General features: G+C 42.9%; 1 protein-coding gene, 2 long non-coding RNA genes and 1 pseudogene across 5 annotated transcripts; 2 read left to right on the forward strand and 2 right to left on the reverse strand.

Moving 5' to 3' along the window:
* The first annotated feature begins 1,203 nt into the window (after positions 1–1,203).
* Positions 1,204–21,395, forward strand: LOC147872405 (uncharacterized). The gene is made up of 2 exons (XR_015537589.1): positions 1,204–1,772; positions 19,310–21,395. It is a non-coding gene; the product is annotated as an uncharacterized LOC147872405 (long non-coding RNA).
* On the reverse strand, positions 12,701–20,710 carry LOC147872406 (uncharacterized). 2 transcript variants are annotated; one of them, XR_015537588.1, is made up of 3 exons: positions 20,538–20,678; positions 19,286–19,496; positions 12,701–18,632 (listed from the first exon to the last, which is right to left on the reverse strand). It is a non-coding gene; the product is annotated as an uncharacterized LOC147872406 (long non-coding RNA). The 2 variants fall into 2 exon arrangements; XR_015537587.1 differs by having other exon boundaries at positions 12,701–19,496; positions 20,538–20,710.
* Positions 21,396–33,840: 12,445 nt separating the features above from the next.
* Positions 33,841–46,602, reverse strand: LOC147872407 (kelch-like protein 10; annotated as a pseudogene). The gene is made up of 10 exons (XR_015537377.1): positions 46,517–46,602; positions 44,734–44,915; positions 43,750–44,001; positions 42,499–42,770; positions 39,861–40,105; positions 38,897–39,066; positions 38,408–38,556; positions 37,708–37,866; positions 36,277–36,484; positions 33,841–34,910 (listed from the first exon to the last, which is right to left on the reverse strand). The product of XR_015537377.1 is annotated as a kelch-like protein 10 (transcript).
* Positions 46,603–134,686: 88,084 nt separating this feature from the next.
* Positions 134,687–135,547, forward strand: LOC147872408 (uncharacterized). The gene has a single exon (XM_087357037.1). It carries the CDS (start codon positions 134,687–134,689, stop codon positions 135,545–135,547), a length of 861 nt encoding a protein of 286 aa, XP_087213163.1.
* The last annotated feature ends 8,632 nt before the right edge of the window (positions 135,548–144,179 follow it).

The raw sequence follows: 144,179 nt of genomic DNA on the forward strand, positions 1-144,179 counted from the left end.
GCTTAACGCCGCCAGATGCATTGAAAATTGCACACATTGGTTCATTAAAATTACAATAAATATATAAACAATTGTAATTACAACAAAATACATTACAGATTCTTAAAGGTCTTTATTTACTGATCATTTTACACATAGGTTACATTACCCTTACTCTTACCATTCCTGAGGAATGAACATTTAAAAGTGACTTGGCTATGGATAACGCTGTTTGATGACGTCATTTCTTGAAGACAACGAGGAATCAGAAATTTTTATAGTAAAAGAAAGAAATGGACTCAATTCCATCCATAGACTGGCAAACTGCAGGTTCAAACATTCTTCCTGTAAGTTCTCTTCTATTTAATACTTGTACAATTGAGGGTAACCGTTTCATCCCTTAATTGATCTTCTAATCAATTTTTTTTATTTCTTATTTATCCTGACACATGATCTATGGTATGACTGCCAATAGAATCTCACAATTAATAAACTTGAGCAGAGCTAACTCTCTCTCTCTTTCCGATTTCTTGCCACAACAAGAAGCTATATGAATTACGACGAATATCTAGTCATCGGCATTTGCAATAAAGACAAACAAATGCAACAAAAGTAATAAGCCACAACACAATAATAATCATAAAGCACATGAGTACAGGTTATATTCCATAGCTTCGTTCAAAAGCTAACTGCATTTTAAATCTCAAGACTTTCACTTTAATTACAGTCTACTTCGAAGACTTGAATTCTTTTAGAATCGTACCGAATTCTAATCGCGACGCTGCCACCAAACTGTTATGGCCGGAGGATGGGGATACGGACAGGTACCTACCCTACCTAACCATAGGCAACTTATTACCAAAGTTAACCCAATTAATCACAACACGGTTCTAACATAACTATATTTCAAACAAATAATTAAAGAAAATAAATCAAATACATTTATAAGTGAATATAAACTACTTTTATATACATTAAATCGTTCATCTACTTGACAATTAATCAGTCACCTCCTGTACTACAGTATGCTTTATTAATGTGTGCCTCGTAAGATGATCTATGCCAGCAGAAACACCCATATCTGCTTAATTCTATGAAGTTCCATGATAGTCAAATGTTATGACGAACACGACGACCTCCCCTATGAACAAGGTTCGTTTAATCACAGTCTATTGTTATGAACACCCTTGCTTATACATATATATATATATATATATATACACCTGTATATTCGGGTTACCTTTGTTTGATTAATCTATTGATGATTATTTGTTATTTCTTTATTTCATCTTATATATTGGAATACATGAGTAAACATGTTGTGAAGCAAGATCCGGAGAAGTTGCGGTGAACTGCAACCACACTTTGGTCAGCTGCAACCACAAGTTGCATCCTGTAAGACAAGCCCATCCGAGTTGCAGTTAGTAGGGAAAACCTTAAAAGGATGTTGGGAAATCCAAGGCGTACGTGTCTTGAGGACATGAGTTGTAACAGAGGAAATGACGTGAGAATGAAGACATCAAATCAGACATCTTCTTTTATAAAATATTATTTTAAATTAGGGCGTGGACAACCAATAAGAATTCATGTATTAAATGTTACTTGTCATGTGATGCCTAATGAAACACATATTTAAGAGATACTTTTTGGAAATTAGTTACTCTTCAGTGCGTATAGACTGTGATAAAACGAACCTTGTTCAGAGGGGAGGTCGTCGTGTTCGTCCTACCATTTCACTGACATGGAAATTCATAGGGTTGAGCTGATATGAGTGTTTCTGCTGGCATACGCATGTAAGTAAAGAACTGGATAATCTTACGAGCCACACAGTAATAAAGCATAATGTAGTACAGAAGGTGACTGACTAATTGTCAAGTATAGGAACGATTTAAAGTATATAAAAGTAGTTTATATTCACTTATAAATGTATTCGACTTATTTTCTTGAATTAATTGTTTGAAATATATTTATGTTAAAACCGTGTTGTGATTGATTGGGTTAACTTTGATAATAAGTTACCTATGGTTAGGTAGGGTAGGTACCTGTCCGTATCCCTATCCTCCGGTCATAACAGTTTGGTGGCAGCGTCTCGATTAGAATTTTGTATGATTCAAAAAGAATTCAAGTCTTCGAAGTAGACTGTAATTGAAATGTAAATGTTGTAAGAATTTAGCTTTTGAAATAAGCTATGGAATATAATCCTGTACTAATGTGCCTAATGATTATTATTGTGGTGTGGCTTATTAGTTTTGTTACATCTGTCTTTCTCTACTGCGAATGCTCATGAGTAGAGATTGATTAAATTTTGTGGCTTGTTGTTGTGGACTGCAATCAGAGATAAAGAGAGAGAATTAGCTCTGCTTAAGTTTATGAGATATTAGTTAGTTAACTAGCAGTCATGTTATGTATTAGTAGTCAATTAGACAATGAAACAGTTATCCCTTGTTCAAGTATTAAGTAGAAGAGAAGTTACTGGAAGAAAATTTGAACCTGCAGTTTGCCAACCTGCTAATGGAACCGAGTTAATTAACCTACAAATATTCGAGAATGGAATATTCCACTATTATCATTTAGAAAGATATTATATTGAAAAATGTTATGGATATCGTAGAATAAAGAGATATTACATTGAAATAAGCCCATTTCTTCGTGTCGTAGAAGCTTTGCTAGAATCTATAGGGAAAAAACAGATGCACGCGTGATTTAGGTAGGTGTAGTCCCAGTATAAATAAATACCCACCTGTTAGTTGTCAGTAGGTAAAGGTGTATAGGGTATGGGATGAATGTGAACTGATGTCAATGAGTATCGCCATCTGAAGCAGGCGCAGTTGTGTTTGATTATAGAGAATTCTGGTGTATCTACAGGCTGGAACACTCCTGCCTGTTGATATTGGTGATGTACCACACGTAATTCCATGATTCGTTCTCCTTGACAATCTTCACATGTGTGTATGAGTGTAATAGCGTACCTGAGTGAATAAATTGAATTAAATAAAATGGCAATCTCTGCAAAAGATATGTGGGTGGCAAATTTGGTTGAACCATGGAGAGGGGAACACAGTAGTATATCAGTGTATGATTTTTTCGACTCGATAAATGAAGCTGCGGAAATGGGTAGATTAAGTTCCAAAGACAAAGTGATGCTCGCTACGTTAAAGCTGCGAGGCATAGCGAAATCATTCTATTCAGTACAGGCTCATTTGAAAGCACAGGATATCACATATGAGGAATTTCAAGCTGTTTTTGTGAATAGATTCAAGGCTAAGCAAACCGATCAATATAATTATACTAGATTACAAAATGCTTCTCAAGGAAAATATGAGAGTCCCGAAATGTACTTGGATCGGTTGCGTAAATTATGCCAGAAAACGATACAGATTACTGACAACCCAGTGGAGCAGGTTGTGGTCAATAGAGAAGCTGAACGTAGGCTTTTGGCAGCCTTTATAAGAGGAATGGCTGGGACACCAGGGAGGCAAGTACGATTACAAATGCCGGATACAGTTGATAGAGCCTTGAATATGGTTATAGTAGCAACAAACGCAGATCAGGCGGAGAGAACCGCGCTACGTGATAATCAGGGGACAAATAAGAGGGTGTTTGCGGTAGGAGGCAACCGTGGGTATGCACCAGATAGGAATCGAGGGGGTCCCCTGGGAAAAAACCAATGGAGCAGTAACTGAGGTGGCCGGAGCTCAGGCTCATATGGTCAATATACCCGGAACAGAGGAGCAGGGACTCGCTCCTTCCGGACCGATAGTCGGACTCTTGCAGGAGGGAGTGCGGCGTCAGGCTATACCACAGCTGATAGTCGAACTTCTGTAGGAGGGGGTGCGGCGTCGGGATCGAAGAACGACGACGGTCGTTACGCGCAGTACGATCATAGGAGTATTCAGTGTTGGAATTGCGGGCTGACTGGACACATTAGACGACATTGTCGAAGGGGCGAGAAGGGGTGTCCCAGTGTGAACCCAAACGGGATAGGGAGGATGAATTAGACCCCGTCATCTTACCCGAAGTGAAGCCGCCAAGAGACAGCCTAGTTGCGCCGTCAGCAGCGATAGGGTTAATGACAGGACCTTTGCTGACAGTAGAAATAGAGGGAGGGAAGTTTGTGTTCATGGTAGGAGGAGTTTTGGTCCCATCTCCAGCACCTCATTGAGAGAGGTTTCGTCGTCTTCGTGCGAGGACGCGTCGAACACAATTTTCCATTTAATATTCCCATGTTTCTCCTTGTCCACAGCTTGATGAGGCAGGTAAAATGTATCTGGATTCCCTTCCGTTAAGGCTATTTCCACTTGCCCCTTCTGGACGTCGTCCAGCGTCTGAGCGTAATATAGCTTCTGCATAGACTCATTCTTTTGTAATCTCTTTTGCAACGAAGAGAACCGCTTCTCGGCGATTATTGGACAAAATGATGTTCTGTTTCTTGGGGAGGGAGACTACTCTTCGGTGATCTTCTGTGCGATACGAGTCGTGGAATTCTTGCAGAAGTGCTAAGTTCTTAGCGCACAGCGTTCTCTCCTGGTTAGCTGTTATGCCTATAGCCTCAAGTTCCCAGAAGTATCTAAACGCGTCATCAGACTGTCTGGTCCAAGTTGATGTAGTTCACCACCGTTGAATTTACTGTGATGCCCGATCTGTTACCACTCAAAATGAAACCCAACTTAGAGGGGAGTAGTACCACTGAAGCGGATAATCGTATCGGTGAATTGTCCTTCACAATTTTATAACATTAATCACCTCCGATCAGAATCTTGATTGGCAGGTCTTCTTCCGGATCCGCTAATTGTAACTTACGCGTATGCGCCAGCATCTTGATGTCATGAGGGACAGCTGGTTGAGGGGTAAACAAGTGAGTGCTCTCGAGCGCGGTAACACATGTAGCGGAATTCGTCTAAATTCTCGTAGGTCGAGTCGAACAAGTCTGCGCTGGCTCGGGATGGCAGTAAATTCAAATGCACTAATCGCCAAGTCTCTGTGATGTACAGTGAAATCTCGATGCATCGTTTTTGGCGGGGTGGGAAATAAAAACGATAAATACGGGAAAGCGTTAAAAAATTTAAAAAAAACACGAATGTTTCACTTTCAAAGTTACTTCTTTTAACCAGAAAAGTCTTAGACCAAACAGAGCCCTTTCGACGTTCAAAATATTTTCCTCGTCACGTTCACTAATATGCCAATGCAGCATGTGCTTCGGCGAAACTCGGCACAGCTTCGGGCTCGCATTCGTCGTCTTCCTTTTCCTCACCGCTCCCACCCTCTTCGCGATCGACAAACAACTCCTCAATCGAGTCGACTACTCATGTGGCAAGCTCGCTGTCTACTGCCGCGTAATCACCAAATTTAACCGTCTTTCAAGGCGCCAAATCGATTCCAGACTTCGTGAAAGCCATCATGCTCATCCAAACTGACCTTACAGTCTGCTTCTGCGCGAAGTTCATATCCGTAGCCACCTTTGCGAAAACAATTACCGCCAAGCTGCCACTGTGAAATGAATTTCTTGTAGCACGTCAATTTTCATGTCGACATCCTTCCCAGCATCCATTACACAGACAGCTGTTTGCACAAGGCGCTTTCTATACAACTGCTTAAAAGACTTTATGATGCCCAAATCAAGCGGTTGCAAGACGCTCGTGCAATTTGCACGACTTTCACATTTCGTAGAATGACGTGTCCTTCGGATGAGCGGCACAATTATCTACAAACAGCAAAATCTTTCTGCCTTGTGCGCCCATGGAGGCATCCAGAGAACTTAAAAACGCCGTAAAGATGTCTGTGGTCATCCGTGCCCTTTTGTTGGCGTGATATTTCATCGGACGTTTTTTTATGTTCTCGAAACAACGCGGTTTTAGAGATTTTTCAACTACAATCGGACCCCGTTTGCCACTACCGTCACTGTTAAAAAACAGAAGAACTGTAATCCGGTGTTTTGCACCTTTTCCCCCGTGGCAAGACTCACCTTTCAATGCCAGCGTCCTATCCGGGAGGGCGTTGTAGAAAAGTCCCGTCCCATCCGCATTATAAATGCCCCGCGGCTCATATCCCTCCAGCAGTCTCTCGAGCACAGCTCCGTTCTTTCCATATCCACAGCAGCACTTTCGCCGGCTAACTTCTTGTAAACCATACCATACCAGTTCTCTTGCAATCTTGAGCCCAATGGCCACGAGATTCGCAGAACACGCAACAGGGGTGTGGTTCATCTCTAGTGTTCCTTGTTACTTTTCCCGGCTTGTCGTGTACGTGAGAGTTTCTGCGGTAGGCGTGAAGTTAGCTGAACTGACGAACTCACCACGTAACTTTTGTGTGATACGGGCAGCCTCCACTTCTTCGCCTAGGAATTCCATTAACCTGAAAATATCGGCTTCCCTTTTCACTTGAATGATCCAACGTCACCAATTTCGTCGGAGAAGGCGCGGAATATCTTCGGAGCCAACACTCGACCATATCCGTTAACATTTTCTCCAAGTGAACGAAGGGCGTGGATGCTGCGATTGCTTTCAATGTACGTAGTGTTCGGCACTTATGTAGTAGCGTGCTGGATGAGGCTTATGTCTTCCAGGTAGTCTAAGTGAGCCTGTATTATTCTGTTCTTGTCACCGTAGTGGGCTTTGAGTATTTTCTTCGTTTCTTCATAAGTTTTCGCGACTACCAGGTGTTTTGGTTCGTCTTCCAAGCATCCGCGCAGAAATACGTGTATATTTATTGTTGATAGTCTGGGATCGATGTCGATCGAAGACTCGAACTGTTCCCAGAATCGGGAACATTTTTTAACGTTTCCAGAAAATGGTTCAAGTTTAATTGGCGGTAGTCTGACTGAGCTCGTCGCTGGGATTGGAGCTGTATCCCTGAGAGATTGCGAATCCGTGAATCCAACACTCGCTGTTGGCGATGCAAGTTTCCTCTCAGTTGCCATTGAGGCCTTTCGAATCGCACGTTTGGCTTAGTCGATATATTCCTCACATCTTTCCACGTCAGCCGGGTACTCACTATCGGATAGTAGGTCGTGAATAACATCATCTAAACTGATTAGACGAGTCTGTCCCGTTAATGCTCTCGCAGACGTCAAATGAAGTGTCGTACATGTCCGCTGAATTCGAATGGCCTTGAAGACAATTTGTCGTTCACGAATTCTCTGCACATTAAATTATTAACAAGTAATTGTCCCGAAGTAGATTTTGTAATGCAACTTACCTCACGTTGATTTGAGTGTTGCTGTCTGCATGTTACAGGGCAGCCACTTTATTTCTCCATTCATTTGAGAAGACCATGAATGCGTTTGGCGGTCTAGTTACTCTGTGATTCCGCACAACAGCAAGATGACACTTTGGTGTTTCAAATATATATTTATTATTCAAGTCTATACACAAACGTTTAAATTGTTGATGTTAAAATTTAAAATTAATATTAATATTCTGCGCCATTCATCGCTATCTCGATGTTACAATATTGCGCTTTATACTACTACATGTTTCAATGTCATAGCATCATCTTCAGGTTTTTTATCTTTAAAACTACTTTATGTTTATTAATGCAAGCTTTTCATTGATTGTAGATGTAGATTACTGTTGTGGGTGTTCCTTTGATCTTGATCTTTGAACTATAAACTTTGGTGTTTGTTTGCCATGTTTTCCTTTCCTCTCTTCTCCTCTTCTGTTGACAATGTTTCTTTTTCTGCACTGGTGTTTTCTGCTGGTGGTAAGCCTGGTGCATGTTGGAATCTTGCTGTTGCTGACTGTTGCCAATAATGTGGTCTATATTTCCTTGAAGAATATTGGAATCCATGCATAACAGTTTTAAAACTATAGGAATCAGAATATGGTCAACAGTACATGGCTATTTCCAAACTTTTTACTTTTCTGAAGAATTACAAACATCTTAAGCAACTATAACCGATATTTTACAGGATCGAAAGCATTACTCAGGCTGTAAGTTGAACATAAATTGCAAAGTAGACATTATTATGTTCGAACTTCACTTCACGTCATCTAAACTGATTAGACGACGAAAGGTATCTTGGAGTCTGTCCCGTTAGTCCTCTCGCAGACGTCAAATGATGTATCGTCCGTGAGACTCCATTTCTTTGACAAAGCGCGTAGTGTTCGTTCTTTCTCTTGTACGTTTAGGCCTCAAGCCTGGTAGAGTTTCCACAGCATTACTGTGGGAAAATTCGACAAATGCTTGCATTCGTTATCAATCATGTTTTCCGAAAATTTATCACAGGCCTTCATTCGATGCGTAATATTGAACATCATAGAAAACATTATTCATAAAACCAACATCTTCACTGAGACTCGAACCCTGGAGAGTTTTTCTCATTTTTGGTCTTTGTGTTCGTAATCGCCTCTTCGTAGCAATTAACTTGGTCTTGGTCTCGGCGCCATTTATCTATCGTTCTTAAGTTCGGAGCTACAGGAAACGCCCTCACCGGTACTCAAACTCAGGACACTTTCTCCAGAGTTCTGTCCTTATCCTGTGTACTCTTCCTGGTCTCAAAGAACAATCATTCAAGTTTGGCAAAAATAGGTTTTTCTCTTAAGCAAAAAACGAACATGTGACTTATAAAATGTTTTGGCGAGGTTAGCCTGTTTGAAAACCGATATGGAAGTGAGAGAATAACGTTAAAACGGATCTTAGAAAAACATTTTGTGAGTATGGGTGGTGGCTAGAACTGGCGAAAGATTGTGTCCAATGGCAGGCTTTGACATTAACGATACCAAACCTTCGCATTTTGCTACCAGAGTTGAACGCGATAGAAAGTGTCCCAAGAATGCACACACTCTGTTCCGCCACGTTATTTTGTTTCACTTGATAGTGGCATCTAATGGAATGCACTAATACAAATGTAGAAATCAGAAAAATAAATGGCAGGACATCTACTATGGTTTGAAAAGAAAACCAAAATAATGGTATTCAAAAAGGAAGATCGAATAAATCTTATAATTGGATACTGTATAGGGCCTTACAGACAGAGAATCTGTGAAACAGATGGTGCTAAAAGTGTCATTTTGGGCTGCAGGTTACAGAATGTATTTAAAATGTAAGAAATTGTTAATGTATGAAGAATTATTATTAGTGAAATTTAATTATAGATCCCTTTCTTTATTTTCTGTTTTCTTCCCCCCCCCCTCCCCAATAGAGATTTTGTTTCAGTTTCTTGTGGGTTCAGTGATAAATCCTCCACAAAGAGACCAGACATAAAATTTGCATCACCAGTTTAAATTCCTCCTATAAATTAATTATAGCTCAAGTACAGAAGAATCAGCAAATATTAATCATATGTGATACACAAATTAAACAAGAAATCCTTTATCAATATTGTCTACCAAAATACATTAATATTCATGCACATGCACCCACAAAATATATTCACTACATACGTTTCATTCTTCCACAGAAAGTATGAGGATGATCATAAACCCACAACAAAAATTAAGAAATGTAAAATAAAATGAGACATAGTGGGGAAAGTTTCATACAAATAAGCTGACATCACCAATTTTCTGACATAAACTAGCCAGTGGAATGACACACTGAATTGCGGAATATTAACATATTGATATTTGTTACATAATGGCTACATGTATAATTATACAAATTATGTTCACATGTCCTTGAAACATTGGTTGCAATAAGCAACTAACTGTTGAGTTATTCTGCATCCTATAAAAATATATTATGACTAAAAGATTTGAATTTGAAGCCTGATGGAGTGAATAATTTTTTTGTATCATCTGGAAAAGGATTTTTCTTCACTGCGAATGTTTTCTCTTTAAGCCTTGCAGATGTTGGCACATTGGAGATATCACTGCGATAGAGAGATCCCAAACTACGATGCTCATGTGTGTCATAATTGTAATATATCAGTGCAAAATGCCGTTACTCTGTATTTTTATATTGCATTATTATCTGAAAGTATGCACGCATTTCTTTTTCGGGACACTCGGTATTCAATGGGTGAGACGTTGTCTCGGATACAACGACATATTACCCAAAATATACAAGAATTTACCCTCCTCCAATTATTACGAGGTTCTTCAATTTAGTCCCACCGTTCTTGTCCACAACAATTAATTCGCAAGAACCCTGGAACTCCGGCAAAAACGTACCTGGGGTGTTGAATGTAGACGGTGGAGCTGGGTTACAGTCTGCAGGGAACAGTCTCTTCACGTAGCCAAACTGGGTGCACAGCTTCTATATCAAAGCCCGAGAAGTGGCTGTGGTTTGGATTTCAATCCTGGCGTTGAACGTGATAAACTGTATTCAAATTTGATCTAACACTGCCTTCTGAAGTACCTCTAAATTCACGCGGATAATAATTATTACACAAATCGTCACAACTTTCAAAATCTGGGTCCATAAAGCCACAGATTCTGCGTCTGTTTTCCATTGGTATATGAAGATTATTTGCGTATATTATTTCAGACTAATTATATTATCCAAATACATAAAAATAAAGAAGTTGCTCGCAATATAAGTAAATACGAAGCACAATATACGAATGTATTTATAAAGCCCAATTAAGTCTCCCACTCTGAGGCGCTAAACAACCGGAACAACTCCAGGCCAGTACGCAGAGCACCTTGCTCTCAAGCTATGTCGGAACAGACTTCCCACTTTCCAATACGCCAAGACGGCAGAGTTCTTCCCAGGATTTTGTTTTCTCTGTCCTTTTGCTGAATAATTCAGACCGCATATCCCAGATAGCTGGACGGGCCTCAATTTCATGAATGAATAATTCAGTATCGAATGTCTCCATAGCGTACATACACTCCGGTAACGCGCAGTACAGCAACTGACCTGACTGGCCTGCCGGCTGCGGTGAGGTGGCGAGCTAGGATTGGCGTGGCGGTCGCGAGTGGCTGCGTTTCCGCGGGATAAACGGTGGTCGAACGCAGCCACAAGCAGCGAGACACGGCCACTACCGTAGCGTGTGGCCCGGACGGGCTGTGTCTGCGCTGAGTCTATTAAAACTGCATACAAAATACATACCGCAGCTTGTGGCAGCCACCGGTGGCGGTGGCTAGTGGCTCCGTTTGCGCCCCACCATAGTGTCAAAACCAAGACTTCCGGGAACGGAAGGTCCTCGCACGCCTGTGTCTTAAACAGTCAGGTAGATGCCATGAAGTGGAAGTATCCATCCGCATTGTTTCGTGGTTGGTGGAATAATTTAAATTTAAGTGAGAATAACTTTTCTCTGATTGGCCAGTTCGATACCCGAGGTCAACTGTGACAGTTTACGTCGCGTCACTTATGACTACTTTTGCATAAATTCGATTAATAGTGGTCCGACCTCCTGAGGATGAAATACTGCAATGGTCTGTCCAAGTATCAAGTAACAAGAAGTTTGTCCTGCCTCGGCATCTGCTGACTCAGGAACCAAAATCTATAGAGAGGCAGTTTCTACTGGTATGAAATCAAAGGTTTACGCTGCTCATTCTAATGATTTCACCACAGTTACTTACAAAAAGAAGCTTGCTTCTGGAACTCCTTTGATCAATGCTGTGAACCAACGGCGCCAGCCTCTGATTGGTGTGAGAACGTCTGCTTCAGTCCTGAGGTTTCGGCTGTTGGTATTGAGAAATCTTTAAAGGATCAGTTAAGTCTTAAAAGATTGGTTTGTACCAGACTGAAAAACAAATTCAATGCAAAAGCATCCTTTCATGTATCAGTTAATGAAGATGAATTTCCTCTCATTAACAATACTGGGGTATGGCCTAATGGATGCCTTATTGCCACGTTTTATGGCAGACTTACTGCAGCACAAGTGTTCTCCTCCAGTACACCTATCTCTTCAGAGATGACAGTACCTCCAACTGCTTCAACATCCAACAGCAATATTTTGGCGAGTGACGTCAGTATTTGTGAGTCGCATGGATCTTGATTTTTAACCAATCCGCATCGTTTGCCATGTCCTTTGACAGGTGCACCGATTCCTTTGGAATTTCTTATCAAAATGCCAGGGGTTTGCGTACTTAATGTACCAGTCTTTTCGGCAGTGTTTGTCTCCAAAATTATATGTCTTACTGAGACATGGCTTAACGATTCTTATTGTAATCGCAATCTGTTTCCCGATAATTATTTTGTTTTCCGTGCAGACAGAGCTTACGCGGATTCAAATTTAACTGGTGGTGGTGGTGTTTTGTTTGCAGTTCGCCGTTATTTTTCTGGTTGTAAACGTAGGTACGACCTTGAACTTACGTATCAATGTGTTTGGATAGAAATTTCTATTCCCAATGGTTTTAATTTACTTGTTGGTAAACATTATTTTCCGCCCAATATGGATATCAAAATTATTGAAAATTACTATAGTTCTTTGGAAGCTAAGCTTAACACTCAAAATTTCCGCGTAGTTCTATTTGGTGGCTTTAATGTACCTGGCTAAGACTGGGTTCGTGTGTGTCCCCATGGTAACTCACATTATTATACCAAATTTAGAGGTGAAGTAATTTATAATGCTGTATGTTATTTTGGACTTTCTCAGTACAACCTTACCGTACAAAACAAGAATTTACGTGATCTTATATTTACTAATTTTACTGATATTATATTTACTAATTTTACTGATATTAATGTTTCTTACTCTGATTTTGACTTGGTTGAACCTGATAGCATCCATCCTTCCTTGGTTGTTGATCTTAGTATATATTTTTCTTCTTATTCGCAGTCTCCACGTTCATTTCGTAATTATGCTCGTGGGGATTATGTATTGTTATATAAATTTTTATTTTCCTATGACTGGACTTGTGTTTATAATCAGACTTCTGTTGACTGTGCCGTTAATAAGCTCAACTCAGTTGTTACTGAAGCTTTAAATCTTGCTATACCCTATAAATGTTCTAGGAAGTCCAAGTTTCCATGTTGGTTTTCTAGTAGTACTTTAAAATACTATACTCGTAAAAAGTATGTATTTTCGTCGGCACAGAAAGACTAAATCTGATATCCATTATTCTTATTTTTCATTTTTTCGCAAACTTGTTAAAGTTACTATTAAGTCTGATAGACAGCGGTGGTTAAAATCTGTTGATGACAGTTTAAAAACTCATCCCCAGCATTTTTGGAAACACGTTTCTAATTTTGAAAGGAAGGATACCTCTTTTATCCAACTTAAAGTTGATAATCAGTTTATCACTGATTCTAAACTAATTGCAGATTTCTTTGCTTATCATTTTAAATAAGTTTTTAATGCTAATTGTCCTTCCGTTACTCCTTCTCTTTCGACTACATCTGGCTTTTTACCCACCGTTTCTATTTCTGCCTTAGAAGTATGTGTGGCTATTAAGCGCCTTAGACCTTCCAAGTGTGTTGGACTGGATGAAATTCCATCATTTATTATCAAGGGTTGTTCGGACATATTTATTCCTTTATTAACACATATTTTTAATCTTAGTGTATCTTCTGCGACTATTCCATCATTGTGGAAACAAACTGCTGTTGTACATATATTTAAAAATGGAGACAGCACTTGTGTTAGTAATTATAGACCCATTTATATTCTTAACAATTTTTCCAAAATATTTGAATTTGTTATTTATGATCACTTATCTTATTTTTTTTTAAATACAGACTTAATCCTGCCCAGCATGGGTCTAGATAATTTAATTCTACTTGAACTAATTTGGTTACTTACTTAAACTCTATTATGCCCATTGTTAGCACACAAGGTAAAATTGATTCTATATACTTTGACTTTAGTAGTGCCTTTGACATGGTTCCCCATAACATTCTTCTTCACAAGCTCGCCAACTTTGGACTTTCCTCTAATTTTGTTGATTGGATTTGTAGTTATCTTACCAACAGACATTCCTTTGTACGTATATCGGGAAAGTTTTCGTTTCCTTATTTTGTTAAGTCATGAGTGCCTCAAGGTTCCACCTTAGGCCCCTTACTTTTTAACATATTTATTAATGATATTTGCGACTCTCTTTCCAATTCCACTTATCTGTTGTTTGCTGACGATTTAAAGATATATCGTAATATTAGAAACGTTGTTGATTGTAAGCTGTTGCAGCATGATATTCATTCTGTGAAAAATTGCTGCCATAAAAATGGTATGAAGCTTAATTTAGGTAAAACCACGATTATATCTTTTACTCGTAAAACAAACAGCTTATATTTCAATTACAAATTATTATTACTTAGGAATATTTTTAGCTCATTTACTTGTTAATTACTATGCAATAAATTAATTGAATTGAAATATTAATATTATTAATATTGTAAATTTATATATTTAGTTGATTTGTTTCTCTTTGTATCTGTAACGTTTTACTTTTATTATTATTATTATATTTTATTCTGTACTTTTGTCAATGTTTGGCTGTTATTGGCCTTAGTTGGCTGTTGTCAGGCACTTAAATAAATGAATTGAATTATTTTTTTAAGAGTTACAGATATACGAAGCTTAAGTAATAAGATATGCTGTGTTGATGTATCTGAAAATGGTTGTGTAGAAGGGGTGAGGTTCCGGTAACATCAGTGTAACAGAGAATATGCGAATTGTGAATAACAGACAGTGTTATGTTTCAAGTGACACTAAAAATTAAAATGACTAATACTACGGAACAGCATTAGATGCGTGCTAATGAGTGGTTAGTTTATGGATCGGCTTTTCTGTCAGAGTCTAAAGTAAGTCGTAAAAGGTACTTCTATTACACTAATGTAATATCAAATAATTTTAATTTAAGGTCACATTATGGAGGCAAGAGCCCCAAAAATATTTTGTGAATTGGCTTATGTATATAGGATAAGAAACAAATCTTCAATATACAGAATGCACCGAAATGCCCGTAATTTGAAATTAGCGCGGTTTTTATGTTTGGTTTGGACAATAAATGTTTTCATTTGATTCTCTGTACTGTTTTGCATTTTAATTTGGTTTAGACTTTTAATATGGCAAAAGAAGGCCGCATAACGGCTGTAAATTTGTTCAAAAAATGTTGTAAAAACAATATCTAAGATGGCCAAAACGACACTTTCAACCGTCTAAGATGCAATAAAACGTTACAAGGAAACTGGGAACAATGAGAGTATGGCAGGACGAGGACGAAAACTTTCCGCAGTTACAAAGAGGAACATCCAGGAGGTACGATCTCAATCCGGTACAGTCAATGCAAAAGATGGCAAAGAACCTTGGTATCAGCGAACAATCAGTTCGAAGAATCACGAAAAAGAAGCTTAAACTCCGTTCTTACAAACTCGGAATTGGTCATCACCTCACGGATGCAATGGCGACGAATCGACTCAAAAAAGCCAAGACACCTCGCAGGTTGCTCGTAAGTTCTCGCTATCGCTCGGTTCTTTTTGCGAGCAAAAAGATTTTCATCATCCAGTCGCTCCACAATCGACAACACCATCGTCAGTTGGTGCCAGTAGGCTCAGGCAACTCGCCGAAATGTGTTTTGAGGTATCGCCACCATTTTCCGGCCTCTGTGATGGCCTGGGCCGGCATCATATCCTCTGGTAAGACGCCGATGGTCTTTGTGGACAGCGGCGTCAAAATCAACGCCGCCGTGTACCAACAACGAATCTTAAAAGATGAATTGGAGCCGTGGGCACGCAGGCATTTCGGAAACAAACACCGGATCCTTCAATAGGACTGGGCTTCTCCGCATGCAGCGAAATCTTCAATCAGACTCTGCAAAGAGCTGTTTCCGCAGATTTTGGACAAAGCCCTCTAACTCTCCTGATCTAAACGCTATGGACATCGCAGTTTGGTCAATTCTGGAGCAAAATCTCCTCTTCAAGATACGCTACCGTGGATCAGCTGAAACGGGCGCTGCACAAAGCCCGGGGCTGAAATAACCGTCGAAGAGTGCGCGAGCATCGTCGATAATTTCATGAAACGTCTTGATGCTTGTATTAAAAATGAAGGTGGCCATTTTGAACATGTTTTGCAACCGATTGTTTAAATAAAAAAGTTTGGTTTGAATTCGTTGCTTATTCGTGAAGTTATGATCTCTTAACTATTCCGGGTATTTTTTGGCGCACCCTGTATTTGTAGCTCTGTAAAATGGGCTTATTTACACATGGTCTGTTTTATGAAATATCTGCATAGGGGTGACTGATTTTGAGGAAATAAATTGTAATAAGCACACAGAATTTTGCAGAATCCAAGACACAATGGTCATCTCAAGTGATAAAGTTGTATCAAGGTGGAAGGTGGCCATTTTGAATATTTAAGTAAAAACATAGTTTATTTATGTATGTGTAAGGACAGACATGAAAAGTAATTAATTTAAATAAATTGTAAAAAAAACATTGGTATGCATTTTCATGTCAACAGCTTGTCAGTGCACCTGCAATGACCCTTTCTACTGATCCGTACGTGATTTACAACATGTTTCATACACGTACTAGTCACATTCCTTGCACAAATGAAACCATTTTAATCCAACCTCCTTTTGAGTAATTCTGCCATATTGTTTAGAGTATTATTAGGTCTTCCAGTGAAAGAGACCAAATTTGGCAGACTTTTTTTAAAAATTGTCATTAGAGTGCTCAAACTAACAGTAATATTTGAATGAAATCTGAAGCTGATCAGACAAAGCTTGTTTGAATTGTAAATAGGTTTGAAAAATAACATAACATGTAGCCTAATTTAGGAAGAGGCCATACACAAGTTCACTTTATTGTAAAATTGCCTTCCTAGTATTGTGATGTCCTGGTGTTCTGGGTATTGTGGCTGCCATGAATTTACCGATTCTCTCAGCACCACAGAGTTTACAGCGGCAACAACTAGACGTTTAATGAACACTGGATGAGAATGGATGTCGAAGGAAGCGGTCGTGGCCTAATTTAAGGAAACGTCTCCTCAGTTACTTGGAGGATCTGAGGGAAACCACAAAAAGTCTTCAATCAGTAGAACTGGTATCGGGGGATATTTAAACCTGGGAACATGTAAAATGTAAAAGGAGTGACTTTCGTTTTACAAATAACAACACTATTAGCGCTAGATGTCTACAAGTTAATCCCTCTTCAAATAATGATTCAATAATTGGGGTTATACCATTCTTTGATGTAAATAAAAAAATATTTCTCTTAAAAACTCGCACGTTTTTTCCATATAAATGACATTAATTTAGAATGTATTTTACAGGCCTACAATATGCTTTAATTTACTGCTAAAATACTTTCATTAACATTGCATAGCCTTGGTGTTTATTTATATTCATGTAGACGGTATAATTGGAAGTGAATACTTTATATATTTGGTTCTGCGTATTTTATGTTGGAGTACATTTCAAAGGTTTTCAGTTAATATTAGATGCCTCTTTAAATTAGAATTACTGTGATGATAAAATTAAAACAACAGTTACGTCATCTCCATGTACAGACTTTCAAGAAAGATCTTTCATCTGTTTTCCTTCAAATTTGACATCACGCCGATAAAAATTATATGTTCAATTAATTTTATATGTCACTTTAAATTAAAATCATTGTGGTGTTAAAATTTATTTCATGGACCATTACCATATTTGCTTCATGAAAGTGACCACGTAATGCTGTTAGTTCAGTGTTTTTGTAGTTTCATATTTAAGTACTGTTGATTAACACGTTTGCTACCAGATGTCTCTTAATTAAGCTGCCGATTTTGTGTGGTCATAGTAGACCATGATTTTTTTATTTATTCATAGTTTATTTAAAGACGCATTGTAGTAGCTCAGAGTAGCAAACGAACATTCAATTCATTGATAAATTCTTGTAGGCAAATAATTTTATTTTTTGAAAGCACGTGACTGGCTTCATATTACATTATTAATTAACACGTATGCCACCAGATGTCGCCAAAGTAAATAACCAAATTCAAGAAAAGTTTTGTGGTAATAAAATTTACCGCATTCAACCGGCGACTGAATAAAGCACGTTGTTTGGTGGATAAAAATAAATTGTGTATGAAAATGTTCCCCTTTGACAAGGTCTTGTACACATGAATTTACCCGCAGGTCATTTTTCTATGCAAACGTGAAGTATTGTATGTATAAAAAATCGAATCGGTAATCTGTTTGGTGGTCATTCTGTTGGGGTTCATATTAGCGCTTTGAAGCCTGTGCCTAGCCGCTGGTCAAATGGACCGCAGCGTGAGAGGGGGGTTGCAATTATGACAAAACGCCGAAATATAGCCGCCACATATGAAATAAAGGTAAGGGGTCAGGACATGAGGCTGACTGGCTGAGACGACGTGACCCTATAGAGGACCCGTTTTTTTCCTGTGATTTATGATGAGAAGTAAATTTGTTTATTGGTGTTTGCATTTGAGCCAATGTAAAGTCTGGAATTCCACATTCACTTTGGCGCCAGAGACACATTCACGTCTTTGTGTCAGCTGCCCCTTAGTCTAGTAAATAAAACTGTAATAATTCTCTCCAATATCAAATTTCGCGATAATGTGTTAAGCCGTTACAGGTGTAAAGACGGGCGGAGCGCTTTTAATAGACGTTCTGCAGAGATGCGAACTCACCAAATGTTCACTCAGAGGTAAGTCACAATACTTTGTAGACTGGATCTCGATTTTAGTTTTCCTTGAACAGTGAAAGAGACGCAGTTGTTCTCAGAAAATAGGAGGTCGGGGTCTTGGTTTATCTTCTTCCACAGTTTTATACTGCACAGTGGAATTCAGAGACCTTGAACTGTAGTATCCTGACTGCAGTTGTCTGTGAAGTAAAGTGAGGTTATGTGTTGTTACAGATTCCTGAAGCTAATTTTTATAATGCCCTTTGGAATAAAATCATAATGCCTTCAGTGCCAAGAAACTTGTTGTTTGTGAAAAATTAATTAGGAATGTAATCTGTGCAATAACTGTTGTAATCTGAATGAGATGAATGACAGTAATGGGAGCCAGTGACCTCTTGTGAAATTGACACTATGTATAATTGCAGACCAAAAATTTCTACAAGGAGGAGTGCAAATAATACAAAAAAACTATAGAATGAAATCAAATCCCTTTGCTTTACCAAAACCAGTTTACTGTAAACGAGAGGAAATAAGTTATTTTCAAGAGAACTGCAAGTTATGTACTTCTGTAGTACTGTTGGAGGTCCGCAGTGGCCGCTTGGTCGCTAGACCGTGGGTTCGAATCCCACTCAAGCCATGGATGTCTGTCTACGTTTTTCTGTGTCGTGCTGTCCTGTGTACAGGCAGAGGCCTTGCGACGGGCCGATCCCTCGTCCAAGGATTCCTACCAAATGTCCATAGATCAAGCCAACCAAAAGTAGTTCCCAGTACCCAGTAGTACTGTTAGTGTAATTAAGCAAGTCCTGGCAGCCAGGTATTATAAGTTAATTAATTTGTGTATTAGTAAACTTACTTCCCACGTTTCTGGAGTTCACAGGTACGGACAACGGAGCCACAGTTCGTCGCAGACCATCTACGGTGAACCGATAGCTGCTCCTCCGGTCCATTTGCTACCATTTATGAACCGTCAGCTCATCCGGTCCACCTTATTACATGCTGACTCGTTGCTCGTGTATTCTACGCCCCGAGATATTATTGGGGAAACCAAGGAACATTGAAGGCAGCTGAACATAACAATCAATAAAATTAATCCCAATCAATTTGAATTTAAACAAACAAAATGAATTTAATGTAAAAAATGTTGATAAAAGCAAGAATTACAAAAAAACAACTGTGTTACAAAACAAGAATACAAATTAATCTTTCGAAAGACAATATTAAAGTTTACACAAACATACACCCAAGTGTGTCCATACTTGATGGCAGCCACACCTTCAACACCATTGGGAAACCATTCCCAATTTTGATACAGAATAATACATAAGGCCCCCCTTAAAGTTGTAGGTTTGCGAGTACTGGTTTAATACTCGCAAACGTCCCTTCAGCCGCCAGTCCGGCCGCAATTAATAACTTTAATTATTAATCACCTTCCCTTCATCAGAAGGACATTGTGAATTAAGTAAGTTGGAGTGCGTCCACTCCCCATCTCTTACACAACAGCAACTCTCACCCCACAACTCAACCACAAAGAAAAATTCAAATACATAACATGTATTAATATGTGGGTCGCAGTGCTTTCACAAACAAACAAAAAAAAGCTTCCTTAGCTTTTTGTTACAAAGACCAAATTCCCTTTTTGGTCAGTGACAACGTTGAGAAGATCAAGTTCCATTTTTGATCAAATCTTTTTTCGAACCTCACACGGATTCAACTTAACACTCTCCTCACTTGACGTTACAATTTCCGACTGCACTCCAGCCTGGGATTCCCATCCAGACAAGGAGTGGTCAAGAGGACGCTAGCCTCTCACCAGGCATCGCCTTTTTATCACGCGACTTGCTACGCAGTAGCTCGTGATCAACTTGGTAATTCCCCGACTTATCACACAGTGCGAGCCTCGCAACAGGTGTCATTGTTCTTACAGCAAGACCCCACACTTTCTCGTGAATGACATTACAATGAAAAAAATACCCTTTTTAAACAAACACACAAACAAGAAAGTAATAGCCTGATTAAAAACAAAATAAAATACTCGTCAACCTATATGATGAGACATAAGCATTTCACACTGGGCCACGCCCAACCACAAGCATTCAGATACTTACAATTTCCATTTACTCACAAAATTACGACTCACACCAGAAAATAAACTATGTACACAAGTTGCAAATTCCGTCGACCATCATAATAAGCGTATCAGACTTAATTTTGAACCGAAATTGAGAACCAAGAATTTTGAAGCCAAACGAAACATTACGCACGTCTGCTTATGATGACGGTTGACCGGAAAGAGGAAGACCCAAGCCAGGTCAGTTCTAATCACTTCTTCCCGAGACAAGGACAGGAGAGGGGGAAAGTGACAGCTAATTGGTTAATAGTGACGTAAGGGAACATAGAGATTATGCTACTGGAACAACATCTTGCGGTATACCATCCTCTCGTGACCGACCAAACACAGTACAACTGCTGGCCGCCAGAGGTCATCGAAGGCCTGAACCTAAAAACGGTTCAACGGCTACCGAACCATCCGATCAATAGCTAAATGCATAGTTCTACTCTGTGAATAACAACATCTAGTGCAATATCGTTTGAAATAACTTTTGTAAAACACCTTATTTATTTCTAAATCAAGTTTTAACCATTTGGTTAAATTAATTGATTTCCCAGATGCCACTGATGATGACCTCTTGAGGTCGAAATGCTTATGGCAATAGTGTTTTTTTATAGTGTTAATAGTTGTTTGTTACTTATTTGATATTACTTCCCAATTCACTTGAATTCTGTTATTATTCTGTTAAATGTTACGTTGTGAATATTGTATTGCTGTGAGTGTTGAACATTATGTGTTCCTCACAAAACACATTAGCAGGACACAGACTGCGAATCCCTGGACTTTGATTTCATTCAAAGTTGCTTTAATCAAAATTAGAATAAGAAATGAAATATAACTTACATGAAACCAATATCGATATGTTCATGTCCCGTTGTTTCCATTGTGTTATTCACATACGAGGTGCGATCGGAAAGTTTCAAGACTGCGTGTATAAAAACCCGTACACTTATCTCAGGTATTAAATTCATCCCATCACCCTCGAAGTAGTTCCCCTGGAAGTGAACACAACGATCCCGGCGCCGCTGCCAAGCCTGGAAGCATCCCTGGAAATGAAGATTTCTGTCTTCTGGGTTGTTGCGCTGTGTAGTCTGGTCGATGTTAACCAACGTTTCAGAGGTCATACTGCCTCCGTCATCAGGGCCCTGATGACGGAGGCAGTATGACCTCTGAAACGTTGGTTAACATCGACCAGACTACACAGCGCAACAACCCAGAAGACAGAAATCTTCATATTCACCGCTGTGAGAACCTCAAGTCTTACATCCCTGGAAATCTTTCTTTGTCAGCCTGTCAAGCACCATCTGCGATTCTGCCTGAATCTCTTGCCAAAGACTCGCCAAAACGGCTACGGAAACATATGAAATGCTAAAGCAAGTATTTGGGGAGTCCGCAATAGGTCGTGCACAAACTTTTGTGTGGCATTCACGTTTTAAAAATGGCCGAACCTCTGTCGATGATGACGAGCGTTCTGGACGACCATCTTCGAGCACAACGCCCGAAAATGTTACGAAGATTCGGCAGGCCACTCACGAAGATCGACGTCGTACCATCAACGACTTATGCGACAATGTTGGGATAGGCTATGGGACCTGTCAGCTGATTCTAAAGGAAGAACTCCACATGCGACGCATCCTGTCTGAGGACCAGAAGCAGAATCGACTTCTCGTTTGTCAGGAGCTCAAAGATCTTGCAAGAACCGACCCCAACTTCCTTTCTAAGCTCCGTGTGACTTCTTCCTCTTCCCAAAGATGAAAATTCAGCTAAAGGGAAGGAGATTTGAGACGATAGAAGAGATTCAGGCAGAATCGCAGATGGTGCTTGAGAGGCTGACAAAGAAAGATTTCCAGGGATGCTTCCAGGTTTGGCAGCGGCGCTGGGATCGTTGTGTTCACTCCCAGGGGAACTACTTCGAGGGTGATGGATGAATTTAATACCTAAGATAAGTGTACGGGTTTTTATAGGTTGCAGTCTGGAAACTTTCCGATCGCACCTCGTATACATACTTATTTGACTATGCTAGGATTGATTTTTACGGAAAAAGTAATAAATAATTAATTTGGATTGCATTTTAATATAATTTTGAGTTCTGTGTGAAGGATAATTGATGAATTTTTTTTTTTTTGCTGCACTGTGGGGGACATGAGGTACCCCCGTTATAGTTGGAACCGCGGTATAGCGAACTGCGTTATAGAGGGGTTGTACTGTACTGTGCTTGCAACTGAGTTAAACAGTGTTAACAGAAATTACAGTAGTTAGATTATGTAAGTAAATAGGTTACATTGTCGGTAAACGTAAAGTATTGGTGACTGTCCCTTTGAGCTTATGCATGCAAGTTTAATATAGTGAAAACAAAATTTGTAAAAATTTAATTTACTCTTTTGATTTTTCTTATCAATAATTTCCTTTTTTGGAAGGGTTCCATAATACTCAACAATTACCACATTGTCATTACACCACAATTTAAAAGCATGAGTTTCTCCTTTCTCTCTATCCTGGACATCTCTGTAAGTTGGACACATTATCGTGGAACCGCAAGTGTCCAAGTTAGAGAGGTTTTACTGTATTAATTTTCTTCTAAACGTTCTAACTTTTAAAATGCAGTTTCTAAATCGGTTTGAAGCTGATTGACCCCGGTTCACCCGCCTTCGGATGATCGGTAGTCTGCTCTAATGTGTCAAATTATTCATCTTTAACCCGTCTTAGATGCGAGTTCAAAAAGAAAGAAAACAGACACTTTAGAATTTATCCTTTCGGATAGGGGCCCTACTCTGGGAGAAGACCGACAGCCTCGCACAACGGCAGTCAGCGACGCTTCGGAATGGCAGACGAGCGCAGAAATGCGACTCGCAGCAACACCCGAGAGGAGATTCCAAGCAGCGACGAGATGACTCCGCTAGAATGTGAGACAAGTAGGTGTACACGCACTGAACCTGAGTCACGCGAGAACTCCGATATCAGGGAAACTGGAAAAACCGTGGACGATTCCAATGTCACTTCAGAGGAAATAGAATATCAGCTATCAGACCATACCAAAGTTCTTATTCTGGAACTCAGTAATGCATTGCTAGCACACTGCGAGGATATACAATTGTGCCCCAGACTGAAAAATCTGTTTACTTTGCCGTCTGCAACACTGCTTTACGAAAGAAAACAAGAACATTTCGAACAAAAAGAAACACAGTCATAAATGTTCACATGAAAAATGCTCACACAAAAAATACGCACATACAAAAGTTCTCACATTCACAATACTAGCAAGTAATACACGCTTAATAAAGCGTTGTGTGCGTGCTAGGGAAGTGAATTTCAAACATACTATACATACTGACCTAACCCACCATTGGCTCTCGTTGTCCAATTTTTTTTTTTTTTGTAAACTAAAATTAATGTGGGAATTATACTATGTGCGTATTTCTCTGCGTAAACATTTCTCCGTGTGGGTATTTTTCATGTGAGCATTAATGACAGTGGGTGTTTTTGAGCGGAATTTTCGTGTGGGCTTACCTCATTTGAGCACGTATCTGGTCACCGTTAAATACACCAAGGCCTTATAATACATTACAAAATTTAATTAAAGGTATTGTCAGAAAACCAATTTCTTATTATAGCATGGTATTAAATTTGAATTATTGCAGCAGTACAATAAAATCAAGAAGTATGAAGTGTAATCAAAAATTTTGTTCAAGTGTATTGTGCATATGTGTAAATATAACTTATGAGAAAAAGGAATTAGCGTTCTTAAATCAAATCTAAATCACTACAATAAACGCAGTTCTAACATCAATTAAAGTGCTTATAATATTGGCAACTTCTGCTCTATTTTTGGAAAAGAAATTCATGCTGTTATAAACGTAATGACTTTGCACGTAGAGTGGAACGCCCATTTTAAAATCAAGTATGAACAACACAATAAAGTGTTATTTACCCACTGACATATTTATGATAACCCGTTTTAAAACAGTTTAGATTCGAATGGCAGAGGCGGTTCGGAGTTTTGGACAAAAAATAACTTTTTATTAACATTTTATAAGTTCTTATGGTGGCAACTATGAAGTTATTTTCCGTTCTTGCGCCGTGTTGTCTGTTATAAAGTCAGTGACGGTTCGGAGATGCTAATTTATCTCAATCTTTCCTAACCTAACCTAAACTAAGAAAATATAACACAACATACATAACCTAACCCAAATTAACCCAACCCACGCTAGCCTAGCTTCCGCGCAAGCGCATCACTAAAGTCACCTCTCCCAGCAATACCTAAAACAATAAAAATAACTGAAAATAATAATTTACTTCTGCGCATGCTTACACGTTCCACTGCACATGCGCGTCACTAACCTCACCTGACCTGACCTAACCTAACTTAATCCTACATAATCAAATTCCACTCAATCTGCTCCATAGCAGTTGATCATTGAGCATGGAGGCAGGAAGTACCTGTAAAACGTCGGTGAACTTCAACCAGGCCTCAAGACCTCATTATTGTCACTGGTTTTGTTGTTATCCTAAGCGAATTATTATGGCTAATGCCCGAGCCCAGATGATACGTGAGTGAATGAGTGGATTTGGAGCAAAGGTGGAATGATACTGACAACGGAAAAGCTGTCCCAGTCACAGCCACATATAACTTTACAATTAAATTTAAGCACAGTTTAGACAGACAACTCCTTGCAGAAAAAGGAACAGGGTACAAGGATTTAATTAAACTACACTCGTAATTGAAATATTTCTGGATAGAAGAAACAATTAACAGAAGTCTTCTGTTAATAGCTGTCAACAACAGAGGTTGACTATGCGTTATGGAATCTGTTATTCATTAGATCTGCAAATAACATGTTTGCATCAATAATATATTAACGTGTGTCAACAACAAGGGCTGTGGCCTGAGAAAACAAATTTAAACCCCATATGTTCCATAGTAGAGCTCACTATTTGTCATACTGTACGTTTTGTGCAGCATTAACATATTAAGACACGAAGTAGGACCATGTTCTGTGCAGAAGTTGGTAGTACGTTGCACCTCTTGCTACAGACCAGCCGTACCGATGTTTTAAATGTAGAGGTTAGAGCGTGATCCTTCTGACGGACGTGTGTGTGGACTCTCGTTGCCTCCTTCAAGCACAAGACTATAAAATATATAACTTTATTACAGGTTTTACAACCTTGCACAGCAAAATTTGAAGATACGTAATTTTGAACGAACGTAATAGTATGAACAACTTTAGTAAGTATGATAGATAAATTTACTTGCAGAACTACGAGTTTCGGCCTTAAGTTATGTATATTACGTAGTTAGTCTATGCTTTAAATTAAACGAGAAAGAGAAACACGCTCCCCAGTGCAAAGTCCGATTTAAACGATGCCAAAACAACAGAAAGAAAAATAGTTCAATCCTGAACGATACATCACATGCATCTTTCGGTAAGTTACAAAGAAATTATTGTGGCCCAGAGCCACTTCTTTACAAGGAACTATTATTATTATTATTAGCAGCTTGTGTCTTGCACAATTTGATAATTGAAAAAGAGGGAGTGGAACGCCATTTGAAAGATATGACTTTCTTCCCAGCTAAGCTGGACTAAACGCTATCAAATATGAAAGACAAATAACTTGTTCTTATGCTCATATGCATTTGAACGTGATGCATGCAATATTAACATTTGTGTATGTTGGCTAATATGATCCGTGAGAATTATATTTTTCATAATATCATTTTTTTAATTAACCAGAAGAAGGGGCCTACAGATGACATTAGTTCGGATGGGAACATGTGATTTAATGCTCTTTTACTAAACGTTAACTTCTGGGTCGAAATAATACTGGGGGATATTGGGAGCGACCCGTTCTTCAAGTGCCTGAGCACTGCGGGTCCCAACTTTTCGTTAGCTTTGATTTGTTAGACAGTTGGTAAGACTCCTTGGACGAGGGATTGACCCTTCGCTAGGCCTCTACCTGCACACAGGACAGCACAACACGGAAAAATGCGGACAAACATCCATGGCTTGAGTGGGATTCAAACCCACGGTCCCAGCGACCAAGCGGCACAAGGCGCACGCCTCAGACTACTTTGAGAAAGTGGCCAAAGTAACAGCAGGGAACGAGAATCGAACGGCTGGACCAGCTGCAGAGACAATCAGCTGGCGATAGGAGCTCGCCACGAAGCTACTATCCGCCTTAAAAATATTAGTTTTAATAAATCGGTGTAGCAGTGTGCATTCTCCTACCCGGCAGTCAGTTTATTGGTCAATTATTTCTTTCTTTCTGCGCAGTCGCAGGCGCCCCCCCTGCTCCCCCCTTTAATAGTGACGTAACTTCTTCATTTCTTCAAGGGATTCTGAGCTTCGAGTGTTGTGTTGTTGTCAGTTGTGACTTGCCTGTTTATTGTCGTGTGAGCAAAAGTGAATTTGTGGTTCGATCCGTCTCTCTCTGTGAATCCGCTCTTTCGTGAAATGCTGGGTTTTAATTGTCTGCATATACAAGTAACTTGTTCAAAGATTTGATGCTTAGGTGAGTAAGACACATTTTTCATTAATGCTTAAATTTTTCTGGAATACCGTAATGTAAATGTATTGAACCTGGTCGCCTTTTAACAGCTGTGACATTTTAATTGTCTGAAATGCACTTGTTCATTGGTGGGAATCGGAAGATGATGATTTTGTGACGATTTTTAAACTTACTGATTTCCAACCGATCTTATATTGGCGTCCCAAGACATTAAACATACCACGAAGAAGACGTCGGAGGGTTAATTACACTTTTAAATTGTCGTCTGTGTGTCCTTCATCATCTGCATTACAGCTAAATTTATTGTTTTATAGCATAGAAAAACATTACCCAAATTAATTTCCTTTTGAATAAAATGTTTTTCATACGCGCAGCAGGTGATAAGTATCTTCTATGCAGCCTGCCACGTGTAACGTATTCTTTTCAACAGAACCAGTTACTGAAATGTAAGTTCTAAGGTCAAGAATTTCTTATTTCACGATTGAAACTGTTCTTTAAAAGTTTCCTAGTGAAAATATAGAGGATTTTAGATTTCAGATAAAACATATGGATCCGTCCGCTTTTCTCCCGTCACACGCCCTATTTGATCAAACGCCCCATTTTCCAAGTTGATTTAATTGAACCGGTAAGTCAAAGTCAGTGACGCAACTTCTGTTCACACCAGTTTCGTATTTATAAAGATCGCTTAATAACTGATGATAGTAATTTACGTTAATAAGCTAATTTGGCCGCCATGTTTTCCAGATAATTTGAATTTGGCGGAAATAAGAACTAGACAAACGCGGATGGGGAGAAATTCTTAAACGCTTTACTCATTCTGTGGCGACTATAATTCTTATAATAATTATTGATTAAATTTAGCGCCAAATTTATCTGCACATTTTAATATTTAATTATTGAAGAATTTTGGTGATTACAATCGCAGTTTTTATACGATGTTATGACGACTCTGTTTGAATTGGTTAAAGTAAGTGTCGAGGGACACACATAAAAAGATTAGTTCTTACGAAAAGTTGCAAATGCGCCGAACAGCTCTTTAATGTCTGTCCCTCTTTATCAATTGTGAGATTTGGCCATTTTCATTAAAACGTGTCCCCACATTTCAGTTGTGGTTAAGTGCGGACAATTATATCAGGTCCCTTGCTTTTCTCCGAGCATTTTCAACTCAACTTGAATAATATTTCTCGAAGCGAAAGTTGTCCCTGACAACGAAGGCAGAAGAGACTGGAATGTACGAGTCTCGTGGTTTTAGAGGCAATTGAGCTAAATTTATTAACTTGCTTTACTTTATGCTAACCGACCGTTGTCTGACAGCGAAGTTTGGTAGATAGTTGGTTCAATTTCAGGTAGTCGTGGGAATTGCGAATTCCACTGTTTTAAACAGAGTCCTGAGTGACGAGCCATCCCGTTCTTCATCATGAGTCAGATTTAGTTTCTCAGCTAATTTAACTGCGTAGAAAACCAAAATTTGTTGAGACGTATTTTCCTCCTGTATTTCAGAAAACAAAAGAACTTCATTTGAGAGACGTATTAAGAATCTACCATCAAGAATAGGAACATTGTTGCTTTCAGTTTGAATAGTTCTTCCATTCTGTAGTCCGTTTCATATAACGTCCAGGCCTGCATATAAAATCGATTGTAACTATCGATAGAAAGTGGAAATGTAATAGGCACAAGAGGCCAATGCAAACATCGTCGATGATTGTTCGCAAGGCGCATGCGTGATCAGGGTTTCGACACACGGACGGACGAACACGAAAAATCCATTGGTCTGTGGCTTTTAGAGTTATGCCCTTCTTGCAACGGAATTCGAAGTCACACGTCATCACCCAAAGGGAGAAAGCAAGGGAAGGCAGGAGACAAATGGAGAAAAATTCACAATGAGGAACTTATTATTTATATTTTAATTTTAAAAATAGTTGTATTAAGACGATTAAGTCAATGCTGCTGAAATGGTTAGGTCATCTAGCATGCATGAGCAAGGAGAGATATTTGTACAGCGTTTTGGTGTGAAAACTGAAGGGGCGAGGTAACTCGGAAGCCTTGGAATATATATGAATATAATATTAAAATGGATCTTACAGGAATAGAATGTGGACTGGATTTATCCGGCTGAAAACTATAATCCAATTGGGGTTTAATATGAGTTATATTTGACCAGCTGAGCGATCATTTGCTTGTTAAGATCCCTGATGCATGTAATTAGTTTACATGATCACCACCACCATCATCATCATCAGTGTCGCGGATTAAGACTGTTCTTTCGTTTTGTCTGACGTCCTTTGACTTTTCCTTCCCTTCGGCTTGCGCTGACAGAAGATCCTGGGTGTCGCGTTCTCAGGCGTTCTTTGCGAGCGTACGAACCACTTCTTTTGTGAGGCTTTTAACGTTGTATTTATATAGGCATACCTCGTTTTATTGCGCTTCGCAGATATTGCGTTTTTACAAACTGATTGTTTGTGGCAACCCTGCGTCGAGCAAGTCTATCGGCGCCATTTTTCCAACAGTGTGTGCCCACTTCGTGTCTCTGTGTCACATTTTGGTAATTCTCGCAATGTTTTTTAAGACATAATGCTATTGCACACTTAATAGACTACAGTATAGTGCAAACATAACTTTTATATGCATTGGGAAACCAAAAAATTCGTGTGACTCGCTTTATGGCGGTGGTCTGGAACCTAATTCTCGTTTCTCCTCTTTCGTCTTTAAATACTTCCGTGCAGTTACTTACAACAGATGTAATCATGTCATGATTAAACATTAATGATCACTTGCCTTCAATCATGATATCAGCTTCTGATTTTAGCCTCGTAACTGAGAACTCGTGAAATGAAAACGGATAGAAAAGGAAGCGGAAGGGATTTTTGAGTAGGCCTTGGGTTCCGAAATAAGAGATGTAATACCTAATGGAGGACGTAAGCCATGGTTAATTTATGCCATAATGTCGGCTTTTTCGTTTTATTCCCATGTAATTTTTCTTTGGCCGAAATCCAAGGAGCAGAGTCCTTGAGAATCTAACAGTGCGCTCCACTAGTGAAAAACAGTTCCCTGCATCTTATGGAACGCGACGTTTCGTGACCGTGTTCGCTGCATTCTGCCGTCGTCCAATTCTTGAGCCACATCGATTTAGTCAACGTACTTACATATTATTTGATGCTGTTAATATTATTCTGCCATCTACCCCTTGGTCTTTCTACTGTTCTCTTACCACATTGCTTTTCTTATACAGACAAAGAAGCTTGTAATTAATGGATGTGTCCGTGTTGGCACATCCGCCCCGCATTCAGAATGTTTGAACCAATTAACCGACTTTCGTGAAACTTACGTGCGTCTGTGTGTGCCTTGGAAGGTGTGCCGCTGGTCCCAACATAGAATGGACAGAGTATAATCTCGCGGCTATTGAATTGCCTCGCATTCTCTTATTTATTCGGCTCATTTTGACTGACGAGGTGGACGATTGTCGGTCGTTTCTGCGAGCAGGTGAGGAAAATTGTAAACCAGAACGTCGCGTCGATCAGCAGTCGAAAGGCCGGATAAGCTTTTACAGGTAACGAACCTCGGCCTTGTGCCACGTCCGCTATTCTTGTATCCCTTATCCCAGGTTTCGCGGCTCGTGTTTGCCTTCGGTCCGGAACACGGGTGGCAGAGCGGTTTGCCTCAAGGTTGGCGATGCGTCGATATCTCGCAGTGCGTGGGAGGGTTGGTCGTGCAAACCTTGAACAGACTGACAACTGACTCACATCTGAACGTAGAATGTTTGTTACAGGAGATGTAGAATGGGGGCAGCGATTCGGACAAAGTTGACAACTAATTAGATTCTGTTCAATGCAAAGATTGAATCCGCCATATGTCAGTCAAGACCTGCTTATATACATCGTTAAACACAAGCTCCTCCGCCTTCAGCATCCCTCACAAATCATGAATCTCGTGTGCATGTGGAAGGGTTTTGTGTAGCTGGCAACGCTGCCGGTGGCACACCTTCATGAGCTTTGCTTAAACTTTAGCTCTTTCCACATTTTATCGCTTTAACTCGTCCTTAACCTCCAGAAACATTTCCCTTCGTATGGGAGGTTGAGAGAATGGTTTTATTATCTTGTTGCCCAATCGTAGCTCCTTCTCGTCTCTTTTCTGCTGAGGCTTCTAGTCGCTCGTGGGCTCAGCTCTGTGGCTGTTGGTGGCAGGATGACCTTAATTCTCTGGATCTAACTGTCCAACTGGTGACCAGTTTTAATCGAACACCCCTGCTGCTTATGCCATCACCTGAAATATGAACATTGATTACTATCTTGGGTTTATAAATTATGGCTGTGCACCGAATTCAACTCCATAATTCTGCAACATTTACAGCAACAACAAACCAATACACAAATAAGGATTCCTAATATTAACGCAAGTATGCTTAACTGGTAAGTTCTATCAGCTTTCCTAACTCGTCTTCTTTATGGCTAGCTAGCTTGAATTCGTCGGTGTGTGTTAAGTACTTTCTCTATGTGCGTTGCTATGGGAATTGCATCAGCTTTAAGCTCGTCGCAGAATTCCGTTGTTAAAGTTTAAGGCTGCATTAACCTCCTTGTGTGTGTTTTGACATTCCATTCTGTAGAAGACCTGATCAACACTTGTGATACATAACCTGTACAGTATTTGTGAAATTAATTTTGCCATTGTCTTTAATTTTCAAGGCAAAAGGCTTTTGGTTCTGATATATTGTAGTTAAGTGGTCAAGTTAAGGGGCAACTTAGTCCACGCGTTACCCTTGGATGGAAACCACAATGTTTCTCCAAGTTCGATGCCTCATTAGTTGAATGACTTATGTGAAGTGGAAAGTTCTGTTTACATACCCAGCTGGTTTCCCGTGCCATTTTACGATGCACCAAAAATCTTCTTTACTTAATCTAACATCACAAGCACTTCTTTCTTTGGTTGGATGGATTTATGTTTGCTAATCTCTTAATCACTCAGACTGGAAATGGTAAAACTCTATGTACGTTACAGGTGTAACGGCTTACTAATGGTACTCTCACAACATATACTAGATTACGTGCTATCAGATACAACTCTGTATCTTGTACTTTAATTAATTGACATGGATAAGCGTCGATCAGTGGTACTGGGACATGCAAATCTCGCGGAAGGTCTCTCAGGTCTCAATTAAACGGACAGGTGACAAGACACGTGGCTGGATGATGCCCTTCTGAGCATTTACATCGTATTCCTCTCTTACTTCTGTCAGTGTGCGTTCCAACTGAATGGTACGTTCATTCAAAGCAACTGACAGTGAAACGTACGTATACTTCTGTTTGATTGCTCCATTCTCCTCAACATGAATACTAATCGGTTCCAAACCCTTTCGCTAACACAGCTTCGTTCGTGGCGGCAACATGGAATGTGTAATTAACTAACCTCAACGTAGATTTGACTACAGGCATCTGCTCCTTAGACAGCTTAATAAGATCTGTTCTGACACTAGCTGACTAATTTTATCATTGTAAAAATCGTTGATTGTCATCGTCGAAAACTCCAACCAATGCATGGGATACCTTTCGTATCAGATTTAATATTTCTCACGTCTGCCTGTGGATTGTCTCATCTGCTCTAGTTATCTGATTTACAAGATCACGCTTATGCTTCAGCATGGTCATTTTCGTGTCTGCCTCATTAATCGTTGTTCGATAATCAGTCACATTCACCCAAAGCTTACCATCACACCTATCACAATATCCCAGAGTTAATTGAGTGTCCTTATCTGTCAATTGAAATTCTCGCTCGCGTTCTTGCTGTATATTTACATACGTCATCACCTTCCATTTGCTGCTGTCTTGCGTCTTGCATCTGCCCGATGTTCAGAGTAAAGTTCTGGAGCCTTCGGAACATTCTGTACGCCAGTGACGCGCAACCGATCTGCCGCGAAATGTTCACCTCATATTGCCTCGTCTTCAGTTTCACTGCGTATCAAACTTATTTGCTCAACAGAGCAGGCACAAGTGTCACACTGACTATCAATTGAATGTAAACGTCCTACTTATTCACACTTATTACCTTTTTGAAGTTAAATTAGTACCATATAATATACAAATAATTCTTTGCTCTCCTCTCTAAGATTTAAATACTCAACAAAGTTCATTGTGATTTGAGCTCGTAAAACGTTTTAAGGCTTTTATAGACAATAGTGTAATTTATCCCCAAATTTTTATAAATGTAATGTCTTTTATCTGCGGTCGCATTCCTCAATACTTCAGTTAAATACTGTTACACTATGTAGATGTTCTCTTAATTTTATTTCGACTGTAAATGGAAACCACATAGCTATTAAATGGATTATTAATTTTCATAATAGTTAATTATTTATGTCTAGGTTTATTTTACTGGATTACTGGGAACTACCAATTCTTCAAGTGCATGAGCAATGCGGGTCCCAACTTTTCATTGACTTGATCTATGGACATTCCGTAGGACTCCTTGGACGAGGGATCGGCCCTTCGCTAGGCCTCTACTGTACACAGGAAAGCACAACACAGAAAAACGCTGACAAACATCCATGGCTTGAGTGGAATTCGAACCCACGGTCCCAGCGACCAAGCGGCAGAAGGCCCACGCGGTCACTGCGGTCCCCCAGTTTTATTTTAGATTAATATTTTCTCTTCTTACATCCGCTGTTTGTAAATGACGGTCACATTCCATAAAAATATTCCACATGCAGTGGGATCTTTGGGTCGAAGGACAATGATTTGAATACTGTGAAATAATTACACATAATCTATACGTAAAAATATGAATGACTATCTTTAATTTTAAATGACTACACATACATAGGAAATATTATATTTTAATTTATTCAAATAATGAATATATTTAAAACAAACAACATAATAATAAGTATGGATAATCATGAACTTGAAATGGAAAAGTTTTCGGTTGGGTTGTCATAAACCATCTATCACCCCCCACAACATACAAAATGGGGTTGGTGTGCCGCCATGACTCTTCGAAAATTTTCAGTGTGCCGCGAGTGTAGAAAGGTTGCGCTACGATGTCGAGGCAATCGTAACCCGGTATTGCACACAGTGCAGTAAACGCCAGAGCCCATATCTGCAGTTGCACATGAAAAGGTTGCAATAAGTTGGCTTGCACCTTCATTCCTTTGATCGTTTTACTTCCAGTATTACATTAGGGTCGTCTATTCTCTTAATTCTATCTTTTCATTACCCTGAGACAGTTTGTTCTGCTGGCATTTCGCCCTATTACAGTCTTCTGTGTCGTTCTTTATTCCCTCCCAGGAGACCGACTACCGTATTCTACGACAGGTCCGATTCATGCATTTCTTGTATAATGTAAATCCGAAACGTGGGCAACTGCACAGATTCCAACTTCAATGTGCGTCTGCATCGGAGCTGCTGCAGTAGCGACTGTACCCGCCGAGTGGCCACGAGGGACAGCGACTTTTTAAAGACACGTCGGTAAGGACGCGAGGTGCCTCGAGAAGCCTGAATTGGCTCCTTCAGGTTATTCTAATCTACCGCCGGGAACTTACTTCAGATTCAGTGGCAAGCCCTCAGGTGTCAACGTACAAATGACACACCGAAACAATTAGCCATCGCACAGGATGAAGTGAACTTCAGTGAAGTTCCTTTTGTCTTGAACACGTAAGAAGGCGCTTCCTCAATGGTAATCGTCGGCGATGTCATGGTTTTTCTGTCTTCCCAGTCGTCTTCGACTGTCAGAGCATCCAACAACGTCCAGCTATCTGCCATTCCTCATACAGCAACCGATCCCTGTGTTTGTAAATGTAGTCGCAGGCATTGGGAAGTCCCTTGACCACACAGGCCGACATCCCATTTCTATATGTAGTCATGTTCGCAACCTCGCACTTGCAGTTTGAGAAAAATTAAGAGTGAAAAGAAGCAAGGTTATACGTCATGTAAACCCGAAAATAATTAAGCCCCTCATGGGAAAAAGAATTATTGAGACCTTCATATTCACCCTTATTTATTTTTCTTTTAAATTACTATTACGTATAATAACAACTATTTTCTTCAAAAATGTGTTTTTGTGGTTCTAAGATGTCTTTGAAATGTGGTGTTGCAGAAGATTACCATCAATACACTGAACTGCCCGTCAAACTAACATCTCTATATTGAATGAGCTTAGAATAGCGTATCGCTGGTCTTCCAAGAGCTATGACCGAATCCTGCGATATTTTAGGTGCATTATGCGAAGAGAAAGTGGCCTAGAAGAACTGGTCGTGGAAGGCAAAGTCCAGGGTTAAAGGTCACGAGGAAGATTCCCGGCAAGATGGATCGATCAAGTGAGCGTGCTCACTGGAAATCCGCTCAGAGACGCCACTACAAAAGCACTGGACAGGGAAGAATGGCGGATCCCGCAATTCGAGGTCACGACGAAGAATAAGATGTCTGCGGTGTCGAATAATTCCGAAGCCATTATCTTTGGATTGAGGCAGAAGGGACATCGAAGCCCGACACTTAAATCTTCTAGATTTTTCCCAGTCAACCTCCAACTGAAATTCCCCAAGCACGACTTTTGTGTCTACTTCCCGTACTCGTATCGCCACCGGCCCAGATTCTGATCTAGACCGCATTTCATGATCCGTTTTAATAGTATCTTCCCATCGAAACATACCTTAGTACCAATTGCGTCGGTGGGTTCTAATCTGTATGATCATAACAAATTGCCCACTTTTAACAATTAAGTTAGAAAATTAATTGTTCGTCCGACAGAAAACATTCCTGGAGAGGGACTTTCGGCGTAACAAGATTAAGAAAAGAGACTAAAACAAATACAAAGAACTCGGGATGGATGCAAAATGTCGCTAAATTTCAGGCCTGCAAGTGGCCAAATACCGAGATTATTACGGCGGCGTCGATGTGCCGAGCCCCGAAAGTGTGTCCATGATCAAAGAAACTTCGTCTGTGGTCTTCTTATCGGCACAGTTAATGTTTACGTCCGCTTAGCATTACTCAGCCATCTGCAGCTTGGATTTAATGACCGAACGCGATCGAAACATTGTTCTGCCCGCTCTCACTGCAACACACAACCCCCGAGCACGTTTCGCGGGCGGCTTATAAAGCCGAGATGATTCAAGCAGCAAACGTCTCTGAAACGTCGGAAAATTTCTAAGAGCCCACAAGGCCAAAACAATCCATAGGACTGGACACCTTGATCGAAACTCATTCATGCTTCACAAGTTATAGTTTGTGAAAAGATCCTAAACAAACCATTCATTTCTGCTGACGTCGAAACACTCCACTCGGCAAGTGCTGATTTCGTTAATGAAACCACCGATGGCGTAGATGGTGTCGTCAATCACTTGAAGCGCGAAGTCACCACGTGGAATAAGCAGGTGGGAGATCTCGGTCCACGTGTCCGTTTCTGGGTCGTAATTCTCGCCACTGCTCGTAGCGCGAGAACGTTGGATATATCCTCCTGCGGGTACAAATGTTCTGTGTTAAGTCTGCCGAACGAAACGTGTTCCAAGTCCTTGCCGATAATTATGACTCCCTCAAATGGTGAAGAAATTTCTAGCCTTAAAATGGAACCAGAATGTTCATTACCATGTTCGCAAAATTACATCATTCGACCGTTCTGACGTATGTTATTATTTTCTAAAATCACTTTTAATATTATCCTCCTATTTACGTGGTCTCTTCCCTTCAGGTTCTTTGGTTAAAACTTCGCATTTATCTATATTCCATGCATGCTACACACTCAGCCAACGTCGTCATATGGTTTTATGCTCCCAAAATATGAAATTCGGTCAAAGTAATGAATGAATCAACGAAACAAAAATGTATAAAGCCACATGAGTAAGAACCGAGATAAATTCACTCGTTTTTGCAATGTTCATGTTTATAACGGCAACAAAATGAAGAATAAAATGTCTATGATGGAGCACACTTTATCTTCCTTATAGCTCGATTAGTGAACAATGGAATTTATGAAATACGCAAATCACAGTTCTGTAGTTCATTTATGCAGCACGCCATTACAAGAAGATTGTCCTGAACTATGCAGTGTCTCGGAAGTCACCGAACTCAAGTTTAATGCCATGTTCAATATGCATATTGGATTATAGTTACGTATTAAGCTTATAATTACACAGTCGAAACATGCGTTGAAAGAATTCCGAACACACGCGTAAACAACGGAATCCGTTTCAACACGTTCCCAGGCAATCTGACGACTGACGAGTGACTCCGTCGAATTTCCAAAATTATTTTGTACCTCAGCAATTGCCACGCCCGTTAACTGCTACATACGACTGTGTCCGAAAACACTGTTCAACAATAAACACCTTGCATTGTTGAAAACGTAATTTGTTGCACAAACCGCCGAATAAATAGCACGGGATTCAAAGAAACCGCTTCAAACAACGCGGGCGCTGTAGGGAGACGAGGAGACGAGGCCAGTGTTGCCACGCACGGCAAAATGAAATTTACCTCCCACGCTTAACAAAATATGTTGACTATTGAGGCACACTATAATAGAAATACAAGAAAAGATTGTGTGTTGTTGTATTTAGTGGTCTTTGTGGAGAAAGTTGTCGAAATCGCGATACACAAATCATATAATAAGAGGTTAAAATTGTTGACAAATTAATTCCGTAAATGAAGGAGAAAAATATTGCTTGCAAAGTCGAAAATTCTTACCTACGGCGTACACACTGCCGTGGTAGGCGACGCAAGACAGGCCGCTGCGAGTTGCAGACATCGGGGAAATGTTAGTCCATAGGTTCGTCTGTGGGTCGTACACCTCCGCTGAGGCCAAATATTGTTGGCCGCTGTTTCCACCAACGACGTAGATTTTATCTGTAAAGAGAGACCAGCTATATGACACAAATGGTATCATATATTTGAGATGGGCTGAGTAAATGTACCGATCCGTACGTAGTGCAAATGTGGGACAATTTGTAGTTGTGATTGCGCAAAGATTCTGCATTTAATGTCTTAGCAACTGTAAGTAAATCGCTTCCGCTGTTCATTTGTTTCTTTTATTCTATGCTGTGTGCTCTAAATATAATCATGTAATTAAAGTAATTAGCCTGTCGAATGAAATGATTTTATTGGGCGAAAAGAGAAGGATAAGAATGCAACATAAACAACATGAAGTGTGTACGACAGGCAATTGTTCTGTGCTCCATTCTGTCGCCAGCTTCTCACTTCCGATCAGAATTATATTTGAAACGTTGTTCATTGCAGAAAATACGTTCAAGACTTCGATCTAATTCTATAAAATAGTTCCTCTTGGTCCGTTATTGGGTCTTACTGCGCTCTATCACCCGCAGGTGTAACTGGACTCTACCTCTCAGTTCTGATAGCCTCGCATTCTGTTTCACGAGATTCGCTTTACCTTTGAGTGCGGTCGCACTTGCGTCGGATCGATTCGTGTTCATAGAAGCGATCATCGACCACTGGTTCGTCCTGTAGTCGTATCGCTCGGCCACACTGAGGTAGCCTCTGAAACCAAAGAGTACAGACGTTGATATGCTTCACTCTCCTCTGACTTTGAAGCTCATTTATTGCTCACACAAATACATTCTCTTTCGCAGAACCTCACTCTGCACTCTTTATTGCTGAATCGTAATTCAAATGAGTTAGCAAGAAAATCTTATTTACCTAAAACCTGGAGAAACTAAGAACGAAATTAGTAACTGGCTTCTATTCGAGTTTTTACGAAGACCAACATTGGTGCAAGTGTACTTAATTGCACTGTACTGAATGCTCCTGTTTGTGAGCGGTACAGGTTATAGCCATTGCACACACATAATTCTTGACTAGCAGAACAACTATCAGCTTTTCAAGGAGGACGGAATTCGTTAGTCTTTGAGTTGTGTCTTACCTCCGGTCATTCATCGGCCCCACCTCGTGCCATGTCTTCGTAACTGCGTTGAAACGGCGGACTGAGCTCAAGAATTGCACGCCGTCAGAACCACCGATGACGTAAATGTTAAATCCGACTACCGCCGTGCCGTGTTTGCCTCGCGGTCCTGTCGGGTCGTTTTCCTGCATCTACAACAACGACATAATACGGGCATGTAATTCTTTTGTTCGTGAGGTCCACTCTTGGTTAAGTTTTTACCTACGATTCTGGACAACCAAGGGAGAAGAGGTAAAGCCTCCTACAGTGGACGAATATTGTTACACCGTGCCGGCTGCCCCGACCTACGGACGCCAGAAACGTCGTGAGAAATTAATGCAAAGCAACGGTGAAATTGTGGCTAATGTTTTCTTGAAGTCTGTGAGTAGCTGATAGCGTATACATTTGTTACATGAGGCTTTCACGGTGCTGAAGACAGCGGTTGGTGACGAGGGCTTTAACAACGCGAAGCTGGAGGCAGTACGTTCCTCGGAAACAATTAAATTACGTACCAATTCACACGGCGGTACTACCCAAAAAAACAGCATTCTCGCTCCTCAGTACTTACGTAATTTATAAAATTGAAAATAATAATGTTGGACAATAATAATTTCGTTTAAGGTCCAAACTCACCAGACAAGTTGTTATAACGTTTCATGTAGGACGATTGTAGTAAATGTTGTATTTGGAGAAACTAAATATATTTCGTGGACTCCAATTTGAAAACATTTCACATACGAGAAACTTTTATTTAATTTATTTATTCGATTTAATTCTCGTGCCTGTAACTTATTTAAAAAAAATCCAATGAAATGGAAATAAATTAAGGCGAAAAAATTGGCAAAGAGAGTTCGAATACTTGTAATGAAATAAGAAAAAACAATTTTAAGTGGCGGAAATAAGCAAAGAGACATTATTCAACAAGGAGCATTTGTGTGGAGCTCACCTTAATTCATCGGTCTGCCCGCGTGTCGTATGTTTCCATGGTATCAGCGATAGCTCCCGCGGTCCACCCTCCAATAACAAAGAGAATGTCATGAGGGATTCGCGGGATGGCAAACCTTGGGGTCAGAAATTCCCTGTCTTTCGCCAAGATCGTTTCTAAGTCGTGCAGAAACTTCAGCGTCTCTTCGATCACGAGTCTGCATGACTCATTTTCCCTCACATATGGATGATGTCTTATCTGTTTAACAGCGCAATGTAAACCTTATAAACGTTTAAGAAAAGATAGTGTGAATCTTTAGAGGTGTCATTAATGACGAAAACGGTTTTGGTTGCGAAAACCCACCGAAAACGATTATGGCTTACACAGAAGAAGAAATTTCTTGTTTTACGTAATGTCGCTCTCACTAGTGTACAGGTTACAGAGAGTAGGGAAAACAATGTTAAAATCGATCTTACGGAATTCAATTGAAAAACATTTCAATTGCAAGTAAGATCTGTATTTTGAGTTGCATTCAAAAAAATTATATTTATTTATTTATTTATGGGAGAGACCCCATGCGAACTGCTTACTTCGATCGTCTTTAGTTGATAACTATGATTCAACGTCAACGTAGCGTGAAACGAAATTTATAAAAACTTAGTTCTACAGTGAATAAAAGGTAAAAGGATGAATAAATAGTTCTTTGGAATAATACATGCAAACACACTAACACGTGTGCATATATATATATATATATATATATATATATATATATATATATATATATGGATGCTACCCAAACTTTCAGGGAATTTGCTCATAAAGAAAATTGCTTATCATAACTCCAAATTTCCACCGTCTCCTTCGAAGTAGTCCCCTTGTGCATGAATGCAGCAATCCCAGCGTTTTGTCCATGATTCCATGCATCCCTGGAAGTCTTCAAGTGTGAGCGTTTTAAACACCTAATGCGATTCTGCCTGGATCTCCTCAGTTGTGTTCAAAACGACGGCCTTTCAATCAAAATTTAATTTTGGGGAACAGGAAAAAAATCGCAGGGGCGAGGTCAGGCGAATAGGGTGGATGGGAAATCACTGACGTGTTTTTGGAAGCCAAAAACTGCCGAACAACGAGCGATGTGTGGGCGGGCGCGTTGTCGTGGTGGAGAACCCAGCTGTTATTTTCCAACTTTTCCGGACGTTTGCGCCTAATGCTCGTAGCCGCTTAAAATCTTCACAATAAAACTTCCCGTTGACAGTTTGACCTGGGGGGACAAATTCCCTGTGGACAATGCCTTGGATTTCAAAGAAAACGATCAACATGGACTTCACATTTTTGCGAACTTGACGTGCTTTTGGCCGCGGTGAATTGGGCGACGACTGCTGCTTAGTCTCAGGGTCATGACTCATCACCGGTTATGACCTTGGAGATGAAGTTGGGGTCATCTCTGGCTTCATCTTTGAGTTCAGTGCAGACAGCAAAGCGATGTTCTTTTTGGTCGCCGCTCAGCAGTCTCGGCACAAATTTTTCATCAGTGGGTCTCATATTCAAATCGTCTGACAAGATGCGTTGCACGGACCCGTATGATATTCCTACGATCGCACAAACATCACGGATTGTTCGTCCACGATCTGCAACCATAGCCTCTCGCACTTTCGCGTTGTTCTCCGGTGTTGTGCTTGTCGATGGTCGTCCTGAACGCTCATCGTCGTCGACAGACGTTCGTCCATCCTTAAAGCGTTTGTACTTTGATTCATAGCGTTCTCACCAAATGCTTCCACAAGTATGCGGTGGGTTTCTACAGCAGTTTTTTAAGCTTAAAGCAAAGTTTAATACAGATTCTTTGCTTCTTAAAATCTGCCATTTATGCAGGTTTAAAAAATTGCCGAACCACTACAACACAACGTTACAAAAACGCACGACACTCAATAACGCGGCCTCTCTCCTTCACGGCTGTCGGCACACTAATTTACTAAGGGTACTGCTCGCCCCATCTAGCGACGACAGGCCATTCCACAACCTGTTCGCGCGTGGAATTCAAATTTCCCGAACTTTTGGGTAGCACCTCGTGTATATATATATATATATATATATATATCAGTCAGTATAGTGACTAGCTACGGGCTGGACGACCGGGGTTCGATCCCCGACGGGGGCAGAGGATCTTTCCTCTAGCCTCTGTGTCCAGACCGGCTCTGGGGCCCACCCAACCTCCACTACAATGGGTACCGGGGGGTCCTTTCCCGGGGGTAAAGCCGGCCGGGGTGTGACGCTGACCACTCACCCCCATCTAGTACTGAGGTCAAGAATGAGTAGCAGCTATACCTCCACTCCCCCCAAGCGCCTATATGGCGTAGAGTGGGACAGCTTTACTTTACTTTTACTTTACTATATATATTATTATATATTATATACACATCACACACATGCAAAAATGAGAAGCTAGCAGTTTATATGAACCTATTGTTTGAGAACGTAAAAGAAAACCGCGAAGCGGATGTATTCAACAGATAACCAAGAAATCAAGGTCGCCTGGATATTTCAGACGTTCCCGAATTGTTACATGCAGAGGACAGACTGGTTGACAGATGATGAAGCCAGCAAACGCAATTATTAATTACGAACGCGTCTGAAAGTGGATTTGGACTTGTGTGCTTTCCCTGCATGTAATCCTTGTCGAGTAGTCCCAGCCTGAAGTTCTTCATGAGCTCTGCGATGTGTCCTTTTCTGTTTTCTGCGTCGTGGTCGATCCAACGGAGTATGCAGTCCCACACAAGTTTCTCGTCCTTGACGTTCAGATCATCCGCCCCGATAATCGCCTGCAGCTCCTCTACTGACATTTCCAGCAGTTCCTCGCTCTGCTGAGACAAATGAGCGAAGTGGCGCGAAACGAAGCTGCGAGCGTGAGATTCAAGGCCGGCGCAAGAGTGACACCTGCGGCAGTGAGAATAAGAACGGGCTCATGAGCTCCTTCGAAATCTTATCGAACTAAAACACTGAAGCTAGAACTGAAGTCTAAAGTGCTTCCACACCACAGAATTTCGCCGCCATCCTTTACCAAAAACCCTTTGAAATCCGGATGAACGAATGAACGAGAACGTGGAGATGAAGTAGTGACAGACCCTTCATTTAACTGGGAGGAAGAGGGAAGTTTACGACGGTGAAGGTCCCCAGGCAGAGCCCGCTGGTCCTTCTAGTAAAGGCAGGTTAACGAGAAGGCAAGACGTTTGAAAGTGAAGGAGGCGGAGATATGAAAATTAGAGCGAGGAGAAAATTTGAGCAGAGGGTCGAACTGCATTCGACTTGAATTTTTATTCCGGCATTGACCTCAGGAAGTTGGCATTTGATAAAATTTTGTGGTTCGTATGCTGGGGGTGGGCAAATTATGTTGGGATTTTGTAATTGATAGTGGCAAGTCTGTACGAGAGTAATGCAGAAAGAAAGGAATTCGGAAGGAGACCAAGAAAATTATAACCCTGCTGCAAGTCGTCATTCACGTTTTACTTGATGAAATTAATCATCACATTTCGCCCATCTCGTGTTTCGAGCCGTGGCTACAGTTTCACCAGGTATGCAACCAGTCGAGTTATGACGGCCAAAAGCTCGAAGTTTTTGGCTGTTTGTGGACCAACCAAATAACACGTATTAAAAAAGCAAAATGTATTTCAGAAAAGGCTTCAGGTGCAAGGTTTTTCTCAGGTGCATAGAAGTAAACAACCTATAAAATGATGAATAGATGGAACAACAATTCTTATAATCTAGAAATAGACCTGACCAAGACCGTATTATCACATTTCCAGTCCTAAGACCAAATTCCCATCTCTTACTCAGCAAGTGACTGGTCTCGGAATAATAAAGTTGATTTTGTAACGAAGGCTAGCGTTCCAGAAAATGACCAATGAACATCAATTACCTTGCGAAAGGCATGATGGCGATGCAATTACCAAGATTCATCGTGTTCTGGAGAAATTGACAGCAGAGCTGAAGAACGCCTAGCACGCACAAGTAGTCGGACGCTACGAGCAGCTGACGCACGTTTCCACATTTAATATCCACCTTCCTTGTGTAAACGTAGTCCAATATCTGAGCCATGATATCCGAGCTGACTCCGTGCAAGAGAACGTCAGTCTGCTCGTGGGCGTGCATTGTCGTGGTGAAGAGGTTCCTGAAACGTCACGAAGCAGCCGTTAATATACACTCACAGGGCTTCTGCTCCCTTGACGCGGTCTGAGTTTTAGGAAGTGCTGACAGAAATTCGTAACAGAAAAACATTAATTTTATTACTGTTAATAATTAACGTAGTCAAAAAGTAATGTATAATTTTGTTAAATTCTGTTGTGTGGTGAATGAATTTTTATTTTATGCAAATACTTTCCATACGTTATGTGTGAGGGCCTGTGCACGCACGCACACAGAGATCGATATATCGAAGGATTTTAGGTTCTCGCGGAGGTGAGTACGAAGAAGGCTGACAGACTTCACGGCGCTACAAACGAGCAGACAGCCATCTTGGTAATAGATGATTTAGTGGCATCGCATATATCAGCATATATCTCTGGCTTTGCATTGCAATGATAGATCATTATTGTACAAAGCGAAGGCCCCCTGAATGAGTGTTCTGTCATAAAACCCCTTGCCGATAAACAATTGAAGATATATTTTAGTGTTTGTACATTGAGGCAACTGCCCCATAACCAGGGAGTAACATTACACAGCGCAACAATCCACCGCCGTGAGAACCTGACGTCTCACCATAATAGATAAATTACAACTTATAAATAGTCATGTACAAAAAAAATATATCAAATTTCACTTTCTAATTGATGTCTGCTACGTTATGAAGTCCCGTTATGTCCTAATTTCACGCGTTTACAACTTAAACATTAAATACACAAACCTGAAATATTCGTTACGCATCGAGAGAATCACTCATGAAAAACGCCGCCATCTTCCAAACCTCAAGACCGCGTCACACAATAGGTCCATCTGTCTCAAGTCATTCAGAGAGGACAACGCTTCGGTGCATATGCACCTGCTATCTTGCAAAGAACAGCAGCTTTATTGCTCTAACTCCATTTCCTGAAAAATAGTAGTCAATTGTTTTAACGGGATTTTTATCTTATCATTGACATGCCTGCTTATCAACTGTGAGTGTATGACAACATGGCATTGAGAAGAATATTTGGTCCTACCTGAGAATACGTAAAATTCCACAAAGTGGATCTTTGTAATTGGCATTTTTTCTCAGGTTATAAAATCAAGGATGATGAGATGGGTGAGGCATGTAGTACAAACACAAGAGACAAGCAATCCAACGTTTCTTTCGGAAAACCCGAAAGGAAGAGACTATTTCGGAAACCCAAATACTGGTATGATGATAATATTAAAATTGACACTAGGTAAATGCATTTGAGGATACGGACTGACTTCATATGCTTCAGGATATGGTCCAGGTCCGGGGTCTGTAGTAATCTTGGTAATCAAATATCGGCTTCCTTAAAAGCGAAACATTTGATTAAATGCGCTGCTTTTAGATTCTCAAGCAGGACGTGGCTCCGTGGCGTCAGTTTGTTTGCTAGTTATAGAAATGCCTATCGAGATTGAATACGATTTTAGCAATCGCTAAACAGAACCGCGAAGCTCTACATGTGAAAAATAGATGCAATATCATGTAATACGTCACGTGTTTCATTGTTCACCCCAGGTGAAAATTTTATAGAGTGTGAAGTATCAATGCGATACATTTTTATTAATATTCTAGGCTACTGAACACATCTTACACTTTAAAATTTTAAATTGTTAATTATTTACTAGAACATTATTTTACTATAAATGATGCCGTAAACTAATAGAAGTCAGTCTGGTTTAATTTGAAATTGTATAAGAAGAAATATGAGGTTAATTTTCTTACAATTGTTCATAAGTATCAATGAAAGCATGTAAATATGTTGAAAAATGATAATAACATTAAAATTCAGGGTATACGCAAAAGAATGGCGCGGTTTCAAATTTGGAAAGCTGGTTGTTACCCCAACTGAATACCAATTATGACGATTACATTCTACAACTGGACGGAGCTCCCCCCCATTTTCACTGGAATTTACGAGTACTTCTCAATCGTGTTTTTCCACAGCGCTGGATCGGACGTGCTGCTGCAAATGGAGACTACAACCTTCTCCCTTGGCCACCCCGTTCACCAGATCTTACACCGTTCGATTTCTTTCCTTGGGGGTTCGTTAAAGACAGCGTTTATGTACCACCATTGCCCACGTCCATCCATGAACTTCATGCCCAGATAACGCATGCACTGCGGGCCATTACAGCGGAAATGCTACACTGGGTCTGGGATGAGTTTGATTACCGTGTGGATGTGTGTAGTGTGACCCAGGGTGCACACATTGAAGGATTGTAATTAACGCATGAGAAACGTGGACAGTTGCCGCCACTGACGGTGTATGTTGTGCCCGTGTAAGGTGAGAAATAATTGTTTTATTAACTTTTGAAACTGCACCATTCTTTTGTGTATACCCTGAATAGCAACACTTTGCCTAACTCTTCGTTCAAGGGGGGGGGGGGGGGAGAGAACTCGATGACCACCCGCAATAAATAATTTAATTAAAAATGAAATGCAGAGAGTGGAAGACAGTATTCAAAATGTCTTAATAACTCACATAACTTACCTTATATTTATTCTGAATAGTTTTAACAGCACAAAAGTATGTTGTCTACTACGCGTTTTATCTACAAGCGATTCACAGCTCTGTTCTTTCCACACTAACAAAGGCCGATTGTTGACGCCAATATATTCCAATACAACAATGCCGACGAAACCTATGACGCAACAATTAGTAAAGGTGTGGAATGCAATACGGTTTATACAGGATATTATACTGCATGTATAAGAAATGAGAAATGAGCCTTATGGCATGCTCAGCCAATATTGTTGCAGGTGCGGTTTAGAAATTCTAATACTTTTTCTTGCATTGTTGCAGACGCAGGTGTTCGTATAAAAGCTGACCATTGTCGATCCATATTTACTCATTGTTGGTAATTGAAAAAATACAAACTGTATTCTTCTTCTTCCCTGGCGCTACATTTCAAAGTTGAACCTTGGCCTCTGCAATCTTTCACCTCCATCCGAGGCTAAGCTTGAAGTTTCGAAACAATTATTTTTTAAGGAATGAGGTTGTCAGCCTCACGCCCAACCCTAAGCAATCCTGAGGGAGTGATTTTATCTGTCAGGTTTGTCTCCCTTAGCTGGCCAGTCCCAATTTTTAAGCGTCGGGAACTCGCTTGTTTGTCCTTGCAACACAGCCGTAAAAACGTTGCCTGGGATTCATGACTTGGACGTGCATGCATCGGACTAGGTAGGAATGAATGGCATTTCCCGATTTTTAATGATACATATCTGCCAGCAGGATATGTACTCTCGAGGCCACATACTAACACTTTGGCTCTAACAAAAGAATTACTCTGTTATCATTTCGTCCCATTCCATCTTAAATGTAAAAAGTCAATTTTTAGTATTAAATGTTTTCTCTATAAGGAAATTTAAAAATAATGAGAAGAGGCTTGAAAAAAAATTGTAATTTCATTTTCCCTTATTTAAAAATAACGTCGTGTTTTTTATAGCAGCGAAGTGCAGGGCAGGGCAGGGAAGGGCAAGGCAAGGCAAGGCACGTCAAGGCAAAGCAAGTCAAGGCAAGGCAAGGCAAGGCAAGGCAAGGGAAGGCAAGGCAAGGCAGGGCTGGGCATGGCAGGGCGGGGCAGGACATGTCAGGGCATGGCAGGGCAGGGAAGGGGGGGAAAGGGCAGGGCAGGGCAAGGTAGAAGAGGGCAGGGCAGGACAGGCAGGGCATGCAAGGCAGGGCAGGGCAAGGCAAGGCAAGGCAGGGCAGGGCAGGGCAGAGAGGGCAGGGCAGGGCAGGGCAATGCAAGGCAAGGCAACGCAAGGAAACGCAAGGCAAGGCAAGGCAAGACCAGGCATTAAAAGTCAAGGAAATGCAAGGCGACGCAAGGCAAGGCAAGGCGAGGCGAGGCGAGGCAAGGCAAGGCAAGGCAAGGCAAGGCAAGGCAAGGAAGGGCAGGGCAGTGTAGGGCAGGGCAAGGTAGGGCACGGCAGGGCAAAACAGGGCAGGAAAGGGCAGTTCCGGGAAGGGAAGGGCAGGTCAAGGAAGAGCAAGGCAAGAGAATTCAAGACAAGGCAAGGCAAGACAGGGCAGGGCATGGCAGGGCAGGGCAAAGCAGGGCAGGGCAGAGCAGGGTAAGGCAGGGCAGGGCAAGGCAGGGTAGGGCAAGGACGGGCAGGGCAGGGCAATGTAGGGCAGGGCAGGGCAGGTCAGGGCAGGGCAGTGCAGGGCAGGGTAGGGCAGGGCAGGACAGGGCAGGGCAGTTCCGGGAAGGGCAGAGCAGGTCAAGGAATGGCAAGGCAAGAGAATTCAAGGCAAGGCAAAAGAAGGCAAGGCAAGGCAGGGAAGGGCAAGGCAGGGCAGGGCAGGGCAGGGCAGGACAGGGCATGACAGGGCAGGACAGGGCAGGTCAGGGCAGGATAGGATAGGGCAGTTCCGGGAAAGGCAAAGCAGGTCAAGGAAGGGAAAGGAAGTTCAGGGCAAGGCAGGGTAGGGCAAGGCAAGGCAAGGCAAGGCAAGGCAAGGCAGGGCAAGGCAGGACAGGGCAAGGCAGGGCAGGGCAGGGCAGGGCAAGGCAGGGCAAGGCAGGTAGGGCAAGGCAGGACAGGGCAGGGCAGGACAGAGCAAGGCAACACAATTCAAAGCAAATCAAGGCAAGGCAAGACAAGGCAAGCAAGTCAAGGCAAGGCAAGGCAAGAAAATACAAGGCAAGGCAACGCAAGAGAAAGCAGGGCAGGGCAGAGCAAGGCAAGGGAAGGCAAGGCAAGGCAAGGCAAGGCAAGGCAAGGCAGGGCAGGGCAGGGTATGCAGGGCAAGTCAAGGAAGGGCAAGACAAGTGAATTCAAAGCAAGGCAGAGCAAGGCAGATCACGGCAGGCAGGGCAGTGCCGTGCACGGCAGGACAAGGCGGGGTAAGACAAGGCAAGGCAACACAAGGCAAGGCAAGGCAAGACAAGGCAAGCAAGTCAAGTCATTGCAAGGAAAGGTATTACAAGGCAAGGCATGGCAAGACAGGGCAGGGCAGTGTAGGGCAGGGTAAATTAGGGCAGGGCAGGGCAGGGCAAGACAGGGCATTGCCGTGCACGGCAGGGCAAGGCGGGGCAAGACAGGGTAAGGCAACACAAGGCAAGGCAAAGCAAGGCCAGGCAAGATAAGGCAAGCAAGGCAAGGCAAGCCAAGGCAAAGCAAGGCAAGACAAGGCAGGGCAGGGCAGGGCAGGGCAAATTAGAGCAGGGCAGGTCAGGGCAGGGCAAGACAGGGCAGTTCCGGGAGGGGGAAAGCAAGAGAATTCAAGGCAAGGCAGGGCAAGGCAGATCAGGGCAGGAAGGCAGTGCCGTGCACGGCAGAGCAAAGGCGGGGCAAGACAGGGCAAGGCAACATAAGGCAAATCAAAGAAAGGCAAGGTAAGACCAGGCAAGCAAGACAAGGCAAGGCAAGGCAAGGCAATACAAGGCAAGGCAATACAAGGCAAGGCAATGCAAGACAACGCAAGGCAAAGAAGGGCAGGGCAGAGCAACGCAAGTGAAGGCAAGGCAAAGCAAGGCAAGGCAAGGCAAAGCGAGGTAAGGCAAGGCAAGGCAAGGCTAGGCAAGGCAAGGCATGGCAAAGCAAGGCAAAGCAAGACAAGGCAAGGCAAGGCAAGGCAGGGCAGGGCAAGACAGGGCAGTTCCGGGAAGGGCAGAGAAGGTCAAGGAAGGGCAAGGCAAGAGAATTCAAAAGAAGGCAGGGCAAGGCAGATCAGGGAAGGCAGGGCAGAGCCGTGCACGGCAGGGCAAGGCGGGGCAAGGCAAGGCATGGCAGGGAAGGGTAGAGCAGGGCAAGGTAGGGCAGGGCAGGGCAGGGCAGTTCCGGGTAGGGCAGAGTAGGTCAAGAAAGGGCAAGGCAAGAGAATTTAAAGCAACGCAGGGCAAGGCAAATCAGGGCAGGCAGGGCAGTGCCGTGCACGGCAGGGCAAGGCGGGGCAAGACATGGCAAGGCACACACAAGGCAAGGCAAAGCATGGCAAGGCAAGGAAAAACAAGGCAAGCAAGGCAATGCAAAGCAAGTAAAGGCAAGGCAATACAAGGCAAGGAAATGCAAGGCAGCGCAAGACAAAGCAGGGCAGGGCAGTGCAAGGCAAGGCAAAGGAAGGCAAGGCAAGGCAATGCAAGGCAGGGCAGGGCAGGGTAGGGCAGGGCAGGGTAGAGCAGGGCTAGGCAGGGCAGGGCAGGGCAGGTAAGGACAGGGAAGTTCCGGAAAGGGCAGAGCAGGTCAAGGAAGGGCAACGCAAGAGAATTCAAGGCAACGCAGGGCAAGGCAGATCAGGGCAGGCAGGGCAGTGCCGTGCACGGTAGGGCAAGGCGGGGCTAGACAGGGCAAGGCAACACAAGGCAAGGCAAAGCAAGGCAACGAAAGGCAAAGCAGGGCAGGGCAGAGCAAAGCAAGGTAAGGCAAGGCAAGGCAAGGCAAGGAAAGGCAAGGAAAGGCAGGGCAAGGCAGGGCAATTCAGGGCAAGGCAAGGCAAGGCAGAGCAGGGCAAGGCAGGGCATTGCAGGACAGGGCAGGGCAGACCAAGGCAGAGCAAGGCAGGGCAGGGCAAGGCAAGTCAGAGCAAGGCAAGGCAAGGCAAAACAAGGCAAGGCAAGGCAAGGCAAAGCAAGTCAAGGCAATGCAAGGCAATGCAAAGCAAGGCAAGGCAAGGCAAGGCAAGTCAAGACAAGGCAAGCAAGGCAAGCAAGGCAAGTCAAGGCAATATAAGGCAGGGCAAGGCAGGGCAGGGCAAAGCAGGGCAGGGCATTGCATTGCATAGCAGTGCAGGGCAGGGTATGTCAGTACAGGGCATTCAGGGCAGTGCCGTGCACGGCAGGGCAAGGCGGGGCAAGACAGGGCAAGGCAACACAAGGCAAATCAAAGAAAGGCAAAGGTAAGACCAGGCAAGCAAGACAAGGCAAGGCAAGGCAATGCAATACAAGGCAAGGTAATGCAAGGCAACGCAAGGCAGAGCAGGGCAGGACAGAGCAAGGCAAGGCAAAGCAAGGGAAGGCAACGCAAAGCAAGGCAAGGCAACGCAAGGCAAGGCAAGGCAATTGATGGCAAGGCAAGGCAAGGCAAGGCAAACAAAACAAGGCATGGCAAGGCAGGGCAGGGCAGGGCAAGGAAAGGCAAGGCAAGGCAAGGCAAGGCAAGGCAGGATCCGGCAAAGCAAGGCAAGGCAAGGCAAGGCAAAGCAGGGCAAAGCATGGCAAGGCAATGCAGGGCAAGGCAAGACAGGGCAAGGCAAGGCAAGGCAAAAAAAGGCATGGCAAGGCAAGGCAAGGCAAGGAAAGGCAAGGCTAGGCATGGCAAGGCTGATCAGAGCAGGGCATGGCAGGGCAGGGCAAGGCAGGGCAAGTCAGGGCAAGGCATGGCAAAGCACGGTAAGCCAGAGCAAGGCAGGGCAAGGCAGTGCAAGGAAGGGCAATGCAGGGTAAGGCAGGGCAAGGCAAGGCAAGGCAGGGCAAGACAGGGCATGGCAGGGGAGTTCAGGGCAGAGCAGGCAGGCAAGACAGGGCAGGGCAGAGCAAGGCAAGACAAATCAAGGCAAGGGAGGGCAGGGCAGAGAAGGGCAGGGCATTGCAAGGCAAGTCAAGGCAAGGCAAAGCAGGGCAGGGCAAGTCAAGGCAAGGCAAGGCAAAGCAGGACAAATTAGGGCAAGGCATGCAGGGCAAGGCAGAACAAGGCAAGGCAAGAAAAGTCACGCAAGGCAAGGCAGGGCAAGAAAGACAAGGCAAGGCAAGGTAAGGCAAGGCATTACAAGTCAAGGAAATGCAAGACAACGCAAGGCAAAGCATGGTAAGACAAGGCAAGGCAAACCAAGGCAAGGCAATGCAAGGCAAAGGCAAGGCAAGTCAAGGCAAGTCAAGACAAGGCAAGGCAAGGCAAGGCAGGGCGAGGTAAAGCAAGGCAAGGCAAGGCACAGCTGTTCAAGACAGAGCAAGGCAAGACAGGGCAAGACAATGCAGGGCAAGGCAAGGCAGGGCAAGGGAAGGCAAGCAAGGCGAGGCAAGGCAAGGCAAGGAAAGGCAAGGCAGGGCAAGGCAGGGCAGGGAAGGGCAGTGCAAGCAGGGAAGGGCAGTGCAAGGCGTGGCAAGTCTGGGCAAGGCAAGACAAGGCAAGTCAAGGCAAGGCAAGGCAGGGAAAGGCAGGTCAAGGCAGGTCAAGGTAATGCAGGGCAAGGCAAGGAAGGGCAAGGCAAGGCAAGGCAGGGCAAAGTAGATCAAAGCAAGACAAGGAAAGGCAAGGCAAGGCAAGGCAAGACAAGGCAAAGAAAGGCAAGGCAAGGCATGGCAAGGCAAGGCAAGGCAAGGTAAGTCAAGGCAAGGCAAGTCAAGACAAGGCAAGGCATGGCAAGGAAAGGCAAGGCAATGCAAGACAGGGCAGGGCAGAACAGAGAAGGGCAGGGCAAAGCAAGGCAGTGCTGGGCAGGGCAAGACTGGGCATGGCAAGGCAAGGCAAGGCAAAGCAAGGCAAGGCATGTCAAGTCAAGGCAAGGTAAGGCAAGGCAAGGCAAGACATGGAAAGGCATGGCACGGCAGGACAGGGCAGGGCAGAGCAAGGCAAGGCATGGCAAGTCAAGGGAAGGCTAGGGAAGGCAAATCAAGGCAAGGCAAAGCAAGGGAAGGCAAGAGAAAGCAAGCATTACTTGGCAAGGCAAGGCAAGTCAAGGTGTTACAAGGCAAGGCATTGCTAGGCAACGCTAGGCAAAGCAAGGCAAGGCATGGCAAGGCAAGACAAGGCAAGGCAAGGCAAGGGAAAACAATGCAAGGCAAGGCAAGGCAAGGCAAGGCAAGGCAACTCAAGGTAGGGCAAGGCAAGGCAAGGCAAGGCAAGGCAAATCAAGGCAATGCAAGGCAATGCAATGCAAGGCAAGGCAAGACAGGGCAAGGCAAGGCAAGGCAAGGCATGGCAAGACAAAACAAGGCAAGGCAATGCAAGGCAAGGCAAGGCTAGGCAAGGCAATGCAAGGCAAGGCAAGGCAAGATAGGGCACTGCAAGGCACGGCAAGGCAAGGCAATGCAAGGCAAGGCATTAAAGACTATGCAAGACAAGGCAAGGCAAGGCAAGGCTAGGCAGGGCAGGGCAGGGCAGGTCAGGGCAGGGCAGGGCAAGGCAAAGCAAGGCAAGGCAGATTACGGCAGCGCAGAGCAGATCAGGGTAAGGCAAATCAAAGCAAGGAAAGCAAGGCAGGGCAGGGCGAGGCAGGTCAAGGCAGGTCAAGGCAAGGCAGGGCAAGGCAAAGCATGGCAGAGCAAGGCAAGACAAGGAAAGGCAAGGCAAGGCAAGGCAAAGCAAGGCAAGGCAGGGCAGGGCAGTTTAGGGCAGGCAGGACAGGGCAGGGCAGGGTAGGGCAGGGCAGGGCAAGGCAAGGCATTTCAAGGCAAGCAAGGCAAGGCAAGTAAAGGCAAAGCAAGGCAAAGCAGGGCAAAGCAGTGTAAGACAAGGCAGGGCAAGGCAAGGCAGGGCAAGGCAAGGCAAGGGAAGGCAAGGCAAGGCAAGGGAAAGCAAGGCAAGGCAAGGCAAGGCAAGGCAAAGAAAAGCAAACCAAGGCAAGGCAAGGCAAGGTAAGGCAAAGCAATGCATGGCTAGGCGGGGCAAGGCAGAACAAGGCAGGACAGGGCAGGTCAGGGCACGGCAGGGCATGGCAGTTCAGGGCAAGATAGGGCAGGGCAGGGCAGGACAGTTTAGTTCCGGGAAGGGCAGAGCCGGTCAAGGAAAGGCAAGGCCCTGCCTAGGGCAAGGCAAATCAGGGCAGGCAGGGCAGTGCCGTGCACGGCAGGGGAAAGCGGGGCAAGACAGGGCAAGACAACACAAGGTAAGGCAAAGCAAGGCAAGGCAAGGCAATGCAAGGCAAGGCAAGACAGAGCAGTGCAGAGCATAGAAGGGTAGGGCAAAGCAAGGCATTGCTGGGCAGGGCAAGACAGGGCAGGGCAAAGCAAGGCAAGGCAAGGCAAGGCAAGGCAAAGCAAAGCAGGGCTACGTAACACAAGGCAAGGAAAAGCAAGGCAAGGCAAGGCATCTCAATGCAAGACAAGGCAAGGCAAGGCAAGGCTAGGCAAGGCAACGCAAGGTAAGGCAAGGCATGGCAGGGCAGGGCAGGGCAAGGCAAGGCAAGGCAGGGCAGAGCAGGGCAGGGCAGGGCAAGGCAAGTCAAGGCAAGGCAAGGCAAGGCAGGGCAGGGCAAGGCAAGGCAAAGCAAGTCAAGGCAAGGCAAAGCAAGTCAGGGAAGGGCATGGCAGGGCAGTGTAGGGCAGTGCAGGGCAGGGCAGGGCAGAGGAGGGCAGGGCAGGGCAGGGTAGGGCAGGGCAGGGCAGGGCAAGGCAAGGCAAGGCAAGGTTAGGCAAGTAAAGGCAAAGCAAGGCAAAGCAAGGCAGAGCAGGGCAAGTCAGGGTAAGACAAGGCAGGGCAAGGCAAGGCAGGGCAAGGCAAGGGTAGGCAAGGCAAGGCAAGGGAAGGCAGGTCAAGGCAAAGCAAGGCATTGCAAGGCAAGGCAAGGCAAGGAAATGCATAGCAAGGCAAGGCAAGGTGGGACAAGGCAGAACAAGGCATGACAGGGCATGTCAGGGCACGGCAGGGCATGGCAGGGCAGGGCAAAATAGGGCAGGTCAGGGCAGGACAGGTGAGTTCCGGGAAGGGCAGAGCCGGTCAAGGGAAGGCAAGGCAAGAAAATTCAAAGCATGGCAGGTCAAGGCAGATCAGGTCAGGCAGGGCAGTGCCGTGCACGGCAGGGAAAGGCGGGGCAAGACAGGGCAAGGCAACACAAGGCAAGGCAAGGCAAGGCAAGGCAATGCAAGACAAGGCAAGACAGGGCAGTGCAGAGCAGAGAAGTTCAGGGCAAAGCAAAGCAGTGCTGGGCAGGGCAAGTCAAGGCAAGGCAAGGCAAAGCAGGGCATTGCAAAGAAGGGTAGGCTAGGGCAGGGCAGGGAAGTGCAGGGCAAAGCAGCGCAGGACAGGGCAGGGCAGGGTTTTGCAAGGCAGGGTAGGGCAGTGCAGGACAGGGCATAGCAGTGCAGGACAGGTCGAGGCAGGGAAAGGCAAGGCAATCGAAGGCAAGGCAAGGCAAAGCAAGGCAAAGCAGGGCAAGGCAGGGCAAGGCAGGGCAAGGCATTGCAAGGCATTGCAAGGCAAGGCAAGGCAAGGCAATGCAAAGCAAGGCAAGACAAGGCAAAGCAGGGCAATTCAAGGTAAGGCAAGGCAAGTCAAGGCAAGGCAAGTCATGGCAAGGCAAGACAAGGCAAGGTAAGGCAAGGCAATGCAAGGCAAAGCAAGGCAAGGTAGGGCAAGGCAACGCAAGGCAAGGCAAGGCAAGGCAAGGCAAAGCAAGGCAAAGCAGGCAAGGCAGGGCTAGGCAAGGCAGGGCAAGGCAAGGCAGGGCAAGGCAAGGCAAGGCAAGACATGGCAAGGCAAGGCAAGGCAAGGTAAGTCAAAGCAAGGTGAAGCAAGGAAATCAAGGCAAGGCAATGAAAAGCAAGGCAAGGCAAGACAAAGCAAGGCAAGGCAAGGCAAAGCATGTCAAGGCAAGGCATGGCAATTCAAGAAAAGGCAAGGCAATTCAAGGCAAGGCAAGGCAATGCAAGGCAAGGCAGGGCAGGGCAAGGCAGGGCAGGGCAGGGCAGGTCAGGGCAAGGCAGGGCAAGGCAAGGCAAAGTAGGGCAGGGCAAGGCAAGGCAAAGCAAGGCAAGGCAAGGTTAGGCAAAGCAGGCAAGGCATGGAAAGGCAAGGCAGGGGAAGGCAAGGCAGGGCAAGGCAAGGCAAGGCTGGGCAGGTCAGGGCAGGTCAGGGCAGGGCAGGGCTGGGCAAGGCAGGGCAAGACAGGGCAAAGCAGGGAAAGGCAGGGCAAGGCAGGTCAATGCAGAGGAAGGCAGGGCAAGGCAGGTCATGTCAGGGCAGGGCAGGGCAGAGCAGGGCAGGGCAGAGCAGATCAAGTCAGGGCAGGGCAGGGCAGGGCAGGGCAATGCAAGGCAAGGAAAGGCAAGGCAAGGCAACGCAAAGCAAGGCAAAGCAGGGCAAGGCATATCAAGGCAAGGCAGGGAAGGCATGGCAGGGCAAGGCAAGGCAAGGGAAGACAAAGCAAGGCAAAGCAAGGCAAGGCAATGCAAACCAAGGCAAGGCAAGGCAAGTCAAGGCAAGGCAGGGCAGGGCAAGGCATGGCAAGGCAAGACAAGGCAAAGCAAGGCAAGGCAAGGCAAGGCAAGGAAAGGCAAGGCAAGGCATTGCAAGTCAAGGCGAGGCAAGGAAAAGCCATGTTAGCAAGGCAAGCTAGACACGGCTTGCCTTGCCTTGCCTTGAATTGCCTTGTCTTGCCTAGCCACGCCTTGTCTTGCCTTGCATAGCGACGCCTTGCCTTGCCTGGCCTTGCTTTGCCTTACCTTGCCTTTCCTTGCCTTGCCCTGAATTACATTGCTTTGCCTAGCCTCGCCTTGCCTTGCCTTGCCATGCCTAGCCACGCCTTGCCTTGCCTTGCCTTGCCTTGCCTTGCCTTGCCCTGTCTTGCCCTGCCTTGCCTTGCCTAGCCACGTCTTGGCTTGCCTTGCGTAGCCACGCCCTACCTTGCCTAAACACACCTTGCCTCGCCTTGCCTTGCCCTGCCTTGACCTGGCTTGCCTTGTCTTGCCTTGCCTTGACTTTCATTGCCTTGCCTTGCCTTGCCTTTCTTGGAATTGCCTTTCTTGGGCTTGCCTTTCCTTGCCTAACCACGCCTTGCGTTGCCTAGCCTCGCCTTGCCTTATCTATCCACGCCTTCTCTTGCCTAGTCACGCCTTGCCTTGCCTAGCCCGTCGACGTGGTAGTTTAAATACCCCGCTTATACTGCTGTCGTGCTGTTCCTACGGTAGTATTTTTTAAATGCCCGTTTAAATTTTGCTGTAAAATACTCTTTTTTCATAACTTTTGAACTATATGAGATATAATTATGAATTTTTCACTGAAATCCTCTTAAAAGATGGTTTTATAATTTTACCTTATAAGATGAGATGTGTGAGCAGTGGAAGCAAGTCGATTAGAAGTTTTGTTTCAGAAAGAACGGAGTGTACAATACCCGGTTCTTTGAATAGTAAGATCGAAGTGTAGGCTTTTGCACAATGCCCATCAACATAAATAGAGCCAAAAGAACGTAAATATCGTCCACTGTAACATCTTGCCACTTCCTAATCCTAGAGCGAAATGTGAGAGGATTGGCACTTTTTGATATTTCTTGCTGAGCATATCTGTTGGTTTGATAAGCAATGTGCTGCACAAGTGCTATATCGAAAATATTTTCGAATAAGCTCACGACATCTAGTTCAACAGTTTCGAACTGGGGACCACATACATTACAAAATGCTTTTTGTGAAGCAGGAAATGAGTCTATATTTTCCCACAAAAACTTGTTGGAAACCACACCTGCATGTACGATGTCGTCCTGTCGACCACGTCTACCATTATCACAATCACTATCGCTAAACACGACAATTCCCGGTGTCACAAACTGTGTATAATCAATGTCAAATACACTATCATCGTCCGAACTATATTCACTTATACTATCATCTTCTAAAACTTCATTTAAATCTTGTATTTCTTCAAGCTCCGTCAAGGATCGACTTGTCGAAGAGAAAGCCATTGTAAACTACCAGGTCAGGCGTTTATTTTTAGACTCTCCTTTGCAGGTCATTGGAATGTAACCCTGTTGCCACATGTATACACATAGAGCTTTATTTCCACAACAGGCGAGAACAAACCTCATCGCGCTGGCGTTATTTATTCCATACTTATGGGCGTTTTAAATTAGGCTTTGAGGCTCGCGTGTTTATACGTAAATCCAAAAGAACTTTAATTTAAATGCCCGAGTGTGTACACGTAAAACCACGTCTGAGGGCTAGCCACGCCTTGCCTTGCCTAGCCTAGCCACGCCTTGCCTTGCCTAGCCACGCCTTGCCTTGCCTAGCCACGCCTTGCCTATCCTTGACTAGCCACGCCGTGCCTTGAATTTCCTAGCCACGCCTTCCCTTGCTTTGCCTTGCCATGCCTTGCTTTGCCTTGCTTTGCCTTACCTTGCCTTGCCTTGAACTGCCTAGCCACGCTTTGCCTTGCCTTGCCTAGCCACGCCTTGCCTTGCCTAGACACACATAGCCTTGCCTAGCCACGCCTTACCTTGCCTTGCCTTGCCTTGCTTTGCCTTGCCTTGCCTTGCCTTGCCTTTCTTTGCCTTGCCTTGCCTTGCCTAGCCATACCTTGCCTTTTCTTGCCTTGTCTAGCCACGTCTTTCCTCGCCTTGCTTAGCCACGCCTTGCCAAGCCTCGCCTTGCCTTGCCTAGCCACGCCTTGCCTTGCCTTCCTTGCCTTGCATTGCCTTGCCTTGCCTTGCCTAGCCTTGCCTTGCCTTGCCTTGCCTACTCACGCCTTGCCGTGCCTAGCCACGCCTTGCCTTGCCTAGCCACGCCTTGCCTTTTCTTTCCTTGAAATTCCTAGCAAAGCCTTGCCTTGCCTTGCCTAACCACGCCTTGCCTTGCCTAGCCACGCCTTGCCTTGCCTAGCCACGCCTTGCCATGCCTAGCCACGACTTGCCTTGCCTAGCCAAGCCTTGCTTTACCTTCCCTTGATTTGCTTTTGCCTTGCCTTGCCTAGCCACGCCTTGTCTTGTCTTGCCTAGCGACTCCTTGCCTTGCCTGGCCTTGCCTTGCGTTACCATGCCTTTCCTTGCCTTGCCCTGCCTTACATTGCTTTGCCTAGCCACGCCTTGCCTTGCCTTGCCTAGCCAAGCCTTGCCTTGACTTGCCTTGCCTTGCCTTGCCTTGCCTAGCCTTGCCCTGTCTTGCCCTGCCTTGCCTTGGCTTGCCTTGACTTTCATTGCCTTGCCTTGCCTTGCCTTTCCTGGCCTTGCATTGCATTGCCTAGCCACGCTTTTCCTTGCCTTGCCTAGTCACGCCTTGCCATGCCTTGCATTGGCACGCCTTGCCTTGCTTAGCCACGCCATGTCTTGCCTAGCCACGCCTTGCCTTGCCTAGACACACTTTGCCTTGCCTAGCCACGCCTTACCTTGCCTTGCCTTGCCTTGCCTAGCCACGCCTTGCCTTACCTTGCCCTGCCTAGCCACGCCTTGCCTTGCCTAGCGACGCCTTGCCTTGCCTTGCCTTACCTTGCCTTTCCTTGCCTTGCCCTGCCTTACATTGCCTTTCTTTGCCTTGCCTAGCCACGTCATGCCTTGCCTTCCTTTGCCTTGCCTTGCCCTGTCTTGCCCTGCCTTGCCTAGCCTTCCCTAGCCACGCCTAGCCTTGCCTTGCCTTGACGTTCCTTGACCTGCCTTGCCCTGCCTTGCATTGTCTGGCCTTGCTTTGCCTTGCCTGGCCTTGCCTTGCCTTGCCTTGCCTTGCCTACCCTTGCCTTGCCTTGCCTTGCCAAGCCTTGCCTTGCTTTGGCTTGCCTTGCCTGGCCTTGCCTTGCGTTCCCCGCCCTGCCCTCCATTACCCTGCCTTGTCTTGCCTTGCCTTGCCTAGCCTTGTCTTGCCTTGCCTTGCATTGCCTTGCCTTGTATTGCCTTGCCTTGCCTTGCCTAGCCTTGCCTTGCTTTACCTTGTCTTGTTTTGCCTAGCCTTGTCTTGCCTTGCCTTGCATTGCCTTGCCTTGCTATGCCTTGCCTTGCCTTGCCTTGCCTAGCCTTGCCTTACCTTGTCTTGCCTTGCCCTGCCCTGCAACGCCCTGAACGCCCTGTTCTGCCCTGTCCCGCCCTGGCCTCCCCTGCCCTGCCTTGCCTTGCCTTGACATGCCCTTCCCTCCCCGCCCTGGCCTCACCTGCCCTGCCTTGCCTTGCCTTGCATTGCCTTGCCTAGAGACGCCTTGCCTTGCCTTGCTTGCATGGCCTTTGCTTGCCTAGCCACGCTTTGCATTGCCTAGCCACGCCTTGCCTTTTCTAGCCACGTTTTGCCTTGTGCCACGTGGGGGGAACGAACCCACGTCCTTCGCGTTATCAGCACAAATTTGTTAAAAGCAAACAATAACTAACTAAAAATGGGATTAATTACATCTTTTTCTGCGAGTGGTAGTGGCTGTTTAGGGAATATCAATGTATTCCCATATACATGTGGGGAATCATATGTTATTACATGATAACCTGAGCAACACCTCCCCTATGAAAAAGATCGCTCCCGCTTGCACTGAAAGCTGCCAGCTGCAGTGTAAATGTTATCATTCTGTTCCTAGGATCACAAAAACGAGCTCGATGTGGACGTCGACTCCGCGGACAATGATGACCCCGAGGTTAATGAGCGAGCTCGAGGAGAACGATGACCCCGCGGTGGATGATGACCCCGAGATGTATTATGACCTCGTGGTGGATGACGAGCTCGAGGTGAACGATGAGCTCAAGTGATACAAAGTGTGATGTCTCATCAAATCGCTGAAGGCCGGGATTAAAGAGCGACGTGCAATGAACGAAATCTTGGTATGTCAGAAGTCTGTATTTGCTAGAAAGTTTCCACTATCACATATGTGTCTTAAGGCTATGAACACACCATATGATGATCACATGTAGCATTGTTTTCTTCATGATTAATGGAACAGGGGATTTCCAAATAAGGATGACGAAGTTCGATGAACATAATGCATGATTTCCTTAAAAGAATAGTGTTTTTTATATAAGAGACGTATATGATTAGACGACTTCAAACAACCGTCAAAACTCATGTCTGCCTGTAGATAACATTGCATCGTATACATTCACACACATCTGTGTTTCTGCGATAATCCCCGACGAACTCTGCACGCCGATGTTCGTTGATACAGAATTGTGTGCTATTTAGAGCTGAAAACGCATAATATGACAACACAGTAATATGCTTGTAACTTACATAATAATAATCGAACAAAAGTGCTACTTTAAAGCAATTAATATCTATCCTAAATATACATGTTTATAATAATTTGAAATATTTCCCTTCTACTTTATAACCACAAATTATAACACATTTGGTGCTTTCTGTAATGTACGGTTGGTCTGATGTTTTGATTTCTGCGATCTGATATTTGTGCCACTAAATTCTGTTTGTTTATTAACGTTTATATTGTAGCGTGGGTCGGTATACAACCTTGATTGTCAACCCTTGATTTCTTGCAGGGATTGTAAGAGACCACAAAGTCTTCCAACAATAATGAATTTAATCAACTAAAACGTCCTTGCAGCACAAAATAATCTCGTCTACAACACACTTCTCCTACAAGCAATTCACACTTCAGCTCTCTTCGCAGTATTTCTTCCACACTCTCACCTACTACTCTACTCTCAAAGCAACCACCAACCAACCAAAGAAGCTAACTGAGGGCAGAGGCCTGCGCAAGCGCAAGCATCGTCCCTACCTAGGTGAAACCATTCCTGCGCACAAGACGCATTGCTGGAAATGGTAAACGGTCGTAATATAGAACGGAAATTTTGCTAACGCTAACGGGGTTTCGTCGTGGCGGGAGCCTCGACCATTCAAACTGGGATTTGTTGCTGCTGATGGGAGGTTATCCTGTCAGGCAAGTTGTCGAAGGAATTTGGTTGGTTGGGTCTCTAGGGTATGAACCCAGAGAGGGAGGGGCCGTTTCGGCTGAAGGCCTCTGCGGCATGGGGGGAAGATCACTTCAGCTGATGGCCTCCATGATCGGGGGAAAGGGTGGCGGGCCGTGCCCCTATTAAGTTATACCCTGGCATTCGCCTTACAACTGAGGAAAGCACGGAAAACCTCAGTCAGGGTAGCCGAGTAGTCTAACCACTCGTTGTGCTGACTTGGCCGTCTTTTGGGGATGGCTTCGGCTGGCCTGCTGAACATCAGTCGCCCTCGGTTGCCCTTGGGTGAACTCTGGCAGCCCTCATTCGGCACGAGTGTCTTCCGAGTTGCCGAACTAAGGGGTTCCCCACACCAGCTAACCTCGAGTCAAACCTCTCAGTTAGTGCTCTGATGTGGTCGGCAAAGAAAGGGACCCCCAGATCCTCATGTATTTGCCTGTTACTAACGTACCAGGGCGCGTTAGTAACAATTCGAAGACACTTGGATTGCAGAACTTGCAGCTTCTGGACGTGGCTGTGGGCAGCTGACCTGCAGATCGGGCATGCGTAATCCATTATGGGACGGATGAGCTGCTTATAGAGTAGTACACCGTTCCTGATTGACAGGCCACTTCTCCTATTGATAAGCGGGCCTAGCACACCTAATCGTTGCGCTGCCTTCTTTCCCACTTGGTTGACGTGCGCCGACCAAGTAAGCCCGGCGTCAAGGGTGCCCCCCAGATACTGCGCTGTTTTGACCCATTGGATCGGCTGTCCGAGGAACTGCACTGCTCGGGGCTGTTGGATGTGTCTTCTCGCGGAAATGAAGAGAACCGCGGAGCTCTTCGAGACGTTGATAGCAATCCTCCAGGCCCTGAGCCAGAGCTGAAGTCTACTGAGGTAGGTCTCCAGATACCTGACGAGAAGCGTTGGGTTACGGGACGTGACTACTAGAGCCGTGTCGTCCGCGTATTGTGCTAACTCGACGTGGCGGGACGGTGTGGGTATGTCGTTGACATACAGACTGAAGAGCACAGGGGAGAGAATTCCGCCCTGCACAACTCCAGCCCGCATGGTACGACGTGTGGACATGGCCGACTGGAAGGATGTCTGGAATGTCCGGTCAGCGAGGTAGGAAGAGATGGTTTTTACCAAGAACGACGGGAAGTTGAGGACGGTCAGTTTGTATAGGAGGCCTTGGACCCAGACTGTGTCGAAGGCTTTGGCCACGTCCAGGAAAACCGCGCCGGTTAGCCGCTTCTCATCAAGGTTTCTGTTGACCCTTTCGACGAGGCGAGCCAGCTGTAACGATGTGCTGTGACTGGGTCGAAACCCAAACTGCTCGTCGCGCAGCAGCCCGCGTTCACTGACCTCGTGTAGGACCCTCGTTAGTAGGATTTTCTCGCAGAGTTTGCCGACCGTGTCAAGAAGACTGATGGGTCTATAGGAAGAAGGTAGCGTGGGGTCCTTCCCCGGCTTCAGTATGGACACCACTCGAGCGTGTTTCCATGCCGAGGGGAAGTGTTGCCTGCGAAGGACCGCGTTGAACACTTTCGTGAGAAAGGTTACCGCGCGTCGTGGAAGATGTCTCAGGACCCTGTTCGGTATACCGTTGGGGCCCGGAGCCTTGCCAAGCTTGAGTCCTTTGATGGCCTGGGCGACCTCCGATGGACTGGTTAATTTTGGTTCATTTACAGGGGCATACTCGTATGCTCGCATCGCCTCGTTAACCATGTCAATTGTAGTCAGGTCCGACGGGTAGTCTACCGGCTGGAACTGGACCTCAAGGCTGTCGGCTAGGGCTTCTGCCTTATCGGGGTTCGAGAGAGCCAGTCCTCCCGGCACTAAGAAGGGGGGCGACGGAGTGGGGACTCGCATCACACGATTGGTCATTTTCCAAAGCGACTGGTCCTCGCAGTCCAAGGATTCGAGCGTGTCGCTCCACTGTTCGTTCCGCCACTCGTTGAGACGATAGGTCACCGACCTCTGGAGTCGATTGACCTGAGTCTTAAGAGCGGGGTCTCTTGTGACCTGCCATCGCCTCCTCAGCCGATTCTTCAGGCGTATTTCATCTCGAATACTAGCGGGTAGAAGCGGTCGCCTGTCAATGCGGGGTCGAAGCTTGGGAGCGGACGCTGCTGTGGCTTCCAGGATAGCACTGGTCAGCTCCTCGACGCACTTGTCAATTTCTTCCTCGTCGTTTACCACGGGGTTCCCCGGTAGTCTGCTTTCGAGGCAAGCCTGGAATGCAGCCCAGTCCATTCTCGCGAAGTCCGGGCGATCAGGCAGGTTTTGAAAGGACGATCGGCACGTGGTGTCGACGAGGACGGGCAGGTGATCTGAGCTGAGTGCGGGGCAGACAGTCAGGTGCACCGGTAGGACGAAGTCCTTGATGAGGACAATATCAAGGACGTCAGGTGTGGCGTTGTGTGTGTAGGGAGCCGTGGTTGGAGAATCCGGCCCGTAGATGAAGCAGGAATTTCTGTTGGCGTAATCACGCAGGAGCGAGCCCCTAGCAGAGATAAGGCTAGAATTCCAGTCCGTGTGTTTCGCGTTGAGGTCACCAGCCAAGAGGACCGGGAAACCCCCGCTCAAGCACTCGGTCAGGTCCGACTCTATCCATGGCCGGGTGGGTGCGAGGTATGCCGCCACTAGCTTGACTTTCCTGGTTGCCAGTACCAGGTGAATGGCGGTTGCTTCTAGTTGTTGTAGACCCGATACCGGCACAGGGTAATGATCAATGCCCCTGCGGACAAGGATCGCTGTGCCACCCCCTAGCGTCAGGCGGTCCGTACGGTGGCAAACGTAGTTCGCGAACCTCAAGGCCCGACCCGACGTGAGGTGCGTCTCGTTCAGGAGGCAAACATCGACTCCGTAGTCACCGAGGAACTGCTCCAGCTCCAGCTTCCTGTCGCGGACACCGTCGGCGTTCCAGTAAGCCAGCCGCAAGGCCTTGCTACCGTGTCCTCTAGGCCGTGCAGTCATTGTCGGCCATGAAGAGGAGAACGGTTTTGAGGAGGGCTCGCGGACGAGACCCCCCGGGGGGGAGTGAATGGATCGCGGCGAGGAGACGTCGTGTCAACTCAATGCTGACCCGTGGTGAGAGGGTTTCCAGGATACCTGAGATGTCCTGGAGCGGTGATTGACCCTTGGGTGGGGTGGGGTCAGTCTTCGTGAGAGCAGGTGCAGTGGGATTTGCCACCGGCGCCACAGGACGAGCGGGCTTGGCACGGCCGCCCTTGGGGATAGTCTGCCGCTCAGTCTGTACAATGGCTCCAGTTGGCGTTGGGGCGGGGTTCTTCATAGCCGCAGCCTTGACGACGCGGCCACCACGGACCACGTGGTTCCACCCAGGGCCCAAGTTCTCCTGCTCGAGGGAAGGCTTAGCTAGCGCCGATTTGGGCGCTGGCAGGCGCGTGGAGACGTCGTCCTTTCGGCCGCGATCCCCTTTCGCACGCTGTGCAGCGGCCGTCTTGGCTTCCTTCCACTTACTGCAACCTCTATAGTTCGCAGTGTGGTTGCCTCCGCAGCTACTCTCAAAGCCAACCAACCAACCAACCAAAGAAGCTAACTGAGGGCAGAGGCCTGCGCAAGCGCAAGCATCGTCCCTACCTAGGTGAAACCATTCCTGCGCACAAGACGCATTGCTGGAAATGGTAAACGGTCGTAATATAAGAACGGAAATTTTGCTAACGCTAACGGGGTTTCGTCGTGGCGGGAGCCTCGACCATTCAAACTGGGATTTGTTGCTGCTGATGGGAGGTTATCCTGTCAGGCAAGTTGTCGAAGGAATTGTCAATCGGCTTTTATACAATTACAACAATGGCTATGCAACAATGCCAATAAACAGACGCAACAATGTAGACGCAACAATGCTAAACGCAACAATGCTAAACGCAACAATGCTAAACGCAACAATGCTAAACGCAACAATGTCAATAGTAATACAACAATGCATGAATACAACAATGCCTATAAACTAACAACAATGCCAACCCCAACACATCACACTACCCCCTCCTTAAAGCTGCTCGTCCCGAGCAGCACCCAAATACGGCGCCAACCTGTCCAGGTGGACTACCATCATCCGGGTCCGGGTATGCCGCTGAATCCGATAAACCACGTCGTTAATTCTGGTCACCACCCTGTAGGGGCCCTCCCAAGATGTTTGTAGCTTGGGAGACTTCCCTTTTGTCCGGGTAGGATGATACAATCACACGCGATCTCCCTCCTGGAAGCCAGCCGAGTTTGCCAGGCGATCATAGCGTGCCTTCATCCGGTCGCTGGCCATCTTCAGATGCTGGCGGGCATGGTTATGCCCGTCATAGAGTCGTTCCTCGAGATCCGCCGTATAATCGGTTGTCGACTTCTCCCTATCTGGTGGAGACCCGAACATAAGGTCGCACGGCAGGCGTAGCTCCCTCCCAAACACTAGGCTGGCCGGTGTTACCCCCGTAGTCTCGTGGGTCGAGGCTCGGTACGCCAGTAGGAAGAGAGGCAGTCTGGTGTCCCAGTCCCGCTGATGTGATGAGACGACCTTCCGTAGATGTTCTTCGACCGTTTTCACATAGCGCTCTACCATGCCGTCCGACTGTGGGTGCAGAGGGGTGGTGCGAGTCTTGGCCACCCCCAGACGCTGCAACACTTCTTGGAGCAGTCGGGATTCAAAGTTCCGGCCCTGGTCGCTGTGCAGCTCCCTCGGAACTCCGAAGCGGCAGAAGAAATTGCTTATGAGTACATCTGCCACTGTTGATGCCTCCTGATTGGGTATGGCATAGACCTCTGGCCATTTCATAAAATAATCCATTGCGATCAGGAGATAGCGGTTTCCTGCGTCGCTCCTCGGAAAGGGTCCCGCGATGTCCAAGGCGATCCTCTCAAATGGAGCGCCCACGTTGTATTGGCGCATGAGACCGCGACTTCTGGTCCTGGGGCCCCGGCTGGCGGCACATGTGTCACATTGCCGACACCATTGCTCCACGTTGCTCCTAGAATGTAGCCAGTAGTACCGCCGCCTGACCTTATCCAGGGTTTTGTTAATTCCCAAGTGTCCCCCGGAAGACCCTCCATGAACCTCGGCCAGAACCTCCTTTATCTTATTTCGTGGCAGGACCAATTGAGCCGTCTTCGCTTTACTATCCGCCGACTCCCAGTGTCGTTCTAGCACGCCGTCCCTAATCGCTAGGGAGTCCCACTGTGCCCAGTAGCTCTTGTAGACCGGGCTACAGTCAGCAATGTCATCCCACTTCTGACACCAATGTAGCGTGGGTCGGTATACAACCTTGATTGTCAACCCTTGATTTCTTGCAGGGATTGTAAGAGACCACAAAGTCTTCCAACAATAATGAATTTAATCAACTAAAACGTCCTTACAGCACAAAATAATCTCGTCTACAACACACTTCTCCTACAAGCAATTCACACTTCAGCTCTCTTCGCAGTATTTCTTCCACACTCTCACCTACTACTCTACTCTCAAAGCCGATTGTCAATCGGCTTTTTTACAATTACAACAATGGCTATGCAACAATGCCAATAAACAGACGCAACAATGTAGACGCAACAATGCTAAACGCAACAATGCTAAACGCAACAATGTCAATAGTAATACAACAATGCCTGAATAAAACAATGCCTATAAACTAACAACAATGCCAACCCCAACACATCACACTATGTTATTATAAATGGATAACTATGTTCGAAGTATATCATGCTTTATTAACTAAAAATAAATGTGATTTTAATGTAAAATATGTATATGATTAGACGTCATCAAAAAACCATCAACTCTCAAATTTGTCTGTAAATGTCATTGCATCGCCTATAATCACAAATATCTTTGTAACTGAGATGTTTTCAAACGTAACATGTCGTCGCTGTTCGGCGATGTTCGTTGATACAGAATTGTGTGCTATTCAGAGCTGAAAAAGCATAATAAGAAACACAGTAATCTGCTTGTAACTTACATAATATTAATCGGACAAAAGTGCTACTTTAGAGCAATTTATATCTATCCTAAATATACATTTTATAATAATTTGAAATATTTCCCTTCAACTTTATGAACCACAACTTCTAACAGTTTTTGTAGTACCTGTAATGTTTTGATTTTTGCGATCTGATCTGTGTGCCACTAAATACTGTTTGTAACTTAAAGTTAAAATGCAATTTTAAAAGGATAACAATATTCGAGGTACATCATGTTTTATTACCTCAAAAAAATAGTGTTTTAATGTAAAATATGTATATAATAAGACGTCAACAAAAAACCATCAAAACTCTAATTTGTCAGTATATTTCATTGCATCGTATATAATCACACATATCTATGTAACATGTAGTCGCTGTTCGGCGGTGTACGTTCATACATAATTGTGAGTTTTACAGAGCTGAAAACGAGTAGAATGACAACACATTAATTTGCCTGTAACTTAAATAATATTAAAAGGAAAAAAATGCTACTTTAAATAAATGTATATCTAACCCTACTGTATATGATTATAAAAATTGGTAACAAATCCCGTCAACATTATGAAACTCCATTTCTGATAGTTTTTTCCGACCTGAAATATGCGGGTGGACTAATGTTTTGAATTTTTCGTTGTGAGCTGTGTCCACAAAATACTATTAGTATTCTTACGTTTGTATGTAATTTTGAAAGGATAACATTGTTCGAGGTTTATCATTCTTGATTATCTCAAATGAATAGTTTTTTTACTATAAAACATGTATATGATAAGACGTCTTCAAACAACCATCAAAACTCAAGACTGTCTGTAGATAATATTGCATCGTATATATTGACACACATCTTTATAATCCCTGACGAACTCTGTTTTCGCTGCACGCCGATGTTCGTTGATACAAAATTGTGTACTAATCAGAACCGAGAAAGCATAATATGACAACAAACTAATCTACTTGTAACTTCCATAATATTAATCGGAGAAAAGTGTTACATTAGAGCAATTAATATCTATCCTAAATATACATGTTTATAATAATTTTAAATATTTCCCTTTAACTTTATGAACCACAACTTCTAACAGTTTTTATACTATCTGTAATGTACGTATGGTATAATGTTTTGACTTTTGCGTTCTTATCTTTGTTTCACTAAATTCTATTCACTATTGTACATATCTTTGCAAGGATGACCAAGTACGAAGAACATAATGCACTATTTCCTTAAAAGAATAGTGTTTCTTATATAATACATATATATGATAAGACGTCTTCAAACAACCTTCAAAACACATGTCTGTCTGTAGATAACATTGCAACGTATATATTCACTCACATCTTTGTCTCTGCGATAATTTCCGACGAACTCTGTGGTCACTGCACGCAGATGTTCCTCGATCCAGAATAGTGAGTTATTCAGAGTTTAAAACGCATAATATGTTAACACAACATTCTACCTGTAACTTAAACAATATAAATCGGACGAAAGTGCTACTTTAGACCAATGATATCAAACTGTAACGTATATGTATATAATAATTCGAAACAATTGAATTCAATTTTATGAATCACCATTTCTGACAATTATAGGAATACATGTTATGTACAGGTTGAATAATGTTTTGAATTTTGCGTTCTGATCTTTGAGCCTCTAAATTCATTGTGGTTCTTGAAGTTGAAGGGATTAATTTCAAATTATTATAAACATGTTTAGTAAGGATAGATATTAATTGCTCTAAAGTAGCACTTTTGTCCGATTAATATTATTTAAGTTACAAGCAGAGTAGTGTAATGTCATATTATGCGTTTTCAGCTCTGAATAGCACACAATTCTGTATCAACGAACATCGGCGTGCAGCGACCACAGAGTTCGTCGGGGAATATCGCAGAAACACACATGTGTGTGAATATATACGATGCAATGTTATCTACAGACATTCATGAGTTTTGACGGTTGTTTGAAGACGTCTTATCACAAGTATATGATAACACCATTCATATAAAGAAATTAGACACAATGTTCATCGAACAATGTTATCCTTTCAAAATAACATACAAATGTAAAAATACATACAGTATTTTGTGGACACAACTCACAACGCAAAATTCGAAAACATAAGTCCACCCGTATATTTCAGGTCGTAAAAATTTTTCAGAAAAGGAGTTTAATAATGTTGACGGGAAATGTTTCCAATTATTATAAACATATATATTTGGATTAGATATACATTTATTTAATGTAAACTTTTTTCCGTTTAATATTATTTAAGTTACAGTAGTTTGTTGTCATTCTACTCGTTTTAAGCTCAGAAAAACTCACAATTCTTTATGAGCGAACTTCGGCGCACAGCAACCACATTGTATTTTGAAGAAAATCTCAGTTATAAAGATATGAGTGATTATATACGATGAAATGAATCTTACAGACAAATTTGAGTTTTGATAGTTGTCTGAAGACGTCTTATCATATAAATATTTTATATTAAAAACACTATTCTTTTGAGGTAATGAAGCATGATGTACCTGGAATAATGTTATCATTTTAAAAATACATACAAAGTTAAAATACAAAATGAATTTAGTGGCAAAAAAGGTCAGAATGCAAAAATCAAAACATTAGACGATCCGTACATTACAGGTAGTACAAAAACTGTTAGAAGTTGTAGTTCATCAAGTAGAAGGGAAATATTAACAATTATTATAATCATGTATATTTAGGATAGATATTAATTGCTTTAAAGTAGCACTTTTGTTGGAATAATATTATGTAAGTTACTAACATATTAAATTGTTGTCATATTATGCGTTTTCATCTCTAAATAGCACACAATTCTGTATCAAAGAACATCGGCGTGCAGCGACCACAGAGTTCGTCGGGGATTATTGCAGAAATAAAGATGTGTTTGAATATATACGATGTAATGTTATCTACAGACAGACTTGAGTTTTGATGGTTGTTTGAAGACGTCTTATCATATACATGTTTTATATTAAAAACACTATTCATTTGAGCAAATCAAGCAAGATGTACCTCGAACAAAATTATCCTTTCAAAACTACATCAGTTTCTAGGGCTGAAATCGAGTAGAATGACATCACTAATTTTCCTGTAACTTAAATAATATTAAAAGCACAAAAGTGCTATTATAAATAAATGTATATCATACCATAATGCATATGTTTATAAAAATTGGTAACATTTCCCGTCAACACTATGAAACTCCATTTCTGACAGTTTTTGGACGACCTGAAATATGCGGGTGGACTAATGTTTTGAAATTTGCGTTGTGAGCTGTGTCCACAAAATACTGTTTGTATTTTTACGTTTGTATGTAATTTTGAAAGGATAACATTGTTCGAGGTATATCATGCTTGATTAGCTCAAATGAACAGTGTTTTTTTTATAAAATACATTTATATGATAAGACGACATCAAACAACCATCAAAACTCATGTCTTCCTAGCCACGCCTTGCCTTGCCTAGCCACACCTTTCCTCGCCTTTCCTTGCCTTGCCCTGACTTGACATGCCTTGTCTTGCCTTGACTTTCATTGCCTTGCCTAGCCTTGCCCTTCGTGGCCTTGCCTTGCCTTGCCTTAGCTTGCTTTGCCTAGCCTTGACTTGCCCTGCCTTGCCTATCCTTCCCTTGCCTTGCTTTGCCCTGGCCTGCCCTACCTTGTCTTGCCTTGACTTTCATTGTCTTCCCTTGCCTTGCCTTTCCTGGCCTTGCCTTCTCTTGCCTTACCTTGCCTTGCCTAGCCTTGACTTTCCTAGCCTTGACTTGCCTTGCCATGACTTGCCTTGCCTTGACTTTCCTTGCACTGCCTTGCTTTGTCTGGCCTTGCTTTATGCTTTGACTTGCCTGGCCTTGCCTTGCCTTGCCTTGCCTAGCCTTGCCTTGCATTCTTTTGCCTTGCTTTGCCTTGCCTTGCTTGGCCTTGCCTTGCCTTGCTTGGCCGTGCCATGCCATGCCCTGCTCTGCCCTGCCCTGCTCTGCCCTGCCCTGCCCTTCCCTGCCCAGCTCTGCCAGCCCTGCCCTGGCTGCCTTGCCCTGCCTTGCCCTGCCTTGCCCTGCCCTGGCCTGCCCTGCCCTGGCCTGCCCTGGCCTGGCCTGCCCTGTCCTGCCCTGCTCTGCCTTGCCTTGCCTGGCCTTGCCTTGTCTGGCCTTGCTTTATGCTTTGCCTTGCATTGCCTTGCCTTCCTTTGCATGGCCTTGCCTTGCCTAGACTTGCCTTGCCTTACCTTGTCTTGCCTTGCCCTGCCTAGCCACGACTTGTCTTGACTAGTCACGCCTTGCCTTGCCTTGCCTAGCCACGCCTTGCCTTGCCTAGCCACGCCTTGCCTTGCCTTGCTTAGCCATGCCTTGCCTTGCCTAGCCACCCTTTGCCTTGCTTTGCATTGCCTTGCTTTGTCTAGCCACGCCTTGCCTTGCCTTGCCTTGCCTAGCCACGCTTTGCTTGCCTAGCCACACCTTGCCTTGCCTAGCCATGCCTTGAATTGCCTTGCCACGCCTTGCCTTGCTTTGTCTTGCCTAGCCTTGCCTTGCCTTGCCTAGCCACGCCTTGCATTAACTTTTCTTGCCTAGTTACGCCTTGCTTTGCATTGCCACGCCTTGCCTTTCCTGGCTTTGCCTTGCCTTGCCTTACCTTGCCTTGCCTTGCTTTCCCTAGCCACACCTTGCCTTGCCTTGCCTAGCCACACCTTGCCTTGCTTAGTCACGCCTTGCCTTGCTTAGCGACGTCTTGATTTACCAGGTCTGGCCTTGCCTTGCCTTACCTTGCCTTTCCTTGCCTTGCCCTGCCTTACACTGACTTGCATAGCCACGCCTTTCCTTTCCTTGTTTTCCCCTGCCTTACATTGCCTTGCATAGCCAAGCCCTGCCTTGCATTGCCTTGCCTTTCATTGCCTTGCCTTGCCTTGCCTAGGCTTGACTTGCCTTGCCATGTCTTGCCTTGCCTAGACTTGCATTGCCTTGCCTTGCCTTGATTTTCCTTGCTCTGCCTTACCCTGCCCTGCCTTGTTTGGCCTTGTTTTTGCTTTGCCTTGCCAGGCGATAGCCTGCCAGTCCTTGCCTTGCCTTGCGTTGACTTGAGTTGCCTTGCCAAGCCACGCTTTGCCCTGCCTAGCCTTGCCTAGCCATGCCTTGAATTGCCTTGCCAGCCACGCCTTGCCTTGCTTAGCAACTCCTTGCCTTGGATAGCAAAGCCTTGCCTTGACTTGCTTTGCCTTGCCTAGCCTTGCCTTGATTTGCCTTGCCTTGCCTTGAATTGCCTTGACTTGCTTTGCCTTGCTTTGCCCTGTTTTGCCCTGCCTTGCACTGCCCCGCCCTGCCCTCCGCTGTCTTGCCTTGCCTAGCCATGCCTTGCCTAGCCTAGCCACGCCTTGCCTTGCCTTGGCTTTCATGCCTTGCCTTGCGTTGCCTAGCCACGCCTTCCCTTGAAATACCTAGCCAAAACTTACCTTGCCTTGCCTTGCCTAGCCACGCCTTGCCTTGCCTACCCACGCCTTCTCTTGCATAGCCACGCCTTGCCTTGCCCAGCCGCACCTTGCCTTCCCTAGCCGCGCCTTGCCTTACCTAGCCACGCCTTGCCTTTCCTAGCCACGGCTTCCCATGCCTAGCCACGCCTTCCCATGCCTAGCCACGCCTTACCTAAATAAGATACGCCTTGCCTTCCCTAGCCACGCCTTTTCTTGCCAAGTCACGCCTTGCCTTAAAATGCCTTGCCTAGGCACGCTTTGACTTGCCTTGTCTAGCCGCGCCTTGCCTTGCCTTGCATGGCCACGCCTTGTCTTGCTTAGTCACGAGAAGCCTTGCCTAGCCACGTTTTGCCTTGGCTAGCTAAGCATTGCCATGTCTAGCGTCGCCTTAACTAGCCCAGCCACGCCTTGCCTAGCCTTGCCTAGCCACGCCTTGAATTGCCTAGACACGCTTTACCTTGCCTAGCCTTACATTGCCTTGCCTAGCCACGCCTTGCCTTACCTTGCTTTGCCTTGCCTTGCCTAGCAACGCCTTGCCTTGCCTAGACACTACTTGCCTTACCTAGCCACGCCTTGCCTTGCCAATCCACACTTTGCATTGCCTGGCCACGCCTGGCCTTGCCTATCCAAACCTTGCCTTGCCTTGCCGTGCCCTGCCTTGCCTTGCCTTGATTTGCCTTTCCGACCCACGCCTTGCCTTGCCTTGCCTAGCCACGCCTTACCTTGCCTAGCCACGCTTTGCCTTGCCTAGCCTTACCTTGCCTTGCTTAGCCACGCCTTGCCTTACGTTGCCTTGCCTTGTCTTGCATAGCCACGCCTTGCCTTGCCTAGACACGACTTGCCTTACCTAGGTGTGGATAGGTAAGGCAGCCTATCCACACCTTGCCATGTCTAGCCACGCCTTGCCTTGCCTAGCCACGCCTTGCCTTGCCCTGCCCTGCCCTGCCTTACCTTGCCTTGATATGCTCTTCCTTGCTCTGTCTTGCGTTGCCAAGCCGCACCTTGTCTTCCCTAGCCACGCCTTGCATTGCCTAGTCACGCCTTGCCTAGACACGCCTTCTCTTGCCTAGCCACTCCTTGCCTTGCTTAGCCTTGCTTTGCCTAGCCACGCCTACCCTTGCCTAGCCACGCCTTGCCTTGCCTAGCCGCACCTAGCCTTCCCTATCCACGCCTTGCCTTGCCTAGCCGCACCTAGCCTTCCCTATCCACGCCTTGCATTGCCTAGACACGCTTTTCCTTGCATAGCCACGCCTTCCCTTGCCTAGCCACGCCTTGAATTAACTAGCCGCGCCTTGCCTTCCCTAGACACGCCTTGTCTTGCCTAGTCACACTTTGCCTTGTCTAGCCACACCTTGCCTTCCATAGCCACGCCTTGCTTTGCCTAGAGACGCCTTGCCATGCCTAGCCACGCCTTTCCTTGCCTAGCCACTCCTTGCCTTGCCTTGTATACCCTTGCTTTGCCTTGCCTTGCCTTGCCTTGCTAGCCACGCTTTGACTTGCCTTGCCTAGCCACGCTTTGCCTTTCTTTGCCTAGCCACGCTTTGCCTTACCTAGCCACGCCTTGCCTTGCCTAGCCACACCTAGCCTTCCCTAGCCACGCCTTGCATTGCCTAGACACGCCTTTCTTTCCCTAGCCACGCCTTGCCTTGCCTAGCCACGTCTTGCCTTAACTAGTCGCGCCTTGCCTTCCCTAGCCACGCCATGCATTGACTAGACACGCCTCCCTTTGACTAGCCACGCCTTGTCTTGCCTAGAAACGCCTTCCTTTGCCTAGCCACGTCTTGCCGTTCCTTGCCTAGCCTCGCCTTGCCTTGCCTAGCCACGCCTTGCCTTAACTCGCCGCGCCTTGCCTTCCGTAGCCACGCCTTGTCTTGCCTAGTCACACCTTAACTTGCCTAGCCACACCTTGCCTTTCCTAGCCACGCCTTGCTTTGCCTAGCCAGTCTTTGCCCTGCCTTGCCCTGCTTTGCCTTTTCTGGCCTTGCTTTGCCTTGCCTGGCCTTGCTTTGCCTTGCCTTGCCTTGCCATGCCTAGCCTTGTCTTGCTTTGCCTTGCTTTGCCTTGCCTTGCCTTGCCTCGACTAGCCTAGCCTTGGCTTGCCTTGCCTTGCCTTGCATTGCCTTATCGTCCGTTGCCTTGCCTTGCCTTGCCTGGCCTTGCCTGGCCTTGCCTGGCCTTGCCTTGCCGTACCTTGTCTTGCAATAAACTGCCCCACCTGTGGTGACCTGACCTGCCCTGCAACGTCCTGAACGCCCTGCCCTGCCCCGTCCCGCCCTGGTCTCCCCTGCACTGCCTTGCCTTTCCCTCCACGCCCTGGCCTCAAATGCCCTGCCTTGCCTTGCCATGCCTTGCCTTGCCTTGCCTAGACATGCCTTGCCTTGCTTTGCTTGCCTTGCCTAGCCACGTCTTGCCTTTCCTAGCCACGCCTTGCCTTCCCTAATCACGCCTTTACTAGCAACGCCTTGCCTTGCTTAGCCACGGCTTCCCTTGCCTAGACACGCCTTGCCTTGCTCTGCCTTGTCTTGCCTTGCCTTGTCTGGACTTGTTTGTCTTGCCTGGCGTTGCTTTGTCTTGCCTTGCCTAACCTTGCATTGCCTTGCCTTGCCTTGCCTTGCCTTGCTTTGCCTTGCCTTGGCTTGCATTGCTTTCCTTTGCCTTGTCTGGCCTTGCCTAGCCTTGTCTCGCCCTGCCCTCCACTAACCTGCCTTGCCTTGCCTTGCCTAGTCTTATCTTCCCTTGCCTTGCATTGCCTTGTCTTCCTTTGCCAGTCTTGCCTTTCCTTGCCTTGCCTTGCCTGGCCTTGCCTTGCTTTTCCTTGCCTTGCCTTGTTTGGCCTTTCATTGCCTTGCATTGCCTTGCCTTACCTTGCTTTGCCTAGGAACGCCTTGCCTTGCGTAGCTACGCCTCGCATTAACCTAGCCACGCCTTGCCTTGCCTAGACACGACTTGCCTTGCCTAGCCACGCCTTGTCTTGCCTGATTTTTCTTTGCCTTGCCTTACCTTGCCTTCCTTTGCCTTGCCCTGCCTTGCCCTTGCCCCGCGCTGCCCTCCGCTACCCAGCCTTGACGTTCCTTCCCTTGCCTTGCTTTGCCCTGCCTTGCCCTGCCTTGCCTTGCCTTGCCTTGCCTTACCTAGACTTCCCTTGCCTTGCCTAGCCACGCCTTGCCTAACCTTGCCTTGCCTAGCCACGCCCTGCCTTGCCTAGATACGTCTTGCTTTGCCTAGCCACGCCTTGCCTTGCCTAGCCACGCTTTGCCGTGCCTAGCCACGCCTTTCCTTGCCTTGCCTAGCCTTGCCTAGCCACGCCTTGCCTTGAATTTCCTAGCTGCTCCTTGACTAGCCTTGCCTAGCCACGCCTTTCCTTGCCTAGCCATGCCTTGCCTTGCTTAGCCACGCCTTGCCTTGCCTAGCCACAACTTCCTTTGCCTAGCCACGCCTTGCCTAGCCACGCCTTGCCTTGCCTTGCCCTGCCTTGCCCAGCCTTGCATGTCTGGCCTTGCTTTGCCTTGCCTGGCTTTGCCTTCCCTTGCCTTGCCTTGCCTTGCTTTGCCTTGCGTTTTCTTGACTTGCTTTGCCTTGCCTTGCCTTCCCTAGCCACGCGTTTTCTTGCCTAGCTACGCATTGCCTTGCCTAGCCGTGCCTTGCCTTTCCTAGCCACGCCTTGCCTTGCCTTGCTTTGCCTTGCCCTGTCTTGCCTTTGCTTTGCATAGCCACACCTTGTCTAGCCTAGCCAAATTTTGATATAAAAACATTGTATATATTCACACATATCATTGCTGTTGCGATATACCCGAATTAATGTTGTCCCTGCACGCCGATGTGCGTTGATACAGAATTGTGTGCAATTCAGAGCTGAAACCGCATAATATGACAACACATTAATTCTGTTTGTAGCTTGAATAATATTAAACGGACGTTAGTGCTACTTTAAACCAAAGAGTATCTTACCCTAATGTACATGTTTATAATAATTGGAAACGTTTCCCTTCAACTTTTCGAACCATCATCTCTTTCAGTGTTTTTATTACCTTTAATGTACGTGACTAATACTTCGATTTTAGCGTTCTGTGCAACTAAATACTGTTTCTTTTTTAACGTATGTACGTGGTTTTGAGGGAATGAAGATGTTCGAGTTACATCAAACTTGAATACTTCAAAAGAATTGTGTTTTTCATATGAAACATGTATATGGTAAGACATCATCAAACTACCATCAAACCTGAAGTCTGTCTGTTTATAAAAACGCATCATATATATTCACATATATCATTGCTGCTGCGACAATACCCAACATAATTTGTGGTCCCTGCACGCCGATGTTCGTTGATACAGAAATGAGTGAAATTCAGAGCTGAAACCGCGTAATATGACAACACAATAATTCTGCTTGTAGCTTGAATAATATTAATCGGACTAAACTGCTACTTTAAACCGAAGAGTATCTTACCCTAATGTACATGTTTATAATAATTGGAAACATTTCCCTTCAACTTTTCGAACCATCATCTCCGTCAGTGTTTTTTTTACCTGTAATGTACGTGTTGACAAATATTTCGATTTTAGAGTTCTGTGCCCCTAAATACTGTTTCTATTTTAAAGTATGTACGTGGTTTTGAGGGAAAGAAGATGTTCGAATTACATCAATCTTGAATACTTCAAAAAAATTGTGTTTTTCATATGAAACATGTATATGATAAGACATCTTCAAACAACCATCAAACCTGAAGTCTGTCTGTTTATAACAACGCATCGTATATATTCACAAATATTTTTGCCGCTGCGGTAATACCCGACATAATATGTGGTCACTGCACGCCGATGTTCGTTGATACAGTATTGTGAGCAATTCAGAGCTGAAAACGCGTAATATAACAACACATTAATTCTGCTTGTAGCTTGAATATATTAATCGGACGTAAGTGCTACTTTAAACCAAAGAGTATCTTACCCTAATGTACATGTTTATAATAATTAAAAACATTTCCCTTCAACTTGTCGAACCATCTTCTCTGTCAGTGATTTTATTACCTGTAATGTCCGTGTTGACTAATACTTCGATTTTAGCGTTCTGTGCCACCAAATACTGTTTCTATTTTAACGTATGTACGTGGTTTTTAGGGAATAAAGATGTTCGAATTAAATCAATCTTGAATACTTCAAAAAATTGTGTTTTTCATATGAAACATGTATATGATAAGACATCTTCAAACAACCATCAAACCTCAAGTCTGTCTGTCTATAACTTTGCATCTTATATATTCACAAAAATCATTGCTGCTTAGACAATACCCGACGTAATATAAGGTCCCTACACGCCGATGTTCGTTGATACAGAATTGTGTGCAATTCAGAGCTGAAAACGCGTAATATGACAACACATTAATTCTGCTTGTAGCTTGCCTTGCCTAGCCACGCCTTGCCTTGCCTAGCCATGCCTTGCCTTACCTCCCAACGCCTTGCCTTGCCTAGCCACGCCTTTACCTACCACGCCTTGACTTGCCTTGCCTAACCTTGCTTTGCCTTGACTAGACACGCCTTGCCTTGCCTTGTGTAGCCACGCCTTGCTTGCCTAGCCACGCCTTGCCTTGCATAGCCACTACTTGCCTTGCCTAGCGACGCCATGTCTTGCCTTGTCACGCCTTGCCTTGCCTAGCCACGCCTTGCGTTGCCTAGCCATGCCTTGCCCTGCCTAGCCAAGCCTTTCGTATCCCTGCCCCGCCCTGCCCTCCACTGCTCTGCCTTGCCCTGCCTTGCCTTTCATTGCCCTTACTTGCCCTACCTTGCCTTGCTTTGCTTTGCTTTGCCTCTCATTGTCTTACCCTGCCCTGCACCTGTTTGTCCTCCCCTTTCATGCCTTGCCCTGCCTTGCCTTGCTTTGCCTTACCTTGCATGGCCTAGCCTTACTTTGCCTTGCCTACCCACGCCTTGCATTGCCTACCCACGCTTTGCCTTGCCTAGCCACGCCTTGCCTTACCTAGCCACGCCTTGCTTTGCCTTGCCTTGCCTTGCCTTTCATTGCCTTGCCCTGCCTTACATTGCTTTGCCTATCCACGCCTTGCCTTGCCATGCCTAGCCACGCCTTGCCTTGCCTTGACTTGACCTGCTTTGCCTTGCCTTGCCTTGCTAGACTTGCTTGACTTGTCTTGCCTAGCCACGCCTTGTCTTGCCTAGCCACGCCTTGCCTTGCCTAGCCACGCTTTCCGTTGCCTAGCCTCGCCTTGCCTTGCCTAGCCTTGCCTTGCATTCCTAACCTTGTCTTGCCTTGCCTTGCCTTGCCTTGCCTTACCTAGCCTTGCCTTGCCTTACCTTAACTTGGCTAGCCCTGACCCGCCTGTCCCGCCATGACCTGATTTGAAACGACCTGAACGCCCTGCCCTGCCCTTCTACCCCATGCCTTCCCCTGCCCTGTCTTGCCTTGCCTTGCCTTGCCTTCCCTTGCCTTGCCTTGCCCTGCCCTGCCTTGTTCTCCATGACCTGCCATGCCCTGTTCTTCATGACCTGCTATGCCCTGCCGTTCATTACCCTGCCCTGCCTGCCCCGCCTGACCAAACCTGCCCCGCCCTGCTCTGCTCTGCCCCGCCTTGTCCCGCCATGCCCCGTCCTCTTCTGCCCTGCCCCGCCCTGCGCTCCAATGCTCTGCCTTGACTTGCCTTGCCCTCCGATGCCTTGCCTACCTTTGCTCTTCCTTGCCCTGCCTTGCCTTGCTTTGCCTTAACTTGCCTTGCCTAGAGACGACTTGCCTTGCCTAGAGACGCCTTGCCTTGTCTAGCTACGCCTTCACTTGCCTAGCCACGCCTTGCCTTAAGTAGCCACGCCTCGCCTTGCCTAGCCACACCTTGCCTTGCCTTGCCCTGCCTTGCCTTGCCTTGCTTTGCCCTTCCTTGCCCTGCCTTGCCTTGCTTTGCCTTAACTTGCCTTGCCTAGACACGCCTTGCCTTGCCTAGCCACGACTTCCCTTTCATAGCCACGCCTTGCTTTGCCTTGCTTAGCCACGCCTTTCCTTAGTTTGCCTTGCCTTGCCTTGACTTGCCCCGTCTTGCCCTGCCCTGCCTTGCCTTGCCTTGCCTTGAGTAGCCACGCCTTGCCTAAGCTTAACTTGCCTTCCCTTTCTTTGACTTGCAATGTCTTGGATTACATTACATTATTTTACGTTACCTTACATTACATTACATTGCCATGCCTTTGCCTTGCCTTTCCTTGCCTTGCCTTGCATTGCCTTGCATTACATTGCCTTACGTTACCTAACAATACATTATATTACCTTGCCTTGCCTTACCTTGCCTAGCCACGCTTTGCCTTGCCTTGCCTTGCCTAGGCACGCCTTGCCTTGCCTAGCCACGCCTTGCCTTGCTTAGCCACGCCTTGCCATGCCTAGCCACGCCTTTCCTTGCCTTGCCTTGCCTTGCCTTGCCCTGCTTTGCCCTGCCTTGCTCTGCGTTGCCCTACCCTGGCCTGCACTGGCCAGCCCTGCTTTGCCTTGCCTTGCCTAGACACACCTTGCCTTGTCTTGCTTGCCTTGCCTAGCCACGAATTGCCTTGCCTAGCCACGCCTTGACTTGCTTTACCACTACTTACCTTGCCTAACCACACCTTTACTAGCCACGCCTTGCCTTGCCTAGAAACGTCTTCCCTTGCCTAGCCACGCCTTGCCTTAACTAGCCGCGCCTTGCCTTCCCTAGCAACATTCAGACAGAACACTAAATAAAATATAAATAAATATGCCAATGTCTATTTCAGTGATTTCCCTACCAAAATATGTGTAAATTTCTTGTCTCCTCTGCAATGAAATATGCCATCTCTTCCTTAAAAGTTTATAAGGTCCACTTTGAACTGTTCAACAGGTATCAGTACATCCTTACGTGACGGAAAATTCGGCCTGCAGACCCGTGATCAAGGAGACGCTCACATTCCTGGGCGACGAGGAAGGACAAGGATTTCGTGACACCAAGGATTGCCCGCCCTCGATATCGACCGGACATTCTCTTTGTTATTGGTTGTTGGTTTAACGGAAGGTATACAGATGTGATGGAAGCGTACGACGCACGAGCTGACCGGTGGACTGTGGTGAGTTCCACGCATTTCCACTCTTATCGCGCTTTGTTATATGACGCCTCCGAGAAAAACTACTTTTCCTATTTATTGCTTATTTTTACTAAGTAAATGTTTATATAAGCTTGATCACAAGCACCTCGTTGACTGTTTATTTTGTGTTCGTTTATTTCAATTGAGGAAAACCCTTTTTTAAGTTACGCTTCAAATACATGAATTAAAAAGAATAAATAAATAAATAAATTACACAGGTGCTGAGTCTCGTGTATACAATGTAAGTTCTAATAGGAATCGACGAAGGATATAAAGTTTGCCTTAAATACCGTTCACAATAAGGCAATGTCCTAGGTAAGCGATAACAAGTGAGCTGTGCGAGCTGCATAAGCAGTATGGGGTGTCATACGACATAAGGGAATCGCTTGTTGTGTCCTACGTAAGAGAAACACACGGCCTTCCTGCGCATACCCCTTCCGTGTACAGCACAGGTAGAGCTTTCTTGCGCATTCGCCATACTGGTCAGCGCTGCGACCTGCGCGAAAATATCAAAATATTTGATCGCGGACTTTGGCCGCTGACAGCTTGGCTGTAACCTAGAACAGCGCTACACAAACAGCCAGTTTGATATTTCCACTTCACCCACGCAACTCGCATCGCTCGCATTCATTCGCATACGTAGGACACCGGGTAAACGTCGTACATCAACTAACATTGCAACGTGACTGCTGATTTTAGACATGAAAAGATGTCGCGAATTAGAAGGCTTTGGGGTGGAGTGCGGGACGTACTGCCTCCAGCTTTGCGTCGATAAAACCCAAAATACAAATATCTGAATAACGAACCTGAAATGTCAGCTGTTGATCAGAAATTAATTCTACATTTGTCTGTCGTACTTGACGAGAATTTCTCTTTGGGTCTTCCTGTTTCCTCCGTCTCTCATAATTCCTCCATTCCTCCAAGTTAATTTCTCGCGGTCTTTGTCGAGTGCGGTATGCCCGTCCACCCACCACGGTGTAACAATTTCGGACTTGTTTTGGTGGTTGCACCTCTGCTCTGGCGGTTAGTAGCTTGGACTCTAATTTAAGGACTTCACACCAGCAGACTAAGTGACCAAAGAAACATAAAGCCATAACCTGTCGTTCCTGCAGGTGGAGGAGGTCGTCTTGGTCAGTACGCCATTACACCATGAGACGGCGGTAGTCGGTTTCGACATTTACGTCATCGGTGGTTTTGGCTACCCCCTTGTAGATTCGGACATATGTCGCTGCTTCAACCCTATTACGAAGACACACCGCGGGGTGGCGTCTATGAATACCCGAAGGTAAGATGCAGCTTGGTAACTAAGGAACTCGTTTGAACAGAGTCCTTCTTCAAAAACTGATAGTTAGTCAAGATATAAACGTGGTCAAGGGTGTAAAATTGTACCACTCACATACAGGAGTATCGTGCAAAGTGTGAATAGGTAGGAGGACTTTTGCGACAATTTTGGTTTTAAGAATACGATTTGCTATTTAATTTATTCGAATTATGATTTAACAATAACCAGCAAACAATTGCGTTCTGCGAGAGGAAATGCACCTGAATCCGCAATAAATGAGCATAGCAGAGCGTGTACTTTTTTTTCGTTTCAGACCCTGTTTAAGTGTGGCACTTCTGCGAGGTGCAGTGTACGCCACCGGTGGTGAAGATGAGAATTTTTATCACAACACGGTTGAAAGATACGACTGCAAGGCAAATCAGTGGTCGAGGATCGCTTCCATGAACGAAGGGCGACTCGTTGCGAGTGCGGCTGTGCTGAATGGTACGTAAAAGCTGTGAAATAGTAATGTATGAATTAGTTCAGAAGGCGAGGCGTCTGTCTGTCCGTGTGTAACAACGCAAGAAAGGTTGAAGGAATCGCAGGATTTGAGGTTCTTACGCCGGAGAGTCAGATGAGTTTATGCCTTTATTTTCATGGCGTTCCTCTTCGCTCTTGAACTTAGTTTTCCTCACTCCATTCGCCCGTATTCTATCATTATCTCGTTCTGTTATCCGTCCTACGTAATCCGTTATTTCACAGACTGCAACGGCTTGAAGTTCTGAGTGCGTGATGGTTTCCTCTGCTCTCATAAACTGTCCCTGTACATCGTCTTTTGAATTTGTAGTGTTCACTAGGAGTGAATGCAAACAACATTCAAACTATCAAACTGGCTCTCATATAATACAGATGTAATATGTTATGAGACAATGAGTAATCTTATGTAAATAGCACATTGAACTATAAATGAAGAGCACCGCTTGGCAGCTCGTACCGTACAACTCTGGCACCAAATTTAATGAAATTCGTTTTACAGAAGATGTAACTTACCATCATTTCCATTATGCATTAATTTAAGCACTTTATGGTGTTTATATTAAATTTCATAAGATAAACTCATTTTCTTTGTCACTCTCTTTGTCTCCATTCGAAACAAAGAAACAGATGAACAGAGACAGCCGTGTCTGTGCAGTTTCTGTGACACGAAGGGGGACATTAATAGATTTACAAATTTAAGTACGGATTGTCCCATGTTTGTGCTCTGCATGACCGGTATAATGCCTCTACGTACACCAAATATGTGTACAGCTCGTATCATTTAGCTAATTAAATATACGTCGCTGGTGGATATGATGGTGAGAATTATCTAAACTCGGTGGAAGTTTATGACCCGGACACCAACCGATGGACGTTCGTTACACTAATGCGTTCTGGACGTATGTCTTTTGGTTTCGTCGCGTTCCACGGCTGTCTGTATGCCATAGGTGAGAACTCTGGACTCTGGACTCTAAGTCCTTCTGAAACAACTTGCTATTGTGAAATGTTTTCCTGGTTTTCTTTGCTTGACTGAGATTTTATGAACAGCAATTTTCTCCTGTCATTACATAGATAATTTGTCAGTATTTTTAAAACCAGATTCGAAGTTTCGATTACATTCTTAACAAAGAACACTAACTAACTAACAACCCATAATCTCTTGTTGGTTCTCAAGTAACGTATGCCCCATTTTTCACACAGTTCCATTTTCAAAGATAAATATTTTGTTCTTGTTGCAAGGAAGTTTCAGTTTGCCGTGCTGTTATCCCCAAAAGCCGGTGGTTTAAAGCAGTCCCCTCGCAGTCTTTGCTATCCGTCACTTCTTTGTGTAACGCAGTTTTGAACAGTGCGCCTTGTGCTGTTGTTGAACGCTACTTTCGCTTTCAGTTTCATGAAGCAGGAAACAGTAGTCAGACGCAATTTCCTAATGCTAAAATTACGAAAATAATATTTTAGCCATTTCATCCTTAATTTCCTTCCTGGAACTAATATTAACACTGTAAAAGGGAATGAAGTTTCTTCGCTGTATTTCATTCATTTTTTCCGTTTACGGAATTACTAATTTTAAGATCGTAACGTCCGTTGGGTAAGACGGTCGGAATGTGAAGCATTGAAGTTACGAGAAACAACTAGAAAGTTATAACTGGTAATGTTGAAGATAAGATACCACTTGTGATACATAGGCGTGAAAGGAAGGATAATATTAAAATGTTTTATGGAACTAGAGAATATGGGAAGTTTACAACTGCAGGTTTTTGTGAATGATGTAATGATTTTTGTGCATCCATAAAGGCCAAATAATTCGTGTCCATTTGACACAGTAATAAATATCAAGAAGGGACCCGCTGAATGGGCATAGAATAAGTTCGCTTTGCAAGATTTTTATATACTGGGACATATTACAGGATGTGTGTGTGTGCGAGCAGGAGGAAGCAACGAGACATCTCCCGAGCTCACTACCGAAAAGTATGATCCTGCAGAAGACACGTGGACCGAGATCCCTGACATGAACTTCTATTCAAAAAATCTCAAAACAGAAGTGATCGACGACACGATCTTTGCCATCGGTGTACAATCTGACAAGGGCATCGCATATTTCGATGCCAAAGATTGTCAATGGTTTGTTTGTTTCTTTGTTTGTTTATTTCCTTAATTGTTCAGGGCTGTATAATCGCAATCTGTTACTTTCGAAAAGCAGTAGGAAGTGAATAATTTCCGGGCAAAATAACCGCGATCTTGCGAATGCTGCGCTGTGTAGTGTCGTAGAACCTAACCGACGTTTCAGAGGTTTTTACTACTTACTCAGGGCCTTGAATAAAACGCGCGAATCGTTAAAGCAGAATGCGAATAACTAGAAAATGCTAATCAGACGTGAGCTGTAAATGCATTAGTAAGAAGCTCTGAGAGTAAGTTTCTTTGATCAGTGACACTCTCTTGGGCTGGATGTTTCTGGAGTTCAGCACATCAGCATCGCCATAATCTTCGGCTTTCATCAAAGTGTTAGGCCAGTTTCAGTTTCACGACACCTACCGTCTCATGTTCCCATTGGTGATGGAAGTTTATTTTAAAATGGCTGTTTCCTGTCATATGTTAACGGAGTGAGTAAGCAGCTTCAAAAACATCCCTGAAGACATATGTCTTCAAACTTGTTTGTGCAATAGCTAGAAATCCAACAGAAATATAGTCGATTTTGGTTTGTGTCTTTTACGTCACCCAGAACCTCTCCAGAACTACGAGGCGCGTCCTCAAAGTAAGTTTCCTTGGGGCCGTTTACAGAAACAAAACACAATTTCATGGAAATATTTATTGCAACAGATACAGCAAGTGTCCAGCTATTTTTCAACATATTCGCCACCGGAATTGAGACATTTGTCATACCGTGGGACCAACTTTTGAATACCTGTGTCGTAGAAGTCTGCCGCCTGGGATTGGAACCACTGTGTGACAACCATCTCCGCCTCTCTGTCATTCTCAAAACGCTGACGCTGACCGGACAGGAATTTCTTGAGGTGTAGGAAAAGATGGAAATCACTGGGAGCGAGGTCCGGGCTGTAGGGTGAATGATTAAACACCTCCCAGCTGAACTCCTGCAGGAGACTAGCTGTCCGTCGAGCCGTGTGCGGCCTAGCGTTATCACTGACCGCACTTCACAGTCGGCGGGAGCTGGAATAAGAACCTCCATCTTCAACAGCTGCAACGATGCTACTGTGAGAACGCGGGAGGTGCCGTTAGTGCATGCGCCATGCTACGTCATTGCTCTATCACGTACGCAAAGTCGCTTCGCGCAATATAAGATTTGCTAGCTGTGGGACGAGTGGGAAACTTACTTTGAGGACGCGCCTCGTATTTCTGGTGGGAAAAAAGTAGTTTTGAAAATATATTGCTAAAAGAGGGAAATCTTTTCATGGGCGCATATCTCGAACAAGACACGCTTATCTCTCCAAAGGAAGTGTGTGATTTAAGTTATTATTTTGACCGACGGTAATGGTTTAATGAAGTGTACCAAACATAGCTTGCGCAGTACACAAGTCATTTGAAAGCGTCCTAAAATAGAGGTAATCTCTCCCTCCACTTTGATAAAATAAAATGTATAACGTTATAAGAGAACGTTGGCTGGGGATCTATGTGCATGAATGAAAGAAAGATCACATGGGAACTGTTCTGAAATATGAGGCAATCGTGCACAGACTTCTCATTGGGGGAATTTTTGATTACATTGTCCAGAAACAAATTATAAGCAACGACATTTGGGTGGAAGCTGTGCTCTTAGCTTCTAGCAATTTCCCATTCTATCCAAATACAGAGCCAGCCCATCAGATATGGACATTTTTAGGTCAACACATTTTACGACACGCAAAGATAATTCTTTTATACTTATTCTACACCGAAATCTCTGATATTTTACAAACCCAAAAGTAAATGTATATATTTTTTTAAGAAAATGGATAATTTCTTTACATAAATGCACCGACATTCAAATTAAGTTTCCGTTAAATTTATATTAAATAAATTATTTATTGTAGAAGACGCATTCCTTCGAGAGTTATATCATCTCCTGTTGAGCTACATATTTACTATACAGTGAAAGTCAGAGTCAATTAATGGTTGGTTGATGAATGACTTAAGTAAAATCGATCAGTCGATTATCGATGAGTCAGGCAGTCAATCGATAACTGACACAGTCTGGTACTCAGTCACCTGGACAGTAAGAAACTTGAACAGTCATACAATCTGCCAGTCAGCTGATCGGTCAGTGGCTTAAATCAATTTCCTGCAGAACTGCTAAGTACTTGTTCCCACTCACGCGAACACATTTCTTCAGAGGACATATAACAGTGAGCGACATACATAAACTAGTTAAGGATGTGACCGGAATACGTCGGGACTAGTCTGATGACTTGCATCACATTCTCGAGTTATAATGTGGCACTTCGTGTGCTGGGTCCCATGCTATTCTTAGGAAATCGCAAATCAGATTTGTGATCATTGTGCAGTAAAATTAGGCCAATTAGCAAGCAATATCCTTGGTACAAGGTTCAACCTCTGTTATTCTTTGCACTTTTATAACATCTTTCAAATCGCTGAACATAAACAAGAATGTCATAATATATAGAGCAATAACTGAGATTCTGAAATGTTGTAGTGCCTTAAATATTTTTACTTACTCCTATCTAGTGCCGAGATTAAGAATGAGTGAAAGCTATTAAGAGCTCTTCCCTTTAAAAGCCTACATAGTGTATAGCTTTCCTTTCCAATTTTACTCAGAGTTGAAAGCTTACATCTTTTAAAATGTTGTGTAAATACCACCACCGACCTAAAGTAAATAAATTTCAAGATGAAACTATCAAAACTATGTAAATTTCAGTAAAATCTGAACCTATAAAAAACAGTATAAAGATTAATTCCACGTAAGACGGACCTACGTTGCTGAAAGAATTTACGAGCAATGACTTTCTGATTTAGGAAAATTTAAAACCGTCTTGCAAAGAGTTACCGGTTATTCCATTGAGCGGAACAATATATTATGAAGAATAGTAGTGTTGCAATTTTAGCGTCATAAATATATTACGCTTTGATTAAGTATGTCGAATGTTTTTTCGAATTTGTGCAAAACAGAATAACTTTCATATTTTATTTTTATAATAAACGTGTACAACACTGCACATAGTAATCGATTTATGTCACTTATATTATATATTGTCTTGGGTTTCTTCGGTCACAAACGAAAACTAAGATAAAAATCATCTTTAATTAGATAATTATTTACTTTAAATGTTAAGACATTACAAACAAAATTATTTATGGAACTCAATTTAGGATTTAATACTGACAAACACTATTATATACTATTCACGTTTTACAGATCGATACATATAAAAAAATAATATAAAAATATTTTAAAGAAAAATGCAGATTTTAATTGTTTTTGTATTTGATTGCGTACAAATTGTAACACGATAAGCCATGAGAACATAACAGATTGTACGAATGTTCTAACAGAAAATGTTTGGCGTAAATACGTCTATACGGAAGTGTCATTCGGCAAAAACAGCGTTAGTTATGAAGATGTGTAAGATCCACCACCGAGTCACCTTTAAAAGTTTATTCCTCAGGAATGGTAAGAGTAAGGGTAATATAACCTATATGTAAAATGATCATTAAATAAGGACCTTTAAGAATCTGTAATGTATTTTGTTGTAATTATAATTGTTTATACATTTATTGTAATTTTAATTAACCAATGCGTACAATTTTCAATGCATCTGGCGCGTTAGGCGCCCGCCTCTCGAAAACCGTATGAGATGGATCGGGACATATTGCGTACGAAATACGTATTACCTCTTAAGCTTTCCATATCTGTTTTCAGATTTTACATATCTCGAATAGGTTATGTTCTACAAGCATTTATTTACACTAATAAAGGCGCATCGCACTTCAAGCTACTTCTGCGTTTGTGTTTTGCGTCATACTGTGTAGAGATAACAAGATGGATGAAATTGAAGATAAAAGAGTCCGTAATGCAGAATATATGAGACAGTACAATAAACGTAAAAATATAATTTAATTACAAAGACGTATTTACGTCAGATTCTCCGGAACCGTGTTGAACTGTGATAGTCTTCGCTTAAACGTTAATTTGAAATTAATGAAACAAATGTTGACTAATAAAACATTTGCCTTTAACAATGACGAAACACAAACAAGAAGAGTGTATCGAAGTATTGTAGTAACGCCAGATATAAAGACGCGAACACAATGATGTGTAGTGCATTGACTGCAGCTGATTATGTCGGTTCCGGCCCATTGTTTGTCTGCTCCACAACAATAATTTTGCTCTGTTGGTCATTGTCTTGTTTCATAAGCTGGCAATTAATATCGAAGGACGTATGACATGGATTTGAAATTCTTGTAGATATGAAACCAAACATGTTAAACACAAAATGATGAATTCCTTGGTTATGTAAATACTTTCTGCAACCGAATAATGAGATGACCAGGGCTGATGTGTGATAAATTATCTAGAAGAAAAACATTCTTGATGATTGTTGTCACTTTTACACACACTCGCTGTTGATAGTTTCTTTTTGTTGAACTACACGTTTCAACCCAAGACATTACACAGAAATGTTATTACATAATGTAGCCAAAGCTTTCTTTGGAGTCTTTTAACTTAAAATACAAAATTTGATGTTACGTTTCTTAACATGACAAACCCACGCATGAAATATCTTCATTAACATTACAGAGTTTGTAGGGCGTACACAAAATGAACAGATCTTCAGGGGGTATCGCACATCGGCTTTTTAATCGGTATAGCTTTAAGATTACCTCACACTAACTCAGTGAATTTATCTAGAATATTATCGCAACACCCGCAGAACACAGTACAGTTGCACTCACTACGCACTATTCTTAATTGTTTGATGTTTTCGGTCTGCGTGTAATAGTGTAAAATATGTCGTGTCACACCTCCCACCAATAGCAGCCAGTCCAGTGGTATTCAACCTTTTTTGTATGCGTACCCCCATATATAATTTCTCTTCAACTTTATATCCCCAAAGTTGTTGGTGTTTAATTTAAGTTATACATAGTATATAATGTACATCTAAAATAAATTAAATAAATTACTTCACTAATTATTCAGTGTTTATAATAAAATAGTATTTTTTTATTTCACGTACTCCCTAAGATTTCTTCGCGTACCCCCACATATAATTTCTCTTCAACTTAGTATCCCCAAAGTTGTTGGTGTATAATTTGTTATAAATAATATATAATCTACATCTAAAATAAATTAAATAAATTACATCACTGATTATTCAGTGTTTATAATAAAATAGTATTTTCTTTTATTTCACGTACCCCCTAAGATGTCTTCGCGTACCCTCAGATATAATTTCTCTTCAAATTTGTATCCCCAAAGTTGTTGGTGTATAATTTAAGTTATACATAGTATATAATCTACATCTAAAATAAATTAAATAAATTACATCACTGATTATTGAGTGTTTATAATAAAATAGTATTTTTTTTATTTCACGTACCCCAGGTTGAATACCAATGCTCCAGTTCACTTGAAGGTAAATATTCCCCATGCACCTCACCAGAACCGACTGCCGTGGCGGGTGGACAGTATATGAAAGACCCTTGTTTATAGAAAACTTCATAATTGTATGTTCAAAGTTCTCATACTCTTTGTTGTGAATTAAAGTTTGAAGGCTGTTTTGATTTTAACGTCTTGTCTGGCTTGTCTCCTATGCTTGTATCGACGCTTGCCTCCGAAAACTGAGTTTTATCTCAAATTTGTTTACTCACTTAAATTTGTAACATGTCTGCTGGAAAATAAATTCAACTCCAGACGTGCGGCGGGGATGAACGAAACAAACAACGGAATCTAAAGCACAAAGCTTTTATTACGACACGTCAAAGTTTTAGTTGTTACTGACACAAATATCAGGGCACAGTATGTAGAATGGATAGGATGAGAAATTTATATAAAATTTAGATCGAAAAATATGAAGAAAATAAACCACTCGGTAGACCTAGATGTAGATGGTAAGGTAGATATTTAAGAAACAGTGTATAAGGATATAGACTAGTATATTCTATTCTCATAATAAAGTTCAGTGGTGGACTCTAGTGACATGGAATTGCAACTTCGGTTTCTATAGAAAAGTGTAATAATGACTGTACCAGATCAGTGACTAAAAGATTCTCAGTTATAACTCTGTTTCATTATGTTAGTTAACCTCTCAATCCACTTTGACGTAATGAAATTGTATTACGTTATAATAGCATGTGCATGAGTGAAAGAAAGATCACGTGGGAACTGTTCTGAAATATGATGTGGCAATCGTACATTGCATTTCGATTGGTAGATTTTTTTGTTAACATTGTCTGGAAACAAATTATAAGCAACGACATTTTGTTAGAAGCCTGTGCAGTTTTCCATTCTACCCAAAGACAGAGCCAGTCGATCAAACATGAGTATTTTTAGATTAACTCATTTTACGACTTACAAAAGTAATTCTTTTATAATGATTCTACAACAAAATCTCTGATATTTTAGAACCCAAAAAGAGAAAGTATATGTAATTTTAAGAAAATAAATTATTTATGATAGAAGACTCATTCTTTCGTGAGTTACATCTCATGCTGAGCTACATATTTTTTGTAACCGTATTCGTGAAATATGATAAAAATTGTGTTGAGTGTAGATAATACTGATGAATGATGAAGTAGGATTTGTTTTCACTTTTATTATTTCAAATTCCAGGTACCAGGCGCCAAAAATGAATATTTGTAGATGCTTGATGTCGATTTGTGTCGTCGAGAACCTACCGAATGTAAGCGATTACTCCTAAAACTTAATCCGATTGGTAGCCTGTTCGGATATTTTCTTATATTTCTTAGTACTTGAATAAACTGAAGAACGGGTCGTTTAAGTGCTAAGTGCTAAGAAACGTAAAAAATGTTGGATTGGGAAAATCAGTAGACTGCAGTTGATTAAAACCACGACGGACACATTACTTTTAAATACTTTCCTTATGAAAATAATGTACGAATCTGAATTGATGTAGGAGTTGAAAAAAATATAGAGAAATATTGTTTGCAACAAAAAAGGAAATATTATTTCTCCTCGTTATTTTCTGCTCGAAATAATGAAATTAATTATTTTACAGTCGTTTAATTTTATATATTAATATTACCATCCATCATCACACAGCAGTTTTACCTTACGTCTTGTATTAAATAAATCCACTTGTGGCGACATGTTTCGAGTTATGAAACCTTCTTCATTTTATTAGGGAAAGATTAAATGTTTTGCTTCATGAATGTCATTTACAAAAACTTTATTATGAAGACAACACACTGAGAATTGTGCATTGATTTCTGATCTACATGTGATATTTTAAAAAGAATGCAAACGTACATTTGTCTGAGTTGCCTCATTATATCGGGTAATTGTGCCATGTCCCTGCGGAAGTACCGAATGCCATGAAGATACAGACAATGCTTTCAGTTAATAGATGTATTTATTTATTCACGGTATTTTTTACATTAATTTAGTTAAGATATATTCTGAGTAATAGAAAAACGAGACAGTTGTAATCCAAAGGGGAACTGATGGCACGTTTCCGAGATATAATCAAATACAAAATCAACTTAACAGATCACAAGCCGAGTCTGAACGTAGACTTTACGCCGTCTAACTGCCTGTTACCTGAGCTATAAAGCACTTCAAAGTGCCATTAACCCAGATGTAGTTAACATAACACATTACTTGTTCCCGCCCGAAACCATTGTGTTACAAGACAGCAGATTTTGAAGAACAGACTTTCAAGTTAGGGAGTAAGAACATAAGACTACACTTTCCGTGCAATCTATCAACTTCAAAACACAGCAGGGAGAGATGAGATTTCTGTTTACCACAAAGAAATAACGACAACCTCAATCGCCATAACAGCTCTTCACTGTATCTATGATGTCACCAGAGATGACAGTGCGAGCAGGGCGCGCTCATTTCAAATCGTTTGAAAGATTAATTCAGTGGTGGCAGTGACCTCTCTTCCACTTCCCCGTGTTGTTAGACTCTGGGGTTCTGATTGTTTACGACGGATATTTGAAGTACTTTTAAGCATTTGTTTCACCGCTTCACTTTGGTTGCGTATGATAGTATACACAATATTCATATTACTTAAAAAAGAGAAAAACAATGCGAAGTGGCGTAACTTTTACTTGAAGTGACTTAATATCGATTTTAGACAATCAGAACCCCAGTGTTTAACAACACTATCAAACGTTGCTACAAGAATGCAAAATGACCCAAAAACAGCAATTGATAATAATTTTGTGGACAGTATAAGACTTAGTAAAACTTCTACTTCTTCCATAATAAATGGATTATCAGACCATGATCAGAGTACCATATGATTAATAATAATGATGCCGCTAAGAACTTAAAAGCTTTGAAGCAAAGGAAAAGAAAAGTAAGTAATGAAACAATCATTAAGTATCAGCTACGTCTAAAGAATGAAAATGGGAATCTGTTTATAAGGTCAATGATACCAACAAAAGGTTTAATTCATTTTTGTCTACTTCTTCCATAATAAATGGATTATCAGACCATGATCAGAGTACCATATGATTAATAATAATGATGCCGCTAAGAACTTAAAAGCTTTGAAGCAAAGGAAAAGAAAAGTAAGTAATGAAACAATCATTAAGTATCAGCTACGTCTGAAGAATGAAAATGGGAATCTGTTTATAAGGTCAATGATACCAACAAAAGGTTTAATTCATTTTTGTCTACTTTTATAAATATTTTTGAAGCTAGTTTTATATTACACATGAAAGTATAGGCAAAATAAATGACTGGTTTACGCAAGGAATAAAAGTATCTTGCAAGAATAAGAGGAGTCTGTTTACCTACAGTAGGAACAGTAAAGACAGAAAGTACCCACCAACCAAGTCGACCTACATCTTTAAACTTTCTAAGGAGCCAATCTCAAATTTATTATGCTCGAGGTAACTCCTACACTTTTCACAATTGAATAACTGCCAAACATTCCTTCTCATTGTGTGTTTCAGCAGAGGACAAAAGCTTATTATAAAACGATATGGGAGCTAGTTGCCCATTTGTTCTTTAATTTAACACTGCGGAAACAACCGAGTCACTAGCATCAGTCACCAAAACAAAATTTCTTACCACAGTCGCGGATTAGCAATACCGCCGCCTCACACTAGGACTTCTTGAGAGACTCGAATGCTTTTTTGTGCTCGTGTTCCCACACAAACTGAATCCCTGTGTTCTTCAAAGCATACAGCGGGGTAACGCAACGTCCTAGGATGCGGAAATTTCATCATCGCCTCAATGTGCTCCGGGATGACTCGCACTCCACGTGAGAACACATAATGGCCCGAATACTTAATTTCGCTAGCACCGAGAGTAATTTGTTTTTTGTTCAAGGTAAACCCAGCCTGCTGGAAGATGACCCTCGTGCTCGGCGATAGACGACGAATAGACCACTAGGTCATCCATGAAATTGAATACGTATTTCACCTTCAGATCCCAAAATAAATCATCAATCACACGACTCAACCCCTTGCGCCCCACACTAATCCCCAAGGGCAATTTGTTAAATTCATACGACCCAAAAAGGTGTGCAGAATGCAGTAACACGACGGCTAGAGGAAGAGAGTGAAATCTGGTAGTATGCAGAATTTAAATCCAACACGGAAAATACCACCGAACCAGCAAACTGTTGGAAAGCCTGGTCTATCATTGTAACGGATAAGAATCAAAAACGACCATTGTGTTAACCCCACGACAGTCCACTACCATACGGAACTCACCTCCCGCCTTGGGCACAAAATATGCCGGACTGACATACGGACATTTGCTGGGACATATAACTCCCCTTTTTAGCAAGTCTTGAACCAAATCCGTTAGAATTTTTAATTTTGGCGGGGCATAACGGTAAGGAGACGCGCGAGAGGGACCTGATCCAAGAGTTAAATCTCATAAGGCGCGCACCTTGCGGTACCTAATCTACCCGAGAATATAAGCGGATAATCCTTCAGCATACTTTCTAACGGGTTCTCATTGGGGAACACCGAGGACAGCTTCGCTCGAAAGCCACCATAAATAATGTTTCGTCCTTCCCTGGTCTGCTATATCCCGGACTTCACTGAACTCGAACCTCGTTCGACGCTCCGGGGCGAACTCAAAACAGTATTTCCGAGACATATGGGTGTGACCTAAAAAATCTAGCCCATATATAACTGGGAAAGGCCCACAATTTAAGGTTTTGAATTCCTGATTCCACGAAAAATCCAACAACTTGATATTTAATTTAACTACTTCATACACCTCACACCTCTGGCCATTTGCCAAAAAGAAAGATAACCTACACAGTAATAACTCACCGCCAGCACCGGAATGAAACAAAAATTCCATCACATCAGAGAGAAAACAAGAAAATTGGGCACCCGTATCAACTAACGATGGAATCACTCCAACATTGAAATTCAACATAACACACAACAGAACAAATTTAGATGGCGATCGAACTTTCAAAGAGCTATTGATTATGGGTGGCGACTTCGCCGCCGATTCTCGGCCCATTTCCCGTACGTTTTCCGTTAACCCTAAAGGTCAGAATGCAAAAATCAAAACATTAGACGATCCGTACATTACAGGTAGTACAAAAACTGTTAGAAGTTGTAGTTCATCAAGTAGAAGGGAAATATTAACAATTATTATAATCATGTATATTTAGGATAGATATTAATTGCTTTAAAGTAGCACTTTTGTTGGAATAATATTATGTAAGTTACTAACATATTAAATTGTTGTCATATTATGCGTTTTCATCTCTAAATAGCACACAATTCTGTATCAAAGAACATCGGCGTGCAGCGACCACAGAGTTCGTCGGGGATTATTGCAGAAATAAAGATGTGTTTGAATATATACGATGTAATGTTATCTACAGACAGACTTGAGTTTTGATGGTTGTTTGAAGACGTCTTATCATATACATGTTTTATATTAAAAACACTATTCATTTGAGCAAATCAAGCAAGATGTACCTCGAACAAAATTATCCTTTCAAAACTACATCAGTTTCTAGGGCTGAAATCGAGTAGAATGACATCACTAATTTTCCTGTAACTTAAATAATATTAAAAGCACAAAAGTGCTATTATAAATAAATGTATATCATACCATAATGCATATGTTTATAAAAATTGGTAACATTTCCCGTCAACACTATGAAACTCCATTTCTGACAGTTTTTGGACGACCTGAAATATGCGGGTGGACTAATGTTTTGAAATTTGCGTTGTGAGCTGTGTCCACAAAATACTGTTTGTATTTTTACGTTTGTATGTAATTTTGAAAGGATAACATTGTTCGAGGTATATCATGCTTGATTAGCTCAAATGAACAGTGTTTTTTTTATAAAATACATTAATATGATAAGACGACATCAAACAACCATCAAAACTCATGTCTTCCTAGCCACGCCTTGCCTTGCCTAGCCACACCTTTCCTCGCCTTTCCTTGCCTTGCCCTGACTTGACATGCCTTGTCTTGCCTTGACTTTCATTGCCTTGCCTAGCCTTGCCCTTCGTGGCCTTGCCTTGCCTTGCCTTAGCTTGCTTTGCCTAGCCTTGACTTGCCCTGCCTTGCCTATCCTTCCCTTGCCTTGCTTTGCCCTGGCCTGCCCTACCTTGTCTTGCCTTGACTTTCATTGTCTTCCCTTGCCTTGCCTTTCCTGGCCTTGCCTTCTCTTGCCTTACCTTGCCTTGCCTAGCCTTGACTTTCCTAGCCTTGACTTGCCTTGCCATGACTTGCCTTGCCTTGACTTTCCTTGCACTGCCTTGCTTTGTCTGGCCTTGCTTTATGCTTTGACTTGCCTGGCCTTGCCTTGCCTTGCCTTGCCTAGCCTTGCCTTGCATTCTTTTGCCTTGCTTTGCCTTGCCTTGCTTTGCCTTGCCTTGCCTTGCTTGGCCGTGCCATGCCATGCCCTGCTCTGCCCTGCCCTGCTCTGCCCTGCCCTGCCCTTCCCTGCCCAGCTCTGCCAGCCCTGCCCTGGCTGCCTTGCCCTGCCTTGCCCTGCCTTGCCCTGCCCTGGCCTGCCCTGCCCTGGCCTGCCCTGGCCTGGCCTGCCCTGTCCTGCCCTGCTCTGCCTTGCCTTGCCTGGCCTTGCCTTGTCTGGCCTTGCTTTATGCTTTGCCTTGCATTGCCTTGCCTTCCTTTGCATGGCCTTGCCTTGCCTAGACTTGCCTTGCCTTACCTTGTCTTGCCTTGCCCTGCCTAGCCACGACTTGTCTTGACTAGTCACGCCTTGCCTTGCCTTGCCTAGCCACGCCTTGCCTTGCCTAGCCACGCCTTGCCTTGCCTTGCTTAGCCATGCCTTGCCTTGCCTAGCCACCCTTTGCCTTGCTTTGCATTGCCTTGCTTTGTCTAGCCACGCCTTGCCTTGCCTTGCCTTGCCTAGCCACGCTTTGCTTGCCTAGCCACACCTTGCCTTGCCTAGCCATGCCTTGAATTGCCTTGCCACGCCTTGCCTTGCTTTGTCTTGCCTAGCCTTGCCTTGCCTTGCCTAGCCACGCCTTGCATTAACTTTTCTTGCCTAGTTACGCCTTGCTTTGCATTGCCACGCCTTGCCTTTCCTGGCTTTGCCTTGCCTTGCCTTACCTTGCCTTGCCTTGCTTTCCCTAGCCACACCTTGCCTTGCCTTGCCTAGCCACACCTTGCCTTGCTTAGTCACGCCTTGCCTTGCTTAGCGACGTCTTGATTTACCAGGTCTGGCCTTGCCTTGCCTTACCTTGCCTTTCCTTGCCTTGCCCTGCCTTACACTGACTTGCATAGCCACGCCTTTCCTTTCCTTGTTTTCCCCTGCCTTACATTGCCTTGCATAGCCAAGCCCTGCCTTGCATTGCCTTGCCTTTCATTGCCTTGCCTTGCCTTGCCTAGGCTTGACTTGCCTTGCCATGTCTTGCCTTGCCTAGACTTGCATTGCCTTGCCTTGCCTTGATTTTCCTTGCTCTGCCTTACCCTGCCCTGCCTTGTTTGGCCTTGTTTTTGCTTTGCCTTGCCAGGCGATAGCCTGCCAGTCCTTGCCTTGCCTTGCGTTGACTTGAGTTGCCTTGCCAAGCCACGCTTTGCCCTGCCTAGCCTTGCCTAGCCATGCCTTGAATTGCCTTGCCAGCCACGCCTTGCCTTGCTTAGCAACTCCTTGCCTTGGATAGCAAAGCCTTGCCTTGACTTGCTTTGCCTTGCCTAGCCTTGCCTTGATTTGCCTTGCCTTGCCTTGAATTGCCTTGACTTGCTTTGCCTTGCTTTGCCCTGTTTTGCCCTGCCTTGCACTGCCCCGCCCTGCCCTCCGCTGTCTTGCCTTGCCTAGCCATGCCTTGCCTAGCCTAGCCACGCCTTGCCTTGCCTTGGCTTTCATGCCTTGCCTTGCGTTGCCTAGCCACGCCTTCCCTTGAAATACCTAGCCAAAACTTACCTTGCCTTGCCTTGCCTAGCCACGCCTTGCCTTGCCTACCCACGCCTTCTCTTGCATAGCCACGCCTTGCCTTGCCCAGCCGCACCTTGCCTTCCCTAGCCGCGCCTTGCCTTACCTAGCCACGCCTTGCCTTTCCTAGCCACGGCTTCCCATGCCTAGCCACGCCTTCCCATGCCTAGCCACGCCTTACCTAAATAAGATACGCCTTGCCTTCCCTAGCCACGCCTTTTCTTGCCAAGTCACGCCTTGCCTTAAAATGCCTTGCCTAGGCACGCTTTGACTTGCCTTGTCTAGCCGCGCCTTGCCTTGCCTTGCATGGCCACGCCTTGTCTTGCTTAGTCACGAGAAGCCTTGCCTAGCCACGTTTTGCCTTGGCTAGCTAAGCATTGCCATGTCTAGCGTCGCCTTAACTAGCCCAGCCACGCCTTGCCTAGCCTTGCCTAGCCACGCCTTGAATTGCCTAGACACGCTTTACCTTGCCTAGCCTTACATTGCCTTGCCTAGCCACGCCTTGCCTTACCTTGCTTTGCCTTGCCTTGCCTAGCAACGCCTTGCCTTGCCTAGACACTACTTGCCTTACCTAGCCACGCCTTGCCTTGCCAATCCACACTTTGCATTGCCTGGCCACGCCTGGCCTTGCCTATCCAAACCTTGCCTTGCCTTGCCGTGCCCTGCCTTGCCTTGCCTTGATTTGCCTTTCCGACCCACGCCTTGCCTTGCCTTGCCTAGCCACGCCTTACCTTGCCTAGCCACGCTTTGCCTTGCCTAGCCTTACCTTGCCTTGCTTAGCCACGCCTTGCCTTACGTTGCCTTGCCTTGTCTTGCATAGCCACGCCTTGCCTTGCCTAGACACGACTTGCCTTACCTAGGTGTGGATAGGTAAGGCAGCCTATCCACACCTTGCCATGTCTAGCCACGCCTTGCCTTGCCTAGCCACGCCTTGCCTTGCCCTGCCCTGCCCTGCCTTACCTTGCCTTGATATGCTCTTCCTTGCTCTGTCTTGCGTTGCCAAGCCGCACCTTGTCTTCCCTAGCCACGCCTTGCATTGCCTAGTCACGCCTTGCCTAGACACGCCTTCTCTTGCCTAGCCACTCCTTGCCTTGCTTAGCCTTGCTTTGCCTAGCCACGCCTACCCTTGCCTAGCCACGCCTTGCCTTGCCTAGCCGCACCTAGCCTTCCCTATCCACGCCTTGCCTTGCCTAGCCGCACCTAGCCTTCCCTATCCACGCCTTGCATTGCCTAGACACGCTTTTCCTTGCATAGCCACGCCTTCCCTTGCCTAGCCACGCCTTGAATTAACTAGCCGCGCCTTGCCTTCCCTAGACACGCCTTGTCTTGCCTAGTCACACTTTGCCTTGTCTAGCCACACCTTGCCTTCCATAGCCACGCCTTGCTTTGCCTAGCCACGCCTTGCCATGCCTAGCCACGCCTTTCCTTGCCTAGCCACTCCTTGCCTTGCCTTGTATACCCTTGCTTTGCCTTGCCTTGCCTTGCCTTGCTAGCCACGCTTTGACTTGCCTTGCCTAGCCACGCTTTGCCTTTCTTTGCCTAGCCACGCTTTGCCTTACCTAGCCACGCCTTGCCTTGCCTAGCCACACCTAGCCTTCCCTAGCCACGCCTTGCATTGCCTAGACACGCCTTTCTTTCCCTAGCCACGCCTTGCCTTGCCTAGCCACGTCTTGCCTTAACTAGTCGCGCCTTGCCTTCCCTAGCCACGCCATGCATTGACTAGACACGCCTCCCTTTGACTAGCCACGCCTTGTCTTGCCTAGAAACGCCTTCCTTTGCCTAGCCACGTCTTGCCGTTCCTTGCCTAGCCTCGCCTTGCCTTGCCTAGCCACGCCTTGCCTTAACTCGCCGCGCCTTGCCTTCCGTAGCCACGCCTTGTCTTGCCTAGTCACACCTTAACTTGCCTAGCCACACCTTGCCTTTCCTAGCCACGCCTTGCTTTGCCTAGCCAGTCTTTGCCCTGCCTTGCCCTGCTTTGCCTTTTCTGGCCTTGCTTTGCCTTGCCTGGCCTTGCTTTGCCTTGCCTTGCCTTGCCATGCCTAGCCTTGTCTTGCTTTGCCTTGCTTTGCCTTGCCTTGCCTTGCCTCGACTAGCCTAGCCTTGGCTTGCCTTGCCTTGCCTTGCATTGCCTTATCGTCCGTTGCCTTGCCTTGCCTTGCCTGGCCTTGCCTGGCCTTGCCTTGCCGTACCTTGTCTTGCAATAAACTGCCCCACCTGTGGTGACCTGACCTGCCCTGCAACGTCCTGAACGCCCTGCCCTGCCCCGTCCCGCCCTGGTCTCCCCTGCACTGCCTTGCCTTTCCCTCCACGCCCTGGCCTCAAATGCCCTGCCTTGCCTTGCCATGCCTTGCCTTGCCTTGCCTAGACATGCCTTGCCTTGCTTTGCTTGCCTTGCCTAGCCACGTCTTGCCTTTCCTAGCCACGCCTTGCCTTCCCTAATCACGCCTTTACTAGCAACGCCTTGCCTTGCTTAGCCACGGCTTCCCTTGCCTAGACACGCCTTGCCTTGCTCTGCCTTGTCTTGCCTTGCCTTGTCTGGACTTGTTTGTCTTGCCTGGCGTTGCTTTGTCTTGCCTTGCCTAACCTTGCATTGCCTTGCCTTGCCTTGCCTTGCCTTGCTTTGCCTTGCCTTGGCTTGCATTGCTTTCCTTTGCCTTGTCTGGCCTTGCCTAGCCTTGTCTCGCCCTGCCCTCCACTAACCTGCCTTGCCTTGCCTTGCCTAGTCTTATCTTCCCTTGCCTTGCATTGCCTTGTCTTCCTTTGCCAGTCTTGCCTTTCCTTGCCTTGCCTTGCCTGGCCTTGCCTTGCTTTTCCTTGCCTTGCCTTGTTTGGCCTTTCATTGCCTTGCATTGCCTTGCCTTACCTTGCTTTGCCTAGGAACGCCTTGCCTTGCGTAGCTACGCCTCGCATTAACCTAGCCACGCCTTGCCTTGCCTAGACACGACTTGCCTTGCCTAGCCACGCCTTGTCTTGCCTGATTTTTCTTTGCCTTGCCTTACCTTGCCTTCCTTTGCCTTGCCCTGCCTTGCCCTTGCCCCGCGCTGCCCTCCGCTACCCAGCCTTGACGTTCCTTCCCTTGCCTTGCTTTGCCCTGCCTTGCCCTGCCTTGCCTTGCCTTGCCTTGCCTTACCTAGACTTCCCTTGCCTTGCCTAGCCACGCCTTGCCTAACCTTGCCTTGCCTAGCCACGCCCTGCCTTGCCTAGATACGTCTTGCTTTGCCTAGCCACGCCTTGCCTTGCCTAGCCACGCTTTGCCGTGCCTAGCCACGCCTTTCCTTGCCTTGCCTAGCCTTGCCTAGCCACGCCTTGCCTTGAATTTCCTAGCTGCTCCTTGACTAGCCTTGCCTAGCCACGCCTTTCCTTGCCTAGCCATGCCTTGCCTTGCTTAGCCACGCCTTGCCTTGCCTAGCCACAACTTCCTTTGCCTAGCCACGCCTTGCCTAGCCACGCCTTGCCTTGCCTTGCCCTGCCTTGCCCAGCCTTGCATGTCTGGCCTTGCTTTGCCTTGCCTGGCTTTGCCTTCCCTTGCCTTGCCTTGCCTTGCTTTGCCTTGCGTTTTCTTGACTTGCTTTGCCTTGCCTTGCCTTCCCTAGCCACGCGTTTTCTTGCCTAGCTACGCATTGCCTTGCCTAGCCGTGCCTTGCCTTTCCTAGCCACGCCTTGCCTTGCCTTGCTTTGCCTTGCCATGTCTTGCCTTTGCTTTGCATAGCCACACCTTGTCTAGCCTAGCCAAATTTTGATATAAAAACATTGTATATATTCACACATATCATTGCTGTTGCGATATACCCGAATTAATGTTGTCCCTGCACGCCGATGTGCGTTGATACAGAATTGTGTGCAATTCAGAGCTGAAACCGCATAATATGACAACACATTAATTCTGTTTGTAGCTTGAATAATATTAAACGGACGTTAGTGCTACTTTAAACCAAAGAGTATCTTACCCTAATGTACATGTTTATAATAATTGGAAACGTTTCCCTTCAACTTTTCGAACCATCATCTCTTTCAGTGTTTTTATTACCTTTAATGTACGTGACTAATACTTCGATTTTAGCGTTCTGTGCAACTAAATACTGTTTCTTTTTTAACGTATGTACGTGGTTTTGAGGGAATGAAGATGTTCGAGTTACATCAAACTTGAATACTTCAAAAGAATTGTGTTTTTCATATGAAACATGTATATGGTAAGACATCATCAAACTACCATCAAACCTGAAGTCTGTCTGTTTATAAAAACGCATCATATATATTCACATATATCATTGCTGCTGCGACAATACCCAACATAATTTGTGGTCCCTGCACGCCGATGTTCGTTGATACAGAAATGAGTGAAATTCAGAGCTGAAACCGCGTAATATGACAACACAATAATTCTGCTTGTAGCTTGAATAATATTAATCGGACTAAACTGCTACTTTAAACCGAAGAGTATCTTACCCTAATGTACATGTTTATAATAATTGGAAACATTTCCCTTCAACTTTTCGAACCATCATCTCCGTCAGTGTTTTTTTTACCTGTAATGTACGTGTTGACAAATATTTCGATTTTAGAGTTCTGTGCCCCTAAATACTGTTTCTATTTTAAAGTATGTACGTGGTTTTGAGGGAAAGAAGATGTTCGAATTACATCAATCTTGAATACTTCAAAAAAATTGTGTTTTTCATATGAAACATGTATATGATAAGACATCTTCAAACAACCATCAAACCTGAAGTCTGTCTGTTTATAACAACGCATCGTATATATTCACAAATATTTTTGCCGCTGCGGTAATACCCGACATAATATGTGGTCACTGCACGCCGATGTTCGTTGATACAGTATTGTGAGCAATTCAGAGCTGAAAACGCGTAATATAACAACACATTAATTCTGCTTGTAGCTTGAATATATTAATCGGACGTAAGTGCTACTTTAAACCAAAGAGTATCTTACCCTAATGTACATGTTTATAATAATTAAAAACATTTCCCTTCAACTTGTCGAACCATCTTCTCTGTCAGTGATTTTATTACCTGTAATGTCCGTGTTGACTAATACTTCGATTTTAGCGTTCTGTGCCACCAAATACTGTTTCTATTTTAACGTATGTACGTGGTTTTTAGGGAATAAAGATGTTCGAATTAAATCAATCTTGAATACTTCAAAAAATTGTGTTTTTCATATGAAACATGTATATGATAAGACATCTTCAAACAACCATCAAACCTCAAGTCTGTCTGTCTATAACTTTGCATCTTATATATTCACAAAAATCATTGCTGCTTAGACAATACCCGACGTAATATAAGGTCCCTACACGCCGATGTTCGTTGATACAGAATTGTGTGCAATTCAGAGCTGAAAACGCGTAATATGACAACACATTAATTCTGCTTGTAGCTTGCCTTGCCTAGCCACGCCTTGCCTTGCCTAGCCATGCCTTGCCTTACCTCCCAACGCCTTGCCTTGCCTAGCCACGCCTTTACCTACCACGCCTTGACTTGCCTTGCCTAACCTTGCTTTGCCTTGACTAGACACGCCTTGCCTTGCCTTGTGTAGCCACGCCTTGCTTGCCTAGCCACGCCTTGCCTTGCATAGCCACTACTTGCCTTGCCTAGCGACGCCATGTCTTGCCTTGTCACGCCTTGCCTTGCCTAGCCACGCCTTGCGTTGCCTAGCCATGCCTTGCCCTGCCTAGCCAAGCCTTTCGTATCCCTGCCCCGCCCTGCCCTCCACTGCTCTGCCTTGCCCTGCCTTGCCTTTCATTGCCCTTACTTGCCCTACCTTGCCTTGCTTTGCTTTGCTTTGCCTCTCATTGTCTTACCCTGCCCTGCACCTGTTTGTCCTCCCCTTTCATGCCTTGCCCTGCCTTGCCTTGCTTTGCCTTACCTTGCATGGCCTAGCCTTACTTTGCCTTGCCTACCCACGCCTTGCATTGCCTACCCACGCTTTGCCTTGCCTAGCCACGCCTTGCCTTACCTAGCCACGCCTTGCTTTGCCTTGCCTTGCCTTGCCTTTCATTGCCTTGCCCTGCCTTACATTGCTTTGCCTATCCACGCCTTGCCTTGCCATGCCTAGCCACGCCTTGCCTTGCCTTGACTTGACCTGCTTTGCCTTGCCTTGCCTTGCTAGACTTGCTTGACTTGTCTTGCCTAGCCACGCCTTGTCTTGCCTAGCCACGCCTTGCCTTGCCTAGCCACGCTTTCCGTTGCCTAGCCTCGCCTTGCCTTGCCTAGCCTTGCCTTGCATTCCTAACCTTGTCTTGCCTTGCCTTGCCTTGCCTTGCCTTACCTAGCCTTGCCTTGCCTTACCTTAACTTGGCTAGCCCTGACCCGCCTGTCCCGCCATGACCTGATTTGAAACGACCTGAACGCCCTGCCCTGCCCTTCTACCCCATGCCTTCCCCTGCCCTGTCTTGCCTTGCCTTGCCTTGCCTTCCCTTGCCTTGCCTTGCCCTGCCCTGCCTTGTTCTCCATGACCTGCCATGCCCTGTTCTTCATGACCTGCTATGCCCTGCCGTTCATTACCCTGCCCTGCCTGCCCCGCCTGACCAAACCTGCCCCGCCCTGCTCTGCTCTGCCCCGCCTTGTCCCGCCATGCCCCGTCCTCTTCTGCCCTGCCCCGCCCTGCGCTCCAATGCTCTGCCTTGACTTGCCTTGCCCTCCGATGCCTTGCCTACCTTTGCTCTTCCTTGCCCTGCCTTGCCTTGCTTTGCCTTAACTTGCCTTGCCTAGAGACGACTTGCCTTGCCTAGAGACGCCTTGCCTTGTCTAGCTACGCCTTCACTTGCCTAGCCACGCCTTGCCTTAAGTAGCCACGCCTCGCCTTGCCTAGCCACACCTTGCCTTGCCTTGCCCTGCCTTGCCTTGCCTTGCTTTGCCCTTCCTTGCCCTGCCTTGCCTTGCTTTGCCTTAACTTGCCTTGCCTAGACACGCCTTGCCTTGCCTAGCCACGACTTCCCTTTCATAGCCACGCCTTGCTTTGCCTTGCTTAGCCACGCCTTTCCTTAGTTTGCCTTGCCTTGCCTTGACTTGCCCCGTCTTGCCCTGCCCTGCCTTGCCTTGCCTTGCCTTGAGTAGCCACGCCTTGCCTAAGCTTAACTTGCCTTCCCTTTCTTTGACTTGCAATGTCTTGGATTACATTACATTATTTTACGTTACCTTACATTACATTACATTGCCATGCCTTTGCCTTGCCTTTCCTTGCCTTGCCTTGCATTGCCTTGCATTACATTGCCTTACGTTACCTAACAATACATTATATTACCTTGCCTTGCCTTACCTTGCCTAGCCACGCTTTGCCTTGCCTTGCCTTGCCTAGGCACGCCTTGCCTTGCCTAGCCACGCCTTGCCTTGCTTAGCCACGCCTTGCCATGCCTAGCCACGCCTTTCCTTGCCTTGCCTTGCCTTGCCTTGCCCTGCTTTGCCCTGCCTTGCTCTGCGTTGCCCTACCCTGGCCTGCACTGGCCAGCCCTGCTTTGCCTTGCCTTGCCTAGACACACCTTGCCTTGTCTTGCTTGCCTTGCCTAGCCACGAATTGCCTTGCCTAGCCACGCCTTGACTTGCTTTACCACTACTTACCTTGCCTAACCACACCTTTACTAGCCACGCCTTGCCTTGCCTAGAAACGTCTTCCCTTGCCTAGCCACGCCTTGCCTTAACTAGCCGCGCCTTGCCTTCCCTAGCAACATTCAGACAGAACACTAAATAAAATATAAATAAATATGCCAATGTCTATTTCAGTGATTTCCCTACCAAAATATGTGTAAATTTCTTGTCTCCTCTGCAATGAAATATGCCATCTCTTCCTTAAAAGTTTATAAGGTCCACTTTGAACTGTTCAACAGGTATCAGTACATCCTTACGTGACGGAAAATTCGGCCTGCAGACCCGTGATCAAGGAGACGCTCACATTCCTGGGCGACGAGGAAAGACAAGGATTTCGTGACACCAAGGATTGCCCGCCCTCGATATCGACCGGACATTCTCTTTGTTATTGGTTGTTGGTTTAACGGAAGGTATACAGATGTGATGGAAGCGTACGACGCACGAGCTGACCGGTGGACTGTGGTGAGTTCCACGCATTTCCACTCTTATCGCGCTTTGTTATATGACGCCTCCGAGAAAAACTACTTTTCCTATTTATTGCTTATTTTTACTAAGTAAATGTTTATATAAGCTTGATCACAAGCACCTCGTTGACTGTTTATTTTGTGTTCGTTTATTTCAATTGAGGAAAACCCTTTTTTAAGTTACGCTTCAAATACATGAATTAAAAAGAATAAATAAATAAATAAATTACACAGGTGCTGAGTCTCGTGTATACAATGTAAGTTCTAATAGGAATCGACGAAGGATATAAAGTTTGCCTTAAATACCGTTCACAATAAGGCAATGTCCTAGGTAAGCGATAACAAGTGAGCTGTGCGAGCTGCATAAGCAGTATGGGGTGTCATACGACATAAGGGAATCGCTTGTTGTGTCCTACGTAAGAGAAACACACGGCCTTCCTGCGCATACCCCTTCCGTGTACAGCACAGGTAGAGCTTTCTTGCGCATTCGCCATACTGGTCAGCGCTGCGACCTGCGCGAAAATATCAAAATATTTGATCGCGGACTTTGGCCGCTGACAGCTTGGCTGTAACCTAGAACAGCGCTACACAAACAGCCAGTTTGATATTTCCACTTCACCCACGCAACTCGCATCGCTCGCATTCATTCGCATACGTAGGACACCGGGTAAACGTCGTACATCAACTAACATTGCAACGTGACTGCTGATTTTAGACATGAAAAGATGTCGCGAATTAGAAGGCTTTGGGGTGGAGTGCGGGACGTACTGCCTCCAGCTTTGCGTCGATAAAACCCAAAATACAAATATCTGAATAACGAACCTGAAATGTCAGCTGTTGATCAGAAATTAATTCTACATTTGTCTGTCGTACTTGACGAGAATTTCTCTTTGGGTCTTCCTGTTTCCTCCGTCTCTCATAATTCCTCCATTCCTCCAAGTTAATTTCTCGCGGTCTTTGTCGAGTGCGGTATGCCCGTCCACCCACCACGGTGTAACAATTTCGGACTTGTTTTGGTGGTTGCACCTCTGCTCTGGCGGTTAGTAGCTTGGACTCTAATTTAAGGACTTCACACCAGCAGACTAAGTGACCAAAGAAACATAAAGCCATAACCTGTCGTTCCTGCAGGTGGAGGAGGTCGTCTTGGTCAGTACGCCATTACACCATGAGACGGCGGTAGTCGGTTTCGACATTTACGTCATCGGTGGTTTTGGCTACCCCCTTGTAGATTCGGACATATGTCGCTGCTTCAACCCTATTACGAAGACACACCGCGGGGTGGCGTCTATGAATACCCGAAGGTAAGATGCAGCTTGGTAACTAAGGAACTCGTTTGAACAGAGTCCTTCTTCAAAAACTGATAGTTAGTCAAGATATAAACGTGGTCAAGGGTGTAAAATTGTACCACTCACATACAGGAGTATCGTGCAAAGTGTGAATAGGTAGGAGGACTTTTGCGACAATTTTGGTTTTAAGAATACGATTTGCTATTTAATTTATTCGAATTATGATTTAACAATAACCAGCAAACAATTGCGTTCTGCGAGAGGAAATGCACCTGAATCCGCAATAAATGAGCATAGCAGAGCGTGTACTTTTTTTTCGTTTCAGACCCTGTTTAAGTGTGGCACTTCTGCGAGGTGCAGTGTACGCCACCGGTGGTGAAGATGAGAATTTTTATCACAACACGGTTGAAAGATACGACTGCAAGGCAAATCAGTGGTCGAGGATCGCTTCCATGAACGAAGGGCGACTCGTTGCGAGTGCGGCTGTGCTGAATGGTACGTAAAAGCTGTGAAATAGTAATGTATGAATTAGTTCAGAAGGCGAGGCGTCTGTCTGTCCGTGTGTAACAACGCAAGAAAGGTTGAAGGAATCGCAGGATTTGAGGTTCTTACGCCGGAGAGTCAGATGAGTTTATGCCTTTATTTTCATGGCGTTCCTCTTCGCTCTTGAACTTAGTTTTCCTCACTCCATTCGCCCGTATTCTATCATTATCTCGTTCTGTTATCCGTCCTACGTAATCCGTTATTTCACAGACTGCAACGGCTTGAAGTTCTGAGTGCGTGATGGTTTCCTCTGCTCTCATAAACTGTCCCTGTACATCGTCTTTTGAATTTGTAGTGTTCACTAGGAGTGAATGCAAACAACATTCAAACTATCAAACTGGCTCTCATATAATACAGATGTAATATGTTATGAGACAATGAGTAATCTTATGTAAATAGCACATTGAACTATAAATGAAGAGCACCGCTTGGCAGCTCGTACCGTACAACTCTGGCACCAAATTTAATGAAATTCGTTTTACAGAAGATGTAACTTACCATCATTTCCATTATGCATTAATTTAAGCACTTTATGGTGTTTATATTAAATTTCATAAGATAAACTCATTTTCTTTGTCACTCTCTTTGTCTCCATTCGAAACAAAGAAACAGATGAACAGAGACAGCCGTGTCTGTGCAGTTTCTGTGACACGAAGGGGGACATTAATAGATTTACAAATTTAAGTACGGATTGTCCCATGTTTGTGCTCTGCATGACCGGTATAATGCCTCTACGTACACCAAATATGTGTACAGCTCGTATCATTTAGCTAATTAAATATACGTCGCTGGTGGATATGATGGTGAGAATTATCTAAACTCGGTGGAAGTTTATGACCCGGACACCAACCGATGGACGTTCGTTACACTAATGCGTTCTGGACGTATGTCTTTTGGTTTCGTCGCGTTCCACGGCTGTCTGTATGCCATAGGTGAGAACTCTGGACTCTGGACTCTAAGTCCTTCTGAAACAACTTGCTATTGTGAAATGTTTTCCTGGTTTTCTTTGCTTGACTGAGATTTTATGAACAGCAATTTTCTCCTGTCATTACATAGATAATTTGTCAGTATTTTTAAAACCAGATTCGAAGTTTCGATTACATTCTTAACAAAGAACACTAACTAACTAACAACCCATAATCTCTTGTTGGTTCTCAAGTAACGTATGCCCCATTTTTCACACAGTTCCATTTTCAAAGATAAATATTTTGTTCTTGTTGCAAGGAAGTTTCAGTTTGCCGTGCTGTTATCCCCAAAAGCCGGTGGTTTAAAGCAGTCCCCTCGCAGTCTTTGCTATCCGTCACTTCTTTGTGTAACGCAGTTTTGAACAGTGCGCCTTGTGCTGTTGTTGAACGCTACTTTCGCTTTCAGTTTCATGAAGCAGGAAACAGTAGTCAGACGCAATTTCCTAATGCTAAAATTACGAAAATAATATTTTAGCCATTTCATCCTTAATTTCCTTCCTGGAACTAATATTAACACTGTAAAAGGGAATGAAGTTTCTTCGCTGTATTTCATTCATTTTTTCCGTTTACGGAATTACTAATTTTAAGATCGTAACGTCCGTTGGGTAAGACGGTCGGAATGTGAAGCATTGAAGTTACGAGAAACAACTAGAAAGTTATAACTGGTAATGTTGAAGATAAGATACCACTTGTGATACATAGGCGTGAAAGGAAGGATAATATTAAAATGTTTTATGGAACTAGAGAATATGGGAAGTTTACAACTGCAGGTTTTTGTGAATGATGTAATGATTTTTGTGCATCCATAAAGGCCAAATAATTCGTGTCCATTTGACACAGTAATAAATATCAAGAAGGGACCCGCTGAATGGGCATAGAATAAGTTCGCTTTGCAAGATTTTTATATACTGGGACATATTACAGGATGTGTGTGTGTGCGAGCAGGAGGAAGCAACGAGACATCTCCCGAGCTCACTACCGAAAAGTATGATCCTGCAGAAGACACGTGGACCGAGATCCCTGACATGAACTTCTATTCAAAAAATCTCAAAACAGAAGTGATCGACGACACGATCTTTGCCATCGGTGTACAATCTGACAAGGGCATCGCATATTTCGATGCCAAAGATTGTCAATGGTTTGTTTGTTTCTTTGTTTGTTTATTTCCTTAATTGTTCAGGGCTGTATAATCGCAATCTGTTACTTTCGAAAAGCAGTAGGAAGTGAATAATTTCCGGGCAAAATAACCGCGATCTTGCGAATGCTGCGCTGTGTAGTGTCGTAGAACCTAACCGACGTTTCAGAGGTTTTTACTACTTACTCAGGGCCTTGAATAAAACGCGCGAATCGTTAAAGCAGAATGCGAATAACTAGAAAATGCTAATCAGACGTGAGCTGTAAATGCATTAGTAAGAAGCTCTGAGAGTAAGTTTCTTTGATCAGTGACACTCTCTTGGGCTGGATGTTTCTGGAGTTCAGCACATCAGCATCGCCATAATCTTCGGCTTTCATCAAAGTGTTAGGCCAGTTTCAGTTTCACGACACCTACCGTCTCATGTTCCCATTGGTGATGGAAGTTTATTTTAAAATGGCTGTTTCCTGTCATATGTTAACGGAGTGAGTAAGCAGCTTCAAAAACATCCCTGAAGACATATGTCTTCAAACTTGTTTGTGCAATAGCTAGAAATCCAACAGAAATATAGTCGATTTTGGTTTGTGTCTTTTACGTCACCCAGAACCTCTCCAGAACTACGAGGCGCGTCCTCAAAGTAAGTTTCCTTGGGGCCGTTTACAGAAACAAAACACAATTTCATGGAAATATTTATTGCAACAGATACAGCAAGTGTCCAGCTATTTTTCAACATATTCGCCACCGGAATTGAGACATTTGTCATACCGTGGGACCAACTTTTGAATACCTGTGTCGTAGAAGTCTGCCGCCTGGGATTGGAACCACTGTGTGACAACCATCTCCGCCTCTCTGTCATTCTCAAAACGCTGACGCTGACCGGACAGGAATTTCTTGAGGTGTAGGAAAAGATGGAAATCACTGGGAGCGAGGTCCGGGCTGTAGGGTGAATGATTAAACACCTCCCAGCTGAACTCCTGCAGGAGACTAGCTGTCCGTCGAGCCGTGTGCGGCCTAGCGTTATCACTGACCGCACTTCACAGTCGGCGGGAGCTGGAATAAGAACCTCCATCTTCAACAGCTGCAACGATGCTACTGTGAGAACGCGGGAGGTGCCGTTAGTGCATGCGCCATGCTACGTCATTGCTCTATCACGTACGCAAAGTCGCTTCGCGCAATATAAGATTTGCTAGCTGTGGGACGAGTGGGAAACTTACTTTGAGGACGCGCCTCGTATTTCTGGTGGGAAAAAAGTAGTTTTGAAAATATATTGCTAAAAGAGGGAAATCTTTTCATGGGCGCATATCTCGAACAAGACACGCTTATCTCTCCAAAGGAAGTGTGTGATTTAAGTTATTATTTTGACCGACGGTAATGGTTTAATGAAGTGTACCAAACATAGCTTGCGCAGTACACAAGTCATTTGAAAGCGTCCTAAAATAGAGGTAATCTCTCCCTCCACTTTGATAAAATAAAATGTATAACGTTATAAGAGAACGTTGGCTGGGGATCTATGTGCATGAATGAAAGAAAGATCACATGGGAACTGTTCTGAAATATGAGGCAATCGTGCACAGACTTCTCATTGGGGGAATTTTTGATTACATTGTCCAGAAACAAATTATAAGCAACGACATTTGGGTGGAAGCTGTGCTCTTAGCTTCTAGCAATTTCCCATTCTATCCAAATACAGAGCCAGCCCATCAGATATGGACATTTTTAGGTCAACACATTTTACGACACGCAAAGATAATTCTTTTATACTTATTCTACACCGAAATCTCTGATATTTTACAAACCCAAAAGTAAATGTATATATTTTTTTAAGAAAATGGATAATTTCTTTACATAAATGCACCGACATTCAAATTAAGTTTCCGTTAAATTTATATTAAATAAATTATTTATTGTAGAAGACGCATTCCTTCGAGAGTTATATCATCTCCTGTTGAGCTACATATTTACTATACAGTGAAAGTCAGAGTCAATTAATGGTTGGTTGATGAATGACTTAAGTAAAATCGATCAGTCGATTATCGATGAGTCAGGCAGTCAATCGATAACTGACACAGTCTGGTACTCAGTCACCTGGACAGTAAGAAACTTGAACAGTCATACAATCTGCCAGTCAGCTGATCGGTCAGTGGCTTAAATCAATTTCCTGCAGAACTGCTAAGTACTTGTTCCCACTCACGCGAACACATTTCTTCAGAGGACATATAACAGTGAGCGACATACATAAACTAGTTAAGGATGTGACCGGAATACGTCGGGACTAGTCTGATGACTTGCATCACATTCTCGAGTTATAATGTGGCACTTCGTGTGCTGGGTCCCATGCTATTCTTAGGAAATCGCAAATCAGATTTGTGATCATTGTGCAGTAAAATTAGGCCAATTAGCAAGCAATATCCTTGGTACAAGGTTCAACCTCTGTTATTCTTTGCACTTTTATAACATCTTTCAAATCGCTGAACATAAACAAGAATGTCATAATATATAGAGCAATAACTGAGATTCTGAAATGTTGTAGTGCCTTAAATATTTTTACTTACTCCTATCTAGTGCCGAGATTAAGAATGAGTGAAAGCTATTAAGAGCTCTTCCCTTTAAAAGCCTACATAGTGTATAGCTTTCCTTTCCAATTTTACTCAGAGTTGAAAGCTTACATCTTTTAAAATGTTGTGTAAATACCACCACCGACCTAAAGTAAATAAATTTCAAGATGAAACTATCAAAACTATGTAAATTTCAGTAAAATCTGAACCTATAAAAAACAGTATAAAGATTAATTCCACGTAAGACGGACCTACGTTGCTGAAAGAATTTACGAGCAATGACTTTCTGATTTAGGAAAATTTAAAACCGTCTTGCAAAGAATTACCGGTTATTCCATTGAGCGGAACAATATATTATGAAGAATAGTAGTGTTGCAATTTTAGCGTCATAAATATATTACGCTTTGATTAAGTATGTCGAATGTTTTTTCGAATTTGTGCAAAACAGAATAACTTTCATATTTTATTTTTATAATAAACGTGTACAACACTGCACATAGTAATCGATTTATGTCACTTATATTATATATTGTCTTGGGTTTCTTCGGTCACAAACGAAAACTAAGATAAAAATCATCTTTAATTAGATAATTATTTACTTTAAATGTTAAGACATTACAAACAAAATTATTTATGGAACTCAATTTAGGATTTAATACTGACAAACACTATTATATACTATTCACGTTTTACAGATCGATACATATAAAAAAATAATATAAAAATATTTTAAAGAAAAATGCAGATTTTAATTGTTTTTGTATTTGATTGCGTACAAATTGTAACACGATAAGCCATGAGAACATAACAGATTGTACGAATGTTCTAACAGAAAATGTTTGGCGTAAATACGTCTATACGGAAGTGTCATTCGGCAAAAACAGCGTTAGTTATGAAGATGTGTAAGATCCACCACCGAGTCACCTTTAAAAGTTTATTCCTCAGGAATGGTAAGAGTAAGGGTAATATAACCTATATGTAAAATGATCATTAAATAAGGACCTTTAAGAATCTGTAATGTATTTTGTTGTAATTATAATTGTTTATACATTTATTGTAATTTTAATTAACCAATGCGTACAATTTTCAATGCATCTGGCGCGTTAGGCGCCCGCCTCTCGAAAACCGTATGAGATGGATCGGGACATATTGCGTACGAAATACGTATTACCTCTTAAGCTTTCCATATCTGTTTTCAGATTTTACATATCTCGAATAGGTTATGTTCTACAAGCATTTATTTACACTAATAAAGGCGCATCGCACTTCAAGCTACTTCTGCGTTTGTGTTTTGCGTCATACTGTGTAGAGATAACAAGATGGATGAAATTGAAGATAAAAGAGTCCGTAATGCAGAATATATGAGACAGTACAATAAACGTAAAAATATAATTTAATTACAAAGACGTATTTACGTCAGATTCTCCGGAACCGTGTTGAACTGTGATAGTCTTCGCTTAAACGTTAATTTGAAATTAATGAAACAAATGTTGACTAATAAAACATTTGCCTTTAACAATGACGAAACACAAACAAGAAGAGTGTATCGAAGTATTGTAGTAACGCCAGATATAAAGACGCGAACACAATGATGTGTAGTGCATTGACTGCAGCTGATTATGTCGGTTCCGGCCCATTGTTTGTCTGCTCCACAACAATAATTTTGCTCTGTTGGTCATTGTCTTGTTTCATAAGCTGGCAATTAATATCGAAGGACGTATGACATGGATTTGAAATTCTTGTAGATATGAAACCAAACATGTTAAACACAAAATGATGAATTCCTTGGTTATGTAAATACTTTCTGCAACCGAATAATGAGATGACCAGGGCTGATGTGTGATAAATTATCTAGAAGAAAAACATTCTTGATGATTGTTGTCACTTTTACACACACTCGCTGTTGATAGTTTCTTTTTGTTGAACTACACGTTTCAACCCAAGACATTACACAGAAATGTTATTACATAATGTAGCCAAAGCTTTCTTTGGAGTCTTTTAACTTAAAATACAAAATTTGATGTTACGTTTCTTAACATGACAAACCCACGCATGAAATATCTTCATTAACATTACAGAGTTTGTAGGGCGTACACAAAATGAACAGATCTTCAGGGGGTATCGCACATCGGCTTTTTAATCGGTATAGCTTTAAGATTACCTCACACTAACTCAGTGAATTTATCTAGAATATTATCGCAACACCCGCAGAACACAGTACAGTTGCACTCACTACGCACTATTCTTAATTGTTTGATGTTTTCGGTCTGCGTGTAATAGTGTAAAATATGTCGTGTCACACCTCCCACCAATAGCAGCCAGTCCAGTGGTATTCAACCTTTTTTGTATGCGTACCCCCATATATAATTTCTCTTCAACTTTATATCCCCAAAGTTGTTGGTGTTTAATTTAAGTTATACATAGTATATAATGTACATCTAAAATAAATTAAATAAATTACTTCACTAATTATTCAGTGTTTATAATAAAATAGTATTTTTTTATTTCACGTACTCCCTAAGATTTCTTCGCGTACCCCCACATATAATTTCTCTTCAACTTAGTATCCCCAAAGTTGTTGGTGTATAATTTGTTATAAATAATATATAATCTACATCTAAAATAAATTAAATAAATTACATCACTGATTATTCAGTGTTTATAATAAAATAGTATTTTCTTTTATTTCACGTACCCCCTAAGATGTCTTCGCGTACCCTCAGATATAATTTCTCTTCAAATTTGTATCCCCAAAGTTGTTGGTGTATAATTTAAGTTATACATAGTATATAATCTACATCTAAAATAAATTAAATAAATTACATCACTGATTATTGAGTGTTTATAATAAAATAGTATTTTTTTTATTTCACGTACCCCAGGTTGAATACCAATGCTCCAGTTCACTTGAAGGTAAATATTCCCCATGCACCTCACCAGAACCGACTGCCGTGGCGGGTGGACAGTATATGAAAGACCCTTGTTTATAGAAAACTTCATAATTGTATGTTCAAAGTTCTCATACTCTTTGTTGTGAATTAAAGTTTGAAGGCTGTTTTGATTTTAACGTCTTGTCTGGCTTGTCTCCTATGCTTGTATCGACGCTTGCCTCCGAAAACTGAGTTTTATCTCAAATTTGTTTACTCACTTAAATTTGTAACATGTCTGCTGGAAAATAAATTCAACTCCAGACGTGCGGCGGGGATGAACGAAACAAACAACGGAATCTAAAGCACAAAGCTTTTATTACGACACGTCAAAGTTTTAGTTGTTACTGACACAAATATCAGGGCACAGTATGTAGAATGGATAGGATGAGAAATTTATATAAAATTTAGATCGAAAAATATGAAGAAAATAAACCACTCGGTAGACCTAGATGTAGATGGTAAGGTAGATATTTAAGAAACAGTGTATAAGGATATAGACTAGTATATTCTATTCTCATAATAAAGTTCAGTGGTGGACTCTAGTGACATGGAATTGCAACTTCGGTTTCTATAGAAAAGTGTAATAATGACTGTACCAGATCAGTGACTAAAAGATTCTCAGTTATAACTCTGTTTCATTATGTTAGTTAACCTCTCAATCCACTTTGACGTAATGAAATTGTATTACGTTATAATAGCATGTGCATGAGTGAAAGAAAGATCACGTGGGAACTGTTCTGAAATATGATGTGGCAATCGTACATTGCATTTCGATTGGTAGATTTTTTTGTTAACATTGTCTGGAAACAAATTATAAGCAACGACATTTTGTTAGAAGCCTGTGCAGTTTTCCATTCTACCCAAAGACAGAGCCAGTCGATCAAACATGAGTATTTTTAGATTAACTCATTTTACGACTTACAAAAGTAATTCTTTTATAATGATTCTACAACAAAATCTCTGATATTTTAGAACCCAAAAAGAGAAAGTATATGTAATTTTAAGAAAATAAATTATTTATGATAGAAGACTCATTCTTTCGTGAGTTACATCTCATGCTGAGCTACATATTTTTTGTAACCGTATTCGTGAAATATGATAAAAATTGTGTTGAGTGTAGATAATACTGATGAATGATGAAGTAGGATTTGTTTTCACTTTTATTATTTCAAATTCCAGGTACCAGGCGCCAAAAATGAATATTTGTAGATGCTTGATGTCGATTTGTGTCGTCGAGAACCTACCGAATGTAAGCGATTACTCCTAAAACTTAATCCGATTGGTAGCCTGTTCGGATATTTTCTTATATTTCTTAGTACTTGAATAAACTGAAGAACGGGTCGTTTAAGTGCTAAGTGCTAAGAAACGTAAAAAATGTTGGATTGGGAAAATCAGTAGACTGCAGTTGATTAAAACCACGACGGACACATTACTTTTAAATACTTTCCTTATGAAAATAATGTACGAATCTGAATTGATGTAGGAGTTGAAAAAAATATAGAGAAATATTGTTTGCAACAAAAAAGGAAATATTATTTCTCCTCGTTATTTTCTGCTCGAAATAATGAAATTAATTATTTTACAGTCGTTTAATTTTATATATTAATATTACCATCCATCATCACACAGCAGTTTTACCTTACGTCTTGTATTAAATAAATCCACTTGTGGCGACATGTTTCGAGTTATGAAACCTTCTTCATTTTATTAGGGAAAGATTAAATGTTTTGCTTCATGAATGTCATTTACAAAAACTTTATTATGAAGACAACACACTGAGAATTGTGCATTGATTTCTGATCTACATGTGATATTTTAAAAAGAATGCAAACGTACATTTGTCTGAGTTGCCTCATTATATCGGGTAATTGTGCCATGTCCCTGCGGAAGTACCGAATGCCATGAAGATACAGACAATGCTTTCAGTTAATAGATGTATTTATTTATTCACGGTATTTTTTACATTAATTTAGTTAAGATATATTCTGAGTAATAGAAAAACGAGACAGTTGTAATCCAAAGGGGAACTGATGGCACGTTTCCGAGATATAATCAAATACAAAATCAACTTAACAGATCACAAGCCGAGTCTGAACGTAGACTTTACGCCGTCTAACTGCCTGTTACCTGAGCTATAAAGCACTTCAAAGTGCCATTAACCCAGATGTAGTTAACATAACACATTACTTGTTCCCGCCCGAAACCATTGTGTTACAAGACAGCAGATTTTGAAGAACAGACTTTCAAGTTAGGGAGTAAGAACATAAGACTACACTTTCCGTGCAATCTATCAACTTCAAAACACAGCAGGGAGAGATGAGATTTCTGTTTACCACAAAGAAATAACGACAACCTCAATCGCCATAACAGCTCTTCACTGTATCTATGATGTCACCAGAGATGACAGTGCGAGCAGGGCGCGCTCATTTCAAATCGTTTGAAAGATTAATTCAGTGGTGGCAGTGACCTCTCTTCCACTTCCCCGTGTTGTTAGACTCTGGGGTTCTGATTGTTTACGACGGATATTTGAAGTACTTTTAAGCATTTGTTTCACCGCTTCACTTTGGTTGCGTATGATAGTATACACAATATTCATATTACTTAAAAAAGAGAAAAACAATGCGAAGTGGCGTAACTTTTACTTGAAGTGACTTAATATCGATTTTAGACAATCAGAACCCCAGTGTTTAACAACACTATCAAACGTTGCTACAAGAATGCAAAATGACCCAAAAACAGCAATTGATAATAATTTTGTGGACAGTATAAGACTTAGTAAAACTTCTACTTCTTCCATAATAAATGGATTATCAGACCATGATCAGAGTACCATATGATTAATAATAATGATGCCGCTAAGAACTTAAAAGCTTTGAAGCAAAGGAAAAGAAAAGTAAGTAATGAAACAATCATTAAGTATCAGCTACGTCTAAAGAATGAAAATGGGAATCTGTTTATAAGGTCAATGATACCAACAAAAGGTTTAATTCATTTTTGTCTACTTCTTCCATAATAAATGGATTATCAGACCATGATCAGAGTACCATATGATTAATAATAATGATGCCGCTAAGAACTTAAAAGCTTTGAAGCAAAGGAAAAGAAAAGTAAGTAATGAAACAATCATTAAGTATCAGCTACGTCTGAAGAATGAAAATGGGAATCTGTTTATAAGGTCAATGATACCAACAAAAGGTTTAATTCATTTTTGTCTACTTTTATAAATATTTTTGAAGCTAGTTTTATATTACACATGAAAGTATAGGCAAAATAAATGACTGGTTTACGCAAGGAATAAAAGTATCTTGCAAGAATAAGAGGAGTCTGTTTACCTACAGTAGGAACAGTAAAGACAGAAAGTACCCACCAACCAAGTCGACCTACATCTTTAAACTTTCTAAGGAGCCAATCTCAAATTTATTATGCTCGAGGTAACTCCTACACTTTTCACAATTGAATAACTGCCAAACATTCCTTCTCATTGTGTGTTTCAGCAGAGGACAAAAGCTTATTATAAAACGATATGGGAGCTAGTTGCCCATTTGTTCTTTAATTTAACACTGCGGAAACAACCGAGTCACTAGCATCAGTCACCAAAACAAAATTTCTTACCACAGTCGCGGATTAGCAATACCGCCGCCTCACACTAGGACTTCTTGAGAGACTCGAATGCTTTTTTGTGCTCGTGTTCCCACACAAACTGAATCCCTGTGTTCTTCAAAGCATACAGCGGGGTAACGCAACGTCCTAGGATGCGGAAATTTCATCATCGCCTCAATGTGCTCCGGGATGACTCGCACTCCACGTGAGAACACATAATGGCCCGAATACTTAATTTCGCTAGCACCGAGAGTAATTTGTTTTTTGTTCAAGGTAAACCCAGCCTGCTGGAAGATGACCCTCGTGCTCGGCGATAGACGACGAATAGACCACTAGGTCATCCATGAAATTGAATACGTATTTCACCTTCAGATCCCAAAATAAATCATCAATCACACGACTCAACCCCTTGCGCCCCACACTAATCCCCAAGGGCAATTTGTTAAATTCATACGACCCAAAAAGGTGTGCAGAATGCAGTAACACGACGGCTAGAGGAAGAGAGTGAAATCTGGTAGTATGCAGAATTTAAATCCAACACGGAAAATACCACCGAACCAGCAAACTGTTGGAAAGCCTGGTCTATCATTGTAACGGATAAGAATCAAAAACGACCATTGTGTTAACCCCACGACAGTCCACTACCATACGGAACTCACCTCCCGCCTTGGGCACAAAATATGCCGGACTGACATACGGACATTTGCTGGGACATATAACTCCCCTTTTTAGCAAGTCTTGAACCAAATCCGTTAGAATTTTTAATTTTGGCGGGGCATAACGGTAAGGAGACGCGCGAGAGGGACCTGATCCAAGAGTTAAATCTCATAAGGCGCGCACCTTGCGGTACCTAATCTACCCGAGAATATAAGCGGATAATCCTTCAGCATACTTTCTAACGGGTTCTCATTGGGGAACACCGAGGACAGCTTCGCTCGAAAGCCACCATAAATAATGTTTCGTCCTTCCCTGGTCTGCTATATCCCGGACTTCACTGAACTCGAACCTCGTTCGACGCTCCGGGGCGAACTCAAAACAGTATTTCCGAGACATATGGGTGTGACCTAAAAAATCTAGCCCATATATAACTGGGAAAGGCCCACAATTTAAGGTTTTGAATTCCTGATTCCACGAAAAATCCAACAACTTGATATTTAATTTAACTACTTCATACACCTCACACCTCTGGCCATTTGCCAAAAAGAAAGATAACCTACACAGTAATAACTCACCGCCAGCACCGGAATGAAACAAAAATTCCATCACATCAGAGAGAAAACAAGAAAATTGGGCACCCGTATCAACTAACGATGGAATCACTCCAACATTGAAATTCAACATAACACACAACAGAACAAATTTAGATGGCGATCGAACTTTCAAAGAGCTATTGATTATGGGTGGCGACTTCGCCGCCGATTCTCGGCCCATTTCCCGTACGTTTTCCGTTAACCCTACAGTCCCTTCCGACATGTCCCATTCTACTGCCACCTCCATCACTTAAGAGGAGGTTTTGGCTACGAAGCCCGAGGGGACAGTTTAGTGGAGGCAGGAGTAACTACCGGCAAACCAGCCACACCCACAGATGGAAGTCCAGACAATTGTTCGGACCGTTACCGTTCGTACAACACTGCTACTTTTTCTTCCACGTGGCCAACCAACTTCCAAAGTTCACGGTAGGATCTCGGTCGTTCAAGAAATGCAGACTGTGCCAAGATAGTAGGATACATATTCATCAAGACGCGATTAACTATCTGTTGCTCAGTAGCGGCTCACCGCAAAAATTTGATGACATCATCAATAAATGTCCCGAAATACAAACAGGAAACTTTCGTCCAGCACCTCAGCCTTACACTGCTCCCATGAATTATTTCGCCCAATACAATCCCCCAAAAATGTTAACATACTCCATTTGACTCGCGGTAACAAGCGGACCATTAAATGTTCAATCCGAAATCAAGTGAAGATCATACACAGATTTCACCTCCGAAAAACATTTCAAAATTGCTTTAGGATCTTCAGAATCTAAGGACTCAACACTATTTAAATATTCCGACATTACAGGAGAATCATTTTCAGGCGTGGCAACATGAGAGCCCGACTCCTCACCCTGACTAAGAGAACCGTGGCTAGATACCTAATCTCCAACCGAAATGCTTGCCTCGGCGATTTCCATGTTTCACGAAATCCTTTGAGTGCCCGTACATTAGAGGTCATACATAAACAATAAGAAATGGTGGTTCATAAAGTTCAAGGGAAATGTTTCTGAATATTAGAAACATGTACTTTAGGGTTAGATATTCATTGCTTTAAAGTAGCACTTTTGTCCCATTGATATTATTACAGGCAGAATTAGTGTGTTGTCATATTAAACGTTTTCAGCTCTGACTAGCACACAACAATGGTGTGCAGCGACAACATAGTATGACAGGGTACATCGCAGCAGTTTGTATCGTAACGTTTATACGTAATTTTCAAAATAATATGATATTGGTGTTACATCATGCTTGAATACCTCAAAAGAATAGTGGTTTTAATATAAAACAATTATATGATAGGATGTCTTTAAACAAACATCAAAAATCAAGTCTGTCTGAATAACATTGCATCGTATATATTCAATCATATCTTTGTTGCTGTGATAAATTCCCGACGAACTCAGTGGTCGCCGCACGCTGATGTTCGTTGAAACAAAATTGTGTGTTATTCAAGGCTGAAAACACGTAATATGACAACACATTAATTCTGCCTGTAACTTAAATAATATTAATCGGACTAAAGTGCTACTTTAAAGCCATGAATATCTAACCCTAATGTACGTTTTTCTGATATTTGGAAACATTTCCCTTGAACTTTATGAACCACCATATCTGAACGTTTTTGTCAACCTTTAATGAACGGGTGGACTAATTATCTGTTTTTTACGATTTGAGTCGTGTGCCACTAAATACTGTTTGTATTTTAACGTTTGTATGTAATGTTGAAAGGATAACGATGATCGTGATACATAATGCTGTTCGTGATACATAATGCTTGAATTCCTCAAAAGATTAGTGGTTTTAATATGAAACATGTATACGATATGACATCTTCAAACGAACATCAAAATTCAAGTCTGCTGTGAATAACATTGCGTCGTATATATTCACACACATCTTTGTTGCTGCGATTATTCGCTGATACATAATTGTGATCTATTCAGAGCTGAAAATGCGTTTTAGTACAACACATTAATTCTGCTGTAACTTAAATAATATTAATCGGACAAAAGTGGTACTTTAAACCAGTGAATATCTAACCCTAATATACATGTTTATAATAATTGGAAACATTTCCCTTGAACTTTATGAATCACTATTTCTGACATTTTTTGTACGATCTGCAATGTACGGACTAATGATTTCATTTTTGTTTTCTGAGCCATGTGCCACTAAACAGAATTTGTATTTTATAATATTTACGTAATTTTCAAAGGAATATGATGTTCGAATTACATCATGCTTGAATACCTCAACAGAATAGTGTTCTTAATATAAAACTTATATATGAAAAGACGTCTTCTAACAAACTTAGAAATTCAAGTCAATCTGTAAATAACATTGCATCGTAATTATTCAAATTAATTTAAAGCATAAACTAACTACGTAATATACATAACTCGTAGTTCTGCAAGCAAATTTATCTATTATACTTACTAAAGTTTTTCATACTTTAACGTTCGTACAAAATTACGTATCTTCAAATTTTGCTTTGCAAGGTTGTAAAACCTGTAATAAAGTTATATATTTTATATTCTTGTGCTTGAAGGAGGCAACGGGAGTCCACATACACGTCCGTCAGAAGGATCACGCTCTAACCTCTATATTTAAAAGATCGGTACTGCTGAGCAAGAGGTGTAACGTACAACCAACTTCTGCACAGAACATTGTCTTACTTCGAGTCTTAATATGTTAAAGCTGTACAAAACGTACAGTATGAAAATAGTGAGCTCTACTATGGAACATATGGGGCTTAAATTTGTATTCTCAGGCCACAGCCCTTGTTGTTGACACACGTCAATATATTCTTGATGCAAACATGTTAGTTGCAGATCTAATGAATCACAGATTTCATAACGCACAGTCAACCTCTGTTTTTTACAGCTATAAACAGAAGTGGTATTACACGACTCTTCTGTTAATTGTTTCTTCTATCCAGAAATATTTCAATTACGAGTGTAGTTTAATTATATCCTTGTATAATGTTCCTTTTTCTGCGAGGAGTTGTCTGTCTCAACTGTGTTTATATTTAATTGTAAATTTTTTTGTGGTTGAGACTGAGACAGCCTTTCCGTTGTCAGTAACATTCCACCTTTGCTCCATAACCACTCATTCACTCACGTATCATCTGGGCTCGTGCAGTAGGCCCATTAGCCATATTAATTCACTTAGGATAACAACAAAACCAGTGACAATAATGATGTAGGTGTAGGCCTGCTTGAAGTTCACCGACGTTTAACAGGTACTTCCTGCCTCCATGCTCAATGATCAACTGCTATGGAGCAGATTGAGTGGAATTTGATCATGTAGGATTAACTTAGGTTGAGTCAGATAAGGTGAGGTTAGTGACGCGCATGTGCAGTGGAACTTCTACGCTTGCGCAGAAGCTAATTATCAATTTTCAGTACTTTTTATTGTTTTAGGTATTGCTGGAATAGGTGACTTTACTGATGCGCTTGCGAGGAAGGTTGGCTAGCGTGGGTTGGGTTAATTTGGGTTAGATTATGTATGTTGTGTTATATTTTCTTAGTATAGGTTACGTTAGGACAGATTGAGATAGATTAGTATTTCCGAACAGTCACTGACTTCATAACAGACAACACGGCGCAAGAACGAAAATTACTCCAAAGTCGCCAACATAAGAACTTATAAAATTTTAATAAAAAGTTATTTTTGTCAAAATTCCGAACCGCCTCTGCTATTCGAAACTTTAGATCTTTAAATTAATAAAACGGATTACCATAAATATGTCAGTGGGTAAACAACACTTTATTGTGTTGTTCATACTTGATTCTAAAATGGGCGATCCACTCTACGTGCAAAGTCATTACGTTTGAAACAGCAAGATCTTCTTTTCCAAAAATAGAGCAGAAGTTGACAATATTATTAACATTTTAATAGATGTTAGAACTGCGTTTATTGTAATGATTTAGTTTTGATTTAAGAAGGCTAATTCCTTTTTCTCATAAGCTATATTTACACAATTGCACAATACAATTGTACTAAATTTCTGGTTACATTTCATACTTCTTGATTTTACTGTAGTGCTACAATATATCAAATTTAATATCATGCTATAATAAGAAAATAGTTTTGTGACAATACCTTTAATTAATTTTTGAAATGCATTATAAGTCCTTGATGTATTTAACGGTGACCAGATACGTTCTCAAATGAAATAACCCCAAACGATAATTCCACACAAATTTTAGTTTACATAAAGTTGTCAGTGGAACCACGTTTCAGGAGAATTTGACGTAAATATGACTATAAGGAAAGAGAGTTTATATAATTGCATTAATCAAAATTGTTCATTATTTATGCTTTTCAATTGAGATAAGTTTGCATATTCAAATTGAATTAGTTACGCTTCAGATGGGTCTGGTGTAGCTGAATGTTATGCAAAGTAATACAATGTAATGAAATATAATGTAAGGTAAGGTAAGATAATGTAAGGTAAGGTAATGTTGTTTTTTTTTATTTGTAGTGTTCTGTCTGACGACAGGTCCATATGAACAGGATGCTCCATCCTTTTCTCGGACTGGAACCTGTTCATATACGTTCTTGGCAGAGATGATCAGAAGTGGTTTGCTATTGCCTTCTTCTGTGTTTGAGTGGAGTAATTGTTGGGATGCCACGGAGAAACCGGGGAAGCCCCCGGAGGAAAACTCCGTGATGCCCAACACAAGTTATAAATTTGAGCACCACCGGGAATTGAACCCGGGACCCCAGGCTTACAAAGCTGGTCTTCTGACCGCTAGACCACCGTGGAGGTTAAGGTAATGTAAGGTAATATATTGTAAGGTAAGGTAAGGTAAGGTGAGGTAAGGTAAGGTAAGGTAAGGTGAGGAAAGGTAAGTTAAGGTAATGTAAGGTGAGGTTAGGTAAGGAAAGGTAAGGTAAGGTGATGTAATGTAAGGTAAGGTGAGGTAATGTAAGGTAAGGTAATGTAAGGTGAGGTAAGGTAAGGTAAGGTAAGGTGAAATAAGTTAAGGTAAGGAAATGTAAGGTAAGTTAATGTAAGGTAAGTTTAGGTAAGGTAAGGTAATGGAAGATAAGGTGAGTTAAGGTAAGATACGAAAATGTAGGGAAACGTAATGTAAGGTGAGGTAAGGTAACGTAAGGTAATGTAAGGTAAGATAATATATCTTTCCTTACCTTACCTTACATTACAATACATTACCTTAAATACCTTACCTTACCTTACATTACCTTATATTACAATACTTTTCCTTACCTTACCTTACCTTACATTACATTGCCTTACATTATATTACCTTACATTACCTTACCTTACCTTACCTTACCTTACCTTATATTATATTTCATTACATTATATTCATCTACCATATTATGTGTAACTAATACAGTTTAAATAAGCAAAGTCTTAATCAAACTTTGCTCCAATGTTAAACATGTATAAAGTAAATATTTAGGATAAAGCCAATATATACACTTGCTTTCCTTGTAGACGTATTTACGTCTAATTCTCCGGAACCGTGGTTCCACTATCACTTTCGTCGTTTAAGGTCTTTCCCCTGACAGAATGTTTTCTCCATCCACGGCTTACAAATGGAGGCAGCAAGTATTTCTGAAACTTTTGTAAACTTTTACTAGACAACAAGCATCTAAAATCCAGAAGGCAGCCATCTTCGTAATCACCTCTATGAGGATTCAAATTATATCGTCTTGAGAATTTGCCACAACCGAGTACTCAGGTTTCATCGTCGACCTGTCACAAGCAAGCCTTTATATTTTCTGCTAGATCCGCACGACTTCAGCAACGGCTATTAATTCTCATCCTCTACATACAAAACCCCCGGCGTTGTCTAGACCCAGTCGGGTATTTACGTTTTTTTACCGCCATCTTCTCGTTATTTTAAGGCGGACCAATCGCGGACCTGAGAAGTCTGTCCTAATTCAATCATATTACTGATCGGATTTTCCATCAAGTCCTTGTCATTCGTATCTCCAAATAGAGATGAAACGCATTCAAGTAGTTTTTTTGCATAATTTCTTAATTTCTGTTGCTTAAATTAAGAGGGCCGTCTGTGTTCCCACTGTCATTAATTTCGTTTGTTTTGTTGTCTGTCTTCATGAATTTCCAACGTGTTTGGCGTCCTGGTGATGGGTTGAGAATATTCGTCCACACGCCTTACGTCAGATGCTGAAGCAACTTCTTTCTGTGGGATTACTAGGTTAGGTCACTCTTGAGGTCGCGTGTCTGGTATAGCTGCCGAGGGGTTTTCAACCCGCTGAACTGCACTTATCATCAACGATGTCCCCGCGAGCTCTGTTTGAAATAAGGCTGCTAAGAGTTGATCTCGGCTGCCAATCCGAATGGTCTTGGACTGTAGTTGTGTTTGAATTTTGGTATTCTCCCAGCGTCTGGCCATTGTCAGAAAGAATAAATGCCCGTGTATTTTTTAAAACGCTCCTCAACACGCGTTACAGATACATTTATTGACAAATTTAAAGAATAAATCCGATCTTCTGAAAGCAGATGTACCGGGTAGAGAATAGCTTTAAACGAATATTAAAAGTAAATTTAGAAACTTCCTTGTAAAAGTTATATTGTTTAACAAAGTAAGTAAATAAATGGAAGAAGCTCGGAAATAACACCCTCACGCGTTCTTTGCAGTGTGCATTTAGAGGTATTACATTAGCCTTGTCCTATGAAATAAACTTAAAATTAATTCAAAGATTCTTATTTTCTTAATATGCCTGTTACAACCGTCCACCACACTTTAAGTTTGTTTGCTCCATCTAGCTCAGGGTGGTCTTAAGGTCGCTAACGGGGATCGAACGCAAAAGGAGTTACAAATTATAAGCAAAGAAGTCACGTTTCTGTGGTTAACGAGAGGAGATCTGAAAGGGGAAACAGAAAGTCAGATTATAGCAGCACAAGACCAGGCACTAAACATCAAATATTACGCAACAAAAATACTGAAAACAGATACAGACAGCAATTTGATGAGACGAGAGGTCACGTTATGTCCGGATGCCCCTTGCTGGCATCAGAGCAATATATATGACGACATGATCGTGTGTGTACTGGTCACATTTTAACATATGCAGGAACGCTGGGATAAAACTAGAAGAGAAGAACTGGTATGAACATATCCCGAAGACAGTGGAGACAAGTGAAGATAGCCAAATAACTATTTTGTGGAATCAACATGTCAAAACAGATAGAACCTTCACTAATAATAAACCAGACATTATAATCAGAAAAAAAACGGAACTTGCCTATTAATTGAAATAGCAAATCCGACTGACAGGAATGTGATTAAGAAGGAACCGGAGAAGATTTGAAATAAAAGAACCTTCTCAGAGATATACAAAGAATGTGAAACGTTCAAGAAAAAGTAATTCCAATAGTTACAGGGGTAACAGGAACTGTCTTCAGGTCTTGCCTAAAATTGCCTTGCCTCGTATTGCCTTGCCTTGCTTGCCTTGTCTTGCTTGCCTTGACTTGCCTTGCCTTGCTTTGCCTTGCCCCGCTTTGCGTTGCCGTGCACGGCACTGCCCTGCCCTGCCTGCCCTGCCTTGCCTTGAATTGCCCTGCATTGCCCTGCCCTGCCTTGCCTTGCCTTGCCCTGTGCCTTGCCTTTCATTGTACTGCCTTGCTTTGCCTTGCCTTGCCTTGCCCTGAATTACCCTGCCCTGCCCTGCCTTGCCTTGCCTTGCCTTGCCTTGCTTTGCCTAGCCTTGCCTTTGCCTTGTCCTGCTTTGCCGCGCCTTGCCCTGCCGTGCACGGCAATGCCCTGCCCTGCCATGCCCTGCCTTGCTCTGCTTTGCCCTGCCTTCTCTTGCCTTACATTGTCTTGCTTTGCCTTGCCTTGCCTTTCCTTGCCTTGCGTTGCCTTGCTTCCCTTGCCTTGCCTTGCCTTACCCTGTCATGACATGTCTTGCACTGAACTGTCCTGCAGTGCCTTGCTCTGCTCTGCTCTTCTCTGCCCTGCCATGCCTTGCCTTGCCTTGCCCAGCCTTGCTCTGCATTGCCCTGCTTTTCTTTGCCTTGCCCTACCTTGCCCTGCCTTGCCTGCCTTGCCCTGCCTTTTCCTGTCTTGCCCTGCTTTGCCCTGCCTTGCCTTGCCTTGCCCTGCCTTGCCCTGCCATGCCCTGAATTGCCTTGCCTTGACTTGTGGAAACAAACTGCTGTTGTCTTCTTCTTACTATTATAAAAATTTGTTTTAGTCGTTGTCTTTAACCAATTTGTCGTCAAAAAATGACGTCATCAACAATGCCAACAGATATTTGTTTACACGGCATTGTTGTCTTCTACAACAATGACGAGTAAACAAATATCTGTTGGCATTGTTGAAGTTGACACAACAATGCCGAGTAAACAAATAACGCTTCACAACAAAAGAAATCAAAGAATATCAAGTCAGTCGCATTATCACTGCTCCAGAAACAGCACGTCGCATTCTTAAGAATTGACTAACAGTTGTCCTAAAACATGAGGAAAGTGAAAGAAGACGTTATGAAGTATTTGAAGTACCAACTCCAACAAGGTAAAGTGATACTCATTCGATATATTACGATTATGAAAACTATTACAAAAACTCACTTTATGATCGATTTTGAGACGAAGATTTGCAAGGGTGGGGCTGGACGTAAAACGTTGACTGAACAAGAACAGTTGGTCTCTGAACAGCGACGTAAAGAACTACAACATGAGACCTATTTAAGAAATAAGGAAAGGCGAAAGAAGACTTACATTGATAAATGTCGAAAGTTGACTGACCTAGAACAGTTGGCCTCTGAACAGCGTCGTAAAGAACTACTACATCAGACCTATTTAAGAAATAAAGAAAAGCGAAGGAAGTCTTACATTGATAAACGTAGAAAAACGTATTCAATAAGAACAGAAGGGAAAAAAAGCAGACGAAGATTTGTAAGGGTGGGTTGGACGTAGAAAGTTGAGTGACCTAGAAGAGTTGGCCTCTGAACAGCGACGAAAAGAACTACTACATCAGACCTATTTAAGAAATAAAGAAGAGCGAAAGAAAACTTACATTGATAGACGAGACCATATTAACGACACACGTAGAAAGATTTATTCGGTAAGAACAGAGGAGAAAATAAAACAAGACGCTGAAAAGAAAATTATTAGATATCAAAGTAAATTAGTAATGAAAAACCGAGGAAGACTGCTAATAGCAGCACATTTTATGTACGACGAACATCAACATCATCTCGAACCTATGAACTATGAATGTATTCATTGCAAAGCGCTTCACTGCCTCGATGAATCGACTCATCGTTCCAGTTATTCGTTTTATGATTGTTGTGCACATGGAAAGGTTGTGCTTGATTCGTTGCCTGAATACCCTGATGATCTTAGAAAACTCTTTTCTCTTCGACATTTACGCAACAAATGTCGTGTTTACAACAACATGATGGCATTCGCATCATTTCAAGCGAATCTCATGGACTTCGGAATTAGTCGACCAGGGCCATATTGTTTTAAATTGCATGGCCAAATTTTATATAACATGAATGCGGCATCTTTTCCGAAAGATATTGAGAATGCAACTTTTGGTCAACAGTTTATGATCGACGAAAAGGAAGCCGTCAAACAAAGAATCGAAAATGCACGTCAGAATTCGAAAGGCGACACCAAAGATGACATCAAAGAAGAAATTGTCACGAAATTAACTAATATAATTTCGCGCTTTAACGTCCACGCAGAATCCTATCGCATGATGAACTACCAATACAAGCTTGAAAAAGAAAACGCTGAGCGTAACAACGAGTGGGGTTGGACGTAGAAAGTTGACTGAACAAGAACTGTTGGTCTCTGAACAGAGACGTAAAAAACTACATCAGACCTACTTAACAAGTAAAGAAAAGCGAAGAGAGATTTACATTGATAAACGTAGAAAATCTAATTCAGCAAGAACAGAAGAACAAAAAACAAAGAAACGATAATTTACAAGGGTAGGGTTGGACGTAGATAGGTGACTGACCAAGAAAATTGGCCTCTGAACAGCGATGTAAAGAACTAAAACATCAGACTTACTTAACGAATAAAGAAAGCGAAGGGAGACCTATATTGATAAACGCAGGAAAACGTATTTAACAGGAACACAAGAACAAAAAATCAGAAGAAGATTTGAAAGGGTGGGGTCGGACGTAGACAGTTGACTGACCAAGAACTGTTGACCTCTGAACAGCGACGAAAAAACTAAAACATCGGAACTATTTAACAAATAAAGAAAAACTAAGGAAGACAAATATTAATAAACGTAGAACAACTTATTCACCAAGAGTAGAAGAGAAAAAACGAAGATATGTATGCATTGGGTTAGACGTAAAAAGTTGGCTGACCAAGATCAGTTGGCCTGTGAACAGCGAGGTAAAGAACTAAAACATCAGAACTATTTAACAAATAAAGGTTAGCGAAGTAATACTTACATTGATTAAAGTAGAAAAACGTATTCAACAAAAATAGAAGGGGAAAAAAATCAGATCAAAATTTGCAGGGGTGAGGCTGGACGTAGAAAGCTGACTGACCAAGAGGAGTTGGCCTCTGAACAGCGACATAAATAAGTAAAAAATCAGATTAGAGAAAGTGCTGCGAATAAGACACTAAATTAACAACCCGAAGGTGGATAATTTAGTGTCTTACTCAAGATTTTAAAACGCATCCAACCCCCCGAAGGGGGAGTTAGTCAAGTGTTTTAACCCGCCCATTGGGGGGTGAGAGTTAGTTTAGCTTCTTACTCAAGGGTTAAAAAACTTGAATGAGACATAAAGTAACCCTTCCGATGGGGGGTTAGTTTAGTGTCTTACTCAAAACTTTAAAACGCAATCAACCCCCGCGGAGGTGGGGTTCGTCAAGTATTTTAACCACCATTCGGGGTGTTGTTTAGTTTCTTACTCAAGGGTTAAAACACTTGAATGAGACACTAAACAAACCCTTCCGAAGGGGGTTAGTTTAGTGTCTTACTCAAGATTTTAAAACGCAACCAACCCCCCCCCCAAGTGGGGGGGTTTGGTCAAGTGTTTTAACCCCCCCATTCGGGGGGTTAGTTTAGTTTCTTACTCAGGGGTTAAAACACTTGAATGAGACACTAAACTAACCCCCCGAAGGGGAGTTAGTTTAGCGTGTTACTTAAGATTTCAAAACGCAACCAACCCCCCAGAAGGGGGGGTTGTTCAATTGTTTTAACCCTCAATTCGGGGCGGTTAGATTAGTTTCTTACAAAATGTTGGTGGCGTTTTACAAACTTGACCAACCCTCCCTAGGAGCTCCGAAAGGAGCGCCCTGCTCTAGTCTCCTAAAGCCAGTCTCATTATCACTGCTCCAGAAGAAGCACGTGGAATCGCATTATTGATAAATTTCTGACAGTTGTCCTGAAACATCAGGAAAGTGACAGAAGACGTTACCAACTATTTGAAGTATCAACTCTATCAGCTCCTACAAGGTAAACTGAAACTCATTCTATATATTACGATGATTAAAACTATTATAAAAACTGAGTTCATGATCGATTTTGAGACGAAGATTTGCAAGGGTGGGGCTGGACGTAAAAGGTTGACTGACCAAGAACAGTTGGCCTCTGAACGGCGATGTATAAAACTAAAACATCAGACCTATTTAACAAATAAAAAAAAGCGAAGGGAGACTGACATTAATAAAGGTAGAAAAACTTATTCAACAAGAACAGAAGAGCAGAAGAAAACAAACGAAGACTTGCAAGGGTGGGGTTGACGTAGATAGTTCACTATCCAAGAATAAATGGCCTCTGAACAGCGACGTAAAGAACTAATCCTTCAGACCTATTTAACAAATAAAGAAAAGCGAAGGGAGAGTTACATTGATCAATAGAAAAACGTATACAACATGAACAGAAGGGAAGAAATAGAAAAAAAACACAGACGAAGATTAGCAATGGTGTGGCTGGACGTAGAAAGTATACTGATCAAGAACAGATGGCCTCTGGACATCGACGTAAAGAACTAAAACATCAGAACTATTAAACAAATAACAGAAAAGGAAAAAAAGAAGACTTGGAAGGGTGGGTTTGGACGTAGAAAGTTGACTAACCAAGAACTGTTGGCCTATGATCAGCGACGTAAATAAGTAGAATAACAGTTTACAGGAAGCGCACTGAAAGGATTAGCCATCGTTGTCGTCAAAAAATGACGTAATCAACAATGTCACCTTATATTTGTTTATACACGGGGGTTAGTTTAGTGTCTTACTCAACCAACGCAACCAACCCACTTGGGGGGGTTGGTCAAGTGTTTAAACGCCCCATTCGGGGGGATTAGTTTAATTTCTTACTCAGGGGTTAAAACACTTGAATGAGACACTAAACTAACTCCTCTCCGGGACTAATCAAGGTTGGTTGCGTTTAACAAACTAGGAGCTCCGAAAGAAGCGCCCTACTCTAGTCTCCTTCTCCTCCTTATAAAAATTTTGATTAGTCGTTGTCATCAATAAATTACGTCATCAACAATGTCAACTATAAACAAACTCGGCATTGTTGTGGAACACAACAATGCCGAGTAAACAAATAACGCTTCACTACCGAGCCAGTCGCATTATCACTGCTCCAGAAGAAGCACGTGGAATCGCATTATTGATAATTTTCTGACAGTTGTCCTAAAACATCAGGAAAGTGAAAGAAGACGTTATCAAGTATTTGAAGTAAAACTTACATTCATAGACGAGACCATATTAACGACACACGTAGAAAGACTTATTCGGTAAGAACAGAGGAGAAAATAAAACAAGACGCTGAAAAGAAAATTATTAGATATCAAAGTAAATTAGTAATGAAGAACCGAGGAAGACTGCTAATAGCAGCACATTTTATGAACGACGAACATCAACAACATTATCTCGGACCTATGAACTATGAATGTATTCATTGCAAGGCGCTTCACTGCCTCGATGAATCGACTCATTGTTCCAGTAAATCGTTTTATGATTGTTGTGCACATGGAAAGGTTGTGCTTGATTCGTTGCCTGAATACCCTGATGAACTTAGAAAACTCTTTTCTCTTCGACATTTTCGCAGCAAATGTCGTGTTTACAACAACATGTTTGCATTCGCATCATTTCAAGCGAATCTCATGGACTTCGGAATTAGTCGACCAGGGCCATATTGTTTTAAATTGCATGGCCAAATTTATTATAACATGAATGCGGCATCTTTTCCGAAAGATAATGAGAATGCAACTTTTGGTCAACTGTTTATGATCGAAGAAAAAGAAGCCGTCAAACAAAGAATCGAAAATGCACGTCAGAATTCGAAAGGCGACACCAAAGATGACATCAAAGAAGAAATTGTCACGAAATTAACTAATATAATTTCGCGCATTAACATCCACGCATAATCCTGTCGCATAATGAACTACCAATACAAGCTTGAAAAAGAAAACGCTGAGCATAACAACGAGTCTGAACCGGAGCTAAACTTGGTTATGTCGATGCTTCCCGGAGACGACAAAAACAGGTACAATCCGAAATGGAGCAATGACGTCGCTGTTGTGTGTTCTAAAACCTACGACGGTGACATTCCTGATTCGTATGTTGTTGTTTACAGTACGAAGGAGCAAAGACTCAGAAGTCTTTAGACAATGAATCCATTCGTTGAACCCTTCGTCTATCCCCTTCTGTTTCCTTACGGCACAATGCAATGGCATAAAGAACTGAAACTGAAAGATGCTAAAGTTCGTGATCGTCTAACACGAGGAATGTTCGCTCGCTATAAAATCGCTACTCGCGATAAGGAATTTAATCCAATCACAAAAAGTGGGAAACTTTTCCAACAATATTTGCTTGATACTGAAATTAAACGTGAGAAAGACGTTATGAACTACTTGAGGTATCAACTCCAACAAGGTAAACGTGTAGATAAGTGCAGCAGTTTGAAAGCAAACTTGGAAAAGCTTGCAAAAGAAAAGAAGAAAAAACTCGGGCGCATTTAAGTTTTGAACTCATCGTTCGTTGGATCGCCACGATACATTTTGGAACTGTACCAAGACGCAATGGCAATGGTCGCTGCTTTCGGCAAACCGTGTTTGTTCATCACCATTACGACCAATCCTAATTGGCGTGAAATTCGCGAAAATCTCGAACCACATGAAACACCACCAGACAGACCCGAATTCGTTGACAGAGTATTCAAGTTGAAACTCAATCACTTGATGGATTTGCTGACCAAACATTCAGTTATGGGAAAGTCGCTTGCTTACGTGTACACAGTTGAGTTTCAGAAGCGAGGACTTCCGCATGCACATAACCTTTTAAACCTCCAAGAAGGATCAAAAATTAAGACTGATGAAGATGTTGACAAATTCATTTGCGCTGAACTACCAGACCCCGAAACACAACCACATCTTTACGACATTGTTACGCGTAACATGATTCATCAATGTAGTCCGCGTTGCATGAAGGGAAATGAGTGTCCTAAAGGTTTTCCCAAACAGTATTCTCCTTGCACAATAATCGTCGAAGACGGTTATCCAATCTACAAACGACAAAATAATGGACGCACTTACTCAGCAAAAAATGGATTTGTTGCAACAAATCAAGACGTTGTTCCATACTGTCTGTATTTGATGCAGGAATTAAACTGTCACATCAATGTTGAGTATGTATCATCGATTACTTCAGTAAAGTACCTATTCAAATATGCTTTTAAAGGTGGTGATTTGACAAACTATACAATCATCGAAGGAGTAGAGCTTCACTACGACGAGATCACCAACTACCAAGACAGTCGCATGATCACTGCTCCAGAAGCAGCACATCGCATTCTTGAGAATGAAATGCACAGGCGCAGTCATGCAATCATACGTCTACCTGTGCTTTTGCCGAACGAACAAACCGTGGAATTTGGAGAATAAGCAACATACGAAGACATTCAAAAAGCAATTGCCGGTTCAACAATGCTCCTTGAATATTTCGAATTGAACAAACGGGACCCAAACGCACGAAAGTATTTTTATTTCGAAATTCCAAAACACTATACGTGAGGAGCAGAAATGAAAGGTACCAATGATGATGAAGAAAACTGTGGAATACGAACAAAAGACGAACTTGAAGAAACAGAAGTCATGGTTTCCACGAAGAGATGGTAAACACACAATCGGACGCGTTTAAAATGTAAGCCCTACAGATCAAGAAACATTCCAGCTACATGTTCTTTTGATGAATGTGAAAAGCGCAGAAAACTACGAGGACTTAAAGACTTACGACACTGTCACTTACCAAACATTCACAGAAGCCTGTTTAGCACGTGGACTGATCGAGGATGACGCTGAATTGAAACGTTGCATGCAAGAAGGTGCGATCTACCAAATGCCTTATCAGCTACATGTTTCGTTTGTTCAGATTCTAATCCATTGTCATCCATTGCACCCCGATGAGCTTTTCAATGATTTCATCGATATAATGGCGCAAGACTTTAAAAAACAAGATAATATTTCTGATTCTGACGCACGTAACAAAGCTCTTGCTATTATTAATGAATTGTTAATTATTGAAGGAAAAAGTTTGAAAGACTTTCCAACACTGCCTCACGAAATAAAAAATTATAGACAGTAAGTAACAAAGAATTAACTGTTGAGGAACACATTGGACTTGATGAAGAAACGTACAAATCATTGAACGAAAAACAAAAGGAAATCGTTGACATAATACTTAATCATATAGACGGAAAACCAACTGTAAGAAACCCGTACTTCTACATTGATGGTCCAGGAGGATGCGGTAAAACTTACACATAAAACATTGTACCATTTGTTAGTAGGACGACAAAAGAAAGTCACTACGAAGGCTTATACAGGTATCGCAGCTAGTTTGTTGCCTAAAGGAAACACTGTCCACAGAGAAACCGGGCTGCCCATTCCTGTTTTGCCTGACTCTATCACCAACATTTCGATAACGGATAAAAGAGAAAAAGAATTGATAGACACAGACGTATTTACTTGGGACGAAGCACCAATGGCTGCACGGTATTGTATGGATATACTCGATAGAACTTTGCGAGACTTCACAAGTCGTAACTTACCATTTGGAGGTAAAGTTATGTTGCTCGGTGCAGACTTTAGACAGATTTCACCTGTCTTAAGCAATTTAAACAAAACGTCAACACTGTATTCAACAATAAAATATTCGACTTTGTGGAAACACTTTGAGGTCACGTCATTGTCTGAAAACATGCGCGCCATACCTCAAGCTATAAAATGGACTAAATTCTTACTCGACCTCGGCGAAGGACGCCTCAACGACCACGACGACATGGTAGAAGTGCCTGAAAACATGGTTTGTACAGACGATTTAGTCGAAAAGATTTGCGGAGATATCATAAGAAACAATGACATCGAAATGCTCAAAACTACCGTAATCCTTGCTGCAAGAAATTGTGACGTCGACGAAATAAATGAGAGAGTTGTTGACTGAGCGAATCTACTCGAGCATTGATGGTGTCGAAGACTCGGACATAGAAAAGATCAGTGAAATGGTGACACCCGAAAACTTAAACAGTTTGCGACCACGATCATTGCCCTCACATAATTTGCGACTACGTAAGAACGCTATTGTCATGTTGGTACGTAACTTTAGTGTTTAGGAAGGATTAGTTAACGGAACGTGTACGGAATCTCAACAAAACTACGTACGTGGAACGACAGATATTGTTGTTTGTGACTGTCAAAAGTACATGATTTTGGAAATAAATAAATTTACTCTAAATGGACTACGCACATTTGAAACAATGAGAATGAGGATATTTATTTCCAAAATCATGTACTTTTGACGGTCCCCAAAACAATTTCTGTCGTTCCACGTATGTAGTGTTGTTGACATTCCGTACACGTTCCGTTCACATCTGTTTTGGTTTGATACTCCAATAAGTCTTTGAAGTTTATCACGTTCGTTTGTGGTAAGTTCATGAACAATATTTGGTTTTTATAACGTTCCTCAAGTTGATGACCATTTCTACATGTTTTTGTATTCACCGTCTCATACTCAAACATGTTTTGCATATCAATTGGTAACTCCTCGAATATGTTGTAAATTGTTTCGGACACACTTTGAAAATCTCTTCTTAAATATTCTTTAAGGTTTTGTCGTATTGAAATGACATTATGTAAGTTTTGAGGATGACTGTATGCGTTTGCAATCTCGTAGATCAGTTGTGCACCATTGTTGTCGCCCTCGTAGTCATTTAATATCATTTCTTTCAGACTTTCAACGAACGCAGTAGCTGAATGCAACATGTTTATTGAGGAAATCAAGAAGCAGTCTGATCCATTGGCAGTCAAGAGTTTGAAATGTTCGATAGTTGGTACAATTTCACGTGGAATCGTCGTTTCATTCTGCCTCACTCTCCGTATAGGCTGTTCATCCTCTGTAACACTTATTGTTCTTATATTCCCTTCAACTTTTACACGTTTAACTGCATGTTCAACTGCTTCACTTTTAATTTCGTCAAGATTAATTTTTAATTTTTCGCTTTCCTTTTTTTTGTTTAATGTCCTGTGTTCTCCTGCAACTCATACTCTGTTCGTTCAATATTTCTCTATAGACAACGTTTTTAATGAGATTATTTTTTCGTCCCTTTTTTAGATAGACAAATACACAATTATCGCTTAGTGCACGTGAAAATGCGACATAGATTTGTCCATGTGCGAAAGCATCCTGTTCCAAATAAATGCCAATTCTTTTGAACGTTTGGCCCTGAGCTTTGTTGATAGTGATTACGAAGGCAGGCGTTACGGGGAATTGGCGTCTCCACATAGTAAATGGGTATTCACTGTCACAATATAGTTTTATACGTGGAATGAAAACAATTTCCCCGCAATGATCTCCCGTTATGAACATACATTGAAGGAGGTTGTTGGTCATCTGCTGTACTAATAAACGTGTTCCGTTAACTAATCCTTCGCAAACGCTTAAGTTACGTACCAACATGACAATAGCGTTCTTACGTAGACGCAAATTATGTGGGGACAGTGATCGTGGTCGCAAAGTGTTTAAGTATTCGGGTGTCACCAATTCACTGAACTTTTCTTTGTCCGAGTCTTCGACACCATCAATGCTCGAGTAGATTCGCTCAGTCTTATCGTCGAGTAAGTCAACAACTCAATCATTTATTTCGTCGACGTCACAATTTCTTGCAGCAAGGATTGCGGTAGTTTTGAGCATTTCGAAGTCATTGTTTCTTATGATATCTCCGCAAATCTTTTCGACTAAATCGTCCGTACAAACCATGTTTTCAGACACATCTACCATGTCGTCGTGGTAGTTGAGCCGTCCTTCCCCGAGGTCGAGTAAGAATTTAGTCCATTTTATAGCTTGGGGTGTGGCGCGCATATTTTCAGACAATGACGTGACCTTAAAGTGTTTCCACAAAGTCGAATATTCTATTGTTGAATACAGTGTTGACGTTTTGTTTAAATTGCGTAAGACAGGTAAAATCTGTCTAAAGTCTCCACCGAGCAACATAACTTTACCTCCAAAGGGTAAGTTACAACGTGTGAAATCTCGCAAAGTTCTATCGAGTACATCCATACAATACCGTGGTGCCACTGGTGCTTCGTCCCAAGTAAATACGTCTATATCTATCAATTCTTTTCCTCTGTTATCCGTTATCGAAATGTTGGTGTTAGAGTCAGGCAAAACAGGAACGGGCAGCCCGGCTACTCTGTGGACAGTGTTTCCTTTAGGCAACAAACTTGCTGCGATACCTGTATAAGCCATCGTAGTGACTTTCTTTTGTCGTCCTACTAACAAATGGTACAATGTTTTATATGTGTAAGTTTTACCGCATCCTCCTGGACCATCAATGTAGAAGTACGGGTTTCTTACAGTTGGTTTTCCGTCTATATGATTAAGTATTATGTCAACGATTTCCTTTTGTTTCTTGTTCAATGATTTGTACATTTCTCCACCAATTCCAATGTGTTCATCAACAGTTAATTCTTTGTTACTTACTGTCTGTAATTTTTTAATTTCCTGAGGCAGTGTTGGAAAGTCCTTCAAACTTTTCCCTTCAATAATTAACAATTCATTAATATTAGCATGAGCTTTGTCACGTGCGTCAAAGTCAGAAATTTTATCTTGTTTTTTAAAGTCTTGCGCCATTATATCGATGAAATCATTGAAAAGCTCTTCGGGGTGCAATGGGTGACAATGCATTAGAATCTGAACACACAAAACACATAGCTGATAAGGCATTTGGTAGATCGCACCTTCTTGCATGCAACGTTTCCATTCAGTGTCATCTTCGATTAGTCCACGTGCTAAAAAGGCTTCTGTGAATGTTTGGTAAGTGACATTGTCGTAAGTCTTTAAGTCCTCATAGTTTTTTGCGGCTTTCACATTCATCAAAAGAACACGAAGATGGAATGTTTCTTGATCTCTAGGGCTTACACTATAAACGCGTCCGATTGTGTGTTTACCATCTCTTCGTGGAAACCATGACTTCTGTTTTTTCAAGTTCGTCTTTTGTTCGTATTCCACAGTTTTCTACATCATCATTGGTACCTTTCATTTCTGCTCTCCACGTATAGTGTTTTGGAATTTCGAAATAATAATACTTTCTTGCGTTTGGGTCCTGTTTGTTCAATTCGAAATATTCAAGGAGCATTGTTGAACCGGCAATTGCTTTTCGAATGTCTTCGTATGAAGCTTCTTCTCCAAAGACGTATGATTGCATGACTGCGCCTGTGCATTTCATTCTCAAGAATGCGATGTGCTGCTTCTGGAGCAGTGATCATGCGACTGTCTTGGTAGCTGGTGATCTCGTCGTAGTGAAGCTCATCTCCTTCGATGATTGTATAGTTTGTCAAATCACCACCTTTAAAAGCATATTTGAATAGGTACTTTACTGAAGTAACCGATGATACAGACTCAACATTGATGTGACAGTTTAATTCCTGCATCAAATACAGACAGTATGGAACAACGTCTTGATTTGTTGCAACAAATCCATTTTTTGCGGAGTAAGTGCGTCCATTATTTTGTCGTTTGTAGATTGGATAACCTCTTCGACGATTATTGTGCAAGGAGAATACTGTTTGGGAAGACCTTAAGTACACTCATTTCCCTTCATGCAAAGCGGACTACATTGATGAATCATGTTACGCGTAACAATGTCGTAAAGATTTTGTTGTGTTTCGGGGTCTGGTAGTTCAGCGCAAATGAATTTGTCAACATCTTCATCAGTCTTAATTTTTGATCCTTCTTGGAGGTTTAAAAGGATATGTGCATGCGGAAGTCCTCGCTTCTGAAACTCAACTGTGTACACGTAAGCAAGCGACTTTCCCATAACTGAATGTTTGGTCAGCAAATCCATCAAGTGTTTGAGTTTCAACTTGAATACTCTGTCAACGAATTCGGGTCTGTTTGGTGTGGTTCATGTGGTTCGAGATTTTCGCAAATTTCACTCCAATTAGGATTGGTCGTAATGGTGATGAACAAACACGGCGTGCCGAAAGCAGCGACCATTGTCATTGCGTCTTGGTACACTCCCAACATGTATCGTGGCGATCCAACGAACGATGAGTTCAAAACTTTAATGCGCCCGAGTTTTTTCATCTTTTCTTTTGCAAGCTTTTCCAAGTTTGCTTTCAAACTACTGCACTTATCTACACGTTTACCTTGTTGGAGTTGATACCTCAAGTAGTTCATAACGTCTTTCTCACGTTTAAATTCAGTATCAACCAAGTATTGTTGGAAAAGTTTCCCACTGTTTGTGATTGGATTAAATTCCTTATCGCGAGTAGCGATTTTATAGCGAGCGTACATTCCTCGTGTTAGACGATCACGAACTTTAGCATCTTTCAGTTTCAGTTCTTTATGCCATTGCATTGTGCCGTAAGGAAACAGAAGGGGATAGTCGAAGGGTTCAACGAATGGATTCATTGTCGAAAAACGTCTGAGTCTTTGCTCCTTGGTACTGTAAACAACAACATACAAATCAGGAATGTCACCGCCGTTGGTTTTAGGACACACAACAGCGACGTCATTGCTCCATTTCGGATTGTACTTGTTTTTGTCGTCTCCAGGAAGCATCGACATAACCAAGTTTAGCTCCGGTTCAGACTCGTTGTTACGCTCAGCGTTTTCTTTTTCAAGCTTGTATTGGTAGTTCATCATGCGATATTATTCTGCGTGGACGTTAATGCGCGAAATTATATTAGTTAATTTCGTGACAATTTCTTCTTTGATGTCATCTTTGGTGTCGCCTTTCGAATTCTGACGTGCATTTTCGATTCTTTGTTTGACGGCTTCTTCTTCGTCGATCATAAACACTTGACCAAAAGTTGCATTCTCATTATCTTTCGGAAAAGATGCCGCATTCATGTTATAATAAATTTGGCCATGCAATTTAAAACAATATGGCCCTGGTCGATTAATTCCGAAGTCCATGAGATTCGCTTGAAATGATGCGAATGCCATCATGTTGTTGTAAACACGACATTTGTTGCGTAAATGTCGAAGAGAAAAGAGTTTTCTAAGTTCATCAGGATATTCAGGCAACGAATCAAGCACAACCTTTCCATGTGCACAACAATCATAAAACAATTTACTGGAACGTTGAGTCGATTCATGGAGCCAGTGACGCGCTTTGCAATGAATACATTCATAGTTCATGTGTCCGAGATAATGTTGTTGATGTTCGTCGTTCATAAAATGTGCTGCTATTAGCAGTCTTCCTCGGTTCTTCATTACTAATTTACTTTGATATCTAATAATTTTCTTTTCAGCGTCTTGTTTTATTTTCTCCACTGTTCTTACCGAATAAGTCTTTCTACGTGTGTCGTTAATATGATCTTATCTATCAATGTAAGTTTTACTTCGCTCTTCTTTATTTCTTAAATAGGTCTGATGTAGTACTTCTTTACGTCGCTGTTCAGAGGCCAACTGTTCATGTTCAGTCAACTTTTTACGTCCAGCCCCACCCTTGCAAATCTTCGTCTCAAAATCGATCATAATCATAATATATCGAATGAGTATCGCTTTACCTTGTTGGAGTAGGTACTTCAAATACTTGATAACGTCTTCTTTCATTTTCCTGATGTTTTAGGACTTCTGTCAGAAAATTATCAATAATGCGATTCCACGTGCTTCTTCTGGAGCAGTGATAATGCGACTGGCTCGGTAGTGAAGCGTTATTTGTTTACTCGGCATTGTTGTGTTGTACTCGGCATTGTTGTGTTCCACAACAATGCCGAGTATGTTTATAGTTGTCATTGTTGATTACGTAATTTATTGATGACAACGACTAATCACAAATTTTTATGAGGAGACAGACTTAATCCTGCCCAGCATGGGCTTAGAAAATTTTGTTTTACTTCAACTAATTTGGTTACTTACTTAAACTCTTATTATATCCATTGTTAGCACACAAGGTCTAATTGATTCCTTTGCCTTTGCCTTTGACATGGTTCCCCATAACATTCTTCTTTACAAGGTCGCCAACTTTGGACTTTCCTTTAATTTTGTTAATTGGATTTGTAGGTATCTTACCAACAGACAGTCCTTTTGTACGTATATCGGGAAAGTTTTCGTTTCCTTATTTTGTTAAGTCAGGAGTGCCTCAAGATTCTACTTTAGGCCCCTTACTTTTTAACATATTTATTAATGATATTTGCGACTCTCTTTCCAATTCCAGTTATCTGTTGTTTGCTGACGATTTAAAGATATATCGTAATATTACAAACGTTCTTGATTGTAAGTTGTTGCAGCATGATATTCAGTCTGTGAAACATTTCTGGCATAAAAATGGTATGAAGCTTAATTTAGGTAAAACCACGATTATATCTTTCACTCGTAAAACAAACAGCATTTATTTCAATTACAAATTATTAATACTTAGGCATATTTTTTACTTCATTTACTTGTTAATTACTATGCAATAAATGAATTGAATTGAAATATTATCATTATTAATATTGTACATTTATATATTTAGTTGATTCGTTTCTTTTTGTATCTGTAACGTTTTACTTTTATTATTATTATTATATTTTATTCTGTACTTTTGTCAATGTTTGGCTGTTATTGGCCTTAGTTAGCTGTTGTCAAGCACTTATATAATGAATTGAATTATTTATTTAAGAGTTACATATATACGAAGCCTAAGTAATAAGAAATGCTTTGTTGATGTATCTAAAAATGGTTGAGTAGAAGGGGTGAGGTTCCGGTAACATCAGTATAACATAGAATATGCGAATTGTGAATTACAGACTGTGTTGTGTTTCAAGTGACACTAAAAATAAAAATGTCTAATACTACGGAACAGCATTAGATGCGTGCTAACGAGTGGTTGGTTTATAGATCGGCTTTTCTGTCAGATCCTAAAGTATGTCGTAAAAGGTAGTGTAAAAGAATAATATAGTAATGTCAAATAATATTAATTTAAGGTCAAATTATGGAGACAAGAGCACCATTAATATTTTGGGAATTGGCTTATGTATATAGGATATGAAAATAATTTTAAATTAGCGCGGTTTTTATGCTTGGTTA

Source organism: Zootermopsis nevadensis, unplaced genomic scaffold (assembly GCF_977971745.1).
Source record: "Zootermopsis nevadensis isolate Lab colony 2312 unplaced genomic scaffold, Znev_1.0 Znev_ptg000028l, whole genome shotgun sequence".
NCBI classification, from domain to species: Eukaryota; Metazoa; Arthropoda; class Insecta; order Blattodea; family Termopsidae; genus Zootermopsis; species Zootermopsis nevadensis.

Bases quoted from the DNA above. Each gene is read 5' to 3' on its own strand.
- LOC147872408 (XM_087357037.1), top strand. From the start codon at position 134,687: ATGGCAATGGTCGCTGCTTTCGGCAAACCGTGTTTGTTCATCACCATT.